This window comes from Stegodyphus dumicola, chromosome X2 (genome assembly GCF_044657685.1).
Source record: "Stegodyphus dumicola isolate Sdum_Otavi_A_Nest chromosome X2, ASM4465768v1".
NCBI classification, from domain to species: Eukaryota; Metazoa; Arthropoda; class Arachnida; order Araneae; family Eresidae; genus Stegodyphus; species Stegodyphus dumicola.
The window spans coordinates 25,156,077-25,268,221 of NC_140781.1; the positions used below are offsets into that span (position 1 = coordinate 25,156,077).

Consider the following 112,145-nt stretch of genomic DNA (forward strand, 5'->3'; position numbering starts at 1 on the left):
GACTTTCAGTTTCAATTCTTGGACCCATGATGTTCTTTTCTTGATGTTCTTGTAGTACATTTCTATACAAATTCACTCCTTTTCCCCAAAAAAGATATCTTTTTTTTATTTTTTTTACCTTCCAATTTGTATAGCTATATACTGAAAACAGGCATTAAAGTCAGTTTATAGTATATTCCTATACAAATTCACTTAATTTCCCAGCAAAAAGATGTCTTTTTTATTTTTTTTACCTTCCAATTTGTATAGCTATATGCTGAAAACAGGCTTTAAAGTCCGTTTGTAGTATATTCCTATACAAATTCACTGCCTTCCCCCCCCCGAAAAAAAAAGATGTCTTTTTTTTATTTTTTTTACCTTCCAATTTGTATAGCTATATACTGAAAACAGGCCTTAAATTCCGTTTGTAGTATATTCCTATACAAATTTACTCCCTTTTCCCCAAAAATATATCTTTTTTTTTTAATTTTACCTTCAAATTTGTATAGCTACATACTGAGAACAGGCGTTCAAGTCCGTTTGTAGTATATTGGTATACATGGTCTATTTTTAGAAAGGGTGAGACTACATTCCCAGACAAAAGGGGGTAGAGTTAATTTTTATCATGTCTAGAAGACATGTTAAAAATTAACAAAAAGATTTTTTTTTTTTTTTTCATCTCAGAATTTTTTTCTGAGCTCTGAGAATTTTTTTCCCAGTCGACAGCCAACAGAAATGTTTCCAGCCAACGCGATTTACTTTCACTTTCAACTCTTTTCTATATAAGTATTCCACGTTTTCTGTTCAGAACCGTGCGGGCTGTCCAAGGTGCAACTTGCTCTCTCTCTCTCTCTCTCTCTACCTCCTCTAGACCTAGGATGTTCTTTCTCAAGAAGAGGAATTCTTTTAGTCAATCGCGAGGGAGGAAGATGGATTTCATCCTGTGCGTCTTTGAGAAACAACACACAGAAATAGAATTCAATACCCACGAGCCTCCTTCACGGAACTCTGTAAGGGAAGCTGGGTGCACTGGATGCTGGAAAGCCACTCCTTTCGTGATTTGTGAGTCGGTAAAAAAGGATTGAATGTGATATCCCTTCCGACAACACCATAGACGAGCGGTCCAATAGTTCCATGAGGAAATATCGCTTTAATCTTTTCAGCAACATTATTGAGGATACTTTTCTTGTAAAAAAGAAAAAAAGTATTGTTTTCTTTCATCTAGGGAAACAATCATACCTTGGATGTTTAGAAGAAGATCCGTTTAAGTAAAAAAGATTAGCCTCATCGCACAACATCATCATGGGTTCTCAATCTTATCCCAACAGCCCTGTGATCATTGTTTTTTTCAAACGTCAGGCCAAAGTATTCCTTTTAAAACATTTTCTGTTCTTCCTGGGTGGGGGATTACGTACCGAGAATGTATTTTCCACAAACCCCACGGATTAGAACAGAAATATATTATAATCATCACGCCATCGTGGTTTTCGAAAGCCAAAACAATTCCTCATGAAACAACATCTTTTCTTCCTGGTTGTGGGATGAGGTAGAGATGTTGCATCGTCAACAACCCACACTGATCTGAACAGAAATGTGGAATGTTTTTATAGATATAAGAAATTAACTGAAAGTGAAAGTAAAAATGAAATCGTGTTGGCTGGAAATATTTCTTGGCTGTCGAATGGGAAAAAATTTCCAAAGCTTAAAAAAAAAAAAATAAATAAAATAAAAAAAAAATAAAATAAAATAAAAAAATCTTCCTTTTTTTCTATTAATTTGATGTCTTCACTTTGTTTACTTTGGAATGGAGAAACCCAAAGACCATGACTCATCCTTTCTAAAACATATAATTCCTAGAATGAGTCATGGTCTATTTCTAGAAACAGTGAGACAACATTCCCACACAAAAGGGGGGTAGGGTTAATTTTTATCATGTCTAGAAGACATGATAAAAATTAACAAAAAGTTTTTTTTTTTTTTTTAATCTACTTTGGAATTTTTTCTGAGCTCTGGCTAGAAAGAACTCTGGCTAGAAAGAACTATTTAAGACGTGCGAAACGAATTTCACTTTAAATCATTCTGTGCCGTGAATTCAACATTATATAGGAACAGACTTTATGAAGGTAAAAGTGCTCAGTTTATCTATTCTTTAGAGGAGCACGTGGAGATTTTATAGGATATTTACTTACAAAGCATTGCTTGTATTTTTTTAAGAAATAATAATCAAGTTAAAGATATATAATCATGTCGCAGAGCCTCCATTATTTAACAAGGATTAATTCGGTTGGAGATGCGCCCAACGATGCTTACATTTTCTACCAGATGTCGGGAGGAATCTTTTACTGTAACCGAAAAGACTACGCACAATTTTCTCGATTTTATACTCGAACGTCTGCCGAAAATCTTTTTTTAACAATGGATCTTTGCTCGACGACCCATCATTCCCATATCCTAGATATTGATATTAAAACCGAATGCGATGCATCCCTTCCTTCATCTATGCTCTACGATTATGTAGATTCTGTTATTCTCTCAACCTTAAAATTTTACTTTTTATCCCTTAAGCATTTTACTTTTATTGTGGCTGTTCGTCCAGGAGGTGGTATTCATGTCCATTTGCCGGAAATCTCGATCGCTCATGATGATTATATTCAATTCTGCAGCCAACTTCAACCCCGGTTCTATCACGAAACATCTGAATTTATTTTCCAGTTGGACGTTTTAGCGAATGCGACACTTGTGAATTCCTCCAAGCCCTATACGAATAAATACGAACCCATGCTGATTATTTATGTAGACGAACAAACCACCTGGCGTTTAGATTTGACCAATCCTAATGCTTTCAGCATGCGATTGTGAGGCATTCAATCAAAATTTAAACGTCGCAAGGATTTACATCTCAAAATTTTTTTCTGAGCTCTGAAAAATTTTCCCAGTCGGCAACCAAGTGAAAAATTTCCAATCGGCTTTTACTTTCACTTTCAACTCTTTTCTATAAAAGCATTCCACGTTTTCTGTTCAGAACCGTGCGGGCTCTCCATAGTGCAACATGCTTTTTCTCTCTCTACCTCATCTGCAGCTAGGATGTTTTTCCTTCTTCAAGAAGTGGAATTCTTTGGGAATACCTTACAATTTCACGAGCTAGCTGTTTCTTATATTTCGAGGAGATTTCAATGAAATTGTTTATAGATGTCACCTATTGCAGATGGGGAAAAAGTCTATACTGGATCGCTGGAGACATCTCATCCAGATAGGTCACGTTATATTTTTTCCCACACCTAAATAAATTGGACATGAGCCATCCTTTTGTTTTCTCATCCAACAAAGATAGACACTGCAGACCGTTTTGGGTTTTCACTCTTCGCGAAACGAGACGAGCCGCAGCGACACTTTGCGTTTTCTATGAGCGCAATAATGGATTACGTGAGCAGCCATTTTGTTTCCCATCTCACCCAGATAGGTCATGTTGTATTTTGTTTCATGCACCTAGCCAATTTTGGACATGAGCCATCCTTTTGTTTTTTTTTCCATCGAACCAAGATGGACTCTGGAGACAATTTTGTTTCTCAACGGAAAAGTAAATTTTCTGAATGGGTGCCGGTGTTCGAATACTTTTGTGACCGACTGTACGCGGTGCTATATTTGAATGATTTGACTTATGACGTTGTTACATAACCGTTTCAGACAAAATAATATATTTTAATCATAATATTCCTGTTAACAAATAGTTTACAAACATGTAACCTTTTAAAAATTTCCATTTTGCAAAAGATCATACGTAAAATTATGTTTACGTTTCTTCACGTACCTGAAGTTTTGAAAAGGCCATTTCTTTCTGCGTTTAAAATATCCATTAACGTTCCCCATTTCTTTTCTCCATACTCTTTACTAAATACTCCATACTCTCCATACTCTTTTCGAAAAATTTCACCATTTACTCGAACTCGATTTTTTTTTTCTGCCGCCATCCTTAGTAATAAGCACGTGCGAAATAGCCCCTTTGACAACAAACTACCCCCTTCCCCTGAGCCTGGAGCAATGTACGAGTGGAAAGAGAATCCCGACTCGTTTTCCAACATCGATCTCGACCGGTGTCCAGACTAGACCCCAAAATTAGACCAAAAAATAAAGTTCCACCAGGAAGATTTTCCGAACTTTAGGGTGAAGGGGGGAGAAGGAGGGAGGGAGTAATTCTTGCTGTTCCTAGTTATAATTTAGTTTCAATATCAGTAGTCAAGACTGCAACCATAAGACGCCGTTTCGAATATGGACTGAGTCACACAGAGCGCAGTATTGTTTAGTCGAAGAATTATGGATAGAAATATTATATCAAGTAGGTTTCTTATTTAGACTTCATCAGGTTAATTGTAGGTTTAATGTCGCCTTCTTCGAATTGGTATTTTCTGTCTTCTTCGTTGTTCCAGGTGTTGAGATCTCCCATAGAGGGCGTTGTAGCACCCCTCAACTGTGTGAGAAAAGTTTCGATTTGTACGAGAGATGGCGTGGGTTTTGAAAATGTAGTGTGAAGAGCTGTGTAACGCGTATTTGCTATGTAACTATACTATGTAATATAATGTAATTAAATGTGTTTATTTAAAATGTGGAGTAATTTTGTGGGAGCATACTTCACATTTTTTTTTTTTTTTGATCCACCAAATGAGGAAGAGTCGGCCTTAGAAGCTGTGAATTCTAGTGGTTTAGTTGCAAGCTTTGTTTGGGAATTTGCGGAATTTTGCAGGAAGTGAAGCTAGGATTTGTTTTGTTTGAAATTTGAGTTGTTATAAAATGTCGGAATTACCTAAGTTGAGAAAGGAGCGTAGCGCAGTTAGGTCTAGGTTAGCTAAGTTAATTAACAAAGTTGAAGCTTTTATTATGGAAGATTCTAGCGATATAGATGTTACGAATAAGGTAGATACTTTAAAGGAATTTCGAGCGCAAATAATTGATAACTAATTTAACCCTCTCAGCATTACGAACGGATTTTTCCGTATTGAAATATGGCTTTCCAAAGCGTCACACACGGATTATTTTGCCAACTTTTGGTGAATCCGAAAGCGTTTCAAACGAATTTCATGCCTTACAATTTCCGTCTCGAAATCGTTGAGGACGGAATATTCTGTACTGTCGTCCCCTCCGACCTCCTGTCGCGCTCATTTGGCAGTGGGGAAACAGCGATCGTTAAAAAAAGATGTTACAATGGGAGGGTCATAAATAAAAGCATCAAATCCAGCCATACCATCTGCCGACCTGAGGGCGATTTTCGTGCCGAAACTGGAAAATATTGAAAAGCCTTCAACGCAAACCTTTTTATGTATGTGAAAAATTTGCGAAGCAAAATTTCTTCTGCAAAAGTAAATGTAATTTGCAAGCAAACCATGAATAACTTTTAAAGAATTCAGCTTCACCTAAATAATTTCTTTTAGCATAGAATAAATACTTAAACAGGTATCTAACAATGACTGTAAAAACCGAGAAATTTGATATAATTTTTGTTTTAGCTGTGAGCATTGATTAAAAATATTGTATTTTTTAAAACTGTTATAACAATTCACAAATAGAGTTACTTCAATATATATTTTGAATAATTGTTCTGAAATAAAAATGAGATTTTTGAAAGAGTTTAAATCTTGTAATTCCGTTTCAAACTAATGTGCATTTATATGTTTGTATCGAAATTCATTTAGTTGTGTGAATGCGAAGTATGGACATTTTATTATTGAAATATGTGGACAAGGTGCGTTTCCTTAAAGAAAAATTCGTTTGACTCTTCTGATTTCTCGTTTAAAACGAACTACTGAAAAACTTCCTTGGCATGATATGAAAATCATTCGCAAATAATATCGTATTTGATTAGATCGCTTTTTGGCGTTGATAAAATAAAGTAGTGAAAGTACATGAAATTGTATGATGCATTTTTTACCCTAAGCAAATTACTTCCGTTTTACTGAAAGTGTTGTCGAATAAAAGGGTCCGGACGATATTTGACTATGAATATTTGACTGTTATGAAGATGTGTTTATTTCCAAATTTCGAAACGGTTGGGAGATAAAATTTTCAGCAGGTAAGAGTAAATAATTATAAAAAATAATTGTTAGTAGAAAAGACATATAAATAGCTTTTTATAAAATCGTCGCAAGCATTATACGAAGGTGGAAAAAATATGATGGTGATCTGAGTGGTGCAAAAAAATTCGAAAAAGGAAATAAGAATTTCCGATTATTTGTCTATAATCGAAAAAATTTGACTCAGATATTTTAAATTTAATTTGTAAATGATTTTTCGCACATATCTTTGTTTAACAAAAAAATTAAAACTCATAATTTTACTGTTGGTACAATCGGATAGAGCAGAAAAATCTTTTAATTGAAATTTATATAAGATTTTTAAGGTATTTTCTAATTTTTTTGATAAAATCGCTGAATTTTTTTACCATCTGAAGCAACAGAATTTTTCGAAACAAAAGAATAACTATTAATTTTCAAAAAATGGTTTTCAGTTGGATAATTTAATTGAAAACTTGTCATTGAGAATAAAAAGATAAAAATTTAAAATGAGAGAGAGCTCTTAAAAATTATCTTTGATTTGAAACTCATAAAATAATTAATGAACTAAAAGGAAAATATATTTTATTATATGGTTAACGGGAAAGACAGATTAACTAGTTTTCCTTACAAAATTCATCTGCGATTTTATATCGCGAACAACAAAAGCGTGGGTGCCTACACAATGAAATCGAATTGCATAATCAGAACTATCAGAACTTTATAAATTTACCAAGGGCGTCCCATGCTTTTATTATTTATGAGTTATAATTGTAGATAAATTTTGTATAGAGAACTCTAAAATCGCTTGTTCTTGAACTTTTCGAAGCGAGGAGCTTGAAGGAATTCTAAATGCCCTCGTGCGGATTCGAACGCCTGACCTCCCGCATACGTGTCGAGCATGCTCCCAATTACACTACGAAGGCATGCCGAAGGGAAAGAGAAAATACCTTATGAACTATTTAATAAACTACTTTTCTCCTTTTAGTGCGTTAATATTTTTATGAATTGTTTACAAAAGAGCCTTTATAAAATCCCTTTTTGATTTCTCCACACTAAAGTCATACTGGAAAAATAAAAATGAATTATTTGTTTTGGCATAAGACTGGCAAATTAATACAAGATATTCAAATTGAAAAATTAATATGGCGTTGGTTATGCAAATTTGCATCCTAATCACTGAATGAACATTGAATAAAACTCGAAAATCTTATAATAACGAGTTGATACAATTAAGGCCAGTCTATTTATTATATATTATATTCTAAAAGCAAAATCAATTAAAGAAATGTAATAATAATTATGAGCGCTGAAAATGAATTTTTTTTAATTTATAAAGTAGGCATCAAAATTAAATTCCTTCTTAACCTGATTCCTTCTTAATTCTTCCCTGCTGATGTTGCTCTTATTTAAAAACGTTGCTCTTAAGCAACATTATTAAATAAATAAATAAAAGTTACAAAATAATTGCCTCTATATTTGACGAAATTTTTATGGATTAAAACATCTCAGACTATGCGGAATACTAGGGATCCGATATATTCTTATCCTGGCGTAAGATTACATTAAACTTATTGAAATTTTTCCCTAATTTAAAAATAAGATCTCATTATGCCTTAGAGTCGTAAGGCAGAAAAACAAGTAGCCTTTCTAGCACCTACACAGTAGCTAAGAATTTATAGCTAACAAAGGATTTTTGAGAAACGGCCGAAATTCGGCAATTATGTTCCATATTACATACATTCATTTGAGACATTACTTTTCAGTTAATCCGACTGTGCAATTCCACGATTATTAGGTTTTGGAGGGGGAGGTTAAGGATTTTAGTATTGATAATTAGAAACAATAATAATACTGATAGCAGTATTTTTATTTAGAGAAACATGAGTAAAACTTTTATGTAGTATATACCCTCTGTAATACCAGACTAATCTCTACGGTTATATCTCTACTATTATATAACGAATATGTATGTACCTTTATGAAGAATACGATGAACCTTACTTAAAACGCATCATAAGCGACTAACAATCAGATACTACAATATGTATGTATGCATATTTCTTTCGCATTGTGGAAAAGCTGAAATACTTACAATCCTTTTTGAACTGGATAGAGCCATCAAATTTTAAACGTCTCCCGAACCACCCGAACATGTGCGCCTCGAAATCCGACTTTTGAATTTCGAACTTGTTTTTTTATTTATTTTTTAATTTATTCATAATTTATGGGAATTTAAAGAGCTTTTGAATATGAACTCAGTGATTTAAATTTAATGTTTTAAATTTGCTCAGAAAGCGGAACTTTGTTCAGATAATTCAAATTTAAACAGATAACTCAGTGGTATAAAAGAAGTCTGCTGTCAATTTGCAAAATCGCAATATAGTATTTATCTTTCAGATTTAACCGCATTGCGGGAACACAGCGGCACCTAGAATTTTTAGACACACATGGTGCTGTGCTCGAACATCCTCAGTTCGAAGCCCGAATTTTGAATTTTGATTTTATTTTTATTTATTTATTATTTCGTGTGAATTTAAGGATTTTAATTAAAAATTAAGCAGTTAAAATCTTTGTTTTGTCAGTGAACAAAACGTAAGATTTTTTAAACGCATATATTTCAAATTTCAGAAATGTCAGAGATAAAAAAAGAAGCGTGATGCCACTCGGCTAAATTCCAAAATTTCGAATGTAATCAACAAACTCAACGATCTAAAATAAATGTATTGCCACTGTCCGAATTAAATAATTTTATTTTCCACACGGCAGTGTATTGCCATTCAGCAAAGCGTAAGATAGTTTTTAATTTTTTTTTTCCAAATTTGTTCTTATTTTTAATTAGCAGACTAAGCAATTGAATAGCAATAAAGCATATTTGTTTCATTTATTATTAATCATTAGCTGGAGCCAAGAAATTGCATTAGCTATATTTATTAAAATCGTATATACTTTTTTCTTTTTTTTTACAATTACCATTTCAGGAGTCTAGTCGCGCAAGCGGCTAGTTCTGTAATACATTCATTCATCTATACCGATACATTTGCTCGGAAATTCATTTGGCATCTTGATCTTAAATGCTCACGTGCATATAGTTTTACCTTTTAAAGTGCCTCAGTTTTAATAGCAGAGATTAAATCGCTTTAGTTGTAACAAAATTGATTGTTTCGTATTTTGAACTTTTACTTTTCTAATGTTTTCATTACTTGTGTATTGTTAACAATGCATTATTAACAGTAGTGTTCTAATGAGCCAAGTAGACGTAATTCAGATCATTTTAATATTAATATTATAAAGAAATAGAATGATGGGAAAGAAAAATGCAAGTATAATTTACATTTCAAGCATCGAAATCATCTGCGTTTCGCACTACAATTAACAAACTGGAGAGAGCAAGAAATATCATAAGACTAGAATTATCTTACTGCCAATATTGAGAACTGCAGTTATCCGGAATGTTTGATCTTCTTTCTAGCCTAATATCGAAAATTAAACTTATTAACTCATTCATATGTTTGCAATTTTTTCTTTGATATAAATAATATTGGAATGAAATACATAATATACAATTTTAGCAAACTTTGTATTTTGTTCTTAAAATGAGTACTATATATCAATAGAATTATTGCCTCTGTTTAACGAATAACCGAACAAGTAACCGAACGATAAAGTAGTAACCCGCAAGTAACCGAACGATAAAGACTACAAAATACTGATAGGTTGATTAAGGTTCGAACCCAAGTGAACGGGATGGCTGTATCACAGGTGTTTTGACAGCTTTCTTCCATGTGCAACGGGAATATGAGCCAATTTTCCTTCGAACGCTCTTCACGAAGGCATCCCTCGTGTGCTATGCTTATTCAAATAGTCTGTTTTTAGTTTAACAGACATAAATTATGCTTTTTGTTATGTGCAAAGAAAGGAGCATGTTTAATTTTAGTTCTTAGGAGTGGGAGGGAGATTATTTCTTTATTCCTAACTCAGCCAGCCATATGAACAGTATTATGAAAATTAATTTTCCTTCTTTTAGTTGAAGTAGACACAGGTTGCTAATTTTGATGAATAAAAGTGGTTTTACATTTCAGTTTTTCCATAGAATGCCTGTTTTGTATTTCAATTTATGGAAATTAAAATATTTAATTTTCTTAGGTGTAAAACCGTAATTGAGAAAAACATTCTAGAAACAAAAAGATTAGGAAGCAAACCTGTTGCCCAGGATGTTCACATTATTTCGGGTATTCGAAGTATCAGGTTCAATGTTCCGTCTTACTTTCTTCGGGAACATGCAAGGACCTGACTCGGAACAGAGAGCTTACTAAAGCTATGTTCAATAACTGTGGGAAGTACACAGGATACACAAGAAGGGTATACAAAACCCTTTATTTTTCTCTATTTACAATAACTTCCGTACTTCGGAATACAAAGACCCACTACTTGTGGTCTAAACATAAAAATATAAAAATAAAACTAAACTCTTAACTTTGAAATAATAAACGTGGAAGATTGGCCTTATATTAACAGGAAGCCGTATGTAGTACAGAGAACTGCTAACACTACAATACGTTTAAAGTTATCAAGAGGATTAAACCTCTGGCCTGGAAGGCAACCAGCAACTGAGTAAAACTTCTAAGGTAAGCGGCCTGCTTCGACTAACTGCTTCCTCTCTCTCGCTTGGCAAAAAGCCACAACTTAAATACTTGGCGCTCGCCAGACAAACTTTGCATAAATACGTTAACGCTTATAATTCTGGCCGGAAGTAGAAAATAAGAAGTGATAGTAAAGATTTAAAATAAAATAAACGTTAGTAAAACTTAAGATCCTTACATACTTCCCGCCAGAGTTAATTAGTTTGAATCTGAGGTCTAAAACGACCTTGTTGAAAACTTTTAGCTCTAGAATCTAACGCGAGGCCAATCTTTTACAAACATTTTTCGCTAGAAACTAGAAATTTAAAAGAAAGAAATTTGTTTTTACAATAGCAGCTCCCAGGACACGCAATTTTTTCATCTGTACTGCATCTAAACAGGAGCTTTTATTCAAATCTGGTTCCTTCCAGAGATCTGGAAGGAAAACTAGTTTAATGAAATGTTACACAATGAAATGGCAAGTAACATGTATAATTATATTTCTCTTAACATTCTTATTTCATTCATGACTATTTTAATTATCTCTCCCCGTGCTCTCTGACATGTGTTGTAAAAGAACACCAAACACGAATGTGTTTATGTCTACGTGTTCAACACTTCCTCCTACAATCAAAGCAATAACGTGTTAAAAATTCAACATACCAAGACCTCGTAACACACCCTAACTTCAACTCTAAACCCTGAGGTACTATTCTGAAAGTGGCTAACTCTGAAGTGTAGCGTCAGAGAGCCTAACTACATTCCTTCAACCTTTAACACATATTCACCATGATTTGGTCTTTTTACAGTCACACGAATAACAAATTTTTAACATTACTTTCACTTTTACCATATCACGGTATTTCTTAACATTTGAAATAACAGTTCACATTCTATATAAGAACATATTAACATGCCGTTAATTTTACGGATTTGACAACATACATTAGTAGTACATTGTTAACTTCTATTCTTTTCAAAGCAAGTGCCAATTCTTTCTACATTGAAATACTACATTTCAAAAAGTATTTCAGACTAAAACTTCTTTCTTGCCAGAAAGTTTTAAATAAAATTTATACAATAACTTTTACAATATTTAAGTCTTTACACATCGCTATTATACATCAACTTTAGCTTTACACGCGAGTAATTGAAAAACATAATACCAAAATCGGTAACAACTCATTTCTCGCCCTTTTGGCGATAAAGGTAGACCTCGCATGAGGTAAAACTTCTTGAAATCTGCCACTTGCAGTAAGAATGAAAGATTAACTTAAGTTTGCAGAGTAACATAAAATTTTACTTATCTTTGTGATATTCGGACATTCTTTTCTGAGCCCAGTCCTGGAAAGTAGCGTAGATTCTTGTTTGATTTATCCTCCTTCGTGTGCGGGTTCGCCCTTCAGTGCCTTCCTCTAGAAGCTTCCTTTTTTTTCCAGTTCGGTCACCCTTGAATACCTTCTTCTTCGCCTCTGCCTGTGGTCTTGGCCGTTTGATGGCAGCTGGTCTTGGCAGAACCGGGAAACTTCTTTCGTGTTCCTGCTTGGACCTCGTTGCTGGCCGTTCAAATTTTCCTTGTAACGTTTCCTCCGCCGCTGGTGGCCCTTCCGCAGTTCGGCGACATTTGCTGCGGAGAGTCCTGTCGGATGAGTAGATCTTCCGTTTTAGAGCCGGGTTATAGTTGCCGTCATTTCTCCTGGCTCTCTTTGCATACGTCGTCCTTCTCCCTTCTTCATTCTGGGGGTGTTCGTGAGCTCTCTTTTCTGGACGGTGGAACGGCTTCTTTTTCTTGCTACCTTCAATAATTTTCCCGCGGGGAAACTTTCTTTTCACTTGCTCCTGCCTCTTAATGGCTTGCCCTTGTACTTGTCGTTGTTCCACCTCTGGAGCTTGTGCCTGCCGTGCCGGATCCTGCAAAAGATCTTTGAAAATTTGCATTTTATTACGATCATAGTAGGGTTTGATTTGATCAATGTTTGCGGAGCAGGTTTCCCCATTCCTGGCTTTTAACACTACTACAGCGTGAGTTATTTTTTCTATGACATATGGTCCTTCAAATCGTGGAAAAAATTTGGCAGTTTTATCTTCTGGTGCTGAAGAAAGTGAATACTTAATTTTTAATACTTCATCCCCTACTTTATAAGTTACTCCCCGTCGTTTCAAGTCGTAATACAGCTTTTGTTTTCTCTGTGCTACTTCAGTATTCTCTTTTGCTTCTTTAATTAGTTTTTCTATATCACCCATTTTAAATTCTGGGGCTCTTTGTTGCACATAAAATAATTTATCTAACGGCGTTATAATCTTTCTGCCTAAAAATAACTCAGCAGGAGTTTTGCCCTATCATGTTTTGCGGTCCTAAGGGCGAAAGCAAATTCATTGACATAGTTATCCCAGCTTTTATGAAAATTTTTAACATAACTACGGATAATTTTCACTATATTTCTATTGACCCGTTCCGCTATATTTGATTGCGGCCGATACGGGACCATTTTTAAATGACGTATGCCCAGGTTTTGGCACATGTCTTCAAATATATTACTTACAAATTGAGGACCATTATCCGATATAAATTTTAGGGGCGCCCCGTATTTTAAAATATATTTATTTAAAATAGAATCAGTAACCAATTTCGCGGAGGCTCGTTTTAAGGGAACAATTTCGGTCCATTTACTAAAATGATCAACCATAACAAGGAGATAGCGACTTTTATTTAACTGACTTTTTGGGAAAGGGCCCAATAAATCGATGCCAATTATTTCATTTGGAAATTCGGATTTAATACTATTTAGAAACCCGGCCGGGCGGAAATTAATATAATTAACGACTTGACATGTTGGGCAGGACTGGACATACGCCCTTGTTAACTTTTGCAGTTCAGGAAAATAGACTGCCTCGCGTACGCGTTGGATAGTTTTTCGAATACCAGCATGAGAAGCTAAAGGGCTGTCATTGAGCTCCTGCAGGATATTTAATCTAAGACTAGCTGGGATAACAGGTCGAAATTCGTTGTTGGAATTCGTAGTTTTTGTATAAAATAATAGACCATCTATTAGTTCGTAATGGGCCGCCCTATTTCTTATCGCCACAATATCTTGGTGGCAAAAATTTTCAGGATCCTTTAAATACTCATAAATGCTTCCAAACTCAGGATCCTTACCCAGTTCGGTTATTACAGTTTCTCGGGAATTTATTGTACATGCTGTGAGCATTGCCACCTTTACAGTATTACCTTCTTCATCTATTTTAATTCTGGATAGGGCATCTGCTACGATATTTTCCTTTCCTGGGGTATGCTTGATTACCAGATTATATTCTTGTAGCTTGAGTGCCCATCTTATTAACCTTGGGGATAAGTTTTTCCCTGAGTACAATCTAGTTACCGCCGCATGATCAGAGTACACTGTTATTGGCGCCTTTCCAAAATAGACTCGGAACTTTTGCACTGCTAACAGAACTGCAAGTGCCTCTCTCTCTCGGTCGCGGAATAGTTTCTTTGTGTTTGATTTAAAGTTCGGCTAAAAATGCCACGGGCAGTTGATTTTGCGAAAGTACCGCTCCTACCGCATAATCCGAAGCATCCGCTGAAATTTCTAAATTCTCATCCTTTTCAGGAAATTTCAACACAGGGGCTTGCGTTAATGCTTGTTTTAATTTTTCGAAAGCACTATTGGCTTCGGCCGTCCACGAGAATCTTGCCTTTTTCTTTTTTAATTTTAACAATGGTTCAGCAATAGCTGCAAAGGCTTTTATAAAGGACCTATAATATGAACAAAGTCCTAGAAAACAAGAGAGCTTCTTCGCCGTGTTTGGAGTCGGATACTTTTGTACAGCGATTATTTTTGATTCGTCTGTCTCGATTCCTTTCTGAGATATTTTGTAATCTAAATATTTTAATTCAGGGGCTGCAAATTTGCACTTTTAGACATTAACTTTTAGACCGGCCTCATTTAATAAAGAAAACACCTGTCTTAAATCCTGTACATGTTGGTCGAGATTATCACTAGTAATAATGATATCGTCTAAATAGATAAATGTGGACTTTCCAAGAACAGGCCTTAACACAATGTCCATACATCGCTGAAATGTTGCCGGTGCCCCTGAAAGGCCAAACGGCATACGCAAAAATGCATAAGTGCCAGACTTGGTTATAAAAGCAGTCTTAGGCACGTCCTCAGGCCTAACCCCTATTTGAAAATAACCAGTCGTTAAGTCTAAAGTCGTCATATATTTGGTGTATGTTATGTTCCTTGGATATACCGGATATTTAGTTATAGAGTTTAATTTACGGTAGTCAATTGCGAATCTCCACCTTTTTGGATGTGTCAAAGGATAGTCATTATTTTTCTTACATAAAACCACCGGGCTAGCATAACTACTTGAGATGGGCGTTATGATCGTTTTACGTAGCATATCGGTGATATGCCATTCTATAATTTTTTCCTTATTCTTATCATACCGGTATGCTTTGTGGCGAACTGGCATTGAATCTCCGGTGTCAATACTATGGTTAGTAACCTGAGTAAATCCTGGAATATCACAAAATAACGAAGCAAATTCACTTACCACTTGTCGGATTCTTCGTTGGTCTTCATTAGGCAGGTGGTCAATATTTAACATCGGCGGTTCAGCCTTTTCTCCACGAACTGGTTTCATCGTCAGCTTAAAGGATGCTTCATTAAAATCCAGCGTTGCTTGTGCCTCTGAAAGAAAATCTATTCCTAAAATAATATGTGCTTGCAGATTCTTTACTATGAAAAACATAACCTTTACTTGTTCGTCCTTGATACGGACATACAGCGGTAATTTACCTATACACTTACATTTTTCTCCTTGCGCCGCTAACACTGTCGTATTATCCGAATTATATATGCGGTATTTCCGAAAATACTTCCTAAAAAAATATTCTGCCACACAGGAACACTGCGCGCCTGTATCCAGGAGTGCGGTGGCTGGGATATTATTCACCAACACTTCAATCTTCGGAAGAGTCAAATTTTTCACCATTACTGTATTTAACTTGAAGGAAGAGGGGTTTTCGTGGCCTTCGGATTTCCGCACCCTCCCGTCAGCAGAAATCCGTTTTAGTTTAAATTATTTTTCATTTCCGTGCTTTCCTTCTTTTTCCACTGGCCTTGAGACTTTTTTCCTGGATTGCTATTTAACTGTCGACGTTCGCCGGCTGTTTTTGAATGCTCGGGTTTCCTTATTCGCTTTGCTTCCGTAGCCGTGTGCTTGAGTTTGCTGTAGTCTTGGCGCACCAAATTGGTTTCGCTGTTGATATTGGCGTCTTCTTTCAATGTCCGACGTTCTTCTACTTTCAAACTGGATTGCTAGCTCAAATAACTTTTCCAGTGTAGTCGGATTTCTTAATTCAATAAAGTCTTGCACTTGGGGCAGTAACCTCGGCAAAATCACTTGAATTATCTCAGGATCCGGACGGTTTCCATACAAGAGTTTGAAGACGTGAATTTTTCTTAAAATAAAGCTTGAGAGATTTTCGATTCTTTGCTGATATATACTAAAAAGTTCCGTTTCTAATTTCGCACGATCCCTTACAACAGGGAAGGCTTTTAGTAGGGCAGTCTTGAAATTTTCGTAAGTATAAGTGGGACTTCCTGCTTGACCCAAGAGACTTCTGCCTATACATTTGAACCAATTAAGCGCTTGGCCCCTCAAAGCGCTGGTAGCTAAGGTAACTTTTTGAAATTCGTGCACGGGGTAGAGCATGAAGTGGTCATCCAGTTTTTCCAAAAAAACTGGTTACCGGTGAGTTTCCATTAAATGTTGCTTCTGGTTTCATCGAAGCGCGCATGGTCTGGACGATGTAACCAAATCCTTCCAGGGCGGCAGCTGGCATTTCTGGATTCTGAGCCTCTTCTGCAGGCATCACAGGTTCTTCTTGAAACTCGGCCATGGTTATTCTTCTTCGTTGGGCGCCACTATCAGGTTCAATGTTCCGTCTTACTTTTTTCGGGAACATGCAAGGACCTGACTCGGAACAGAGAGCTTACTAAAGCTATGTTCAATAACTGTGGGAAGTAGACAGGATACACAAGAAGTGTATACAAAACCCTTTATTTTTCTCTATTTACAATAACTTCCGTACTTCGGAATACAAAGACCCACTACTTGTGGTCTAAACATAAAAATATAAAAATAAAACTAAACTCTTAACTTTGAAATAATAAACGTGGAAGATTGGCCTTATATTAACAGGAAGCCGTATGTAGTACAGAGAACTGCTAACACTACAATACGTTTAAAGTTATCAAGAGGATTAAACCTCTGGCCTGGAAGGCAACCAGCAACTGAGTAAAACTTCTAAGGTAAGCGGCCTGCTTCGACTAACTGCTTCCTCTCTCTCGCTTGGCAAAAAGCCACAACTTAAATACTTGGCGCTCGCCAGACAAACTTTGCATAAATACGTTAACGCTTATAATTCTGGCCGGAAGTAGAAAATAAGAAGTGATAGTAAAGATTTAAAATAAAATAAACGTTAGTAAAACTTAAGATCCTTACAGAAGTTCTGTTGAAAAGCTTATTTCTAGTTCAAAGCATGTTTTATATAATTTCTAATATTCACATTTATATTGACACATAAATAAAAATAACACATAACTGAATGAAGGTGAATTTAATCGTAAACTGTTATGCCCAATTTTGTTAAAACATTCGTTATCATTTGCAAAATTTTAGTGCAAACATAATTTTTTTCTTTTCATATTTTAAAACTCTCACCATTCGTACCCTTCAAGATAATTCCATATTATTGTACTGAAAAACTAAATTTAAGAATGTAATGAATTCTGAGAAATAGTCTTACTTCAATGAAGTATAAAACTAATAAATGCATATGGAAATATGCGGAAATAAATTCTACTTTTCTAATTAAAAAATATTGCATTTTATTGAATATTAAAAGCAAAGTTATCTGTATAAATATTTAAAAGATTTTATGTTTCTGCATTAGGTAACTACGTTGAAAGTAAAACTGAAAGACAATATTCAGTAAAAATATATATTACCTCTACTTATATATAATATTTTGAATAATTTAAAAAATATTTTCAACTTTCCGATTCAAAATACAAAACTCACATTCCATAAGGAGGCCCATCAGCGGCCGAGCGGTAAAGTCGCTGAACATTGGTAATTCGATTAGAGGTTCGAATCCCACGAACGGGGCTGGCTGTACGAAAGTTTTCGTCGTTTCCCCCATGTGTAACGTGTAAAGAAGCCAGTTTCCCTTAGAAAGTCCTCCACGAAGGTATCCCTTCCCTCAGGCAGATAACTCTCGAGGCTTTGCCATAAGCACATAAGCCAAATGTTTCATAAAGCGCATCAAGAGAGCTGGTACACCAGCGGTTCAGCGGTAAAGTGATTGAACACTGGTAGTTCGATACGGTTCGAAACGCGGTGAAAGGGCTGGCTGCATGGGCGATTTCGCGGTTTTCTCATATATAATTTGTGTCTGATCCAGTTTTGCTTAGAAAGTTCTCCTTGAAGGCATCTGTTCACTTCAGATAGCCGTCGAGTGATTTGAACTAAATTAAATAAAATTATTAAAAATAAGCATTAAAAGCATTAGATTATTGCTTCTGTATTTTCCAATTTAGAAATATTAATTTTGTAGAGTGAAGAAATTTGGAAATTAAATTCATGTGCTCTCTGAGAATCGAATCAGAGACTCTCTAGTTGCTACTTACAGGTGGAGAACATTACACCGAAAGGACGTATGAGAGAAATTTCGTAATTTTTTTTTAAATTGTTATTATTTCAGTTATTGAATTTAAAGAACCGGGACTGCGAGTCTAGGCCATAAAAACATAAGAATCAATCCACCAAAATTCGATTTTTTTTTTCATTAACGCTCTTATAATTTTTCAACACCAAGATTTCTAAGAGCAACTGTTTATATTTGCTCTAACCCCCTCCCACGCCCAAAATAATAAGTAGTAAAATTGTAAAACATACTGATATTTTCTTAAATTTTAAACAAAACAATATCGTTATGGCATACTTAATAAACCCGCTGCTTTCCTTCCTTACCGCTATACACAAAAGCGGAAAACTGAGTGACCAAAACCATAGACGTATGTGATTATGATTAGGAAATAAACAAGTTTTTTTGCTTCATATTCAGTTAATTAGTTCGGCCATTATATCAAGTAAATTGAGAAATATTATTTACATTCGCAATTTGAGATAAACTCAGAAAAAACACCCAAAGTTGCAAATAAAATAAGAAATTTTCGAAGTGTCCAAGATAATTTACTTTAAAAAAAGGGAAAACATATAACATATCGAAAACAATTTTGTTTCAGTGAGAAAATATTCCTTCTGTCATAGGCAATCAATCGTATATAAGAGGTAAATTAATAAATAACTAAAAGTGAAGGGTATTAGAAAAGCAAAAATATCTTGATATTACGGGCGTATGTACATAAATTGTCCATAAAAATTTAAATATATATATATATATATATATAAACACGCACGCACATCTACATACATACATAAAAATGCAGGTTTATAAACAGGAAAAGAAAATTAAACAGTTATAATTCTTTTCAGGTTTCCACAAAATTTTCATTTGGTAACATAGTCCGTAACTAAAGCGAACAATTACTGCTACAAGTCGGATCGCTTTCCAAACACTTGAAAACTCCTGAAGGGCAAAGTTCTGACAGTGATTGATACTTTTTACAGCGGAAACTAATCAGTCTATCTGATCATTCTTCTGCAGGTGTGTGTTTGTGAGGGGGGGTTGAGAAAACTGCTTAAAGCTTTTGATGAGTTCTGTGAAAGACAGGTCTAACAATTTTCAAAAGCTCTGGTGACAAAGCTGCTAACGCTTTAGGAAACAATACGTCCATAGGGTCAGAACTTCCAGAGGGTTAAAACGATTAAACGATGAAGTCAAACGTCTTTGTAATTGTGATGATATAGAAGAGGAAATTAGTGTCAGAGAAGTATTCAGAAAAAAATATCCTCAAACAAAAGATAACCAATGTAACTGATAGATTAATGAAAGATGAAATGAATATTAGTAACGTATCCTTTTCTATTCCCGCAACTGCTCAAGGTACACTAGAAAACTAAACCTTTAGAGAAACCAAAACTGTTAAACTTCTTAAATTGTTCTTAAATGTTTATTTAGTAGAAAAACTGAAAATTATCATAATTTTAGTAATGGATATAAAAGTAATTCTAGGAAATTTGAAAATAAAAAGCTTAATACTAATAGGAATATATCAACTGCTAGTCATACAACAAATGTTAAAAGAAAGTGCATGTTTTGTATTAGCAAAGAACATGAATTTTGCGAACTGAAAGTATCGCGGAAAGTAAAAATAGATTAAAAAGGGATAATCTATGTTTTCGATGTTTCTCAAAATTCCATTTAGCGCGATTCTGTAAAACTAAACTCGACCCATGCAAGAATTGCAACAGCTTAGCTCACCACTCCTTGCTATACGAAAATAATAATAAATCAGCTGAAGTGGAAGGAGGGAAAGATAATTCAAACGCGGTTTGACTCAATGCAGCTCCTCTCAACGGCGGTCAAATGCTAGTGCTTTACTGAAAACTTGTACTGTACTGGCTTGTTCGAAAGGAAACTTTAAACTATGTCGGGTGTTAATGGATAACGGCAGTGAGAGATCTTGGATAACAAAATCTTCGGCAGATGCCCTTAGACTTAGGACCATTCGAAAGGAAAGATTGTCAATTTATGTTTTTGGGTCTATGAAAGCCATAAATAAAACTTACAGTGTAGTAAAGTTAACATTGAGAAGTAGGAACGATCCTAAGAAATATATTGGGATAGAAGCATTAGTTACTGAAATGATTACTGCCGCACATATTGCATTTCTCAATATAAAAGTTCAAAATATTTTTAAGCAAAAGGGTTTAAATTTAGCTGAGGAATGCATGGATTCAGATGAAGGTATTCACATTTTAATAGGAGCGGATTATTTTTGAGTCGTCATTAAAGAGTCGAAAGTAGAAAAAATACCCAAAACGCTAAAGTGCATACAAACTGTTTTTGGCCCTACACTGCAGGGAATACAAAATAATTCTGAGGATAAAATTTGGCGAAACATATTATCAACAAATTTTTGCGTTGGCATCGATATGCAGATGTTATGGAATTTAAAATCGTCAGGAATTACAGATTCTAATAAGTTATCATTTGCAGATGAGAATTTGATAAAACAATTTGAAGATAATTTGAGATTTGTAGATGGAAGATACGAAAACTTGTTTGTTATGGGGAATAAAGCCAACGGATTTAAAAAGTAATTTTTGTCTTGCTAAAAATGACTTGAGGACTTAAAAAACAATTTCGAAAATAATGAATGGTTGGCGAATGAATACAAAGACATAATTAAAGATCAGCAGAGTAAAGAAATAATTGAAGAATGTTCTAGGGAGGCGAAGGAATATTTCATGCCACAAAGAGCAGTTGTGAGAACAGATAAGGATAGTACTAAAGTTCGCGTGGTTTTCAATTGTAGTTCGGAAGCGAAACTAAATCTCTCTTTGAATGATTATTTAAAGACTGGGCCGAATTTGAATTTCAATGTAGTAGATGTTATTTTAAATTTTAGGAAATTCAAAATTGCATTTTGTGCTGATATAGAGAAAGCATTTTTGATGATTGGAATTTCAGAAGAGGATAGGAAATTTTTGAAGTTCTTGTGGTTATCAGAAAATACAATGAAGACTACAAAATAATGCGTATGACACGTTTGCCGTTTGGTTGTAAGTCATCGCCATTTATTTTAAGTGCAACAATAAAAAAGCACTTAAAGCAGTACATGAATAATAAACCCGAATGTGTTGAAATGTTGAACTCTTCACTGTATGTAGATGATTTATATTTTGGGGGAAATAGTGTTGAAGATACATTTAAGCTGTCTTCTGAAGCCGTGTTGATTTTAAAAGATGCAAGTATGATTTTGCGAAAATTAAAAACTAATTCTGAGAAACTGAGGTCATTGTGGATGCAGAATGGACTTAGCGATGATACTTGCATTTCTTATTGTCAGTTGAAGGTTTTAGGCTTGAACTGGAATCCAGTAAATTGTAAATTTTCTTTAGATATAGCAAGATTAATGAATAGTTTAAAGAGTTTGAATAGCACAAAGCGTTATGTCTTGCATGTTGCAGCAATGATTTTTGATCCAATCGGGTTTGCAGCTCCATTTGTAGTTAGAATTAAGTGTTTGCTACAGGAAATTTGGGATGAGGAATTGCCAGATAACCTTAAAATCAAGAGGACTAACTGGTGTTCTGAGGATAAATATGTGAAGGATATTTCAGTTCCGAGAAATTTATTTGTGTATTGTGAGAACTTAAATTCACAAAATGGAAGTACACGTATTTTGCGATGCATCTTCTATAGCTTATGGTGCTGTAGCGTATTGTCGTTACTTCAATGATAAGGGTGACATTTCCATGTCGTTTGTCACGTCGAAAAGCAGAGTAGCTCCTTTGAAGAAATTGACGTTGCCACGATTGGAACTAATGGCAGCAGTCATAGGAAGTAGAATAGGAAAGTATCTGGGAGCATTTTTTAAGGATCTTATTGATAAGTTTGTGTATTGGACCGATTCCTGAATTGTCTTGTTTTGCATAAAGGGTTCTGCGAAACAATCGAAACAGTTTGTCGGTATTAGAGTGGTTGAAGTGCAGGAAAAATCAGATCCCAGGTCTTGGAATCATTGCAGTGGAAGGGAAAATCCTGCTGATTTAGTTAGTAGGAGTGTGCCAGCTCAATGTTTGTTGGAAGGTGATCGTTGATGGTGTGGTCCATATTGGCTAGAAAGAAAAGATAGTTTTTTTTCCTCAGCATCCACTGAAGGATATCCCACTGGAAGTATTAGAACCTGAGAGAAAGGGTTGCGTTGTGCATACTACTGTGATTAAGAATTTTGTGATTGATGAACTGGTTCATAAATATTCTTTTTGGACAAAACTTTTACGAGTTATAGCTTGGTATCTCAGATTTATTGCCAGTTTGAAACGGTCATCAATAACAAGGACAAAATCAAATTTTCTCTAGACTGGAGAGCTAGCCCTAGCACATTCTTGGGTAATCAAGTCTGTGCAAATACAAGAATTTAGTAAAGAAATAGATCATTTGAAAAAGAGAAAACTAGTGAGTCCTCGCAGTAAACTGAATATATTGAATCCATTCTTAGCCGATGAGGGTATTCCAAGAGTGGGAGGATTGTAAGAGCGGTGTTCGTACAGTGAAGATCTACGTTTGCGTTTTCGTATGTTTTAGTACTAAGGCAGTGCATTTAGAACAAGTTGGAGACATGACGACAAATTTCTTCATAGCAGCTCCAAAACGATTCATTGGTAGACGTGGAAGACCGGAGGAAATGTATAGTGATTGCGGCATTAATTTTATGGGGGCGAACAGACAACTGAAATCATATTGTTCTAATCAAAAGGTAGCTAGATACTTAATAAAGGAAGAAATTAAGTGGAATTTCAATCCGCCTTCTGCGCCGCACTTTGGTGGACTATGGGAAGTCGCGGTAAAGGCTATGAAATATCATATGAGAAGAGCAATTGGTCCTCAAGTTCTAACTTTTGAAGAATTTGCTGCTTATCTAGCAGAAGTCGAGGCATGTCTGAACTCAAGACCATTAGTAGCGATTTCAAGTGATCCAGATGATTTTTCCGTGATTACACCGTATCATTTTTTAATAAGAACATCATTAAAGGGTATTCCGGAACCAAATGTGTGCGACGAGACACTAACACTTCGCAATCATTGGAAACTAGTTCAGAAAATGTCGCAGTCCTTCCGGAGGATATGGTCTAAGGACTATTTGACTCAACCGCAAGTTCGCACAAAATGGCATCGTGCTTCAGCAAATGTTAAAGTAAATGACCTAGAATGAAGACATGAAGGAAGAAAACACATCTTCCTTAAAATGGAAACTGGGACGTATCACCGAAATTTACTCAGGTAATGATTACAGAGTTCGTGTTTTAAAAGTAAAAACTGCTGATGGTGAATTCAAAACACCCTTTCACAAACTGTGTGTGTTACCAATAGACAGTTAAGTATCGTGAAAACATTTGAGCTTTAACTTAATATTCATCGATATTCATTTGAATTCTTTAAGTTTTAATTTTATTGTGTTATTACTTATTTATGTTATTAATTTTGTGTAATTCATTGTTTACATATGTTGTTTTAGGCTTAGTATTACTCATTTATAAGCAAGAGCTATTTAATCAAGAAATTATATGTTTACTAAGAATAATGTTAAGTAATAGTCTCATGTAAGAGGTAATTTGATGTCCTGAACGGTCATCCATGGGGAGTATGTTGAGATCTCCGATAAAGGGCGTTGTAACACCCCTCAACTGTGTGAGAAAAGTTTCGATTTGTGCGAGAGATGGCGTGGGTTTTTAGAATGTAGTGTGAAGAGTTGTATATCGCGTATGACCGGCTCGTATTTTGCTTTGACCCTGCAACAATATCCGCAGCTTTCTGGACAGAGTCTTCTAGACGGAGCGTCGGCGTCACTGCGTGAGGATGTTATCCTATGACAGATACTGATGTCACATCCGAGCAGTCTCTGTATCCATCTGGCCATTTGGCCTCCGCGGTTCTTGATATTCAAGAGTCAATTCAGCAATGCATGATCTGTGCTGAGCAGGAATTTTCTGTGGTAGAGGCAATAGTAGAAATGGTCTACGGCTTTAACTATGGCGGTCAACTTTTTCCTGGTGACCCAGTAATTCCTCTCCGGTTTAGATAGACATTTGCTGTAGTATGCCACTACACGTTCTTGACCGTTTATTTCCTGGGACAAAACAGCACCTATACTCTCATTGCTTGCCACTGTATCAAATAGCTTGTCGAGCTGAGGGTACATCAGGATTGTTGTAGATATTAAAGCCTCCTTCAGTTTCTAAAATATACCGTCACATTCTTTTGTCCGTAAGAAAGTTTTCTCGCTCTCTATCAGTTTGTGAAGGGGATCTTGCGATGAAAAAAAAAAAAAAAAAAAAGTAAAGATGCAAGAAACGTCTCAGTTGATCACTTTGTTCGAAGTCTCTCCAGTCTTTAATTGCCGATACTGCAGGTAAAAAGCTCATGAAACACGTTTTGACTTGCGTGACGGACAATCAAACTGACTAGTAAGCAAGGGAACTTGTTCGTAAAATCTTCTTGACCTACCTCTTTAAGATGGTAAAAAACTGCAGGACGGCTAGGAAATGCCAGAGAAAATAAGTTTTGTCTTGTTGGAAAAGTTATGCTTACTTTTTATTAATAACTTTTTTCCCCCCTCCAAAATTAAAAAAAAAAAAAAAAAAAAAAAAAAAAAAATTTAGACACGCCTCCAGACATTTGCCTTATTTCCTGTTCAGAAGTTGCGCACAGGTTTTTGGCAGTCTTGGGATCGTCAGTTGTACCGTACACATTCGTCATTTTACGAAGTGTGCGTGTGTGTAATTGTGTTATAACAATATATCTACTGTGCTGAGAACCCTAATTAGTCCAACTTTTGTGCTAGTGGAAATTATTTTTGCTAAGCAGGTAAATTTAATATAAATGTTTCATATGATGGGTTAGTCTGTGAAGAAGGATGTCTGCTTTGTAGAGTATCATCCTTATGAGCTGGTCGTACCAGTAAACTTTTCGTATCTTGATAGTTAGGCCTATTCCTTTCGACTATTTTGCATACATATAGATGTGTATTGTAATATCAGTGCTTGCTTCAAAACGTTAACAGACATTTTATTAATACTGAAATTTCCACACGCTTATTTATGTTCTTAATAAAGTTAAACTATTGTTTCTTTCATGCTTTGACACGCTTATGTAATGTTGTGGTTACCGATTTCGCCCATGCTTAATCCGATGTGGAGTTATGCTTTTGTCAGTTGCCGTATGTATTTACTTAGAACGTTATTTAAGGGATATGCTGATGATCGACGCGTAGAATCGTAACGTAAACATGATTTGGGATCGTGATTGTCCGCTTTTAAGTTGTAACTGAATTTATAAATTTTATTTATTTATTTATTTATTTATTTTTTTTTTTTTTTTGCTGTCGAAAGCATAGCTTTAGCTGTTTAAAATCAAAATTTGAACCTAACTAGCTTTAATTTTTTTTTCCCTTTATTGTCAGTTATAAGTTTTCTGAAGTAAATATTTTATATACTGAAATTTTTGTATCCGTTCAACAGGTTCGTATCCCGTATAAATTTTGTGTTGTTTTAATTGCTGATATGTTTTTAAACAAAGATTTCTTATGTAGTTTGAGGGGAAGTAACCTCTAGAAACGATCCAGTCGTTGGGTGGTGGGTATAGAATTGGGAATACCTTTGACTATAGAATTCCTCTATATTTGAGGGTTTCAACATGAATTTAATGAAATTAGTATAATTTTGTTAAAAATCTGCTCTCCTTTTCTAAAGGAGACAATAATATGCTTCAGTAGTGTCTTGTTCTTTAGGATGATGATGATGATACATCAGATTTTATGCATTAGCTGTTAAAATATCTTCCCACCCCCAGATTACGGTATGGAACATATATTAATTTTTTTTTATTTAATCTTAAGAAATTCCCTTTTTTTATTTGTGCAGATTTGTGCACAATGAAATTAAAAAAATTCTGTGCCGTACCTTTGTTATTGATTGATGAATTTTAATATTTTTGAAAGTTGGAAATGTGAAATTTTTAAATATTGATGTAGTGTGAGGTGTATAGTACAATAGTCAGGGACAGATTTATTCATATAGATATATATATAAATGAAGAATTATAAAAGTTATTAGTTTTCCTTATTTATTTATGTATTGATTGATTGATTTGTTGTCCTGTGCAGCTCTTGATCAAGTCTGATTATTCAGTTTTGTTTAATTCATCTAATGTTCGATCATGATTTTCAAAATGTTGGTTGGGAGCAAGCTTCTCATAGGTTGTGAAATGTTTCCTTTTGGCACTCGGGGGGGGGGAACATGCAAATCCATTTATTATAAGTAATAAATATTTGTTATTTTATTATCACATTACTTTATCTGAGGACCATTTTTGTGTTTTTTTTTTTAGCACAACTGTATAATGTGAATTGTTCTATAATGTTGAATTATGAATTTAGAGTCATGACGTTAGTAAGTTTCCAAAATACTTCAACAAGGTTTAGGTGTTAGGTTGAGAAAAATAATGGTTAATCTTTGGATTATGGTAACTTGGCGATTTTTTGGCAAAAATTTGGCAACCAACCCTGCTACAGCATCCTGCTAGTTTTTGGTTGGACGCCATTTTGTTTTCACAAAGTAAAAAAAATTTTTTTTTTTTTTAAACTTAACACGTTTTTCCAACAATCTGCTAGCCGAATTACGCTTATGCTAAAACTTTTATGGAACAAAAGTGCTTAATCATGACGAAGATTAGGTGCGAAATTGGGAGAAAGTGCAGAATCACAAACTGCTTGCCGCGTTTTTAAGAATTGGACATACACGGTATCAATGTACATGTCGACCTATTTTCACTTAAAAAAACATCCCAGAATTGCACAAAAATGGCGTTGCGCACACTCTTGACTTTATCCATGTACACTGCTAAAGTCCTAGCTAGTAACCTTTATCGCCTTACAAAATGTCGCCAAACTACCTGTTACCATATTCCAAAGATTAGCCAAAATAATTTTTTTTTTTTTTTAAATGAGCATGAAATAATACTTATATGAAGAGAATGTTTAATAATGAAACATTTCTTTTCTGCAGTGACACATAAATTTTATCTGAATGTTATATTCTTTTATGTGTAACTATATTGTATCTAAAGTTTTTGTTTATTTGAAAACCCACATCCTTAGAAGATGTCAAGTTTTTCAGGGAGGTAAATTTTTTACACATATGTTAAAATATACGTAAATATTTTTTGAAGAGTTAGACATTGTTAAACAAATTGTTATAAGTTTTTCTAGGAAGAACTCAGTTTTTGTATTTGTAGGCATGAAAATCAAGAATTGCAGGAAAATATTGAGTAGAAATTTTTCTGACGAATTTATCAGTGAATGTTAGGTTGAATTTTAGAAATTGTGGAAGCTGTAACATCTGACATTTTACCATATGTTGATTATTTTTGTTGATTTAATTTTTGTTTCCTCATACTGTTAGTGTTTACTTAGGTTAGTCTATTTTTTATGGAACTACTCCTTTATTCACCCTCAAGTCGTCAAGTTTCTTGCCAAACATTTTTGGAGAGAAACTCCATGGTGCCATATTACTCAATTTTGTTATCTACATTTCGAACTTTAAGCCTAAAATGTCTCCAAAAACCACGTAATGAACACACAATTTAAGCTAAAAGTCCGAAAAAAAAAAAGATAGAAAAAACAAAGTTTCTAACTAAAAATATTTGACAAGAATCCATGTACACAGTACAGTCAAAAGTCGTTAATCTGGACTTGTCGGCACTTCGGCGATTCCTGATTATAGATCATTAGTTTGAATCTGGTAAGATGGCATGCAGAAATTACAAAATTAAAAATATGAAACTGTAATTCATGAAATAAAGAACAATTATGATCTATTGGGTATCAAAATTTACAAAAAGAAAAAGCTTAATATTTATTTGTTTACTTTATTAAACATTTCTTTCAATGTAAGTTGTTTAAGTTGCTTGGTTTCATGTGATAATACTTTCTCTTTAATTCTATTAAACAGACATAATTTCTTGTTTAGTTAAAAAGTTCTGCTGTTCAAGTCCTATAATTGATGCGTTGAGAATACCGACTAATTTGTCAATCGAAATTTGTTCGTTTTCAATAACCTCTGGGTCACTTTCTTCACTATCAGAAACGAATTATAATGACAAGGAACTTGATTTAAATCATATCAAAGACGGAGTACATCGAGATGAAATACTACATTTAGTAAGGAATTATAAGCCAAATAAAATAAAAAATCTGCCCTGAAGATAAGGATAGTGCTGACAGATCAACTTCCAATTCATTGTGCGCCGTGGCGTGAAATTGATAAACAGATTTCGGATTTCGAAACATACTTTTGCTTTGTAGATCCTTTACATATTAATAAATATACATCAGAAATTCTACTTGACATTAAACGCGCATGCGCACACGCATATTCACAGCTGTAAAGGTCTTGCGCGCACTCGTAAACGCCTGTGCACATGAGTGAACGTGACGCATGCGCAGAAAGTTCGTAGCTTTGAGGTCCGGATTATAGATCATTCCGGATTACGGGTGTCCGAATTAACGACTTTTGACTGTACTATGGTTCACAAATAAATGTTCAAAACCTTCTTTTCCTAAACCTTGCAAGATTTCCAGCCATTCGAAAAAATAGTTGTACAAGGCTCAATCCACTCTTTAATGCACTGCATCAGTGTTTCCTTACTTCTGTCGTGTACAGCCACTAAAAGTAATCTCCCAGACCAATATGTTTTAACTTAAAATCTACAAATTGCACAATCTAAGCAGCAAAAGAATCTATGAACTACGCACATCTCACTTTAATAAATTAACATAACAATAAATTTAAAAGAGTACCATGTACACAGCATTCTGTGTCAACTTTAAAAAACATCTACGAATTGTGCAATCTAAGCTGCGGAAAAATCTACGAACTATGCACACCTCGCTTTAATAAATTAACATAACAATAAGTTTCAAAGAACACCATGTACACAGCGTTCTGTTTCAACTTTAAAAAACATATACAAATTGCACAATCTAGGCACTACACACTAATCAACAAAATAAACTAAAATAACAAATAAATTTTAAACAATTAAAAAAACAACAACAATAATGACAGAAATTCATACTAAAAATACACAATGAACATAACTTTCTACAAAATAAAAACAAGAATAAAATAAAATGCACTTACCATTAATGCTTTTTCGAACAACAGAAATACCAATTTCATGCCGCCATGTAATCACTATCGTATTTATATGACTGCCAGACACACTGTTCACTACTAACATACAATGGTTCACAAATAAATGTTCAAAACCTTCTTTTCTTAAATCCTTGTAAGATTTCCAGCCATCTGAAAAAACAATTGTACAAGGCTCGATCCACTCTTTAATACACTGCATCAGCGTTTCCTTACTTCTATCACGCACAGCCACTAAAAATAATCTCCCAGACCCTCTTGCAACCACGTCTCTCATTGCAACATAGGCCATTTCAAAACATGTGCAAATTGAACCAACGAGCAATTAAAACACTCAAGCAAAAGAGTATTCAATGTCAAAAGTGTTGCCATACAATATGCAATCAGGCCAAAAAACCAGTGCAGAACACATATCGCCACATTTGGTGATCTTGAGTGCATATAAGAGTAGAGCCTTTTTTATGATGGTATTTTTTAGGTACTATTTCATTCTTTTGTGATATTGAGCGATTTCCTATAAAGTCTTGTATCTTTGCATCACAAAGGAATGAAATATTTGCTAAAAAAATACCAGATAATGAAGTATCTGAAAATTTGCTAACATTTCTGGCATAACTATGGAAGGCATTTGAGGGGGGGGGTTAGCTCCCTAAAAAAGCTTTTTAGGGAGAAACCATTGTGGGGAATAAACGAATTACTGAGTGTCTGGTTTATGTGCATAAAAAAGATCCATTTGGTTGATCTTTACATTATGGTAACTTGGCGATTTTTTGGCGAAAATTTGGCAACCAACTCTCCTACAGCAACCCTCTATTTTTTTTCCCCTGCCGCCATTTTGTCTTCACGAAGTAAAGACATGTTTCTTTTCTTTTTATCTACTGAACACTTCTTCCAACAATCTACTAGCCGAATTACACTTATGCCAGAAATTTTATCAAACAAAACTGCTTAATCATGACAAATATTCACTGCAAAATTGGGAAAAAGTGCACAATACCATACTCCTTATGCGTTTTTCAAAATAACACATACACATAAACCATGTACACGCCGACTTATTTTTACTTAAAAAAACAACAAAAATGGCATTGCGTACACTCTTCACTATATCCATGTACACTGCTTTTTTCTCATAAATTAGAAAATTTCACAAAAATACATGACAATTTTCTCAATCTTTAAACCCGGTAAAAAGAACATATATGAAATTACCTGATCGCGAAAAAGTATTTACCCTTTACAAATATGAACATTTCCACATATAAAATAAATAAAATGTCCAAAAACTTTTACCTCTAAATCATCTATTACATTATACAAGTCACCAACGAATTCATACCGCAAGCATTACAAATACTTAGTATCAAATATTTAAATTATTTCCATGCACATTTACTTCAACTTAAACATATACCAAATTCCTACAAACATAAAATTCACAAAATAACTATCATTTAATTAAAATATCACTAAACCATGTACACGTCGACTTATTTTTACTTAAAAAAACATCCCAGAATTGCACAAAAATAGCATTGCGCACACTCTTCACTATATCCATGTACACTGCTTTTTTCTCATAAATTAGAAAAATTTCACGAAAATACACGACAATTTTCTCAATCTTTAAACCCGGTAAAAAGAACATATATGAAATTACCTGATCGCGAAAAAGTATTTACCTTTTCCAAATATGAACATTTCCACATATAAAATAAATAAAATATCCAAAAACTTTTACCTCTAATTCATCTATTATATTATAAACGTCACCAACGAATTCATACCGCAACCATTACAAATACTTAGTGTCAGATATTTAAATTATTTCCATGCACGTTTACTTCAACTAAAACGTATACCAAATTCCTACAAACATAAAATTCACAAAATAACTATCATTTCATTAAAATATAATTAAATTCAAAAACACTACTTAAAATATAAATGAGCACATACATTAAATTAATAAAAATTACCTTACAATCCTAATTACTTTAAACTAAATCATTGCTAATAATAATTTTCCCAATAATACCAAATTCCTTTCCACCTTACATTTAGAACAATGCATAAAAATAATATCCTCAAATAATTAAAAATACTAACTTACCTAATCTTCTTCAGAATCTTGATTACGTGGCAGATACACTTTTCTAATTCATTCAATAAAATTATTGAAAGATTTTTTCTGCGAATTTTTCCTCCATACTTCCTCCGCTAAATAAAAAGCAAACTTCTCTTTATCACAATGCCTAAATACCCATTTCGAATTCATTTTAGTTAGGGCCATGGGATCCAAAAATTAACAAACACTGTTTCACACAACACAGAATAAAGCTAAATACAAAATTTCCCGATTTCCCCCCTTTTCCGATTAAAGAACCGTAATTCGTCCATTAATATCACATGACATATCCCATGATCTCTCATTTCCCTCACGCAAAATAATGCGTAATCGGAACTGAGTACTCCTCACATTATTACCAAAGTCCCAGGTAGTATCCTTTATCGCCTCCAAAATGTCGCCAAACTACCAGTTACCATATTGTAAAGATCAAACATCCATTTATTTAAGCATGTAATATTGAAACTTTTGATTAAAATCTTTCAAGTTTATAGCTGTTCACTGCTGTATCCAGTTATCCTGGTACTCAAAGTATTTTATTTCTAACTATACTTTAGTTATCAGGAAATCATTCTTTTGATCTGAAGGTTCTAAAAAATGCATTAACAGTATAACGAATCATTGCATATGTATAGGTAACAGATTCTGTGCAGATACTTGGAATAGATGGAAACTTATTGAACTGCTATTTCATATGATGTGCGCACCAGGCTGTATATAAGTATTTAGAGTCATTGCAGCTTCTGAAAAACAGATTTTAATATCTAAGCTTAGTAAAATTAGTCTTTTCAAAGAACTTTAGTTGTTAATGGATTGACAAAATTATGCACTAAAATTTATCCATATTCAAAGGATTTGTGAGAGTTTTAAAAAAAGGCTGCTAAGAGGAACTTTAACTAAAATACAAAATAAAGAATCTTAAGTGTGGAAAGGCATAAAAAATAAACATTTATCATAATATTTACAAACGTTACGAAAGAAAGAAAAAAAGTGTCCTTTGTGTGATGAAGCATTTTTTTATATGAATGGCACTGGGAACAATCGGAACTGTTTCGTGAGGACTAGGCAAAATTCCTTGTTTCCCCTTCATAAATTGCCTCTGCTTTGGCCTAAAGTCATATTCTGATGTGAATTATATTTGCATTAATCATAGGGCTGATTTTAAGTAGTTACTACAAGTAGCCTCCTAGCTTGTTCAATAATGGGCAGGAGAACCATTCTAAAGTTGTTAAACAATGGTTACAGTTTTTAAGAATGCAAAGATCGTTCACCCCTGTACTAAATGTGATCAAACTTGCTTTGATGAGTTGTGAAAATAAACTAGCGGTAAATATCTACTCTGATGCAGTACCCCTTGGTGAATCGTTTCTTTTTTGATGCCAAGATTGGTGCCAGGAAGGATAGGCGGAAATTTCAAGATGGCCGCTACACAAAACCAAAATAAGAAGTCAAAGTCTTGCACAAAATCGATGTCCTTGTACACATCGACCTATTTTCACATAAAAAAAATCAGGGAATTGCACAAACTAGGCATTGCACACTGCCTTAACTTCGTCAATGTACACATCAATCTATTTTCATTTAAAAAAATAAATCAGAATTGCACAAACTAGGCATTGTGCAACGCCTTAAATTTGTCCATGTACACATCGATCTATTTTCACTTAAACAAAATCAGGAAACTAAAACAAAATTAAAACTATCATGGTAACCAGAAAAACTTTGCCGCTGCCTTAACACACAAAGACGAACAAATAACCAAAAATACGCAAACAAAGAGTAATAAATAACCAAAAATATGTATTTCCTAACATAAAAATATTAAACAACAAACCTTTTACCAAAAAGAGCACACACAGATGAATAAATAAATGAAATTTCAATTTTTAACATACCCTTTTTTCACATGCATACGTTTAGGCTTCCTACCACCATTTCCTCCATCCTCCAGGTAAGCGATTCAGTTAAAATTTTCATCGTTTTGTCTCATCTGCTGTTATCATCATTCATCCTGGTACCCACAGCAAAATAATAGCAAGGTCAAAATCATATGCCACACATGTGCAAGCAAACACAGCAAATGAAAAGAATAGTAAGAACCTAAAACCCGGGTCCACATGAAAGGGTTACTATTACAAAAAAGCGCGCAGCGGGCTTCCCGATTTTACGAACAGCCAATACCTCTTGGCAATTTTTTTTCAAAAAAAAAATCAGGTTGTACCGTACAGTGAAGATTAGCCAAACTAGCTAATTGATTGTTTTATCAAATTTGTAACTTTTCTGTTTGACTTATGCATGGTGAAATGTTATTTCATGAATAAGATGCACAGTGTAAAATATTACTATTATTTGCCACTAAGTTGAATGAGGCAGCTTGCTGGGCTTATGATATCTAGTTATGACAAAATTTTCCCAAAATCTGTTTTCTTGGTGCTGCTACTATGAGCTTCAGAGATGCCTTCTACTAGTTATTAAAAATGTCTTTACTCAGCATTTATTTATTGCTATAAAATGTCTTTAATCAGGTGCCTTTGTGCAGTACTTAAACAGTGATTGTATAACAATCTTGAAAGTTGAGAAAGGAGGTATGGCAGTGTTTCTTTTTTGGCGCCAACACCTTTTTTTTTTTTTTAAATACGAGGAAAGATTTGAAAGTTATTTTTTCAGACTTAAATATCTGAAGATATGACATTTTATGTAGTTCGCATTTTTACTTTCAATACAGATAAATGATGCACAAATCACCATTTTTTTTGTCAGTTTAGTTGGTTGAGTTATATTAAGCACAAGAGTGCATTATACAGTTTTTTAGAGCTTAAAATCTGTGAAAATGTTGTTTAGCCCACTGGTTTTTACAATCGGTATGTTTGGCGTGTTTTGTGCGTTGTCTCTTTTAGCTAAAACTATCCAAGAAACAGTGCACTGCACAACCACATAAGGGTACTTTTCCGTTTTGCCGGCGCAGGAAATAAAGTCGCCAATAATGGTACAAACAATGCCAAATGGAATATCCTCCTTGGTAACCTTTTTACTCCTCATTTTCAAAACAAGTCGCAGCCATTTCTTATCAGATTAATTTTTTCTTTCAATACTGGCATACAATTACATACAATTTTTACCAGATAGTTCAGTTTTATGCCTTAAGGCCATTCTCGGGCAGTAATTAAGTTAATTAGGATGCAATCACACTGCTCACCCGATGGCGAAAACATAGAAAAGGCAGTCAAGTGTTAAATTCATCAGTTCTAATGAGAATAAATAGTGAAGGAAAGCACTGCGGTTTTACATAATTTCTGAATAAGCAATTCGTACAAATTGAAATAATTCTTGCATTTAAACTTTTATTCCACATTAAGATTTAACATGAAATTAATATAGATAATTACTAATTAGCTTTTTGTAGCATAGTTTATGTGAGATGAGTTCACTTGGGGTCACGTGATATGAACCGACGAATCAGGATATTGTACCATGAAAGCATGGTAAATTCTTAAATTAATGTCTTTTTACAAATTTATTGTGTTTATTTATTGGCTTCTTTACAAAATTTTAAATGACATTAAAATGTTTATACCTTTGAAATAAAAAATTCTTAGAACTAGCATTTGTCAATATTTTTTATGTGTATACTGTGTGTTGTTGCTAATAAAGTGTGCTTGGCGAGATTTGCGCCGGCGAAACGGAAAAGTACCAACGTAAGAAATGTAGACTGAATAAAAACTAGAAATTTTTGACTAGCTCTAATGTTTTCCAGTCGTTATGTAGATCTTGATAATTCTTGGTTTGTACACCTTCCAAACCAATTCTTCATAATCCTTAAAATGTTGCAAGTACTGAAATGGCTCTGGTTAAACCAGGAACCTTTTCTTAGACTCCGACAAACATCATGCACATTCACTCTTGTTTACTTCTGACAAGCCGCTCAAAACCATCAGTCGTTCCAGGTCTTTTGCACAAATGCATACTATATCCACACTTTGAACACTTATACTCAGGAGTAATCAAACCCACTTTCACTTGATTCAATCTGAAAGCCATCTCGGGGGATGGGAATTATATTATAAAAATGTGGAGAACAGAAATAGTTCAACTTGCGTTAGAACAGCATAAAAATAAAATTGCTGAATCCATTAAAAGCAGTGGGGTCTGACAGTGATCTTTGACGTCACCAGTCTTCCTTAATTGGTTAAACCATCAGTGACGTAATGCGCATGCCTGATGTCTCAAGTGACATCATCATCAAAAAGCTCTGCCTGCCCCCATTTTGAGAAAGGTTGCCAATCTTGGTTCGGTTATCGCCACTTCCCGTAATAAGTCTGCTAAACAGCATTCCACCTCTTCAAATCTTTAGTACATATAAAAATAAATGGTATTCATTTGTGCTTATAGTGAAGAACAAGCTTATATGAAATTCACTTGGAATCATATGAGGAAACTTATAGGTAAAATGAAGGTAGTTTGGTTGATTTTTATTTTTCTCTGTGTTTACTTGGTTCCTGACAGTTATTTGTTCATTAGAACAATTATGTTTTGTTTAAACAGAAATCTTACATTATAAAATGCCTAAATATTACAGTTATTATTGTAAAGTTGCCGAAACAGTAGGTGATTTGAAATACTTCAAAAATAAGGAAGCATTAAAATATTTAAAACTTAAAAATTTCAAAGTAGTAGAGTAATTGCGGAAAGGATGTTAGCATTATCACCTCAATCAAATGATTTACAAAAATGAGTAAATGATAAAAGGCAATTAAAAAAAGCAGTTATATGGCAAGAAATGACAGATAATAGTTTGACATATTTTCCACATTTAACAAGAGAAGAATTGAAGGAGACTGTCCTTGGGTATATAATAGTTGAAAGAAGGAGAGAGTTATATATCTGAACATTCTGAAGGGCACAATCTTTACAAGCTGATTATCCACAGAGAATGCTCCGATATAATAAGGATTTTGATTTGTATGGATTCAATATATTTGAACTGTCATCCAGTGCTGGTATTGAGTGCAAGGTCAGAGCTCTTGTGGTGGGGTGTTAGTGCTCATATTATATCTGTATTGTGATTTCTTGGGTATTAGACACATTTAGCATCACACCTCAAAATCAACGATGCATTACCTAGATTTCTTAGAAGATGAAAACAGAAGAGAAACACGCCTAGTGAAACATAAAATTAGTAACACAACAACCTTGATTTTGGTGTATATTTATGGCTAGATCTGGATCGATTTCGATGACGAACAGGAACCGCTTCATCAAGAGCAAAAAATCTCTGCAAAACTGGAAAGCAGTGTGCATAATCATTGTATTTTATACTCCACAGTAAAACAGGGTTCATACGGTCCTTAAAAGTCCTTAGATTTTTTGGAATCGATTTTTGGTCCTTAAAATTCCTTAATTTTGGCCAAAACCAGCAGAAGGTCCTTAATTTTAATCATCTGAAATTTCTGTCTTTTTACGACTGCCATTTTGAGTGTGAATTAGCATTTTGGAGGAATACATTTGGCGATTCACTGCCGTATATATGGTTATCTTTTGAATGGGTTCATGAGTTTTAATTTGTTTCTATTTCTAATATAAATCATGGGATACTCAAGTTTCTAAGCAAGAAGTGAAACATAAGCATTTCAAAATTCATTTTTTCTAATAAAGAACTCTTAAACAACTTTTCGCTTTTGGGGATGTGAATTCTTTTATTAAACAGTTCTAAATTTTGCGACTTTAAGATTAGTTTCTATAGAAACTTTTTAATTCCGAGATCTGAGAATTTTTCGACGATTTTTTTAAAACATCGTAACAGTGATAAATTTCATTAAAATAATGGTAATTATATTGAAATTATATTTAAAAAATAACATTAAAAATTTAAATAAATATTTTTTTCGCTGTCATATTACAAAGTTTCAGTTTGGCAACTTATTATACATTATTTTGAATCTGAAAAATAAGGTATAATACTATAAAGCACAATTTACAAAACAGCTCTTAGCAAAAGCAAAATTAGCTATGTAATTAATTAAAAATGTCTTATTTTTTAATTTTTTCATAGTAAGAGTTTTTCCCATGTAAATTGTCTCGGAATATTCAAAACTCTCAGAATGTGCATCAATTTTCTCTATGTAATTAATTTTATACTTTCTCCCCCCTTTTTTTTCCAAAGTATTTCTGTCTTTTTGCTGTTACAGAAATGGTAAGGATAATGTTTCTATAGGATTTTAGACATTGCAGCTTGGAAAGTTTAGAAGAATTTGAGGGCAAGATTTATAGACCCACGATTCTAGAAGATTCGAAAATATGTGACAGAATGAAAAAATGTCTCCTTGGTGTCAACACATAATGATGTATTTTACAGAAAGTTTGCAATGAATTTCTTACTTTTTGGAAGAACAATGAAAACATAATACTTGAATGTTTACTTTTAATACTAAAATCTTAACATGTTTATCTTCCCTTTATTTTCTCTACTTTTCACTAGACACAAACATGGAAATTTTTTTTTTAAGGGGAAAACAGATTACTGTGTACACAAGGTATAGACCCCCCCCCAAAAAAAAGAAGAAATAAATAAAAATAAAGAATGATGTGATGATGAACGTGTTTTATTTTTTTAATATACAGTCAAAAGTCGTTAATCCGGACTCGTCGGGACTTCGGCAATTCCGGATTATCGATTTTTCCGGATTATAGATCATCAGTTTAAATCTGGTAAGATGGCATGCAGAAATTATAAAATTAAAAATATGAAACCGTAATTTATGAAATAAAGAACAATTATGATCTAAAGGGTATCAAAATTTACAAAAAAAAAAAAAAGAAAAAGCTTACTATTTGTTTACTTTATTAAACATTTCTTTCTATGTAAGTTGTTTAAGTTGCTTCGTTTTATGTGATAATATTTTATCTTTAATTCTATAAACAGACATAATTTCTTCTTCAGGTACAAAATTCCGCTGTTAAAGTCCTATAATTGCTATAATTATCAATCTAAAGTTTTTCCTTTTCAATAACCTCTGTGTCACTTTCTTTATCGGAAGTGAATTATAATGACGAGGAATTTGATTTAAATCATATCAAAGACGGAGTACACCGAGATAAAACACTACATTTAGCAAGGAATTATAAGCCAAATAAAATAAAAACATCTGCCCTGAAGATAAGGATAGTGCTGACAGATTAACTTCCAATTCATTGCGCGCCGCGGCGTTTCCCCCCTCCCGGGCCGCAGAGCAGCGTGAAATTGATAAACAGATTTCGGAATGGTTTGAGAAACGAAGGATGTGCTTTTATCCACTTTTTTGCAGCAATTCCACTTTTTGTTTAATGGACTTCTAAACATACTTTCCCTTTGTAGATCCTTTACATATTAGTAAATATATATCGCAAATTCTATTTGACATAATCAAAAGTTCAAGCTTACTTTTATAAAATTGCTCTAACAGTCTGCAAAAAATAATAAGCCGGATCCATTTCGAAGATTCAGGAACAACGCAATCTGCAACATTAACTGAATTAGATAATTTTAACTTAGCTTATACCGTCCGTTATACATTAAACGCGCAAGCGTAAACGTATTACGCGCATGTGCACACACATATTAGCAGCCGTAAAAGTCTTACGACTTACAACGCGACGCATGCGCAGAAAGTTTGTAGCTTTGATTTCCGGATTATAGATCATTCCGGATTATGGGTGTCCAAATTAACGACTTTTGACTGTATCATGTAATCCTTATTTTAAAATTAAAGTTTTTATTTTAAATTGCAAAAATATGTTGACTTTCATATGTTGATAAGAATTACAATAATTATCGATACTTCAGAAATCTTTTTGAAAAAAGCTGCAAAGGCAACCAGCTTGTGCCCAGTAACTAACATTTACCCTTTCATCTGTAAAAAATTGCCAGATTGCATCAAGGTGATTCCATTAATACGCAAGGACACTCAAAATGTAGATACAACTAAATGATAAGAACACAAAACCGTTTTCTTTGGTTTATTCACTTGGAAGTTGTTTTAAATGGACTGCTTAAATTCTTGTTCAGCGACTCATGTAAGAGTAACGGAAAATGCATTACGCATGCAAGAGTTTTGCGTAAATGCACTGAATGAGTAGTTTTTATCTAGTTTTGTGTTATCTTGTAGTTGATACAAGGAACAAAAATATTATTTCATATGCCAGTTACAAGTATACCTGTGTGAATTTTTTTTAATGTGAATGTAATGTTATTATTTAAATAATAAAACAGCAGAAAATAATTGAAAAGCATACAATTTGTATTAGAGGATCATTGCATGTGTGTGTGAACAGTAGCACCATTTCAGCTTTAGCACTGAATGTGCTAATTGAGTGTCTGCAAGTTAAAGCAAAAACATAATTGTTTGCAGTATTTATAAAGGTTTTATGTTCTGACACTGATCATTAAAGAAAAATTTTAAGAAATAAAGGGGGATGTTAAACTAGTTTGATGAATTGAATTCCAGATTACTTCGACAAGCTCAACTTTTAAAGTTTTTTATTTTATAATTATTTTTCTATTACCCATAGCTAGAATTTCTAGGGTTTTTTTATTATGATTTTCACTAACTACTGAGTTATATTTTTTATTCATTTTAATTTTATTTCTAATATTTTTGTTTCTTTTTAGGAATTTGAAGTGCATGATGAATGTTTGGAACAGTAGTGATTCAAGAATTTTTGTGGACAAGTCTTGCATTTAGCAGGTTTTAATTAGGAATATTTTGCGATATGGCATCTAACTTTTATTTAGTATAGGCAGTTTTTTAAAAGTGAAATCTGAATATAACTGTTGTTTTGCATTAACATTTTATAATGGTTTTCTACCATTTATGAAAGATTTTTGCTAGAAAAATGATGTATGAAAAGAAATGGAGAAAAATAAAGATGCTGTCAAAAAGCCTTGCGTGGATTGTTATGACAGCAAGAAATTAGGTATATCTAAGCCAAATATATTTAAGAATAATGCACATTTATATGGAAGGTCTGATAGAGGAAAAAAGTTATCATATATATCAAGATCAAAAAATGCATCAAATTCAGTAGATAAAAAATCTGGTTTTTATAGTAATGATGCTAAAGCATATTTAAAACAACCTTGTGATAAATGTGAGGTTAAATCTGGATCTCATATAGTTGTGAACACTATTGGAAAAGAGAAAATTGATCCTTCAACTTCAGATTTAAATGGAGCACTAGCATTTAATGCTCATCAAGCATTATGCAGTTTTGCTTGCTCTGTGCCTAATATATCTAGTTTTAACAAAGTATTAAATTACTCACCAAATCAACAAAATGAAATACCCTTACCTAGATATGCAAAGCATAAGCAAAACATTGTATTTCCAGATCAGAGAACTTATAATTCAAAAGCTAGTAGCAAATCAAATATTTCATATGGAAACAAAGTTTCTGCTGCAGTTGCTGCAAATAATAAATGTCATTGCTCAAAAAATACACATAAAAAATCCACAAATGCAGAAAGTAATCTTAAAATGTGCACTGATCCAACAGTTGGTGAGCATGCTATAAATGATAAATTTAATTCAAAATGTAACATTAAATATGCGTCATCTGATGCATCTTTATTTAATAATAATGCAGGCTTGGTTGATCTTCCAGTATTAGAGCATTCTGATTTGGTTAAAGAGTCTTGTGCTGCATATAAAGTTGAATGCTGTTCAGATGAGAGGTTGCCAATAATTAAAAAACAACGAAAACAGTCTAGAAAATGGGATCGTGTGTCACCTACGTCCAGTTCAACTCTAAGCTCTAAGTCTCTTGATGAAACTGATAAAATGCTTTTTCCAGCTTTACCTTCTAATAACCATAGTGAACAAGTAAAATTAAGTTCTAGTTGCACTGATAGTATGCCACCATCTGAGCACTCTTCTGCTGAGAATTCTGATTTAGAAAATGCACAGTCTTTGCTTAATGCAAATGTTAGTTTTAATGCTGTTTCACAAGTGTCATGTATTTCTTCTATTCCACAAGCTTCTTATGCTGATGTTATTCGAATGTCTGCACCTTCAACTGGCATTCAGGGGTTTCTTCCTTTAGATTATGATAAAACATCGTCTGAGCAAAGTTTCATAACACATACATTAACTAACTCTGTACAAGATAGATTGCAAAAGGATGAAATTGTACAACCCGGTAGCTCAGACTGGGTAATTTCTAGATTATCTCAGCTTGATCAAAATTCATCTGATCCTGTAAATAATATTTCTTTGACACACACTAGCCAGAATGGGCAGAACTTTGTTGCTCCTCGCCCTATTGTTGTCAGTCTAGAAAAACCAAGTTTTTATAATTCAAGCCTCCAAACTAATAAAAATGTTTTGACTACACCTCCTTCCCATACTCATATACCTTCATCTGATCGAAAAATGGTGGAGAATGACAGCTTAATTCTTGATTGTTTGTGTACTCTTGAGAAAATATCAATGGACAAATTTCCAGTATTGCCTGGCCCTGCACATGACTCCAGTATTTCCGAATTTACTTCTGGGACACATGTACAGGATGCAAGTGTAAAGACTGATTCTGTTTACAGCAGCCAGAGTAGTATTAGTTCCTTCAGTGATGCATTTAAACAAGCTGAAAGCAGAGATCTTACTGGGGATAACATTTTGAAAAGTGAAGATCCTCCTGTGATTATTATGAACAATTGTTCACCTCCTGAAAGTATGTCTGAGATCAGTTTTGGAATTGAATATGAAGAAATGGTAAAGCTCTGTGCTGACAGTTATGAACCAAAAGTTATTACTGGACCAGCTATTAAAAATGCTAAAGTTGGCTGCCCTTCTGAAAAAAATAAGATTGATAATACTGATGTGAAGTCTGTAAAAGCCCATGAATTAACTGAAAACAGTAGTACTATTTCCAAGTCTGCTATTGAAGGAGCAGAAAAGAGTATTATAGTGAAAGGAAAGAAATTATGTTGGAAAGATTTTGATGTGGGTAGTAAAAGTAATCATATGCAGTTGGCTGAATATTTTGCTTCTGGTGAGTATAATATATTAATTTATGCATTGATTGTTTTTTATTTTATATGAATAATTTGTACAAATTGATATTATTTGCAAGAATTAATTTAATCTTTTTATCAATTTTTACTGTTACAAAATTTGAAGTTTATGCTTTGTGTGTGTTCAGTATTTCATTTGCTTCAGATTCCATAATAGAATTGTTTTAAGTATGTGACATATATATATATATATATATATATATTACATCAAATACTGCTTTCCTGTGATTTAAAAAGTATGCATAATTTGCGAGTGAGAGACAGTTCTAAAATTCTTCTTACTATCTTAAATTTTTGTAAATACAAGGAAATACAAGTACTGTTCAGAAAGTATCGAGACTGGTTTATTATGCGAAACAGGTTTTGAGTCAATATCCTTCGAAATATGCTCCATTGGCAGTAACATACTTGGCCCAACGATGTTCCCAGTCCTTGAAACATTTCTGGAACTCCGACTTTGGGATGGCCTTAAGCTGCTGCGTCGAATTCTGTTTTATGGTCTCAATGTCCTTTTAAGGTGTTCTTGATCTTGGGAAAGAGGAAAAAATCTGGAGGTGACATGTCCGGCGACTAGGGAGGATGTGCTGCTTGGATTGTTCCGTGTTTAGCCAGTTTCTGTCATCCAAGCCAATTTCGACTCCATGCCTAACCAGGTAAGGGCAGTTGGCAGCTAAAATACTGTCACCCCTGTAAACCCCCTATATACTATAGATGAATATATACTAAATAGACCAGCGGTTCTCAACCTTTTGACTAATATGTACCACCTAAACAAAAATTGAAAACCTTTAGTATCACCACTACAGAGTACTACTACCACCGCCACTCTTGAATAAAACTCAGATTGCATTTCATAAATTTACGAGTGTTAGATAAAAACCTCAATCAGTATGTTGGGATTTTAATTTTTGAATTTAATAGTTAAAAAAACTGTGGTTCTTTGCGTACCACCTACTTTTCTTGTGCATACCACCGTTTGAAAACCCCTGCTATAAATCATAGAAACATATAGATGTTTCTGCTAATTTCGCACCCCCAAACTGCTTACAAATTTAACCCTTTAACTGTCAAGTTATTTTGATGATTTGAGTACGCAAATTGTCAAATTTTTTAATTGGAAAAACCAAATGTAGCCGAAATAAACATCTCCCGATATATATTCAGGTATGACAATACGATGCACTCAAAAAAAAAAATTACCCCGAGAAATACTCGGGCGTGACATTTTCGAACACCAATCTCGGGCATGACAGTTAAAAGGTTAATCATTTTGTCTTCATGCCATACTGTTTACGCACAATAAATATCTTTTTTGTATTTGCTTTCCTTCATGGTGTTGTAATTTTAATGGCCAGCAGTGTAGAATTGGCCAACCCTTTGTGAATGGCAGCTGTTATATATGAGTAAGTGTTGCTGCCATGTGGTTAAAGAAGTCGCACTGTATATGTGCATTTTCACAAGCAGCAATAGCAACAACTGTATATGTGCATTTTCTCAAAATAGAGCATCTATATTCCAATAATAGTTATTTCATACCTATTGCATTTGATGTAATGTTTTTCCTTTATTTTCAGATTATGAACGGTTTCATTCTTATTATTTTATTCCCTTTTCCCTCTCTCTCTCTCTCTCTTTTTTTTTTTTTTTTTTTTTTTTTGTGTGTGTGTGTGTGTGTGTGTGTGTGTTTGTGTTTAAGAGAGAAGTAAGAACATGTTTCTTAAGGTGTAAACAGAAATTCCCATTTACCCTTTCTAAGTGTTGTAGTATAGACCTCCAGTTTGGGAGCAAGTTCCTCAGTTTCATTTTCTGAACGAAAATGTTTTCCCTTGTAGGAGATTTCAGAATTGGTATATCAGAATAAAAGTGGGATTTGCATTGTCTGTTGCTAGAAGATAATTTTACTTCAGTAATATTGAAGATTTATGAACATAACTCTGAACAAAATGATTGTTATCTTCATGATTCAGAAATACCTTCAGGAGGTTATAGTGTATTTCTCCTGCCTTCTTAGCATGCCGTCGTAGTGTAGTGGTCTGCACGCTGGGCGCATATTCCAGAGGTCTGTTTTTCGATTCCTGGAGAGGGCGATCCTCATTTTTCATCTGTCTTGCCCCCCCCCCCAATATCTGATGTCTCTACAGTGGCACCCGAGCTAAAAGGGTGTTGGATGATGATTCTCCACACCCAGGATTTGGCGACTGGGTCCTCTAAAAACCCCAGTCGTCCTTTATAAGGGGGAGTATATAAGGTATTTTTCCTGCCTTCTTAGCATGCCTTTGTAGTGTAGTAGTCTTCACGCTGGGCATGTATTCCAGAAGTCCATGGTTCGATTGCTGGCGAGAGCGTTGCTCATTTTTCAACTCTCTTGCTTAAAAAAAAAAAAAAAAAACACCTTTGTCTCTACAAGGTGAAATATATTTGTGAACTTTGGTTATCTATTCCCTTTCTTGAAGCTTGAGAATTAAATTTTGACATGTGCATATTATGCAGAAACTATATAGGATAATTGATTAAGTATTTGAGATTTAAAAAAAGTCTTTTTAAGTATTTCAATGGAAGTAAAGAAATATTTATGCTTATTCTTATAAATAATATAACAAGGTGAAAATAATTATTTAGCTTCCAAAATGTTTTCTTTAATGTTCTGTAAATTAGGCTTATACCGACCTTTAGTGTGAAATTGCTTGCTGCAGTTTCTGTCTCCATTATTACTTGAATGTAAATTGAAGTGCATTCTTGTCTGTAAAAGGTTAAATTTAGTTTATGTTCAAAGATTAATTTTGTTCAGTAATGTATTATATTTTGTTCTCGTTTGTTTAGTTTGTTAAATTTTTAGTGTTGTATATCCTATTCTGTGTTAATAATCAGTGAAATGGACATTCACTGATATTTATACCCATGCACAATACAGGTCTTTAGAAAAGAGCAGATTTTAAATGCTTGCAGAATTATTTCTTATAATACAAAAATAAATTGTATGTCATCTAATTAGGAAAATGGGTGACTTACTTTTCCTAATTTCTCGAAAACTGCTGTATTTGGCCAATTTTTTCCATTTTCCTGGGTTCTATATTTGTTTTATCTTTTTTTTTTTTTTTTTTTTCTTTAAACTAGTATTAGTGTACTTTATGTCTTACATCATAGTCCTAAAATCACACCAGTATGAATGAAACCTAGTTGGGTTTGCTATTTAAATTTTTCTCATAATAATATGTTGATTGTATTCAGAGATGAATGTATGATTTTGCTGCGCCTAATGATAAAAGCTGCTTTTTCCTTTACCTTTAGCAATTGCTTGTCTCTTATTTATTTCAATTTTATTAATGATGATGTGGAGGTAATTGCAATTAATTTCAAAGGTACCCCGAAATCCAAATGCCTTGGTCCTTGGTCCTAATGATATAAACCAGAATATAATTTCGTATGTGTTTATTTTCATGTAAATACAATACATATGTATTTATGATTTATACTACAGTTCAAATGTATAAAGGTACAGGAAATAATTCAAAATAAAAAAAAGTGCAATAAAATGATAGGAAGCCAATATGCAGTTTCTAGTTTAGTTTTTGATAATTAATGTGCAAATTATTTGCTACAAAAGATGAAATTATACCGTTAGTACATTAGCATTTATTTTCTATTTTGTATTATACTTCTGTTAAGTCATTAAAATAAATATTGAGTATATCATGTTTTATTGTCAAGATTTCTTATTTGTTTATTCTTCCTTCAGATCTTGTTGGTCGTAAATAATTTGTCAAAAGCAAGAAAACAATCATTCAGATATAAAATTTATGACAACAGTATTTTAGAATACAGTCAAAAGTCGTTAATTCGGACACCCATAATCCGGACCTCAAAGCTAAAAACTTTCTGTGCATGTGCTGTGTTGGCACATGCGCACAGGCGTTTTACGCGTGCGCGTAGACTACTGCGCATATGCAAGTGCGCAACTGCAGAATACGTTTTCGCCTGCGCGTTTAATGTATAACGGACGGTGTAAGCTAAAATGATCTAATTATCTATTTCAGTTAATGTTAATGATTGCATTGTTCCTTAATCTTCGAATTGGATCCCGCTTATTATTTTTTGCAGACTGTAAGAGCAATTTTATAAAAGTAAACTTGAACTTTCGATTATGTCAAATAGAATTTCCGATGCTGGAACTTCCAAAGGATCTACAAAACGAAAGTATGTTTCGATGTCCAACAAACAAAAAGTGGAATTGCTGCAAAAAATGGATAAAGACATGAAGAATGTGACAGAGAGGTTAGTGAAAACGAAAAAATTTCGATTGACAAGTTAGTCGGTATTCTCGGCACAGCAATTAACGGGACTTGAACAGCGGAACTTTGTAACTGAACAAGAAATTATGTCTTTTTATAGAATTAACGAGAAAGTATTATCACATAAAATGAAGCAACTTAAACAACTTACATTGAGAGAAATGTTTAATAAAGTAAACAAATAAATATTAAGCTTTTTTTTTTTTGTAAATTTTGATACCCTTTAGATCATAATTGTTCTTTATTTCATAAATTACAGTTCCATATTTTTAATTTTAGAATTTCTGCATGCCATCTTACGAGATTTAAACTGATGATCTATAATCCGGAATCGCCGAAGTCCCGACGAGTCCGGATTAACGACTTTTGACTGTATTTGCAATGATATATCACTGTTGAGGTAGGGCAAGGAGCTAGTAAATTGCTTACAACTATATTTTTATTTTCATCATTGTTTAAATGTTTCTTCAATGTTACACATTCTTCAATATTTTCAATAACAATTTTATAAAAGTGCATGTCAGAAATTTTTAAAATTTCTATTTGTTAAATTTCGTGAGCAGATAAATAGTTCAGTTTGTTATACATAAATTTTAATATTATATTAAATGTCAAATTTATGACAATGACTTGTGTACTTTCCAGTTTTCTAATTTTGCAAGCAATTTGTCAGGTTGCCTATGGGGAAGCCTATTTTAAAAACAACTGATTGGTCAATTTTTTTTCTTTTTACAAAATGAAAAATTTATTAACAAAATTTTAAAATATTTTAAATAAATTTTTAATATCTTGTACTAAGTATTTATCGAAACATACATAAACAATAATTAAAAAAATAAGAAAACAAGAAAAAATTCAAATATGTATTTCATTTATTTCAAGTAATTCTAAAACATTTAATTAATCATTAAATAACTTCAGTTTAAACTATGAAAACTCTTAGTTTTCTGAGAAAACTTGAAAAGTGGGACAGGATTTGAGAAAACATAATGACAGCCTAGTCTCTTTCTCTTATTTATTAAATTTTTCTTTAACCCGTAAATAAAAATACATATATTTGTGTGTCAATTATTATAAACATTTTTACTGCATGATACTTGATGATTTTGATAAAATTTTTAGCCTTTGAGAGAAATTTTCTTCACCACGAATTGTAGATGCTCATCGGGCTTTGTTCTTATAATTCTGATTTGTGAAAAGAACTATTCGCATATAAATGTATTCCCAAACAAAGTGAATTTTTTTAGTGCAAAAGTTTGTAACAGAGCTTATTTATTTTTTGACAAATATAAGTTAATAAAATCTATATTTTCAAATCCTTGAGTAAGGTTTATATCAGTCGCATTGGAAATCAATAAGATAATTCCATTTATAGATTTCCAGGTGTATTGTACATGTTTGTTTTTTTGATGGAAATGCAAATAATATAAACTTAGACTTCAAATAACTAAAATTGTAAAATCTTTGCATCACTGTATATGCAACCAAGGCATTATTGAGAGAGATTCATGGATGCGCAAAATTGATTCAAGGGTCACATGCAGGCCACTAGTTTTGAGACCACTGGGTGGTAAAGCATTAGTTATCTGTGTATGTGAATGCTGTTAAGCTTCTGCAATTGTTGTTTCTTGAAGATCAGCAAATTATCAATAACATTTGACCGTCAGATAAAGCAAAATAATCTTACGGTATTTATCAATGAACTAAAAAAGTTAATAATGCCTCAAGAACAACTTGGATATTGCATGGTACATACTGCATTAATTTCCTTAAAATGTTTCTAAAAACTGATTTTAAATTCTTTACGTGTTCTTAGTATTCTAAGATTGACCTTGGCATCTTTAAAAACAGAAAATGTGTCCTTTTGTAAAGCTTTGGTCAGTTCATCTCATTTATCTTTAGTTTGCAATAAAAATAAATTCACTTCACTGGAACTGAAAACTGAAATTTAAACTCCCCCCCAAAAAGCACTTTATATACATGACACTGGTATTATCTTCCTAACACCAATGAGTGAGATGCTGGCTGATTTATGTGAATTAAATTAGGAATGAGGTTTCAATGTTAATAAAACTGAAAGATATCCTGACAACTGGCAAGTGTTACCATGCATCAGGGCAGTGCTGTTGCTATATTTGTTCTAAGTTCTTTGTGATGCTTGAGGGAAAATAGACGGTATTTTTTATCAGTTTAAATATATTCATAGTATGCTGTTTAAATGCCACAGAGTTTTGAAATTTTTTCATAATTAATAAAATCTACAAATCGTATGTTTTCATTAGGAATAGAAAACATATATAGCCCACCAGTGGCCAAGTGCTAAAGTCGCTGAACACTGGTAGTTCGGTCCGAGATTTGAATCCTGTAAACGGGCTGGTTGCATGGGCGTTTTTCTGGTTTTCCTTATGTGTAATGTGTATATTAGCCAGTTTCCCTTAGAACGTCTTCCACGAAGTCATCCCTTCCCTTAGGCAGGTAGACCTCAAAGCTTTGCTGTAGTCACATAAACCAAACCAACAAACTAACATGTAGGTATTGTGACATATTTCCTTAGGGTTAATTAGACTGTGAATTAAATTTTGTAAGATTCTAACATCTAAGAGCACATCTGGGCTGGGATATAAGGCATGCAGTAACTTGGCAGCCTGAGACATTCCATTTATGTTCAGCTAGATTGAGATCTATCCAAGCCAGTGGAATAGTATCATCTTATTCAAGATACCTCCAGACAACCTGAATGAGCTTGACAATTATGGTCTGTAAGGTGTGTTCAGGCATAATGGTCGCAAGCAGCTTTTGCTAAACTTCACCACTAGGCAAGACTACATTACATCACTACATTAGAGAAACGTGTGTAAGGATTTCGTCTAAATATGCTAGCTTTTCGGCTTTGCTGTAAGCGGTTATAATCTGCCGAACCATGGTGATGCAAGTAAGTTGAAGACAAGTTTACACATACATAAATTTAGATTCATTGATTAGTTATGTTGTATACCCTGCTCAATAGGTGTGAACAAAGCATAGAGCAGCCTGGGCAAATAAATAGTTTTCTTTCTTTCAGAAACAAAGCAATTTCAGTGGTGCAATTTATGTTATTTTCTTTCTCCCTGGGGTCTGTTTTTAAGCTTTAGTTAAAGTAGGGTTTATTGGTTACATACATGTTATACTGTTACCTTAGCGTCTATGTCTGATTTTTGCAATTGAGAACTTTGGGCAAGTTTAAAACTTGTGTTCATGGGAGTCGGCACATTTTAACTTTTTTAGCAAAGACATGTGAAGGCACTAGTAGTTATACAGCAATTTTTTAAATTACAAGTGTTATAAGATGCTAGAATTAATGAGATCAAATCCACAACAGGACAGTTTAGAGTTGAAATAAATCTGATTAGGTATTGGAGGAGTGAGAATAAGCTATTAGCAATGCTGAATTCACAAAGGAGAGCTTTTTGTGGATCCCAAACTAGAAAATACCTGAAAAATTGGTCATGAAATGACAAACTATGCAATATTATAAAATAAAGAGTAATAATTAAGAATAGTAATATAAAAAAGCATTTAGTACAGTAACTGTGAGTAATATAAAAAATAATAATATTCAACAGAATTCCAGTAAGCAAATGCCTGTAATGTACATTTCTTTTTGAATGATGGAAAAATTCAGAAACCAGCAGTTTTAATGGCAATTTTCTTACATGCATATGCAAATATACTTATAGCAAAAATATACAAGGGCATGTTTTGATGTGAGTGAATTTATTATTGAAATAATTCGTAATTTTGTTTATGTGCAGTAGTGCCCCCTTTTTTTCATAGAATGCATAATGTGTAAACATTTCATCATTGATAAGTCTGCATCTGGGTACATGTTTTGCTGTCTTTAAAAATTCATGACTTTATGTGGTTTAACTTGCATAAAGAATTTGTTTATCTACAGTTTTTCAGATATGAGTTCAAATTTAAATGCAGTACCAAGTGTCCTTTTTAGCGAGTATTTACATTTAGTGGAGTGAGCCAGCTTGTTTGCTTTAGTGAGAAATAGGGGTAGATTCTTAAAAAAATAGCATCTGTAGAGTTTTTTTTTTTTTTTTTTTTTCATTAAAAATAGAAGGCATGCTAAAGAAAAAAAAAAGGGGGGCTAAAGGATAGAGAAGTTTTCTTGCAATAAATCCAGAATTTCAATGCTGTCATTGTTTGTTACTGCTTGTTATCCAGCTACGCATGCACAAAACATAATGGCAGAATTAGTGTATTTCAGTTCGGGAAAGTTTTTTTGCAAAATTTTTTTAACTCTTCCCCTCCTCTCAAGAACTTAATTGTTTCCTCAACTGAAACAAAAATATCTAGCAATTTAGTGAATTTTAGCATATGTAGTTGAAACAGCTCACAAATAGGGGTGTCACTTTTCAAGTTTGTAAGTTTGGCATCATTCTAGAAGAGCAGTTTCAATATCTTTTGATTTCCGATTTCTTTTGTTCTTCCTTGAAACAGCTGCACATTTTTTAGTTATTCTTCAATATAAATTCTTTACGTAATTTGTATAATGCTGTTTTGGAAATTTTGGAGTTTAATTGTAGCTCCTCTTAGTCTGTACAAAGCATGATCATCATCTTATTTTAGCAATATATCCTTCTTTTTCGCACTGAAACCTTTTTGTTTGGCCATTTTTAACTGCACTCAACCAATCACAAAATGCTTCCTCTGGTGATATGTCCAGATTTAGCAAGTTATTCAGTGTTACCAAGATTGCACTTCATCGCTTAAGTCATATGCTAGATAGTATGACTGATGCTCTCTGTATTTCTCTTTTAGCCTATAATAAATGTCTTTTCATGCAAAGTCTGATAATGGAGAGATTTAAAAAGTTTTGAAAATTCCAGATCATGTGTAAATTTTCATTAAGTAGTTCACGGTCATTTATAGGAATTAATAGGATACTTTGGGACTAAAGAATAAAGTTTGTGAATTTGAGTTTTTATAAACAGCAAAGATATGGTTTTATTGTCATAAAATAGTTATATATATGTATATACACTGAAGAGCCATTACATTATGAGTACCCTCCATGTATAACAATGGGTTTTCCCAGGAACAAAACCACTGCACATGCACGGCTGATGTTGGAGTATATAAAGCAGCTGATTTATAAAGGCTCGTCTACACGAAGTGATTTTCTCGGCCTAATTTCTCGTAGAGCAACAAGTTTAAGGATCTGCGCATGCATGAAAAATCGGTCATGTTCTCTGCCACAATTTGAGAACTGGTGTTCACTATTCACTAGCATACGATAAAATCAAAGTCTCTAGCCAATAAGATTGCTTTGAGTGATCATGTACTTTTTCTCCTCATTTGGAATAATAAACATGGTTGTATTTCGTTGGAGCATAATTTTTAAAAATTTTGCTGCAAAGTATATAAATCACATTGCATTGTTCGTAAATATTTAACGAATTCCACCATGTCTTCAATATGCAACTCCCGGAGCTGGAATCATCATGGATTTCACCACCAATTTTATGTTCACCATGAATTTCTCGTCGTTTGACCCAATTTCTGGTCCAAATGCATTTTCTTTTTTTTTCCCTTTCTGCAGTAGTAGCCGAGTTCAAAATTGTAGCTGTAGTAGCAATTTAAAGTAAAATAGTCATCCATTATTTTGACTATTTTAACAACACCGTAAGCTTTGTTTACAAATTGTAGACAGAGTGGCACTGTAGAGAGCGGGAACACTTCCTTTCACAGTTATTGGCTGAGTGAATGAGTGAATTCCTGTACTAACAAGAAAATTGTTCTGTGTGGATGAGCTAAGTCGGCTGAGGAAATCGCTATGTGTAGATGGACCTTTATTCTTAAAATTTCTCATGATTTTTACGTAGCTTGGGTTAATACTTCATTATTTGCCCACAAAAATGTGATTTTTGGCATCTGAAAGCCCTTGTTTTTTTCTACATGCATATAAAAAAGATTGAAGTAGTTTCATTTCTGCGTTATGTATGAGAGTCTGAAGCACGTGTTCAAAAATGTCGTGTCCTAGTTTTCCAATGAGAATCAAGTGCTGTTGCAGGTTGTCTGGCATATTTTAGCCAATGAAACAAAGCAAAAGCAAGGTTGTTTATTTCGTTTGTCTTGTCAGTGAGTAGCGTAAATTTCTTGTGCTTCTCTGAAACAGTTTAAGAAACTATGATCTTTTACATTAGTTATGTCTGTGAAAAATGTGAAATGCTCATGTCCTTTTCAAAAATCGTACACAGTTGACTTTCCTGTTATTTTGCCAAAGAAATATAACATTGCAATCTGCATCGTTTGCCATTATGATTTTTCAATTTCGCACGGTGGAAGTAATGTTCTTAAACATGCGTATACACAAGGACAATGCAAGCTGTGCTGGAAAAAAAATTAAACTTTTCTGTGGAAGCTAAGAAACAAAAAGATTAATGCAGAATGTCTGTTCTCTGCCTTTTTACTGGAGCACAACCTGCCTCTGAATGCTGCGGCTTTTTTAGAAAAGTGTTTCCCGGCATTAAAAATCGCTAAGAAATACTCAGATGCAAGGACAAAAACTGTTTAAAGTTAAAAACTAAAAAAAGTTTTTAAACTTTTTTTTTTATTTTCAGGCGTTAATAAGTTACTATTTAAAGTTAATACATTATTAAAAATATATTTTCTTCCTAAATATTTTTATTATTTAAAATACCTTTTTTATTATTGAAAAATTCTCCTGATTTCTTAAAAAGATATGATTTCTTAGTGTCATAGGTTGGCAAGTATGAAATTCTCTTCTCACAGTAAAGTACCCCATAGTTTACTGTTTAATATTAAGAAATTTAACTGTCATTTAAACTACTGATATGTAATTTTTTTTGGACAAAATGAGTTAGAAAACAGTCCAATAAAGGGAATATTGTATGTGGCTGACAATGGTTGTAGAAAATTGTACCAATTCAATTAGAAACCTGCAAAGGGCCAAACATTTAAGCTTGCCATAATAGCCAGGCATAAGTATATATTATTTTTCCTTAGTCTATCCTGCTTAAGCATTCCTTTTCTAAGTTGTCCTGGAGCCAGTATCTTTAAACCCCTTAAGGACGAGCGCCGGGAGAACGGAGCTCAGTCACAGGACCGGACCCGCTAAAATGGATTGTCGCCACCAGCTCGCGCATTTTCAGCAGTTAAGCATAATTTTACAAAAACAAACAAACAAAAAAACTTATAAAATCAGCATTTTATTATTAGGACTTCAATTTTTGAAGTTGCTTATTTAATGTACTTGTTTTTAATGTGTATTAATATAAAGAATATCACACTAATAATAGAAGAAAAGTAAACAGGAAAAGTACTAAAATCATAACTATACACAGAAATAAGTACTGAACATGAAAAAAAATTACAAATACGAAATGAAATTAAAAAAAAAAAAAAAAAAAACTAGACAAGAATTACATGTAGTTAATTAAATTCCAATTTAAAAATTCTGCTGTGTGTGAAATAATTCAAAACAGGGATTGACACGCAGTCCTACATTGCATATTTTGCACTCAAAATATGTTGTTTGCTTTCACTTTTCCTTGATTTTAGTGCACACAACGCATCTTCTGCTTTTATTACCTTTTCCGTCAATGTAAATTTTTGGAACCTGTCTTCCAGTTAGACAGAAAGGTGGAGTGTCAGGTGATTTTTCACATATTTTTTAAGTTTTTAAGTAAAGTCTCTTAGCCATGGCTAACAGAATGAAACTGAATATAACCCCAGCACGTGCCCCAAAATTTTTTCAAAAGACACTTCGAAATATTTCAGCCTCAAACCCTCTGTGACAGCAGGTTTATATTCAAAAACTTCCTGTTTTTCTAAATCAAAAACAGCGTCCACGATGACGGGAAAGTGATCCAAGGAAAGACCTCCACTGGCGGGATATCTGTTACTGATCACATCAATATATACATTATATGTAAATACATTATATACCAAAATATAATGCCTGTGTCATATATAATGACCTATTAAATCGAGTAAGAAAAACAAAAACGCTGGCTCTTTCCTGAGAAATGTGAGCAAGACGCATACACGTCGAGAAAGCTGATGGTCTTTCCCCGTTTGTAATAATGTTGTAATGTTACTTTTTAATTAACCAAGAAAGCTTATGTTAAGTTCCAAAGTAAATAGAAAAACAAAAAAAGAAAGAAAGAAAATCCTAACTCAAAACTAGAAGCACAAAACAAACTAATGCCAGTACATGAAGGTCAATGCCGTATGAATCAACCTATGTGAAAACGGTTACCACTTAGCTCCATTTACTGGCTTTCAAAAAAATTCAAATAAATCATTCAATTTTAGTGTCACGTATGCGCGAAGCTGGGCTGGTAGATGTGGAATCGTTGCGCCTCGTATATGTGACACTGGTCCTGAGTGGGTTAAGATTGTCATGAGTATAATGTTAATTATGCAGAAAGGTAAAACTCATGAGAGGCTTCATCTGCTGTATGTTGTTATCTCTTACAGAGTTGGTTTTATTTCATTTACTTTGTTCTGAAATGTATTATGATGCTTTCTTGAAGTTGTATAAATTTTGTGCAGCACTGTTGAGAAAAAATTAATTCCTAATTTGTAGGATTAGTGTAGTTAACATTTTTGTGTCAAATTTAAAACTTTGCATTTTGTCTATAATAAATGTATGTATGTGTGCATAAAAGTTTTCCTAATTAATTGTTATAATTTTTATTTGTAGTGTGGGATGACATTGAGAAAAGCTCCAAAAAGGAATGGTAAGGCAATTTTTATTTAATTAATATGTAAACCAAGTTAACTCATTGAATTTTTTTTTTAATCTTTAATTCTTTGTTTCTTTGGTAATTTTGAATTAAGAGCTTTTCTTTTCATCAAATCCATGCATGCTATTTGTTTAATGTTTGTCACTGTAGTTCGGAAAATTGTTAACATTTAATTATAGATACCAATTCATCATATAGTTGCAAGCAGTTGAAAAAATATGCTGTTGTATTTCTAAGGCAAAACATATTCCCTTCACTTTGTTGGGTAAACATAAGTATTCTTGATCTTGTTTTTATAGCACATTTTGAAAACAAATTGATTCCTGTGCCTCTGGTCCCATTCTTATTAAAATATAAGGTACGACACGCACAAAAAAGGAGACTGGTCCTATAAATCATTGTACTTACAGAATTAGTTTCTCTGTGGTAGTATCACCTTCAAAGTAGTCCCCTTCAGCATTCACACACTTCTGCATTCAGTGCTGCCGTTGCTGGTAACAGTTCTGGAACAAGGTTTTTGAAAGACCCTTCAGAAGATTCTCTCTTTTTGCCTCTTCAACTGAGGTGAAATGGCTTCCCTTTAAGCAAGATTTAACTTTTAAGATATATAAAAAAAAAAAAGGTGCATGGAGCCAAATCAGTTGAATAAGGAGGATGCCCAATCACAGCAGTGTTTTTGCTGGTCAGAAACTGCTTGACAGATACGGCTGTATGGGTGCATTGTCCTGGTGCAACAGCCATCTATCACTCTACAACTGTGGCCTTTTTTCCTTAATTTTTTTATGAAGTCAGTACTTCAGTGTAGTAGTGTTGATTAACAGTCTGACCTCTGGGAACACGCTCGGTCATTTAACATTGCCTTGAATTTTTATTTTGGCATGCGTGTTTTGTCCCTTCCCCCTGAAAACCACATGCACATACACATGCACGAGACAAAGTTTCATCTCCATAAACCTCAGTTAACCTTTGAAATGCTTCCATGGCTGATTTCTTAAGTTTCATAAAAAACTTGTTGATTCGCTGTTCAGTTTATACATTAGACATTTTTTCCGGCAGAATGCAGTTGCACATGTTCACTCAATGAGGCAGTACTCCCAACTGGTGCGATCCGTTAAGTCAAAACTGGCCCCATGGATAGAGGAGGTGAGTGGGATGACGTCACCAAAACTGTTGTCTCCACCAAAACTCCACTCTTTTTTTGAAGCTACACACTTAAACTTGTTTTTTCTTTGGGTCGCACCTCATATATCATATTTATTAAGATGACCACTGAAAATTAAGTAAAAAATTTTTATTTATTTATCAGAGCTAAAGAATGCATTAATATGGGGATCATTAAGTAGTCACTTTTATAGCAATCGCATGTTTTGGCAAAGCCTCGGTAGTTGCTTACTCATGTCACCATTTATTAACGCCGGTAAGAAGTGCTGCATTGCATGACCGGGACCCGAAGCTGGGTCGGTTAATGACGAGTAGAATAGTCTATGTATAGTTTTCCGGTTTGTTCTTACTAGATTGTTTCACTGCTACTATTCCCCCTATTTAAAGTTTGTATGTATGCATATATAGTGATGATAAATATGTATATATAATTACAGAACAATTTGAAGAAAACATAATATAATCATGCCTAGTATTTTCACACATTAAGTTGCTGAAAAATTTTCAGTTAAGTCAGAAAGTAAGAAGTTTAGAACCAGTTTTCCACAAAGACCAAAAATTGAAATTCATAAGTAATAAATTTCATAAAATCCTATAAATGTAAAAAAATAATAAATCTTAAAACTAAAATACTTCAAATAAATAATACCCTAATTCAAAAAATCAGTGAAATTTAAGGAATAAAGAATATAAAGGGATTCAATCAACCTCAATGCTACTTTGTCGCAATGTACTTTGAAATCAATTGAAATCTCTCTTCCATAAAAAATCCTTGCTTTTCTGTGTCCAGAATTAGCAGATGAACCAATTACGTTAAAAATATATTTTAGGGTGCTCCTTGGTGAAAATTGCTGATTTTTGGCAGTTGGACAGCAAGGCAAAAGGCTGCTCCACAAAACCAAAATAACAAGTCAAAGAATTACATAAACTCATTGTCTATCTACACATCAATCTATTTTCACTTAAAAAGACATCAGAGAATTGCACAAAGTCGGCATTGCATGCTCCCTTGACTTTGTTCATGTACGTTTCGATCTATTGTCACTTAAAAATCGAAAGAGCACCCAATTCGACACTAGAGCCAAACAAAAAATATACAATCTTAATAAACTGCATTTTAAATCAAACAATGAAGATCATCACACAATGAAGGATAAAAAAGGAAATAATCTTATGCCATCTACGTACTACACAAAGGAAATATCCACTTGCCTAATTTAGAAATTTTTGTGTCTTCAGTCTGTGGCACACAAAATTCCTTAACAGCATCTAAAAACTTTCCTCAAATCATGTTCTCTTTCTAATGGAATGCTTTATATGGAGAGCATTTGACCTTTCTTGCGACAAATGTATTCAAAGGCCATCGGAACGATCTTTATGTTCGACCATACGCATTTACTACTTAAAGCTTATAAAGGCTACTAAATAAACTTTCATTTACACACCAGTCAAATACTGCTTTTCTTCCCTTTCGTTCCAAGTCATAAGGAACTTCAAATTAATTTTCTCACATACAGCCATTTTACTGTATAAAGCACAAAATAAGCAATGTACTTCCTAACCAACATCCAGCACATAAATAAGCCCTTATAAATATTTTCCCATCAGTCAAATTCACTGCAGTCACGCAAAAAATCACGTCATAATAGGGATTCCATAACATTCAACTATTCAGTTACCATGAATGATACAACATGGCAATAATTTAAGGGGCACCCAAAAATATAGACTAACCCCATTTATATATATGCGTACAAAGTCTGTGTAAAAAGCATCTGAGCTTTGACTGGAAAAAATATATTACTTACATAAGAGGATTGGGACTTTAATCCCCTTCAAAGTTGCCCCTTACGCTTCCACACACTTAGACTACCATTCCTTCGGCTGCCGAAAATACTTCTGAAAGTTTTCTTTTGGAATTGTGTTCAGCTCCACTGTCGCGTTCAGCATTATCTTTTCTCTTCTGTGAAAACAGAATCCTTTTCATGTCATCTTAAATTCTGTAACAACCAGAAGTCTCAGGGAGCCATGTCTGGAGAGTAAGGAGTTTGGCAAACAACTGGAGTTCAATGTTTTGCAGAGAAAGGCTGTATCCAGGTGGGATGAATGAGTTGGAGCATTATCATGATGCAACTTCATTTTTCACCACATAGTGCTCTGTACTTTAGCACCAAACTGCATCACAGAGTTGTTGGAGAACTTCTTGATAGTATTCTTTTGTCACTGTTTGTCCTTATGATGCACATTAGTAATGCACAATTCCTCAGATATCAAGGAACATGATTAGCCATCACCTTGACTTTGCTTCTCACTGTTGTGCTTTTTTTGCCTTTGGGCATCCATGAAGCTTCCATTGCAACGACTGAGCTTTTGTTTCTATGTCATACCTGCACACCCATGACTCATCTTCAATTATCACAGTTTTTATAAAACTCAGGGTCACAGTCAGTAATGCCAAGCAGGCTTTGTGCAACCTTAAAATGGAGTTAGTTCTCTTTGTTTTGCCGACAAAAATCTGGGTCTTAAATTTTGCAGCCATTCTGTGCATGTTCAAATTAGCGTGCTAAATTGTGTGTGCAGATCTTAATTGATCTCATCCTGGCAATCTTTTTTGTGCAATCAAAGGATGATCTCTCATTAGTTTTTTTTTACCCTCTCAACAACAGCCACATTTCTAGCCATTTTTGGCCTCACGAACGCTGATCACTCTCCACTGATGTCTGGCTATTTTTTAAGCAGTTGAACCACTCTTTAATTTGTGTTACTCTCATAGCATCGTCTTAAAAAATCTGCTGAATGTTTTTCTTTCACTTTGCGAATCAGCAAGTTTTTGACAAAATTTGATGCAATGTCTCTGAAGAACACTGATGAACTACAAAAGTAGTTCACTCAATGGCCAGTAGGCAATGACGGACTCACTAGAATCAAAAATTGAAGCATGTGCTTAAAGCTGTCTCATTCCATTATGCACAGTAGTGCTGCCTAGTATCGCTGCCATGCATGGGAAAATTCAAGGTCTGATACTCCTTATAGTGTAGTTTGACTCGTGTATATACAGTCAAATTGTACTATAAGAAGCTTCAAGGGTCCAAAGTTAATTTTGCTATGATCATTACTCATAAAGAAATGGCTTTCTCTTAAAAATATAACTTTGAATCACAAAAAATTGATTAGCCTTGTAACATGTACCAAGAGAAGTGAATAATTTTTAGAAAAATTATATTAAGTGTAATTATTATCATTAATTTTTTTATTCTTCATCTTTACTATGCATTAATAATTTTATGCCATAAATTGCATAGCATAAAAGTCATGTTTCAGATCTTTCCCTCTAAAATATGCATTTTTAATAATGAATAATCATATTCATGACACAAGATGAACTCCTGAGATCTGTGTATCTAGGTTTTCTAAGAATTGGATGCCACAGCTGCCTTGAATATGCCTTTATTTAGAACACAGGAAAAAGTAAATGTGAATATACAGGGGTTGTAAATTAAATAGTGGCAACTTAACCTTGAAACTCACAGAAGGGTGGGCATGCGCAAATAGGGTATGGAAGCGGTGAGGTTGCGCTGTTGTCAATGTGTAGAGTGCAAAAAACAGTCGATCTGGTTAGAAGGGTAGTTGTTATGTGGCCTTAAAGTGAGGAGTTTCGTTTCCATCGCTCTAAACTTTGTTTTCAAAAGTTGGTCAGTGGTCAAGGCTTAAAATCGAGGTTGCCCGAGGCAAAAATGCAACAGAATGCTACCAAGGATTAGAGGAAGCCTGTGGCACAAATGCTTTATCACAGTAGCACAATGGGGTCAAGCATTTCTTTTGGGTTGGAATGAGACTGCAGATTTGCAACGTACAGGTCGGCTCTCCATTCCTCAAAGCAGATTGACATCCTGAGCAGTCTCCTTACCATAGACCACCGATGGACTGTCCGAGAATTGTCCTTAGAGGTTGGTCTGAGTCATCAAACAGTGTGGCACATAATGAAGAAATCTCTCAACATAGAAAAATTGCTTCCCGCTGGGTTCCACATCGACTAACTGAAGTACAGAAATAGCACCAGCATACACTGGCTGGCACCCACTTAGAGAGATACCACAATGAAGGAGACGCATTTCTGCAGCATATTGTCGGCATTGATGAGACATGGTCACAAGCCTATGAGCCTGAATTAAAGTGTCAATCGAATGAATGGCGTCACCAAGGTTTGCCACATCCGCAGAAATTTCGACACAAACTCAGTCGGGTGAAGGTTATGCTGATTGTGGCATACGACTGGGACTGTGCGATTCTTACACATGCTGTACCTGAAGGACAAACTGTCAACACAGATTACTATTGCCGATTTCTACAGCACCATCTGCATCCGGCTATGCTGCACGAACGTCCACGTTTATTGCACAACAATCTCCCTATTGCATGACAACGCTTGTTGCCATGTCGCAAACAATGTCACTCTCCTTTTGCGATGGTGGCAGTGGAAAATCCTGGAACACCCTCCCTACTCACCCGACATGAGTCTTTGTGACTTCGATCTGTTTCTAAAGCTTAAGAAACCCCTCCAAGGTCACCGATTTTATTACATATCATCTGTACTCCATGCAGTAGGGCGCTCGGTCGCTCACATCAACAATCAACACCTTGCCACTGGCCTACAATGGCTTCCCGACATTTGGCAAAAGGTTATAAGTTGTTCTGGTGATTACATAGAAGGAATGTAATGCAGTTATGCTTTTGCTGTATAGATCCTTTGACAGCTCCAGAATTGGAAACTCTTTTTGACATAATCGAAAGTTCAAGCTTAATTTTTATAAAATTGCTCTAACAGTCTGCAAAAAATAATAAGCCAGGTCCAATTAGAAGAATAAGGAACAGCGCAATCTGCAACATTAACTGAAATGCCTTAGAGTCAGTAAAGCTAAACTGAAATGCCTTAGAGTCAGTAAAGCTAATTTTTAGCCTAGCTTATACCATCCATTATACATTAAACTTGTATGCGTAAATGCATTACGCACATGTGTAAAGTATGCCAAAAAAAGTTTGTGGTTTGTACTGTATATGCTTCTTAGATATATTGGGTGTGGCAAAAAATTCCATTTCCTGAGATCAACACTTGTAAAAACATAGCATCGCTTACAAAGAAAGCTAGCTGCCTGTTCTGAAAATGTGAAACTTTCCACTTGAAACTGCAAACATGTGTCAGTAGTTGGCGGGCTAAAGTTTCATTAAATGGATGAATTATCTTTGAGATAAGTTGCTATTCGATGCATATACACAGTAGTTACCTGTACAGGATTCATTGCATTTTCAGTTTTATCATTAAAATATTGAGTAACTTTGTAAACTTGTAATGAAAAGATTGAGGCTTTTAAAAATAAGTTAACATGTTGTCTGTAAAAATCAGCCCTGTCTATATTGTGTTACTTAGCAAAATGTTTTTCAAGTGGCAGTATTTTTCTTTTTTATTATTTTTTCTCAAAATGATTTCTGTAGCATGTTAAAACCAGGGTTGCCACGCTACCTGGAAAACTGGGAAAGGTCAGGGAATTCGAATATTGACCAAAAAATTCAGGGAATTTAAATATTTTAGTCAAAATCTGGAAAAGTCTGGGAATTTCATACAGCGATCCCATCAAAAAAGGCGAGTTTTGCGTCTACGTTGAAAGTGATCACTTTCTTCACAAATTGTGTATCACGTGAGCGTCATTCGGGCAGCTGGCATAGAAAGTTTCCAGCAACTTTTGGTTTCCAGTAACCTCAAGAATTGCATGTGCAGCGCATGTTGAACTAAAGAAAATACTTATTCTTGTAGAAAACAAAATGGGTTTAATCCAAGGAGGTTAGAATAGAAGGAGGGAGAGTTCGCAGTTTCCTCCACTATCGGGGAATGAAACTCCACGGAACAAGCGGCGTCCATGTTTGTAACTTCAAAACGTTGCATTACGACAGTGAAACGTACATGTTTTTAAGCTGCTCCCTGCATGTATTTTCCACTAAAAATATGTAAAATTTATAATGAAATACTTCGCTATTGTTAGTTTTTTGTTTTAAAGTTACAAAGATGATATCCGTAATTTATTATGTACAGAAAATCATTAAGAAATAGTTCGAAATCTAAATGCATGTGCATAACATTAAAGCCTTTAAAAATAATGTTTCTGCATATTTTAGGAATTTGTTTAGGTTTTATTAGCAACCTGTTGGGTGTACTTTCCAGTTTTTCCTTTAAGAAGTGATATTCCTGATTTATTCGCAATATTGTAATTTATTAAAGAATCATTTAAAATATATTTAACCTGAAATTAATAGCAGATAATTATCTAAAAAAATAGTCTTAGGTTGCATTTTTTTTTAAATGAAAGTTTTAAATAGATTCTTTTCACAGCCAACAACCTTATAACCCCAAGAATATAAATAATAATAAAATAAAACAGATTTATCTGAATTCAGTGATTTCAGTTTATGTGCGTTTCATATTTATGAATCTCAAATTGCCTTGAATTAAGCTGAATTACAGAAATATACCTATATTTTTGGACACATCTTTCTACATGTTTAGTTGTGTAAATAATTTACTTACTTTTATCGCTATACTGCCCACAAATTTGTAAATTTATGCAAAAATATTTTAACAACAGAAAAGTTAGTTTATCTTGATCAAATGCACAAATTATATTCTTAACAGTTCAAAAAACATAAAAATGAAAAATAATTAATGCATAAAAAAAAGCATTACTTTATTTAACACCTTTACAATTCATAAAAATAGTAACAATTGGTGTCTTGCTTTTCATGAAAATTATCAAATGAATTACCTAAAACGTTCAAATTATGCAGTTTAAATCCTAGCATACATCATTGTATGTTACGGAACAAAGATGCCAGCTATAAACAGAAACATTAAAATGCATTTAACATATTTTGATTATTATTAAGTCCTTTTTTTAACATCTGGAAAGAAAACAACATGACGTCATATTTTTTACTATAGTTATCAAATTACTTAAAAAAAAGAAAACGTGAAAAGTAATTCTGGGAATCTTTTTCGAAAATCTATTTGTGCATCCATATACAACACAAGCTGACATGCTTCAAAAAGAAAAAAAAAATATTGCAATTACAGACTTCCTTGCACAAGTCACAGCGATAACAGGAACATGGCCTCCAAGCTTCACCGTTTGAGTTGAACCTTCCTTCCTTCTATTCTAACCTCCTTGGTTTAATCCTAGTGTATGGTACTATGGAGGTTAGAATCAAAGAATATGTATTGTAAAGAAGGGAAACAGCTGTGTATGTGCAAAATATCTGTCACCAAAGCTTGAAGCCGGTGTCAAAGTTCGAAGGTCACATTATCAAGAGTTCATAAAATGAATATCGTTTAAAAAATTTCTTTAAACTTTAAAGGAAAAGAAAACATTTTTTGGCGTTAGTAAATTAATTAATAGATTAGTTATTTTGGGCCAAAAAATTACGAAAATTCGTTTTTAAATTATTGCGAAAAATCAAAGAAACGTTTTGTCAAAGAACGTTTCTTCTTAACACATGTTCCTCAACTTCCTGTACACATCGCGGAGAGGGAAATTCTGGCCGCCAGGTCCATTGCCAAATCCCTTAGCAAATTTTCCCACCACTTTCTAGAGGCGTAATATCATTACATCTATGAAAACTTTTCTTCTTTACATAGACATTCTTTCGTTAGAATAACCTCCATGTATGGTACACACAGGATTTGGTGACATTACATTGAGCAATAAACGGATCATTTTGGTGTTGGCGACAATTTTCAAAATCGTCTCAAGGCCTTAGCATATACTAAGATTTAAACTTCCCCCCCCCATAAATGGTTATTTGTTATTTTGTGGTAAAGTAAAAAAATGGTAATCAGTCATCTAGGCTAACCATGTAACATAACTATATTTGCTAAACTATTGTTGATTACTCTAATTTAATTTTTAAGTAATTATCTTTATGTTATTCATATCATTTAATGCTGCTTCTTCCCTCTAAATTTATATTAGTAAATAATACTTCCAAATTTCAGCAATTTTCTCTGCCATAATCCTGAAAGAATTTCTAGCAGTATGATGACATACCATCATAAAATTTAATACACATATTTTTTGCTTATGTATGCTGCGAAATAAATATAAAATACGTGAATTGATTTAAAAAATATCATTAAATAGATTTCTTTTTTTCGTTTAGCTGCAAAATGTCTGCAAAAAAGCCTTCTTTTATTTCAAATTGGGCAGATTCTAATCTCAATCTTTAGTGAAAAAAACAACTATTATAATTATAATAGTAATGCTTTGGGACTATAAGTCATATATAATTGGTAAATTCTTGTGTTTTCAAGTAATACCATAATTAATTTACCTCTTAGCACAGCCAACGTGCATTACACGGATAGACTGAAATTTTTTACAAGCAAAAAAGCCTTCTTTTATTTCAAATTGGGCAAATTCTAATCTCAATCTTCAGTGAAAAAAACAACTATTATGATTATAATGGTAATGCTTTGGGACTATAAGTCATATGTAATTGGTAAATTCTTGTGTTTTCAAGTAATACCATAATTAATTTACCTCTTAGCACAGCCAACGTGCATTACACGGATAGACTGAAATTTTCTTAAAACACACCTGGAAAAGTCAGGGAATTTCATTCTCCTTTTTGAGTGGCAACCCTGTAAAACTTATGTGTTTAAAAATTTTGAGGACAGTACTGGTAAGGCAGTTTTCAAAATGCAAAAATTTATTATCTAGTAACTTCAAAGTAATACATGTGCAATGCACAAACTTGCTTAAATGCTATTGATATTCATGACCTCATTGTCATACACTTGTCCTTGCATTATTTTAGATAGCTTGAGTTGTCCAAAAACATTGATCCTCTAGAACCATCTAACACTTTACCGACCGGTAGCGGTTCGAACATACTATGCCCTTTCACCGCCCGCTCAGCCGCAGATCGTCCAAGACACCGGCTCGGTTTCGGCCTAGACTGACGTGCGGGAATATATGTGCTTTTCTTAAACTCTGGTAAAATTGTATGCTTCGTGTTATTGTAGGGTAACGGAATTTAAAATAAAATCTTTTACTTTAATCATATTAATGTTAAACAATATTTATTTTATCTATTACAATCGTTTTCAGTTTATTATTTACATAAAATATACCATAATCCATATAACAATATGTGTCGAAAAAAGAAGTTGTTTAATATTTTTTTAAACTATGATAGTGCTCGAAACAATCACCTTTGTGTAGTGGGATGTTGCAGTATTTACAAGCGAAACCTGTTCTGCTTAGTTTTTTTTTTACTTGCACAAACTCTGCATTGTCGTAGGGTTTTTTTACATTTACCGCTGGTCACTATATTTACTAGTTTATGCTTTTCGAAATTTGCCAGTCTTCCAGGATGATGAAATCGGGATGTGGTTCTTGTGGGTTCGGAATTAGGTAGATCCTTACCTTGTTCTTCAGTTTCGCAGTCTTCTATCAATGAAAGTGCCGCTTTGTGCAGAAAATTTTTATATGTAATCCTCTGTCTGTTCAGAGTTGTATATACTTTAAAGGAGTTAAAAAGTGCACAATTGATGAAGAACATTACAATACGTTTCGTCCATTTTTTTTTTTTTGTTTTCCTAAAAATGGAGTAATAGGACAGATATTGATCTGCGTGATCTACGCCCTTCATATATTTATTATAATCTATTATTGAAATAGGCTTCTGTATGGGGCAATCTGATGTCCTGCTTCTGTTTCTAGATTCCGCCATTTGTGCAGAATGTATTGTCGATATCATGTTTGCATTCTTTTTGCCATTATTCCATATTTATAATAAACTATGTCCATTTCTAAGAAATTGATGTTGGCCTCTTGAAAGCTTGACCGTTTGAAGTATTTGAGGAAGACCTCTGTTCTTTCAAATCATCCCGCACACTCGCAATTTATTTAAAAAAAAATTTAGCTATATTGACACTATTATAATAATTATCTTGATATATATGGTGCCACGTGTTCTTATACGGTCCAATGACTGATAATACTGTTTCTTCTAATTTTTTTCCATCAGCGGCATACACACAAAAGTTGGATACGTATCCTGTACGAGCTTCAGACAGCACTCTAACCAGTATTCCATATTTTGAAATTTTTGCCGGATTATATGTTTTGATTGACAGTCTACCTCTCCACAGAATTAAACATTCATCTACAGACAATTGTTGATCTGATTTATATACGTTGTTAAATTTTTCCTTGAAATAATCAATGACAGGCTGGACCTTCCAGCCTATGCGAATTGAGAGAAATATCGTTATTATTACAAAAATGCCAGCTTTGCATTATTTGTAAAAATCTGTTCCTACTCATAATCTTTGAGAAGAACGGCATTTCTATAGATGGGTCTGTAGACTAATAATTGTAGAGAACGTCCTTCTTTACTTGTCCCATGAGAATGATCAGGCCCAAAAATTTCTTCATTTCAGTCACCGTGACGGCTTTGCATTTTTTCGTTTTTGATGTAATTCTATATTTTTCCACAATTCGATAATGATATCTATTAGATTCCCTCACAAAGTGCTCAATCAGGTAGGTCACTTCCAGTGAATAAATTCACAATATCCATTATGCTTTCGGAGGAACTTGGCGTAATTTTTACGCCAGAGCTGCCTTCGAAAGGTTCCAAAATTATACTCTTGTCATTCGTTGACCATGTATTATTGTTGTCTTCAACATTATTATTCATGTCCTCGTCTTCTGAATCACTGTATATTAGCGGTACAGGACGTCGCTTTCGAATGGCTATACTACTGCTATCACTTTCGTCATCAGTATTACTTGCTGAACGGCGGTCAAGACAATCTGACAGGTCGTCGAGATAAAACTCGCCGAGACTATCCTTTTCATTCATTTCTAAGGACTAAAGTTTAGAAAAAAGCACCGATTATCTGAATAAAGAATGCGAAATGCTTGCTGCTTGCTACTTGTCAATCTAACATAACCAAATCTAACAGAAAGATCAAAAGTCGATTAACCGACGACCGGTCGGGTAAGTGCTGGGGAGCAAATGTCGATTAATCAACGGCCGGCCGGTATGCGATGAGAACAAAACGTCAATTAATCGACGGCCGGTCGGTAAAGTGTTAAATTAGTAAGTGGGATCAAATGGTAAGAAATTTGACTAATAAGGTATTTTCTGAGTGACAGAGCTCTGCTTCTGATCAAAGAAACTTAAGCTTTTGTGCCAAATATCTTTCATTAAAAATGAAACATTGACTATGTAGTCGAAAGATGTTTAATTCCGTTTGCACTACAGCCTGAACTATGTTCTGTTGTGTCACGTCATTTTATAATTTCATCAGAAAATATTACAAGCTTCTTGCTTATGCTATGAGTTTTTTTATAAACCATTTGAACAGAGGAGCATTTTATTTTTGACTTAACCCGGCGGAAGTCGCACCAAGAAAAGTTACTAGAGTGGGCGCGTGGGGTATCACATATCCCAATATTTAAAATACAATAAAAATAGTATTATTTAGTTTTAAAATTTTTTTTTTGTTTTGTTCTCGTGTATTATAAATAAGTGAATAATAATTGTGTTTCAAAAAATTAATTTTTAAAATATTCTTACAGTGAAAATTAAGATAAATGAAAATAATAAAAAAATAAACATCATGCCTCTAAGTTTCATTGCATCTCTAATACACCATGCTTATTTTATTTCTTCACACTTTGAACGAAATACATTCATATGTTCCTGGCACTGAATGTTTTCACATTTTAAACATAGCATTCACGTTCTTCTGTCCTTAAAAATTTATCACTTCTTTCATATTTAGTTGTTTTGAATTTCATGTATTCGTTTTAATTCTTCGTCGAAATTTCTGCTTTTGTTTTGCATACAGTACGTCAATTTCTTGGAAAAGTATTAATCTCTGATCTTTGTTCAATACGTTTTTTCATTAATTGTAATGCTAAGTCCTTCAAAAACCGACTTCTGTTTCTGGTTGGTGGATTAGCAGTTGAATGTAATATAATTCAAGCATTTATTACAGCAACATTCAGTGCAGGAAAGAAAATTACCATTGGCCACCTCCTTGTTATTCTGGCAATTGAATAATTGGCTGATATTTCATCCCTCATATCCACTGCTCCTTTAGTCATATTATAAAAACATATAATACCTGACGTATTTTCTCCAATAGTATCATCTATAGTATGATCGTTATATAATGTTGAAAGCATAAGAACAGTTTTTCCTTTTTTAGGAACAACAGGAATTAATGTTTTATCTTTTTCTAAACCAAAACAGCGTAGAAAATATTCCTAGTTTCATCTTCAGTTTCCAAAATCCAATCTTCATCGCTTTCAAATATCTCTAATAAATCTCGCATGCGTTGCATCTCCAGTTCATAGGGACTCGTTCTTTTTACCATAATGCGGTTAGAAATTTCTAAGAATTTAATGTCAAGTACTTCAAAATCACTTGCGAGTAGAAATATTTACTGTTATACTCTGGAAATAAATTTATGAACTAAATATTCAGTTAGAAGAACACTTATGCGAACAGGCGCGTGGGGTGTGTCATACCCCAGTTCCAACAAAATACCGATAAATCTTTTTCTGAAACACACAGGCAAAGAAAAAGCGGTTCTGAAAGTCAACCAGAACTAGAAACTCAGCTACTGAAAGCAGCACAGAATTTCAGTTTCACAAGTTAGGAATATTCCACTTTTATATAGGGTTGGGGTATGATACAGCCCACGCGCTTTCCCGCCGGTAAAATATGCCAAGTTGTGGAGCTAAACTAAATGTATGAGGACAACTGATTTTACAGATTCTAGAGGATTTATAAATATTTTATAGCATAAGAGTAATTTTGTCATGTTAAATTCATAGCAAAGTTTTATGATGCATTGTGTATAACCATAAGTATCATTGTTTACTGTTTGGCCATGGTTAGCTTCAAATTCTATCTTTGAGAAATATTTGTTAAAGTATGTTAAGAATGTCAGCAAATTGTTGAGAGCTATGCATGTTCATTTTTTTAATGATCGAAGTTTTTATCGACTGCTTGCTTTCATGCACAAAATAACTAATACTTTGTTAATGTAAGAATTTGTGATAACTTAGGAAATACTTTAAATGAAAGTGTAAAATGTAATTTTAAAATGCTAAGCTTCTCTCATTTGAGTATTATCAAGTTATTGTTACATTTGCTTATTAGATCAGCAGAGCTAGACTAATCTTTGAACCCATTATAAACAGTGATTAAATCATATTTGTAAATTGCATTTTGTCATATAGGTCTTAGCATTTTAAGTATCATTATGATTTTTTTTTTTTTTGTGTGTGTGTGTGTTTAATACTTTAAAAATTTCAAGCTGTAAGCCTTCTGTTATAAATTTATTGTTATTTGTTTAATATAGCATTTACAAATAATTGTTTTCCTGTCATAGGTTCAGCTGGGATCTGTAAAAAATTGACGCATTTTCATGAAAAATGAAGATGAAATCTGCAAAAAATATGTGTATGCAAGATAAGGAAATTGAAATGTGTTTCAAATTTGAAGTTATCTTTGTTGGATATGACAAAAGATCGTTTGTAAATACCTTGAATGTGTTCTCACCGTATTTTTTTGGTAATGTTGCTTGTTGCAAAATTTTTTGTTGCAGTTGAATTTGTTAACGTTATATGTTATGACCTTTACAATGGGCCCACCTTGAGAATTTAATACCGTAGATTTTTGTACCTCAGTATTTTTTCTGTAAAATTTTTCAGTTTTTGTTAGATTTATATATGTTTGCCTTTTAACTGTCATAATAGTTGAAGATATAACAGTATGAATATTTATGTGCCAGGGGCATGACAAAGCCAAAAGCTGTTTGTTGCGTTAACTGAATGATTTTCATATTTAGTATTGATAAAGGTGATTGCATTGATCACATTTCTGGCTTTTCTCTAAAACTAATTTCAATTTAATATTGCATTTGCCAAATTTTAAAATCCCAATGATAATTTGATTTTCTCTTGTAATCCCACAAATATTTTGATTGGGTACATATTAGCACCGAACACACTCCAAAAGGGACGTGTGTTTTTTTAATCATTTTTATTCTTGATAAAGTGAGTGTATTTATGTATGAGATGCATACCTCTACTTTACTTTACTGTTCAAAGAGTCAGAGAAGAGTGGATGCTCTCTGAATTGTATAGAGAGGGGTGCATGCCAGTATATGTTGTTTCGAAAACTTTAACTAGCATGATCAAAGTTGGAAATATTTTTGGTGGCCACTCTGTATTAAAGTTAAAACTTTATAAATAAAAATATTTTTGCAAATTGGTTTAAAATAGCTTTTATTAGCACTAATTTTGTTTTAGTACTAAACATACTTTTAATCAATTTGTATAAAAGTACTGATGATTGCTTTTAATTTCCAATCATCATAAAACTTAAAGATTAGTGTTATCCAAATCATCCTTTTTTCCCACTAATGTAAGTTTTTATCATATTTGCTGCTTTCTTATGCATGTCTTCTCTTAGTAATGACTTAAAGTAGAATTACTTGAAGATTCACATTCCATATCCTCATTTCATTAATAGGGATCAATGTGGTATGTCAAAAAGTTGCATTGTTCTTTGTTTAAATTTTATCAGATGTGCTAAAGAAAACAGAAATTAGTAATATGCAGTGTTATGGTTTTTAGGATCAACTGTGAATGTGGACAGGGATCCTTTTAGCATTTAGTTCATTTGGCATGTTCTTATGTGGTCTTTGATCTAAGATGTTACAATTTCTGTATTTATCAATTCTGCTGTTATCATACTACTTAAACAGTAAAGTAAAATATAAGTACTTATATTTTTTATTTTTACATTTAGTATTTAAATTATTTTAAATTTAGTTTTATAATTTAAATCATGGAAAATTCTGTCTAATGTTGGTATTTTTGATTGACACACACAAAAATTGTTTTCATTCTTACAAACTAATGTAATATAAAATCTGATGTTCTATAAAATAAGCTATTTTTTAATTCGTATATCTATTATATTAAAAATTGTAGGTGATTTGTGACATTTTCATGGTATCCAAAGTTTTTGGATTCTCAAGTAAATTTTATACTTGCCATTTTAGTTCTATAATCATCTTAGTTTTTTAAGCATTGTTCATCATTTTGTCCATTAGAAAAAAATGTAACTTTTGCTCCTTTTTAATTTAGTCTTATGACCTTTCTCTCACTGTTCTCAAGTAACTTTGGCCTTTTTTAAATATTACTATTAGATGCATTTTTACATACATTTGGCTGTGAGAATCATTTTCTTTTTCTAGAAAAAAAAAAAAAAATGAAAATTTTTCTCATGGGGAAATATACAGCTTATCGTCATGAAAATTTAGTGAAAATGTTGTTAAAAACACATATAGATGGCATATTAGGTAAGAAATAACAAAATTAAAGCACTTGGAAAATTTATTTTTAAATAAAGTAAAAATATTTTGGGGGGGCGGAACCTAGAGTTATTTTTCGTTGTTCGTTCTTGTTTCTTCACTTGTTATTAATAGTAAATTTTCTGTGAAGGAATGTGCATGCCAGATTGTGGGAATGGTTTTGTATCACAGATACTAAATTTAATTTTTTAAGCATCCTTCACCAACTCATGAAGTTATAATGCAAAGAGTGATGATCCCTTAGTATCTGACCCTTAATATCTAGTGGTGTTGCTTACTGTGTATGAGAATTGAGATTAAGGCTGTGTTCTGATGGCGGCATAGAGGCGTAGTCATAAGGGCATAAAATACGGGAATTCCGTTCATGCGAGAATGCGTTGTAAGCTGTGGCCAATGAGAGAAGCTAAATTTGCGTATGCGTGGATGTGTCTACAACTTTCCTGCGCTGGTCTCCTGCTCAATTGATTTCCCGCTTTCGCTCTGCTTGTTTTGTAGCAGCGAAATCTATTGTAGAACACCATTTCATTTTAGCTTTGCTCTGATTGGTCAACGCTTATCCCAAACTCTGCGTAAAGTTGAAAACTTTGAACCCTATGCTACGAGCCCTAAACCAGATTTTGTGACGTAGCACAGACTGGTTGCCTTGGCAATGGAGCTTGGCTTTAACCACTTATGCCCTTTACGTCCCCGTCTGAACGAAGTGTCAGTCAGGAAATGGTAGATTAGAATAGGTAATGAGTGTTTTGTTCCATTAACAAGTATTGACATATCTACTGTCGCCAGACACCATTCCATTTTTAACCAAGAGTATCTGGGAAATGATATTAGAGGGTCTTGGACCCTTTTCCACCAACTACAAAAGATTTATCGACTAAACATGTTTCTGCTGTATGTAGGTGTAGTAACTAAGAACACCCAAAGCTTACACAGATTCAGGCTTTTTCTAACTAGTTTTTATTTCCTGTTTTAAAGAACTTAATATTGTGTATTTTTTTATGCATCATTTCTTTATTAGTTGCTTGCATTTACTAACAGTTACTAACTTTCACCCTAATTTTACTCACTCATTCCTTCCAAAAGAAAACTACATAGTTCTTTATTTCCGAGTCATTTCTGGCTCATCAAAATTATCTGTTTCTTGTACAGCATGATTACATGTATTTAGCACTGCATAATTAACCATTTTTCGCTTTTTATATCATCTTTAGCTTTTCTAGAGCTGTATCATACTTAGATGCAAATGTATACCTAAAAGTTTTCCATAACTCTTCTAATAAATAAAATACAATATGAAGGTCATTCTGAAATTTTTTAGTTACTGCTAAAATGGTACAAAATAAATGTAATTAAACCTAATTGTTCAAAGTAGCCCTTTCCAACATCAATGCACTTTAGTCGGCAGATTTTTCAGAGATAAATGCTTCAAGGTAACCATTTCTTGGAATTGATGCTTATGAACCATAATTAATCATATTTCAAATTAAAAATAACCTTTTGATAAATTTTGTTTTAGATTAAAAAATAGCGAAAGGTCACAATGCAAGATCAGAATAGTAGGGTGAATGTTCTGTCACTTAGACGTGTTTCTGTTCAAGACAATCAACTGTCAGTCATATTGAATGAGAAGATGAATTATTATGGTGAAGCAAGAGTCCCTTAATATCTACTTCTTGATGAATTTATGGAAGACATTTTGTGTACCATTTAGCTCTAAGTGTCTGCTGGCCATTTTATTTGATGGCTTTGACCCTTGAAGAAAAAGGCATATATTACTTTTTTCATTGCCCATTGTCTTTTCACCATTGTAGGTTAGGGGTCATCCTCAAAGATTCATAATTCACTTTTTTGGTGTGTTGAAACTAAAAAGAAAAAAAAAAAAAAACCATGTAGCACATCACAAAACTTCACTAGATGTTATATTGGAAATAATGCGTCCTCCATCATTCTTTTGTATGGAGAATTTTTTTATTCATTTTCTGGGACTAAGCAGCTGTCGAAGGTCTTTCTGTACACTTTCCATTTAAAATAATTTTACCTTTTAAATTTTCTAAATCATATGAATATAGAGGCAGAAGATGGAGCGTCATTTCCATGTGCTAATTTGAGGCATTGAAAGCATTCTTAATTTAAATCGTAAAACATAAACTGACAATGGTTTCACTTCAGCCTCCTTTTTTTTTAAATTTATTCTACAATGGATAATTTATTCTACGACAGGTAAATTGCAGTTGCTGTCATAAATTATAATCTGTGGACATATAAAAGTTTATACATCTAAAAAATAATTTTAATGCATATTGGCTGTCACTGTCTAAAAACATTTATGAGTGATGTATGTATTGGATCTTTGCTTAGAATTGGGTTACTTAATTATGACAAACCGCACAAGGGTAATCTTCCTAAGCTCTGTCTGATTTTGAGGGCAAACTCTTTAAAAATTAGAATTTATGTGTTTTAAATTATTTTTCCCTAATGCCAACCTCTTGAGAAATCTTTTGGTTTGTTATATTTAGGGTAAGACATAATGTATATTGACAAAAAAGAAATGGAAGTTGATCAGAAGTAGAATGGTGTTGATGACAACAGCAGAGAAACGTTTAAATTAATTTACTCGACAGATGCTATCCAATGCAGTAAATGAGTCTGTAAGCATATTTGCTAATTATATTGTGCATCTGTAATCACAAGCACTCCTACATCAGCTTTGAAGCTAAACTTTTTGGTAAGCTTCTCTAAAAAGACAGATATTTTAGAAGGTGAGATCATTAATAATTGTAAGCAATTTCATTACAGAAATATTCTATTCTGTCAAAAAAACAAAAAAAGTCTCAAAGGCAGCTATTCAAATCCTATTAATAACATTGATGCTGAGAGATATTTTACTAGTATAGATGTGAGTTAATGACATAGACTGTAGTAAAAAAATATTAAAACTACAGGAATGTTAGGTTTCAATAAATTAAAAAAAATAATTATTCATCTAGTGTATTTGAATACAATAAGTTTTGATTGGTATAGTTTCTAGTGAAGGTGGCTGCCGTATTGTTAGGTCCAGGTTTGAATCCCAGAGATGGCTTGGATGTTTTTAAGTATATAGGCATGGGTGCACTTAAATACTGGCGAGCCAAAGGTATTTCACAAGAGGTTTTAGTTCTAGGGAAAAAAGGTGGGAGATCTTTAGATCAGTTCTAGTGAGATTCTCTTTCAAAATTCTTCTCACCACTAAGGTGCTCAAAGCCCATATCAACATTAGAGGCCACAGCCCTGCGGTCCTGGCCTTGATAAAATTCATAAACCTGATTTGATGTTATTATGAGGTGTGTGTGATAAGTCACAGCTCGCAGTAAGTTCCGAAAACTGGTTTGCATTTTCCCCCACCTTTTTATGAATAATGCAAGATTTTCATTTTTGATCTTTTTCTTTTGTGAAATTTACCTTTTTTGAATATGAAAATAGTGTATACTTGCTTTTTGTGTAATATTTAATGTTTGAAAATTAAATATGGGAAATAGCAGTGTACATATTTAATACTTAGCGGGATTCATTTGAAAAGTGTCTAGATACTATTTTTGGTGTGGGCTTTTGCATATCCTTAAGCATGAATGAGTAAACTTTTCAAATGTGTAAAATAGAATTCTAAAATGCAATAAAGATTTGGCCTTAGAAATGCTTTTCTGACAGATGGATGTCTGTGACTGCAGTAGGAAAGACAGCATTCAAAATGCCTAATTCAAGTGTCAAATGACAAAGCTCTGTGGCACAGAAGTAAAGCGCAAAGAAATAGAGTAAAAGGTTCCGAGTTTAATCCTTGGACAATAATGAGAAGTAGAAAAGTGTGAATAAGCTTTTTTTTGCCTCCTACAATTTTATTTTCAGTGTGTAATTTTATGTACATTGTCTTATTTTTCAGTGTATTGACAATGATGCTGGTCCAGTGTGCTTATGCTGGTGCATTGCACTGATGTCAGTATGAGTAGATTCATTTTTCTTTTTCTCCTTGCTTTAAGTAACAGATTTGATGACAGGGACCTAATCAGTAATTATATTTTCTCTTGTAAAAAATCCTTGTTTTTAAGCCAATAAAAACAAGAAGTTGGCTGTAATTATTGTTTATGAAAAGGATTTAAATTAATTTGAAAAGAGTGACTCTCATTTGGATTATAATTGTATTTATTTCCTACTAAAGCATCTGTTAGATAATTAGAACCAAATGAAGGTGCACTGCTTAATACAGATTCTGCATGTGCTACTGTACCAAGAATTACTGAACTAAGTGCTAAAAGGTTTGATCATTGTAGTAAAGGGACTAAACCTTTGAAAGTTTTTACTCTGAAGCTTTTTAAATCAAATCAGAGGAGAAATTAGAAATTTACATTTATCAGAGAAATTGACCTTATATTTTCATAGGGTCGAGTGGTCACCAGAAAAGTGTTTCTTCCATTAACAGAAGGAACTAGAACTAACTTCTTTCATTCTTATATAGTCTGTATCTCAATTGAAATTTGCATGTATGTAGAAAATCAGTACAGGAAGGGGAAAAAAGTTCTTTTTACCTTGATTTATTTAAAATGTTCTGTATTCCATCACTTTCTTACCTTCCCTTTTTAATTTTGTGTAAGTATTTCCCCTGCAGTTTTCTGTAGTCTGTATTCATCTGTACTTTGCTGTCATCATTATGGTGCCAATTTTGCCCGAGATCAGCTGCTGTTTTACTAAAAAAACATTTTTTTTAATTGCTTGCCGGTGCCTTTTGTTTATTTCATTCATTTTTTCCAGTGAGATTTTTTATTTCAATCCAGGTCATGTAAATAAAATATTTTATTGACAAACACTTGAAATTATAACTTTGTGAAAAGAAATACTGTAGCAATAATGGTACGTTGCAGAAAGATTGAATAGTAACCATTATTGCTCCTGTGATTTATTTAATTGTAAAAATGTATTTCTTTATGTCCGAAAAATGAACAATTTTGTTGTGTATTTGTGTGTGACTGGAATAAAATTGTGCATATTGTAGTGTTAAGTTTTAGTTGATTTAATTTTGATTGCTGCCAGTTTCGGCTATTTTTCTATTTTCGTTGAGTTTTATAAGTGGAATAAATATATTCAAAGTAAAATCAAAAAATGAGAAAAACATCTGTAATTCATCTATTACTACGATCATACTAAATTTTAATTATGTGCAATATTAGAACAGTACAGAGATTAATTAAAGTCCTGGGCATAAGAGTTTCATCTTGAGCTATAATATGAAAACAGTTGAGCTATAATATGAAGTATTAATTTTTTTTTTTAATTTAAAATTATGCAGTGTAAAATGCATTAATCTGTTTTACTTAGTAAGCTATTTTCCAATAATTTTGAATTCCTGTATCTGATAAAGTGTTTTAAAGTTTATGGTCATTCTAATAGTGAAAAATTGAAATTATGTAGTGTTTTTGGATAGTCCTTTCAAACAGTGACAGTTCTGTATTTTCCTTTAACATTTTCCTAATTCTGTTGTGTGTGTGATTCCAAACTAATTTCAAGATTTTAAGTGATTATTTTGTAAACTTTCTAAGCTTGCACCGGCAAAAAATATGTTCACGATGTTCTGACATAAATCATCACTACCATTATTATCTGAAGTCTGCTGAGGTCTCTTAGACTCATTATTATTATTTTTTAAAGTAGGAAGGCCTGAAAAATTAACCAAGCATTTGAACTTTGTTGCTTTTATGTTAGCATACTAGCTGGGTATACTGACCACAAGGAGTTGTGAGGTGAACACTTTTAATTCCTTCTGCCACTTGAAGGGGAACTGTAAGGAGACGGCAAGACCCAGTCAGCAAAATGAAGGTGAAAATAAGTTACCTAAAAATGAAATAAAACCTTCTTGATTGGCATACGAAACGACTGCATACAAAAGTTTGAACATAACCAAAAAATGCTACTTTCACAGACACCTATCTGCTTTGTCATTTGAAGCTACAATCTTAGCTCTTATTAAGAAAGGAAAGCAATGGTAACCCAAGAAGCTACTTTTTGTTTAACCTAAAACATTTGATTTTAACTACATTCAGATCATGTATGCCCTTTAAAAAATAAGTTAGCCTTAACCACATTTTAGTTAGAATGATTATGTATGAGACTCCAGGGTCTTTTTTTGGGGGGGGCTAGAAAAATTAAACTGTACTTTTATGAGGAATCATGAGATGACTGGAAGAATGGTAGCTTCCATTTGCTAATTGAATGTGCTGAATAATACATCACTGTGACACATGGGTGACATGCCTTTAATTTTAAACTGTGTCACAAAAAACCTTGCAAAATTTTTTGTTCTTTTGGTAGTAAAAACCTGTTAATCTGACATTTAACTGTTCAGCAGGTCCAGTGATCCAACATCTTTTTCAGCAACATTCCTATCGAAAGGTGATGCTATTACGAATTGTTTTCGCAATTTTTGAAAAGGCTGAGCAGTTGCTTCACATCTTTTTGCCATTTTAAGTTAGTTTAAAATTTTCCCTTTGTATTATTTGCTTTCATATCTTCATTTAAAATATTTTCAAAATTTGGTAAACATTTTGGAAAGGAACGAAGCAGAAACATGGGACTTTTTTTTTTAACTTGCTTAAGTTTGAAAGATTGTCTTTCGCAACAGTTGTAGAGTATGTCTTGCAACCTTTGATCTCAAATTGAGAACATTCAGTGTTCACTTTCTGCTAGAGTGGAATCTAAAAAAATAGGTGAGCTTTGTGCATTCATCAGGACTTAATTTCCAAATTTATAAGTGCCAGAGTCCTTTGGGTTGTTCAGAAAGACGAACAAAAATAAGATAATAAATAAAAAAAATCCTCAATATTAAATGAAACATAAAGAGAAAAATGAAGTAAAATTAATGACAAATAGTTAAACAATAAAACAAAATGCTAGATCTCATCTCATTTAGAACTTTATAATTACAGTTTCTCTTAAAAACTTAAAACGTGAGCTGGGCTGCAGAAGTCTGGAAATTTATTGTATTATGTTTTCTTTCAAGGTATAATAAAAACACAAATTCTTTTTCACTAGTGAAACGAGAATGCTAAAAACAGTATGAGAATATGGAAGAAAATTTTAATGGAAAAGTTTACATATAAAAACAAACGAGTCAAATACTCTCCTGATATCAAATCATTGCTGATATAATTATAGCTATCAAGCAGAATGCATGACAAAGGGAGGGGATTTGCCCCTGAATCCAAAGAGTGATCTGTAAGCTTAGAGGGAGAAAAGTTCTGAATAGATAAGTATTTTTATCCCCCCATATTCAGTGTTACATCTGTTCAAAAAGACCATAAATGCTCTTCCATGTGGAAGGCACCAGTGTTGTACATGTCTGAGCTATTTTCCTTAATATTTTACTACTGTAAGTCTATTATAATATTGTGATTTGGGAGCATAACAAGATAGTTCCCTCTTTCCTGTCTCCCTGTGAATACCAAATCTGTGGATACTATAATCTGTGCTATTACTTTAGGGAGCGAAAATTTGCCATTTACAAACAAGCCATAATAAATTTATTTCCCTTCTTGCAGTTTAAATTTCAGTATATGGTTGAGCCTTTTTTTTTTTTTTTTTTCCTTGTTTTAAATGTCTGTTTTTACTCAAGTTTGTTTCCTAGGTAAAAATAAGCATATGCATTCAGAAGTTAATATCGACTTCCAGGTTTTATTTATTGCTATCAGATGGGTGCTTTCTTATTATCTGTGCCTTCTACTGAAAAGTTGCAAAGTGGTTGGTGACTTTTGAGAGAAATGTTTGACTATGCTCATGTCTGTTTCAATGATGCATCTAGTGCTGCCTTTTTTGTAAACAATCTTTTCTTAGAAGATATGCATACTCCTTGGAGGTTATTATACCAGTTTATTGTATAATCCCACTTATTCACAGAATTTCAGTAACATATTCCTTTGTTGATCAATAAATAAAGCGAATGACAGTTGCTGATGAGATTTTTAAGCCAGTATTAACCTGCATTCTGACTGCAATTTTTCGCATTGCACATTCGGTTATTTGAGAAGTACAACTTCATATGATGTTAATTTGTGCATTTTTTTTATTGCTGGACAAAACACCCTATATCTGAAGAAATGCAGCGCTTTCTTTTTGATTAGCTGGCAAACACCACAATCGCATTAGGATTTGTTACAACACAAACAAAAGTATGAAATGCACAAAGAAATGTGTTTTTTCAAACACATATGGGCTACATTGGCGCATAAATATTTTCTGGCAGCATCGTGGGTTGTTCCATAAATATTTATTAGTGACACACTGTTATTGCATCATTAGTACTTTTTCACAGTTTTTGTGAAGAGATTTTTTAAATAAACAAGTGTGAATAATCAGAAAGATACCATGAGATGTTATGAAATCAGAAGAATTTTCTGTTGAAATTATGATTCAGTTTTTAAAAGAAATAAGTGCCTGGGCTCATCTTATTTAGGGCTATGGTGTACTCCAGCTGCAACTATGATTTATCTTTGAAGCTAAGGAGTATCGAAGCCTTGCTGTGGTAGGCCTATTAAATATGTTTGCAGAATTATCAGATGCATTATTTTTTCATTTCTCAATGCATTCAGTAAAAAAAAAAAATATTGTTTGGTTGCATTTACAATTTTGTCTGATTCATCATTCAACTGTTTCATTTTGTAAGCTCTCCAAATTAAAGCTAAAAAAAAGATCAACATTGAATGCTTTATTTATTTATATGTTGTGGTTCTTCCTTACATCTTTAACTAATTCTGAGAAAACATTTCTGATATTAAAAATCAAAAGCAGCTTCCTAATGTAATCTTATTACAGAACTCTGATTCCAGTCTCATGTAGTACCAGTGGAATATGGCTTTACCCATACAGCCAATAGAAGAGAAATGAAATTTAATTTCTTAAGATTTTTCGGGTGCTCCATCTGACATCGGATTGAAAGAAATTGAATTCCACTACTGTACTTGATTATTTGGCATTGCAAAAATCCAGATGTGCTAGATTATTGGACTTTTACTGTGTATGAAAATATTTAAATAATTCATTCTGTGGAAATTTACATACTGATTTTTCATCATTTTTATAATTATTATTTTTTCTGTTCTAATGTGTTTGCTGCTGTTTATGAGAATGTCAACTCTGGTACTCCTTTTCCTAGCATTTTTTAATATTGTAATCTTTGTTAGAAGCATCTCTTTTTTGAACAGAAATGGTAAAAACTTGCAACCGTAAATGGCAAATTAAATTACTGTTTAATTTTGAGTAGTTTTGAATTATTTTAAATTTTATGTACAATCTGATTTTTTTTATATTAAGTGGCTAATATTTATTTCTTTGTGACTACATGCCTCATTATGAAGAGCATTTCTGTGTATTAGGAACACAGCGGATAATATATAAAATGAAAAATATGAATTGAGTAACCCTGAAAATAATAGTTAAGTATTCTAAAATGGTAATCTAGCTAAAGGATGATTCGTTAAGACAAAACATGTGATGACTATTTGCTTAAAGTGAGGGACACTTTCATGTAGCCCTTTCTAAGAGGACTTGGTTAACCCTGTGCTTCCTGGTGCTTTGCTTGGATTTGAATCAAATATCCTGTATTCAGCAGCCTTATCCATTCTGGTGGGAAGTCTAGGTGAAAGATAGTTTAGTCAGAACAGTGTTCTCCAGCGGTGTTTTCGTTTGCATTTAAGAGAGAACCGGGATTTTAGCATTTTATTGCGATGAGTAGCCATTTAATTTATTATTAAGCTTCATTTACTTTTTGTTGATGAAAATTTGTGTTGCCTTATGTGCAAGTTGACTGCTTTGAAAACTATTCCCATGTCCAATGATATCAGATATTAAACTAGAATGAAGAACTGTGCATGTGGAAGAAATGTAATCCCCATATTTTTCATTGTGCTTAGTTTAGTTTTACACATTTGGGTTTTTTTCAGGTTGTGTGCATTATTATATAGAATAAAGGACATTTAATTAAAATTTTAAGGAAATTTACTATATGAAGTAAAAATAAAGAATCAAAAATGTTTTAGAATGAAGCATGCAAATAAATTAGATAAAAATTTGTTGAATATCCTTTTTAAAGTTTTAGAAAGGAAAACTCATAAAGTTGCAAAGAACTCTTTGTAATTTTTTAAATGTTCAGGAAATAAATTTTTATTCAGTGCATATTCTGCAACGTTGTGTAAATGATACATGTATATAATATAGGATAAAAGAAAGGTAATATAAAATAGTAACTAATCTGTAATAGCATTTTAACTTTGCATTTTAACTGTTCCCATATGCTGATGCTGAGATTTGTCTCAATATATTTTTGTCAGACAAGAAAACAGAAACTTTTTCTTTCACTTAGCAAGTAACGTTTTATACCTTTTAAGAGGTCTTTTTAAATTCTGATTGGAAGCTACATTTTTTTCAGCAACATTGACTTCTAAATAAGGTACAGTTTTAGATTATTACACGTGTTTCTGTTTTGAAGTTCTGCAGATTTAATTTTAGTACTTAATTATTGCAGCTAAGAGATTTTATGATATATTAAAAAGTAACTTTCACTAACTTTGTTGAATAATTAGAACTGACATTGTTGAATAAATTTAGGTTATCAACATTTAATGTATTATTACTTATAAATTGATAAAAATTTTAAATTTTTTTGAGAATGTGGTAAATATGAAACAGGAATAATATGAAATAATTTTGAATATTAGTAGAGAAAATGATAAAAACTATGTGTTTAAGCGAGTGTTAATGTTAGAAATTACGAAAAGTTGTGATTTTAGATAATGTTCTTATCAATATTAAAATATAAATGATTTAAAAATTGAATAATTATAAATTTAAATATGGGTAGTTAATTAAAAAGTGAAATGCAGGAAAAGTTATCTGAAATAATCTGATAATAAAATTAATCTGACTGTTTGTTCTAGTTACATAAATTAATAATTATTTCTAAGAAGTAGACTATGATGTAGATAGGAGCATTGGTTCAGAATAACAGGGGTGCTTTTTCTTTCTGAATTAATTTTTCCTTTTACCCTCTCTTACAATAAAAGATGAAGGTTACCATTTATAAGAATGCGATATTTTTTATAGAATCTTTATTTTGGAATATTTTAATGCAGTTCTCAATTGGCCAGTTTTTATGCAAGGAATGGAGGCCATTTCAAGTAACACGCCAGGTCAGTTACACATACGTAATTTTTATATGGGAATGTTTGTTTTTAGAGAATGGTGGGGACTTCTTAAAGTAAAATTAGGAATTTGAAGTCAAATATAAAAAGAATGCAACCATATTTTTAAAACAGATTGTTTATAATATTAAAAGGAAGATTATAATTATAAAAATTAGAATGTTATACATTTTTTCAATTTTTTACATTGTATTGAAATAAGTAATGGTTATGAGAAATTTTTCAATACATGATATTCTTTCACAGGGGATTAAGGCTTCTGTGGAAAAATTTTTTTTGCAAAAACAAAAAGGGACTTTTTGAAATTGGACTGAATATCAGAATTTTAATGAGACTTAATTGTTTAATTTTAAAAACATAGGCTCAAAATTTTTATTCTGTATCATTTAAAAATATTATCTAGTTTGAAATTTCATGATTTTTATTTTACACATTATGTTATTTCTCTTCTTTAAAAGCTTTTCAGTTGTCAAACCTTTTTTCTCTGTTAAGGAGGATATATAAGATAAAATACTAATTAAAATTTACGGTAGCCTTAATTCTTCTTTAAATGTAGTTATTTCTTTCTGTCCTTGAAAAATAGTAGCTGCTCAGATTAGCCCTCCCTACAATGCATCATTTCAGAATTAATTCTCATGATTCTTGCATAATGCTAATGACACAGACACATAATGCTGTAGCCAGTCATATTCAAATTTAGGAACCAAGATCAGTCAATATGAAGCTGAACCAAAACTAAGCTAGTCTTTTTCAGATTTTCGAGGTATCATCTGTAGACTTTTTCTCTGCTTTGCAAGAAGCTGGTTGCATGCTGCGCTTCTGTTCTTCAAATATGTAGCAACAATATTAAAAGCATTTGTCACTGTTTCAAGAACAGATGTACTTTTTAAGCCTATTTAACTGTGTTTAACTGAAAAATTTGTTTTATCAGCAATAAATGAAAATATTCAATTGACCATTCATTAACCCGTTCGCAACGAGCACCTGTGTTACCGAAGCGTTCTTTTGGGACGGCGCATTAACCGGATGCGTCGTCCTGTACGGGCAATTTATGCTGCTAAGCCTAACTTTGGAAAAAAAATCGTATAAATGAAATTTTTTTCCCAATTTTGGGTACGTTATGAGAAGAGCATTCAGGTAGTCGTCAGAATTAGTTTTAAGCCTTTATTATTATATTTTCCTTAAAAATTTTAAAAAATACTTATTCCAGAATAATATAATTTTTTCCTTATCCCACAAATAAATATATATGGAAAAATATCCAAACACTCGCAGATTTTTATTTAACACAACACATAATTAAAATTAAAAAATATTAAAACTGTCTTTCATAAAAATTCAACGAGCAAACACCGAAAAGTAAGCAATGTTTCAAAATGAGACAGTGTATGATATTCTTTGAAACATGGTTGTACGCAATGGTAAACATGGTAAACGTCCAACGTTGCATTAGTCACAGGAATATTTACTCAGCAAATTTGACTCCCTTTAGCATTTGTATATGTTCTATGGTCAGATAGTGCTTTCGTTTTGCCATTTAAAAACAAAACCTTTCGCTAAGCGATATAAAATATTCGTCTCAATGCCGGGAAACTCAAAGAGTAATAAAAAAGTCTCTAATGACATCTACTCCACTATAACCGATAAAAAAATAAGAAAAATTAATAAATTAAAAGTATTCCAGAGCATCGAGAACATGTTCATTTGTTTATATAAAATGACGCAGTGAGAGCCATTACATTACTCAACACTAACGAATTAGTGATTATATATATTCTATGTTTAGATACTGCTTTTGTTTGCCTTTTAAAAAAATACGTTTTGCTGATGATTAAAAATATTCATCTCAAAGCACGAAAAATCTAAGAATAGTAAAAAGAAGGAAGAATTTAAGCGTAATAAAAAAAATCTCGAATGGTAAAACATCTATCTCTCTATATTGCAAAAATAAAAAGTACCTCAATGCAGTGAGAGCATGTGCATTTGTTTATATCAAATGATGCAGTTAAAGAGACATTACATTGCTCAACAACCACCCATAAATCTCACTCTCATTCTGAAACAAAATACCAAAAATAAAAATCATTGCATAAGAATGAAAGTAAACATACTTAACTTTTGATATATTTCCCCATAACAGGCATACAGCTACATCTAGCAGCAATGAAAAATAATAATTAAACGTTCTATCTGAAAAGTCAAATGTGGTATGCCCGGCCGGTAGAGTGAATTAAATGGCGATTCAAATATGACACACCCTGCCGTGAGGTAATGTTCGCTGCTGATGCACATATGACGCACCCGTACTGAACGGGTTAATGGTTCTTAATCTTTATTCCACATCACCATCACCTAAATTCTTACATATATGTAAGTTAAGAAATAAGTACTCACTTTAATTCGCAATAGCCTATTGACTTTCATATTTAAATTGGTTATTTTCCCTTTTTATTTTAAATGTAGTAACATGTTTATGGTAAATCTTTCTAAACTGCATTATTTCAATATCTTTTCTCATGGTTCTTATATAATGCTTCAGCCAACTGTAACATTAAAAATTTTGAACTGTAACTTAACCAATCAAAAGGAACCAAAACTGAATAAGTCTTAATTCTGACTTTCAGGATATCATCTGCATATTCGTTTTCCACTTCTCTATCCCACTAGCTTCCTGTCATCACTTTTCTTAATAAATGCAAGTGCATCAAAAAAATGTAAGCGCTCATTAAAAAATGCATGTCTTGTGCCAGCTTAGCTGTGTGTGTGTCAAGAAATAAAATGTATGTATTTTAAGAAATGAAATGTTAATGTATGCAACATTTTCTGCTATATCTTTTATGCATCATCACTGTGTCATAATATCTAAATTATAACATATATATATATATATAAATGTTTTCCCTGCAATAAATTGCTAATATTTGGACAAATCAGTACTCTAATTCATATTTTTTTGGGTGTGTTAGTTTGTGGTGTGTTCTAAAGGTACGTTTTGATGTGAATAATTGCTTGTTGTGAAAGTCTTTTTAAAAAAATTGTCTTATATATGTTCACACATGACAGAATCACAAAAAGTACTTTGTAGCAAGCTCATGCATTCCTTTGAAATTAAATTCAAGACTAAAGTGTTGAGGTGTTATTCAGTCTCTGCAAATGGTGGGCTCTTCTGACATGCAATTAAGTTTTATACTTAAAAAAAGTCTGTAGAGAAATTTTATCTTTCATGTAAGATTTTCCAGATGCTTTATTTCAAGAGTGTGTGTAGTTGGGTGCATTATGTAATGCTGTTGGGTGGATTATGGTGTCATTATTGGATAAACATTTTAATAATGGTAATAAGTGGAGAAAATAAAAAGTTTTAACTCTCAAGTTGTGGAGCCATTTATTTCAGTTGTGTGCTGTTTTGATTTCATATTTTCCCATCTGCTACTTTCACATTGCATTCTTTGATGATTTTGAAAATATATAATCTGTGCTGAATATTAAAATATATGTTAAAGCAAAATATTCAAAAGCAGTATGGTAAAGGCTATAAAAGTTTCTTTTGTATATAGTGCATATGAAATGCATGCATACTATAAATACATGTGTATACAGTGCACTGCCACTTAGTGGTTTAGAACTTCAGAGGTTCTTCCACTGAGGCACGTTAAACACCATCTCTTTTGTTGCCGGAAGTATGCCTTTCTCATCAACATTTCAGAGTATCCTTTGACTCTCTGAGCATTTTCTGAATATCAGTACTAAAATACAAAGCTTTTACATTTTCATGATTACTCATGGAGTTCTTTCATAGTAATAAAAATGGGCAGAACTTATGCTATCACCAAATAAAGCTATGCTTCATGCTCATGGGATTTTTTTTAAGTGTAGGGGGTTTTGATCATGTGAATGATTAGGGCCACATCTTACTTGGCTAAGAGATTAGCAGACTGCATTCTGAGGATTTTACATAATAGTAATAAATAACGTGCTATTTTTTTTTTTTTTTAATAGTGCTTAGTTTTAAAAATAATCTGAGAATTTAAACAAAAAATGGAAAGCATTTATTTATGTAGCAGAAACGATAACGAATCTAAAAATGGATGAGGAAGGATAGGAATTATATTTTTTCTAGTTGTTTAATGATAAATAGTTTTCCATCCTTTTCTATCATTAACTAAGTGAATATCAATTTTCTAGTATGTGAAAATAATGATTTAGTGTAAGCTCTGTTAAAATGAGATATCTATCAAGGAGATGCAATAATCAATAGTTTTTTGTTGAAAATTATTGAAATAGGAATTTAAAGATACTCTTCTTCCTCGTAGAAATAATAAAATATTTTATTATATTCTTCATTTGTAGCTTTAGAACAACTGTGCTGCATTTCTTTAAGGAAATCTTTGTCCTTTTTAATTAATATGAGCTTTCTTATATGTTAATTGTATTTGGGAGGGGCATAATTTTAAAAAATCCATGTATTTATAGCCACATATATATTGGTATTTTTATATACCAACACCATTGAAAGATAGATGCATATTAATGCAGTGGTACATATTAAATTTTTATATAATGCCAATGGAAGCATTATGATCTATATAATGTATAAGAAACTGTAGATCAGCTGCACTGGAATTTTATTTTACTAATGCAAAGTAATGCTTTAAAGTATGATTTGATTTAACCAAAAGAAAGATTGAGATTTAGAGAGATATTCACTGTACCCAGTACTGAATTTTCATGATGGATATTTTAAAAGCAGTGCTCAGAATAATCCTCTTTATTTTATTTATTTTTTTTTATGGAAAAATCTGTTAATATATAAGTGAAGGCTGTTTATTGATATCAGTAAAACTATAATGTATTCTCATCTGTTGCTGAAAATGTCAGCTTTTGAACTTGATTCATTGTCTCCTTTAACAAAAAGTTTTATCGGAATAAAATATTTAAAATATGAACAAGTCTTGATTTACCTAGGATGGTATGATGGTTAGCGAAGGCTGGCTGATATTCTAAATTCCAGCAATGTGTGTTTGAATCGTATGTAAGGCTTTGTTGTTTGTGTGTGTCCTTCCTCTCCTTGCAAGTGTAGTAGCAGTCTTATCACTTCTAGAGCACACAGAGCAGTGTTCTTTGTGATGAGATGGTAAATGATATTTGGGTTTTGCCATTCTTGATGAATGGCTTCAAATAAATGCCCAGTAATTTGGGGAAAAGCATAAAATACATTGGGTAAAATTTTTACTTGTTTATTATGAGACCAGCAACCAAATTATGCACAAATGAATTTCCTTGACAGCAAACGAGATAAAGTATTTGTAATGAGTCTATGATAATAAGAAGATGGCCTTAAAAAAAAAAAAAAAAGTATGTGTAGAAATCATTTTCACTAAAATTCTGGAGCATACATTGTTACAGTGCTATTGAAGGATGGTAAATGTTATCTCATTTCCAAATTATAATATTCTAAATGTATGTAAAATATTTTTGTTAGGCCTTGTTTTAGAGATCAGATTATAAAATCTGAGAAAAGGTTCTTTGAAATACTGAAAGTCTAACACTATTTTCTTAGAAATCACATGACCTTAAATGCAAAGTTGTAGTTAAAAATATGTAATAAGTTTGAAGAAGTAATTGGAATTGTGAGCCTCTAATTCATTCTCCTTTTTTCCAATTTGATGTATGCCTTAAGCCTTTGGGTACATTTGATGACTTAAACTTGTCATATACTTGTTTTGCCTAAGTTATGGATAATGAATCTTGATCATCATTCAGACTAGGACAAAATTAAACATGTACATTCTTACTAATTCAGAAGTCAAACAACAAAAATCAGCATTATATCTACAAAATTTCGGCGTGTTATTGTGTCTTAATGTACATTCTTGTTCATGGCAAAACTGATTGTTGTCAGTTATAAGAGCAAGTTTCTTTCGGTACTTCAGTGAATATTGTTTGTGAAAAGTCAACAGAAGAATTTTTTTCAAATAAATCTGTACCTTATTCAATCATTTATATATATATATATATATATATATATATGATGTCTGGCTTGCTGCCATGTTGGTGAATCCTCTTTCATAAGGTTTATAGGCACAACTAGTTTTGTTGGTGGTTTAATTTTTTTTAATAGAACAGTCAATGCATGAGGCTTCAGTGTTTTCTCATGCATAAATTAAGCACTTGTATGTGCCTTGTTTTCATCGGAAAGTAATCCATTATGGCACTCATCCCCTTTAGTAGATAACCCAGTATGCTTCATCATTAATTGATTAGCATAATCCAGTCCAGTATAGTCCAAGGGCTTATAATGATTATAAACATTGAAGAGAACTAGTAAATACCATGTGTACTTTCCACTAGCATTTTAACATAAAGCTATGAAAGTTTTTTAAATAGTCTCATAATTTTCCCTTCCTCGGCATGTTCAAAAAAACAAGCTACTCTAACTTTTAAAATGCATTCATCTGTACAGTGATTGTTTTCATCTTATTAATTGATTTGCTTGCGGATTTTGGGAGTGAGAATATTGAAGCATACTAGTGAAGAAAATGGATGCTGTGGATGGTTTTGAAGGTCAATCATTGCATGTGGGAAGACAGACCCAACAATGGTGATTATTTGGAATCTGTAGCAGATAACACAGACAGCAGTTCCAGCAGCACTGAATGATTTGAGGCTTAGGGAATAGCAGTAAATAAGTGTGATCATTCAGGATACATGAAAGCAGATATGAAGATATCGTATTGGATATTTCAATGTTAATATTACTGTGTATTCTTACTGGAATGCACATTTCTTTTTAAATCAGTAATATTGTGGTAGTTAAGCAGTTGTTTATTCATGAAGATTATTCATTTTTTATGTTCTTTGTAACCACATTCTTCAGAAATTAAATTATTTGCGTAACTCCTTTCAATTTTTGTAAAAAAAAAAAAGGGGGTGTGAAATACACCAGTTTAAAAATAGTAAATATAGCATTCATTTTATATAAAATATTCTGCATAGAAATTATAAATCTGGTAAAGTTTGCTAATTAGATATTTATATTTATCTTATTAAGATGATAAAAAAGGTCGCCCTTAAATGCTTTTTAATATCACATAAGTGGTATAAATCAGTAATATTTTCATAAAATAGTCTAAAATACATCGTAAAAGAATGCATTGGGAGTAACTAGTTACGAGGTTACTTGTACTGCAACCAATCAAGATTGTACAACAACGCTCACCCAGTAGTTACATCCCATCTCAGGCAGGGGTCATTGGTCTCGCAAGGATCAATGCATCACAGAGGGCGTGGAGTGGAGAGTTGAACTGGCCATGACACCAGTCTACTGAGAGCGTTGAAGCCATCTGCTTTCCAGGACAGTACTGACTGCCCCTTCCGGTATCTAGGTTGATATATTTTGTGCCCTCAGAGTTTTTACTATCATAGTACACTACTAAGCCAGTTCATGCTACCCCAGAGGGTCATTGGAAGTAAGCTTTGAAACGAACAAAAGAGATTTAAAATTCCAAGTACAAGGTTCATTTATCTTCGTGTGTTTTGGCATTAAAAACTTCCTATGCAGAGTCTGTGACTTGCCACAAACTAGTGTCGCCACTAGAACAAGATCTTTTTTTCTTTCAAATAACCATATGCTTAACCATTTCTTAGCATATTGCTGTTCAACGAAACTATAAGATGTTTAATGTAACTTTCAAATTTAATCAGTTTGTAATTGTGTAACAAACCTAACAGTTTAAAAGCAATAAATGCATTTCTTAATTATAATTTAATAATATATCTAGCTGTAAATTAAAATATTTGCAGCATTATTCTAATTACTTAAATGTTCCTAATACTATTACATACTTGATATAGAATCGTTTGCTTTAGATTATTATTTTTTGGTCATGTTTGAAATGAAATTTTTTATTGAACAGAAAAAGAACAATTTAGATCTGCAAAAGTTTTTTAAAAATTAATTTTTGGAAAGAATGCATGTGCAGTTTTCTTTCTATATATATATATATATATATAATATATAATGTTGTATGAACTTAAATCCATTTAGTGCGAATACAAGTTATTATTACTTGCGCAATTGCTGCAAAGTTAGTTAATAATAATTTATTTCCTAAACCGTATTGATTAATTGATTATATTATCTTCTAAGTTTAATTAAAGTAGAATTATTTTAAAAGTGTGCATCCATACTGGTAAGTTATATTTTGAAAGATGTTTTGAAGTAATTTGAAAGCAAAATGTTAATAATGTTTTAACGGGGACTGGAGTTAAATCATCACGAAGAATAATATTACAATTGTAAAAGTAAAAATTAAAACATGTAATTATTGTCATTGATCGGAAATTAGTTGACTTTTCAAGGGGAACAAACCAACTCCCGTTCAATGATCAATAATTGATAGAAATACGTAAATATGAAAGTGTTTCGTCTTTACTCGAGTTATAAATTAAAGCCAAACCGGCAATTCTAGTCAGGCCAAATATTTCCGCGAATAGTTGTTACTCAAAGAACTGATTCTCATGAAGCATTTTAGTCAATTCAATTTGGAGTAAAAATCAATTACTGTAGAGAAATCTTGTAAAACTCGAGTAATCGTCCCCGACACTATCATCTTTATGTATTTGAGTACTATATTATTTGTAGAAATTAAACATTGGAAATTGTCATTATGAAATCGAAATCAAAGTAAAGTTGAAATAAACATAGAAGATTATAAAAAAGATAAATAATGCAAACTTTGCAAAAACAAATCAAGGAGAACATAAAAATAATATTCTGAGTCAGACACGAAGAGAACACACTGCCAACTCCCCCACTAGAAAGAATGTAAGTTACTTAATACCTTTCTGGCCTTTATATCTTCATGTACATTCACTGATCTTATTTATATTATTTTTATGTTCTCTTTGATTTGTTTTTGCAAAGTTTGCATTATTTATCTTTTTTATAATCTTCTATGTTTATTTCAACTTTACTTTGATTTCGATTTCATAATGACAATTTCCAATGTTTAATTTCTACAAATAATATAGTACTCAAATACATAAAGATGATAGTGTCGGGGACGATTACTCGAGTTTTACAAGATTTCTCTACAGTAATTGATTTTTACTCCAAATTGAATTGACTAAAATGCTTCATGAGAATCAGTTCTTTGAGTAACAACTATTCGCGGAAATATTTGGCCTGACTAGAATTGCCGGTTTGGCTTTAATTTATAACTCGAGTAAAGACGAAACACTTTCATATTTACGTATTTCTATCAATTATTGATCATTGAACGGGAGTTGGTTTGTTCCCCTTGAAAAGTCAACTAATTTCCGATCAATGACAATAATTACATGTTTTAATTTTTACTTTTACAATTGTAATATTATTCTTCGTGATGATTTAACTCCAGTCCCCGTTAAAACATTATTAACATTTTGCTTTCAAATTACTTCAAAACATCTTTCAAAATATAACTTACCAGTATGGATGCACACTTTTAAAATAATTCTACTTTAATTAAACTTAGGAGATAATATAATCAATTAATCAATACAGTTTAGGAAATAAATTATTATATATAATATATATATATACATATAATATATATATATATGTATAATATATAATTTATTTCCTAAACAGTATTGATTAATTGATTATATTATCTCCTAAGTTTAATTATTTTAAAAGTGTGCATCCATACTGGTAAGTTATATTTTGAAAGATGTTTTGAAGTTATTTGAAAGCAAAATGTTAATAATGTTTTAACGGGGACTGGAATATATATATATATATATATAGATTTACTGAATGAAAAATGTTTGGGTATTACTGGCATAATTTTTTTTTTTGAATAAGTGTTAGTTTAATTAAAGAATGTGCATTTTTATTGGCATAGGTGTGCTGAATGAAAAATAGGGAATTTCTGCCATAGAATATATATATATCTTGTGTGTGTGTAATGAAACTGCGATTTGATGTCATGACACGACATGAATGATTTTATTATGATTGCGGCACAAAGAGGTAATGAAACTGCGGTTTGATGACATGAATGATTTGATTATGAATGTGGCTCAAACTTGCATTAAAATTTTTGGTGAAACAGGACTTTTCCCATGATTCACTATGAACATAGAATAGCAAATCTGTTTAGATTTCTTTATAATTAGAATAGGCCGAAAAATGTAATGAAAGCACAAATTTGGAAGCACTGATGTAAGGACGCTAAGATATAGAAATGCAGAAATACTGATGATGTAGATAGTTGATGCTCAGAGCATTCATGCATTTTGAAGAAGCAGCAGTTGAGCCGGATAAAATTCCATATTTATTTAAATTGTCATCTGTGGCCACAATTCACTTGGCACTCTAGTCGTGCCTAGTAAAAAAAAATTACATTTTTTATACTACAGCAATGGAAGCGAACATAGATGATAGCAGAAGCACCTTAACAGGATGAAAGCATAAGCGAGAAGAGAGAGAGTGTCGCATTACCTCAAGAAAAAGAAGGGAGGGAGTCAAAAATTTTTTGGTTTACAAATTATTTTGATTGGACTAGAGATATCTGCATTAAGGGTTATATGAGATTGCACGATTAATTTTAATGATGCAGTTTAGATTTATAGTGCTACTTTTTAAGACAGATAAGTCCACAAATTAAATGAAAATAAAAGAGGTTATAGCCAATTAAAATTAGAAGTTTGCTTTCATATTTTTTATCTTACACACATACACACATATGCAGTATTTTAATATGTACAAGATGGCCACATTTCAGTCAGTCCCAGTTTGTTCTTACTTCTATTTCTGACCAAATCTTTCTCTATTCATTCCAATCTGCTCTTACTGCATGTTTAACTTTTAGAAGTTGCAGTAGGACAGGTATTAAGACCTCACATCTGTAAAATTTGAGCCATGGGCCTTTCAAGTCTTAAAATGTGCAGACATGAGTTTTACATTATTATTTCTTTTATTATTACGTTACTATTATTTTTTATAGGGTGACTTTTAGAGGTTATTTGGTGCACCGTGAATTTAAAATTTACTTTTGAATCTATAAGAAAATGTTAGAACTGTTCAAGAAATGTTTAGTGATTAATTAAAAATTTTAGTTTTTATTTATGAAGACAGACATTTGCCGGGTGGTGATATTAAGTATTCAGAGACTTCCTGTCCCCCCCCCCCCCCGTCAAAGGGCTATCTTGTGATAGAATGTCTTACATGAGCACGAATTTGAAAATACTCTGATTCGAATAGGTGAAATTTGCTAGTGATAAAAATTTTTGTCTTTATTAGTTGCAGTGTGAATTATTTTCTGGTGTTCTTTGATAAATTAAAGTTTTCTTTTTTGTTAAGTTTGCTTTAGTATTTGTGAAGCATTTATATCAATTCATGTGTATTGAAGAATTTTTAATAAATTTGGAAATAAAGTAAATTATTTAACATTTAACAGTAGAAATGCAGTTATTATATATTCCTCTCTGCTTTTAAATTAAAGATGTTTTATGAATAATTTGTCTATTTCTATAGCTTTTATTTATATAATAAAGCAAGTTATATATAGGTTGAACATAAGAAGGTAATTTTAATTTTTTCTAGCATGCAGTTTAATGTTTGAATCAAAAATTTAGTTTACTTAAATTTTTTATACTGTATTTGCATTTTGTTTCATGTATGTTTTCTTTACTTTTATTATACTTGCATGATAGTTTATATTGCAGTGTAAAAACAAAAAGTCTGTCACCAGCTTTCGAAGAAAATGCTCCTTCTTGTCTTTTTTTTTTGGGGGGGTAGGGGTTCAGGAGTACATTTTATTAATCTGTCATAATTTCATATAGCCAAAAAATGTACAAAATTCATTTTCCCCAATTATTAATTGTACTAGTCAAGTAATTTGGTTAATTTTTTCATTCAAAAATAGTTTGAGCACTCTTGTATATGATGTTTTTGTTAACCTTCTATGTGATAATGCAATTGCAGAAAAATGATTGTGAAAAAATTACCCATGTGAAAAAATTACCCATTTTGTATGATTTAGTTTTTACTTCTGCATACATTAAATGTAAACAATACCAAATCACCATATATAAAGTACGATAATTTCTCGGTTTTAAAATCCATGGGCCAGTAAAATATTTTTCATGTGACTAGACTGAATTAGTAAGAAAACTAATTTTTAAGTTTTTTTTTTTTTTTTGTAAAAAATTGAATGTGTACTGTTCTTTTAATTACTGTGTTCTTAAATTAGTTTATAATAACAGTATGAAAAATGAGAAAGTCATTTAGACTGTATTAGTGATACAATTTTCGTTCAGAAGTTAAGTTCAGTTATAATAATAAAATGGTTGGTCTTCATTTATGACTAGGTCGTTTGAAGTGTGCTTGAGACTTCAGAATAAATATAATAAAAATGTAAAGTGATGAAAATATTTGCTATTAATTATTACTGAAAAAATTCATTATTTAACTGTTATCTCATGCATAGGAAATTTGAGTTAACTAAATTGTGGTGATATCGAGTTCACTGTATATGCATTGGGGAGATTCTAGGTGCATTTTATGTGATTTAAATTTTCTTTTAATTCAGGATGTGTGTGTTTGTGTTATGCATTGTGTTGTTGCAGTGGGAAAGCAGATGTGTGTGTCAATCAGTCAGTATTTTTAGTTTAATTTTCCACCTTTTCATGCCGGATATATTGCCTTACATTTTATTTTAAATGTTCCTGTGCATTAAAGCAAACATAACTGCCACATATTTACATATGATAGTTAATAGTGTCTTATGATTTACCATTTGGTGACATTAATAGAGTTGACATTTAAAAGTGTGCTTGTTTATTAGGCCATATATAAACATTCCATCTTTGTTTCTTGTATATTTATATGTGTTGTTGAATTGCTCAGCTTTTCTATTTGTGTGTAATCTGTTTATTATTTTGTGTAAAAAAAATTAAGTGCTTTCTAATCTTCCTTATTTTGGTCTCTGTGGAAGTAGATGTTGAAATATCAAATCTTATTAAAGAATACAATTTTTATTTAAAAAAATAGTTTCTAATAGAGCAAGTAATTTATAGATTCAAAGCATTAATTAACTTTGGTAAATATGTACAGTTTTTGTGAAAATTATTTACAACATGAAAGTTTATTATCAATTTTATTAGTACATTGATAATATATATATGCTTTGCTGAAAAGTATGCTAATTATTGTTGTATTTTAAGATACTATTTGTTGTTAATTCATTGTCTTAAGTGAAAATTTAAATATATCAGATTTTGTGTATTTTGAGAAACTAAGCTTTCAGTAAAGAATGCATTATTTAAATATATAGAAGTAATAAAGTTTATTGTAAGTGAATTTATTTCTGTGAAAGGTTGTAGTTTTGGAATCTTAAACCACAATTGTACAATATTATCATCATTTCACTCACTCAATTTTGATTGTGTTTTTAAAGTGAGGTATTAAATTAGTTCTTGATAGTAAGAATATTGAGTTTTTATGTGTGTTTTGCTTTCTGTACTTGAAACATCATGCAAGTATGCATTGAAGGTATGTTCATGGTTATGTGAATAAAAGAGTAGTGACTTACCGAATCTAAAATTATTGGGAGTGTGCATTTTTTAGATCTGCTGTTAGTATGCATTATACTATTCACTTGAATGTTGTCGAGCTGCACTAAATATACATTATACTATAAAGTCTTTTATCTAAAATAACATAAGGGCCTGATAGTTTTTAAATTGAATAAAAAAAAAGGGTGTTTCCCCCTCTCTTTCACAGTTTTTTAATTTATTCATTTTCAGTCCCTTGCTATTCTGTTTTGTGAACTGTCCCAGCATTTCTTTCCCTAAGGAATGAAATGTCTTTAAGGAATGAAATATCTTAAATTTTATTTTTGCTATTTGCAAATTCAGAGAGAGTTGTTTAAAGAAGGATGGATAAATTAGCATTCTATCTCTTAACTGCTAGAGGAAAAGGACAGCATTATGAAAAGGAGTCAAAACTGTCTGTGGTTGCATATTTTGTTACTGATTATGTAAAATATTTTTGTACTTGTATAAGCATTTGAGCTTATGCAGCAATAGAATTCCATTTATTTCTGTTTATATGTCATGTTTGATAACTCTTAATGAATGGTTACTGAATGCATTCATGAATGGTTACTGAATGCATAGTGGTTAAAAACTCTTAAATACTCAGAATTCAACTTTTTTTTTTTTATCCCAGGTGAATGGCCTGCCTTAGTTGCATGAATGTGAGCCAATTTCCCTTAGAAAGGCCTCCACAAAGGCATAGCTTCCCTTAGGCAGATAGCGAGCTTTACCATATCGGACTAACCTAACTTGAATTTGTATCGAGAAGGCTTCCCCTAAATTTACCCTATCTCATATTCCACTTTCGCCATACAATCCTCTCGCACATATATGACAGGATTGATGAAAAAAGGTGTGCAAGTGAGAGACTATTTTAAATTTGAAATTTGCATTTGCATGGATAATAATAATAGCTTAATTGTTGTATCATGTTTTAAATAGAAAAACAATGTATATGCTTACGTTAATTATACATACTCTACAAGATACCAAATATATCTTCTAAAAAGAAGTTATCAGTATTAGTTTGCATGTAAATAGGTAATTCATAAAAACTGCATTTTCTAGCTCTTTAAAATATATTTCTGCGAGTGATCATTTGTAATATTAAATATGGAATAATATAAGCAGCAGTTTCCTTCTCATTATCTCCTTCAGCCATCAGTTCTTTTCAGATAACTTGAATATGCCTTAATTCTACTGTTAATATATTTTCAGCTGCATAATCTTGAAAAGAGATTGAGCAATGATCCACAGTTTTTTTATCAGTGTTAAAAATTTAACAGCTTCACTATTTTCTAATGTAAGCTGTCCTGTAACTCTGAAATCTGCTTTATTGAAACAGTTACATATAATTTGAAGGGGGGATATAAATTTATCCCAGGATGATGTCAGTATGTATACAGCATCCACAATTGAAATCTAAAATTTATTTCATTTTCGATTAGAAGTTATTCTTATCAGACATTATTATCCAACAGAATGTTCAAAAGCATAAGAATAAGGCTAAATAATAAGAATTCAGGCTAAATCTTTCCCATAACATTTTTTCATAGACAGTGTAACACTAAGATTCTGATAAAGTCAGCTAATGGCGTGTGTCAATGATGGGAAGTCACACTTATGTGCAGGCCTAAAACAATAGGATTTTCGGTTTGTTTTTGTCATCATTTTATCAGATTCAGTCAAGAAGCTTTGTTAAACTATAGATGTCATGCATACCTTTTTTTTTGCTGTTTGCTTGTGAATGCAGCAGTTTCTTGAAGCAAAGTGGTTTCAAAGATAACCAATAACTAGAGATGAGTCCCACTAGTTAGTGGGGGATTAAGACAGCTGGTATTTCAGACCCTGGCAAATGGGCTGGATGCATGTTTGGTTTTTGCGGTTTCTCCATGTGTAACGTGAATACAAGCCAGAAAGTCCTCCATGAAAGCATCCCTCCCCCTTCGGCAGATAGCTCTCGTGTGCTAGGTAGAGATAAAAGTTTCTTCCTTCGTACAACAAAGAAACATGGTCACTCTTTGAACTGTGTCAAAACTCCTGTTTGTTTTATTTGACAAAACGTGATAAAAAATAAGACATTTTCTTGCAGCTGAAGAAGTCTTTTATGTTGCAGCCATTAATTAAACTGAGTAAGCTTATTGCCCACTTGACTTTTCAAGTGAGAAAAATCACTGAGATTTTTTTTTTTTTTTTTTTTTTTCAAGCTATTCCTGAGAAGCTAAAAAATTTTGGATTTCTGACGTTTATGACAAAATGAGTACTTTTTCTTGCACTAACTCACTGTTGATGGATAAATTAGAAGTTTGAATTCTGTGAGCCATCAAATTAAAGCGGATTCCAAAATCTGAGATTTTTCAATTCTGAATTCTATATTGTTTCTTTGATTGCGTTGCATAGTCACTACTTTGGTTTCTCATAGAATCCTTATTTTTTAAAATCCGTTAAGGTGGTTGTTGGTAACTGGAATTTTTGGCTTACAAATTTTTAATGCCATTGGGATGCTTTCAGGGAGTTTATACTTAAATGAGGTCAGCAAAGCTTTTCTTTTGTAAATGTTCCTTAATTTCAAATTTAAAAGCAATACAAATTAAAAAGAAAGAAAATTGCATGAAAGTTCTGTATAGTGCAATTAATATGATACAATTAAAAAGCATATTTGAGCCAAGGTCAATGAAAAAAAATTCGATTCCAGGTGATCCAAAGAAGCTTTGTTTTTACAACACATAAATGAGAATTCTCTTCAAAATGCAGCTTGTGAAGCAGGGACTGGGAAAAGTGATCAGGTTGGTTTGTCTAAATATTGAGCCTTTGGTGGTCAGAATTCAGAATACATTTGTTATTATTGGAAGAAAATATTATGAAACCACATATGCACTATTTGCAATTTTTTTTTTTTTTTTTTTTTTTTTTTTTAAGGTAACATCTTAAATCCCATTACTGTAAAATGTCTGTGGTTTGTAGTCAAATTGTGATAAGCGGTTTTTAGAGGGTTGTTTTGACATCTTTCAGGGAGTTTTTAAGAGACTGAAATAAATGATAGTCTGATGGTGCTAAGTTGTGTTTATGCAGATCAGGGATCCCCAAAACTATTTTGGACAAGTGACCCCTTTTCCAAAATGAACTGTTACCTCAGACCCCCATGTCCAAATTACCTACTTTTAATATCAACCCCCTTATTCATAATGATCCGCTAACTTAAAACAGCTGCTACAGAGTGTTATTTTCAATCTGACTTAGGTCAATAGAAGAAGACAGAGTGAGAATTAGCAATGCAAGTTAGCAGACTATTATGAATAAGGGGGGGGCCTATCTTTAGTTTTTTCCTATTGATAAGGTACTAAGGTACCAATTAGAAAACTTTGCACTTGGTTAAGTGAGTAAAGTTGACTTCATTTTCTCATCAAAATTTAACAAAATAAAAAGACATACAATTCAGTAAATATCAAGTTTAATTTATAATGATTATTACAAATTAAGTACTTAAAGAATCTTAAGTAGGTAGGAAATTATATTTAAAAAAGTATTAATTCGCAAAGAGAAAATAAAACATTCAGTGTGATGGATGAACCTGGTGACTATCTACCAATCTAGCTACATCCGGTTCAATATTGGTGAGTTGCAGCCTTAAATCTCCACTTTGGTTGATTTTCAAACGGTTTCTTTGTTTCGTCAAAATGTTTGTTACCACACTGAAGCTTTTTTCAACTAGGTATGATGATGGAAAAGCGATAAGGTATTTTTCAGCGATGTTCCACAATGTAGGATACTGTGTTTCAATGTTGCGTTGCAACCAGAACTTCTGATAGCCTTGGTTGAACTTCTGCTTAAGCTCTTCGTCTGTGCTGATGGTAATCAACTCTTCTTGCATTATCACATTGGCTTCTTCTATGGCTGTGGTATTGTACGGATTTATTATCCATTGAGGAATTTGTAAATTTAAAAGATCCTCAAACCTCTCCGTAAAATCCTTGTGTAATGCGTCCAAGTGAGTGACATATAATAAAATGTCATCATCTTGAAGCATTTCTAGTAATTTTGACAAATGCGGAAACTGCGAATATTCTTTTCTGCCTAAATTTTGTTTATAAAGAATTAGTTTACCCACGAAGGCCGATATTGTTGATTTTGTTTTAATCAAGTTAAGATCGTCACCCTGCAGTTGCAAATTAACTTTGTTGAACATTCCAAACATATTAGTCAAGTAATAAATATCTGTTTTACAATTGTTCAGATTTTCTTTCAAATGCGGATCATTTTCTTGTAAAAACTTCAACACAGATTCAAAAATGGCTGAAAATCTTTCTAAGCAAGAGCCTCTTGATAGCCAGCGAACTTCAGTGTGCAGAAATAATCGAGTAAAGACTTCGTCGTTTTCCTCACATCGCTGAGCAAATAACCGAGAGTTCAAAGAATTGCTTCGAATCTTGTTGATAGCATTTATTACATATTGTAAAGACTTATGCAATCTAGGACTCAGCTTTTTTGCTATTAAATGCTGCCTGTGAATGACCAGTACATCAGGCAGTTGTCGCTTTAAGTGAGCTATAAAACCACGATGACGACCAACCATAGACGGTGCACCATCAGTCGCAATAGAAACAGTGTTCTTCCATGGAATAGCTTTGTCAGTAAAAAAATCTTCCGCGGCCTGAAAAATCGATTCTCCTCCGGTATCAGTCTCTAAATATGTAGCAAAAAGCAGTTCTTGGCACATATTTTCATCTTTGATAAATCGAACATATCCTAACAACAGAGCTTCATTGCCGGGTAATGTAGACTCGTCCAATGGAGAGAGAATCTGTTAGTCTGTAAGAACTTGCATAAATGTTTTTCACATCGCGTCCCATCTCTTCTATGCGTCTCTGAACGGTGTTATTGCTCAAAGGTATTCTCTTTAAAATATCATGTGCGGGTTTGTGCAATACATCGTTAAAGACCTCTGCAATGGCTGGTAAGATAAGCTGCTCTCCAATTGTGTGGGGTTTCCCCGACTTCGCTATTAGTAAAGATATATTATAGGACGCTCGTAAAGCATCATCGTCTTTAATAGATGATGACGCAAACATCGATCTTATGGATGGCCTTTTGTCTAGTTTTTCTTTAAGTGCTTGAAAAAATGACAAGGGCTTACTTTTTTTTGTCAGCATGTACTCTTTTTTTGTCGCAAGTGGTCATCCATTTTTGAAGGCTTCATGGCATCGTTACTAAATACTTTTGCACATGAGACACATCGGCAAGTGTTGATTTGATGGAGATGCAATAAATCCGAACTTCAAGTAGTCCAAACTGTATTGTCTGCATTTTTTTCGTGTCCGCCATCATAAAACTCTCAGTAATCAGTCACTTTACTTCACTTAATTAGCTATGTAATAACTTTGTAATCTCTTGAAATAAATGAGTACTTATATGAGTTACTATCGTTCAAGCTCCAACGAATTTCAAAACGCAAATGAACTTTCAACCTAAGTGCAAGCTCGTTAAATAGTAAAATATCAGGAACATGTTTGGACTTGATCATGAATTCGTTCGTGTTAAATCGCGTAAGCGTCAAATAGAGAGCAAGTCAAAACGCGCCTGAAAGACGTACGCTCGAACTCATTATCTTGCACAAACTTGTCCACACAGACTTGCCGAGTTCTTCATCTTGTACGAACTTGAGACTTTACATTACTACAACAATGCTGTTTCCTACAAAAATATTAATTATTCTTAGTACACGTAACACAACATAAACAATACAGTACCTACCTATCTTGAAAGTTTTAAATAAGAACTTGTGTTAATTTAATAGGAGTCGATTTTTAGACCTCGTCGACCCCCAAAATCAGTTTTCGTTTATGTCGACCCCTAGGAAACCGATATCGAAACAGCACAGGTCCAAGTGTATCATTTTGCGAGGCGGCAGCAGCTCGTGGAAGAACTGTTGACAAGTACTAAGAAGCATTTTGGAGCGATCATCTTAAGCATTGAAATTTCTAGAATGAAAGTGACTGAACTGTCTTTTGGCTGCTGCTTTTGTATTGTAACTTGGCCATAAACACGACAGATATCTTCATGGGCGTGTGCAGCAATTGTGCCTTATGTAAAATGCGCTTTAAATCGTAAAATGTAGTGCAGTTTTTGCAGGAAGTTCACGCATCTTCATCGTTCAATAACTTGCTCCGAAATATTAGAATTCCAACACTTATTGCACATCCACTAGCCTATCTGACCCACTGGAACTCCAAAAACCCCGAGATTTGAGACTGTAATATTATCTCGTGAGACTATCTAGTATAGCCGAGGGATTTGTGGAAAGGAGAGGCATGTAGATTACTATACTATATCAAACTGATTAAAATATAAAGTAATTTGTATTTCTTCATTTGTCCTGCATTCATATTTGCACTGAGTGGCAGCAACTTTTATCAGTACCATTTATGACCTAGGAAACAATGAGCTTTGACGTCTAACATAGGATTGCATTAGTTTCATGAGCTAGAAAACTGGTACTCTTCACAGAGGTAGGGCCCACTAACGGCCGAGTGATAAAGTCGCTGAACTCTTCTTTTGACCTGGATTCAATTCCAGGCGAACAGATTGACTGCATGGGCATTTTCATGCTTTTCTCCATGTGTAACACGGATACGAGCCAGTTTCCCTTAGATATCCACAAAGGCAATCCAATCCTTGGACAAATAGCCATACCAAAGAGCTAAGTATTTTGAGTTTCTATATTGGAGTGGACCTATGAACTGTCCTCGTATTTTCAGATCTGATGTTACATGCAGTGAACGTAAGCAACAAAATGGTATATATTTGACTGGGTTACTATAGGTTCTCTTAAATACGGCAAAGCATACGAAAGCTGGATGCCAAGGGTAAGGATGACGTTATAGAAAATTTTCTAAAGGAAACTGGCTCTTATTTACATTACATATAGGGTTTGGTTTATTTTATGATGGAAAGCGCACTGGGACAACCTGCTTAAGGGAAAGGATACCTTCGTGGACTTTCAAAGAGGAACTGGTTCGTATAACATGAAAGCACCCATGCAGCCAGCCCTTTCACCTGGAATCAAAAGTAGGTTGAGCTACCCATGTTCAGCGACTTTAACTGCTCGGCTGCAGGTGAGCAGTTGCACATAAGGGAAATTATGGAAACACGCATGCAGCGTGTTTCCATAATGGGGTTGAATAAGAGTCAAATTACCGGAGCTGAACCGACTAGTGAGGTTTAGTCTTCAAAAACATGACATTATAAGCATAATAATGAGGTTTGCCTATATATGTAATGAGGACAAGTCTGCTACAGATTTCAACAGCGGACAGTTTCCAGACAGCCATGAACAATTTTGTTGCCTTTTATGCCAACATGTCCAGGAATCCAACAGAGGGGGGGGGGGCTGTTATTTCCTATTTTTTAAGAGTTGTAAATCGTCGAAAGGTTGACACTCAAAGTATTACAATCAATTGAAAACATTTTTATATTTTAATTAGGAATATAAGGATGTTCCATCAGTATTATTTAGGCATGAAAGGTAAAGCATACTGAAGAGTTATCTCTTATGGGAGACTGAAACAGACTGGCTGCAATCAGTAGCCTGCAAATTATTACCCTTCTGCAAGCTGCTCCGACACTGTTACCGTCTTTCGAGTTGTCTGTGTGTAAATGTATATAACTGTGGCATTCGAATCTTTGTGCCTCAGAAAGCTCCCTGTATAGGATGTCGCTGATGTCTGAGTTTTGGAATTTATAGTTTATTAAGAAGTTGAATAAAATTTACAATAGGTTCCCAAACCCAAAATTCTGGCTAATAAAAAGAAAAATGGCCTTTATTATAAATAAAAGAAAATACTATTAAAATTTTACCTGCAATTTTAAGCTGTATAATTTAGGAAATCGTTCATTTGGTTATGTAAATTAAGTAAGCATTCAAAACAAGACAACAAACACTTAAAAAAATCATATTACTCTTGTATTTCGATAGGATATGTATCAACAGGAAACAGGAGATTAATAACTTAACTTATTTTACAGTTTAGCAATTTTTTTAAGGATAATTTAACAATATTTATATATTCTAGATCAGTGATTCTCAACTTTTTTTTGTCGCGGCACAGTTTTAGCGATTTCTAAAGTTGGCGGCACACAAAGAAAAAAGGTTTAAAAGTTGTTTATTTACCTATAATACACTGTGTAAAATAGTTTATGATAATAATCTTAAATGTAAAATAAAATAATATGTATTACAAAAATAGTAGTACTTTTATTAAGGGATTAATTACAATTTAATACTAAGAATACTTTTAATGAGAAATTTGAGCTTGATGTTTTTGATAATTTCGTTTATATTTGGTCGTAAAATGACAATGCTCCTCTCATACCGTCTTCTACATTTAACAGTCTCTATCTTTTTTTCGTTTTTATGTTGGTTAATACTGAAAATCCGAATTCACACAAATAAGATTTAGAAAACTGTAATAGTATTTTTAAAGCTTTTTTGGCCATCATGGGATAATGGCATCTAATGTAATCCAAAATGAATTAATTGGCTCTCCCGAATATTTTAAAATTAAATTTCGATTATTAGAAAGGGAAATTGCAAAGTGCCGCGGCACAGTGGTTGAGAATCACTGCTCTAGATCATGGGTTCTCAACCTCTTTTGCTCCCTGCATTGCTTTCACCATTACTAGACGATCATACCCCCTGCAATTCCCAAATACATTTATTTAAATGTAGTCTATTTTTTAATGTGTTTTATAAATTAAACACGAAAGAGTATAGAAAATGTTAATAAACATCATTATTTGAATAAAAGTTTTTTATATTCATAAAATAAAACACATAATAGGTAAATGAAAGGCTGACCGCATGAAACTATGGAATTTCTCCCCTCTTCTACATTGTGCGATTAAATAACGCATATTTCTGGAAAAAACGATTCCTAAATACTGTGACATATCTGCTATCACTGCGATTAGCTGAAACATTTTTTTAGTGTTTCATATTTCCTATAGAAATTTTATTTTATCTGATGGTTTGTGATAATAACTTTTTTCATGTTTCGCGGTAATTTTTGTTTTAAACAAGGCGCGTCTAATCGGGAGTTGACTGTATTTGCATCTGACATGATATTCCTTGAAAAGCGAATGAACTTGTAGATGAAAGAAGAGCATATGTGAAAGTTGATTTGATACAAGAGGCGGTGCAAGTAATCAAGTATCGGGAGTTAAACCGTATTTTGGCCTTGCAGCTTGATTTTGAAGCAGTGCTTGAGAGATAGTTACTGACATTTTATTTGCGTGCGTGCGTGTGTGTGTGATTATGGTAAAGCCTCGAGGGCTATCTGCCTAAGGCGAGGGATGCCTTCGTGGAGGATTTTCTAAGGGAACTGGCTCGTACATGCGCTACACATGAAGAAAACCACGAAAACGCCCATGCAGCCAGCCCGTTCGCGGGATTCGAACCGAACTACCAGTGTTCAGCGATGTTACCGCTCGGCCGCTGGTGGGCCTACATTTTATTTGCCTCAAAGCCTTTAAGAATTCAACGTGTAAACTGCGTTGGAGATGTAAAAAAGGCCATGCTAATTTGTAAATATTAGTCTAAAGTCATGTTTCGACCGTATATACACGGAGCGTTGAACTGCGGTTAGGTTTCCTGGAAGCAATTGGTAAGACTGAAAATATTCGTAGTGTAGGGTTCGTCGATATCTTTAAATGAGATAAGCAGGAAAGAGAATTCAGATATTCAGCAATTCTTCCAAAGCGCACCAAAAATGTCATCAATTCCCCAAAATCACTCGCAGAGTAAACTCTCTGTATAGTAAAGTAAAGTATGGGTCTTCAACCCGTGGCCCGTTAAAGGCATTTAGTGACCCCACATTTGAAATTGAAGAATTTTAAGAAATTTTTATTTCAAGAAAAATTCCCTTGTCAGCTTTTTGTCTTAAAAAAATTTTTTTTTCTTTTATTCTTGATTTAAAACATTTTATTGATATGTCTGATATTATTTGAGATAAAATTTCCTGAAAATGACGAATTTTTCAAAAATTTCACTTTATCTTATGTAATTTTGAAAATAAAAAATTTGACTACGCATAAAATCTCAATACCATAAAAAGGATAGATTCTTATCTCTAACAGATTTGGAACAGATGGTCAATCTTTCGTCAATACTTCGCCAAAGGTACTTTGAGCGTGTCGCTACTATAGAGGGAAGAGGGAATAAATTAACAGAATTCTACTTCTAAATGTTGCAAAGGGAACGGTGATCCTAAACACCCTGTTAGATTTGGTGATAAGCAGATTTTCTACAGTTGATTTTTTAAGCTAGGTTACTCACGCTCATTCCACATTCTAAAATTCATAAGCGTTTGTGGTCTTTGAATGAGTGCGCAATGGCAAGCCGTGAGAACAAAAAAAGAAAAGTTGAAGGAAAAGAGATTTTTTTCAAGAAAAGTGGTCGGATTTTTTTTTAACTTTTATTTATTATTATTATTATTATTATTATTATTATTTTGTTGTTGTTGTTGTACATAAGGGTAAGGCAATTTGCCTTTTTTGCAACGACAGTGTAGCTGTGATGAAGGAATGCAGTATTAAGAGACATTACGATACTAAGCACAGTCAGAAATATTCTTCATTGGAAGATCATTTTCGAAGTGATAAGATGAGTGAATTAAAATCAAAAGTAAATTTTCAGCAGTCTTCACCACAGCGAATAAAGAATCTGAAAATAATCTTCGTGTTAGTTACATGATAGCAGAAAAAATTGCTAAGCGTGGAAAACTCTTTGCTGATGGAGAATTTTTGAAAGAATGTCTTCAGAGTGCAGTTGACGTGCTTTGTCCATCACAGGCTCAAGTCAAATTGAATATTAGCTTGTCTGGTGTGACAGTAGCAAGACGCATAGAGGATCTCGCAACGCATAGAGGATCTGCACAATTAGCCATTTTTATTTGTGGCGTTGACAGAGACTTCACAATTGTAGACGAATTAGCCAGTGCCGTTGCACTTAAAGGTACAATACGAAGAACAGATTTGTATTCGAGTCTGCACAAACTTTGGATAAATGTGAGTTAGACTTCAGTAATATATCTTCTATAACCACGGATGATGCTTAATCTATGACTGGAGAGAAAATAGGAGTAACAACCTTACTCAAATCTGATGTGAAGGCAAGTAGAAATAATACTATGATGACTTTCCACTGCAATCATCCACACAGAAAATTTGTGCGAGAAGTCCTCAAACTTTGAACATGTGATGAATGTTGTTGTAAAAGTGGTTAATTTCATTCGGTCCAAAGGACTTAATCACAGTCGATTTCAACAGTTCTTGGATGATTTCGAAGCTGAATATGGTGATGCTGTGTATTACGCGAAAGTGCATTGGTTGAGCCGAGGAAAGATGCTTCAGCACCTCTTTTCTTTGAAGAGCGAAGTTCAACAATTCAAAGAATCTAAAGGGAAATCTGTTCACGAGTTCAATGATGAGAAATGGTTGAGAGACATTGCATTTCTTGCAGTGGAGTAGCGAGCATAACTGGCGCCCGGGACAAAGTACTTTTTCGGCGCCTCCCCCCCCCGAAAAAAACACTTACAGTAATATGATATATAGAATATATTAGTAATAGGAAAATAATGCAAATAATAATAAAATACTGAATCTGCCATAAAATACTCTTAAAATATATTATGAATATTCACTACCTAACTACACTAGCATTGAATTCGGAAATGTAACTGTGCCAGCGGAATAATCAGACATACGCTGATCTAGAGTTAGTTTAAAACAGGTATTATTTATTTTACATATTTATGTAATTGTTTTTAAAAAAGTACAATTTTCAAACAATTAAAGGTTTAATATATATTATAGATAAGTAGATATATTTATTAATAATAATATTATAATACAATTACTATGTATGCATTTTTCTTGCCTTGGGTGAAGCAAATTTATCAATTTGTCGATCATTTCAGTTTTTTTTCCTTTCCACATTTAAAAATGCTAGATGACTTAGGGGATCTTGTCTCGTCGTTGATTGTAAATATGTGAAAATTTATTTTAATTTGCTGAACGAACGTTCATAGTTAGTATTTGATAAGGAAATAGTAAGAAGTATTTGAAGTGCGACTTTTAGGTTTGGAAAAACATTTTCTCCACAGATCTGTAACGGAGTTTTAGGTTCAGTTTCTTTTCTACTGCGGAGTAACATCTTGCAGTCACATTCACTGCTCAAAACAACTAGGGGATATTGCGAGTTCGGTATGAAATAACCATGTAATCGACAACCATTTTAAGAAATATAAATAAAAGAGATTATAAAGGAAAATTATAATGTTTACAAAGTTTGAAATATGCAAATTTAGTCTATGACGTCGAAAACTATGCGAAGAAGGAGCAACCTGCAGCATTCCTTGTGTAGTAGGAGATTAAAAACAATTGACACGCGTTTACTGCTTTGTAGCAGCGAATATACGATATCTCAAGCAAAATGACTTAGTTGAATCGGTAGCTAGGAAGGCCATCAGTCGTTTACAGGACAGTCAAACGCAATCCATTGTAGCGGAAGCGTTAGGAGTTTCCCCAAATGCCGATTTCCAGACTATGGAATCGGTTTTAGGAAAATGCATATGTTCGAGAAATTCGGGACAAAGTCGTGTTATCATTTTAAAATTAAAAAAGCGGGAGCTATACGTGTATTTCGTTTAAAAAAATAAAATTATATCTCTATTTTAGAAAAATAAAGTGGTCAGAAAGAACGTTTTGTATGAGGAGATATTTGGTTGATGTACTGTAAACATTTTATCATACATTTTATCAGACAAATCAAGAAAATAATTAATTATATTACAATAATTATTCATTTCAAATATATTTTCTAGAAATTGATCAAAACAAAAACTGAATTTTTCCGAAAAATCTTGTTTGGAGACCATTTGGCGCCCCTCTGCGAGCGGCGCCATAACCCCCTTGCCCCCCTCGCTACGCTACTGGTTTCTTGTCAATATTACAGGTCATCTCAATGATTTGAATTATTTCACAAAGTAATAAAGTAATAATTTATTATTACTTTATTACTTTGTGAAAGCTTTTGAAACGAAATTAATCCTATGGGAAAGTCAGTTGTTAAATAAGAATTCCATTCACTTTCCAAGATTGATGGTGTGAGGAACTCTACAACATGGAATTCAAATAATTATGTACAATGCATTTGAAATTTGAAAGAGGAATTCAAAAGCAATTTTTCCAATTTTCGTGAAAATGAAATTTTTATCAGCATGTTCTCACTATTTTCAGCAGACGATGGAAGTGTTCCACCTGAACTTTAATTAGAATTTATAGATTTACAGTGTGACTCTGCAGTAAAATGAAAGTTTCTTGAAAATCCTACATTAATTAATTTTTATTCGAAGTACGTGACCGAAGACAAGTATCCAGGAATTCGTAAACATGCCCTCTTCATGTCTTTTATCTTTGGCAGTACCTACATATGTGAACAGCTTTTTAGTAAAATGAAAATCCTGAAATCAAAAACAAGAACACGGCTGACAGACAAATATTTGGAGGAAACTTTATGAATTGCAACAACACAGATTAAACCGGATATTGAAGCTTTAATCGAGCAAAAACAATGGCAAATTTCACATTAAAACTAAAGTAACTACCGTCTCCCGCCAGTAATGTTAGTTTTCTTCTTCTTTTTTTTATTGTAAATGCATTTTGAAACATCGGTCATCTTTATGCTTTTATATATATATATATATATATATATATATATATATAGTTAAAGAAAAAGTTGCAAAACACTTTAATTCGATTTCCATTTGACTTTTTGGAATTAATGTATATTCCTCCAATGCATGATTTTTTATATTTGTACCAAACATTTTTTTTGTTCGTGGTCATGGGTTAAAAAAATATGGAAAAATATTTAACATTTTTTATTGGTTATTTTTTGAATTTTTAGGTTTGATGCATATATGCATCGTCATGCATTTAGCACTAAAATGTAAACCATATGAAAAATAGTTTTTACAATAATATATTTAATAAATATTGGCATAAAATACTTAATTATTTATTGTTTATAGAAGATAGTGACTTTAATTAATATTTTATTAACACTTAATTCTAAATAATCATATTCAGACTTTATAAAAATTAAAATTTTGATGAAAATTTAAAAAAAAGAACGACGTATCAAATACATGTATATTTATTGTGCAGTTTGTATTGTATTGTATGGAAAATTTTGAAGCAATTTCTATCCTTATTTAGACATAATGCTACAGTGCATTCTTCACATCCAATAAATGTTTGGAATTTGCTATTTGGCATTTTACAATGAGTACGATTTTTGTTTCATATGGGAACACGTTGAATTTCATCCTGTGTGACGCAGGTTGGAGGAATGTTTGATGCAGGATCTCTCTGTCATTTCACATTGTAATCATTTTTTAAAAGACCGCTCAGCCTTCCACGCTTAGGAACTGAACTTTCACCCATTTTGTACAGTCCAACAGATATCTCAACCCAAAAAGCGGCCAGATTTAGCAAATCCTTGGAGTTGGATACATTCTGTAGACACACTCTTTTGTACAGCAGCCACGCATTTATGGCTTTAGAAGTGGTAAAAATTTTCATATACAACATTTTTTTTTATCTCAGAGTTATTTTATATCTTCTTATGTGGCTATCCAGCAAATCTAAGACACCCATATGTTTGTTCCATCGTTTCACAACTTTTGGGCGGTCCACAGTAATTGTCTGTTTTTTTTCTTCCTATCGAAACTAGATATCTCTTCAATGGAGTGTTTCCTTTCAAACGTAGACAACAGGAGCACATTCTTATTGTCTTTCCACACTAAATTACACATTTCAATTCCACCGCAGTCTGCAATGTATTCAACGCTTGTTCTCCTCGACTCTCTTCAGTTGCTCTTCTGCAAGGAGC

At 32.8% G+C, this 112,145-nt stretch overlaps 2 protein-coding genes across 2 annotated transcripts; one reads left to right on the forward strand and one right to left on the reverse strand.

The window, feature by feature from the left end:
* The first annotated feature begins 24,888 nt into the window (after nucleotides 1–24,888).
* LOC118200678 (uncharacterized) lies at nucleotides 24,889–86,980 on the forward strand. Its single transcript, XM_035372637.2, has 4 exons — nucleotides 24,889–25,217; nucleotides 40,336–42,713; nucleotides 55,744–55,780; nucleotides 70,410–86,980. Exons 2-4 carry the CDS (start codon nucleotides 40,577–40,579, stop codon nucleotides 70,426–70,428), a joined length of 2,193 nt encoding a protein of 730 aa, XP_035228528.2. The 5' UTR covers nucleotides 24,889–25,217; nucleotides 40,336–40,576; the 3' UTR covers nucleotides 70,429–86,980.
* Nucleotides 86,981–100,748: 13,768 nt separating this feature from the next.
* Nucleotides 100,749–101,912, reverse strand: LOC118200676 (protein FAM200A-like). The gene has a single exon (XM_085808788.1). The coding sequence runs from the start codon at nucleotides 101,910–101,912 to the stop codon at nucleotides 100,749–100,751; it is 1,164 nt and encodes a 387-aa protein (XP_085664914.1).
* Nucleotides 101,913–112,145: the final 10,233 nt, after the last annotated feature.

Excerpts from the sequence above, each read along its gene's own strand:
- LOC118200678 (XM_035372637.2), top strand. The coding sequence starts at position 40,577 with ATGGAGAAAAATAAAGATGCTGTCAAAAAGCCTTGCGTGGATTGTTAT. Across the intron at positions 42,714-55,743 it reads GGCTGAATATTTTGCTTCTG|TGTGGGATGACATTGAGAAA; the intron begins GTGAGTATAATA and ends TTTTATTTGTAG.
- LOC118200676 (XM_085808788.1), bottom strand. The coding sequence starts at position 101,912 with ATGTGCCAAGAACTGCTTTTTGCTACATATTTAGAGACTGATACCGGA.